The sequence below is a fragment of the Alosa sapidissima genome, chromosome 2, assembly GCF_018492685.1.
Source record: "Alosa sapidissima isolate fAloSap1 chromosome 2, fAloSap1.pri, whole genome shotgun sequence".
Taxonomy (NCBI): Eukaryota; Metazoa; Chordata; class Actinopteri; order Clupeiformes; family Clupeidae; genus Alosa; species Alosa sapidissima.
Window position 1 is genome coordinate 22,051,866 of NC_055958.1, and position 127,053 is coordinate 22,178,918.

General features: G+C 43.4%; 6 protein-coding genes and 1 long non-coding RNA gene across 9 annotated transcripts; 2 read left to right on the forward strand and 5 right to left on the reverse strand.

Moving 5' to 3' along the window:
- The first annotated feature begins 4,171 nt into the window (after positions 1–4,171).
- On the forward strand, positions 4,172–5,468 carry LOC121700387 (2-oxoglutarate receptor 1). The gene has a single exon (XM_042083329.1). It carries the CDS (start codon positions 4,174–4,176, stop codon positions 5,197–5,199), a length of 1,026 nt encoding a protein of 341 aa, XP_041939263.1. The 5' UTR covers positions 4,172–4,173; the 3' UTR covers positions 5,200–5,468.
- Positions 5,469–17,948: 12,480 nt separating this feature from the next.
- Positions 17,949–63,061, reverse strand: hs6st3b (heparan sulfate 6-O-sulfotransferase 3b). Its single transcript, XM_042081035.1, has 2 exons — positions 61,890–63,061; positions 17,949–19,408 (listed from the first exon to the last, which is right to left on the reverse strand). The coding sequence occupies exons 1-2, from the start codon at positions 62,444–62,446 to the stop codon at positions 18,697–18,699; spliced, it is 1,269 nt and encodes a 422-aa protein (XP_041936969.1). The 5' UTR covers positions 62,447–63,061; the 3' UTR covers positions 17,949–18,696.
- A 711-nt stretch (positions 63,062–63,772) lies between these two features.
- On the forward strand, positions 63,773–97,429 carry uggt2 (UDP-glucose glycoprotein glucosyltransferase 2). Of its 3 annotated transcripts, none has more exons than XM_042065611.1 (41): positions 63,773–63,996; positions 64,671–64,804; positions 65,127–65,209; positions 65,433–65,563; positions 65,751–65,863; positions 66,091–66,268; positions 69,413–69,509; positions 69,610–69,682; positions 69,815–69,915; positions 70,384–70,483; positions 70,820–70,880; positions 71,664–71,755; positions 71,961–72,111; positions 73,328–73,447; positions 73,647–73,732; positions 73,823–73,958; positions 74,255–74,386; positions 74,721–74,885; positions 75,271–75,394; positions 75,580–75,678; positions 76,013–76,107; positions 78,713–78,919; positions 80,525–80,656; positions 81,920–82,050; positions 82,344–82,439; positions 82,576–82,678; positions 83,681–83,760; positions 85,155–85,344; positions 85,526–85,684; positions 86,037–86,122; positions 87,837–87,921; positions 88,013–88,095; positions 88,679–88,702; positions 90,477–90,578; positions 90,791–90,875; positions 93,372–93,554; positions 93,693–93,853; positions 94,305–94,419; positions 94,548–94,664; positions 95,868–96,030; positions 96,314–97,429. In XM_042065611.1, the coding sequence occupies exons 1-41, from the start codon at positions 63,973–63,975 to the stop codon at positions 96,334–96,336; spliced, it is 4,620 nt and encodes a 1,539-aa protein (XP_041921545.1). In that variant the 5' UTR covers positions 63,773–63,972; the 3' UTR covers positions 96,337–97,429. The 3 variants fall into 3 exon arrangements, with proteins under 3 accessions (XP_041921545.1, XP_041921548.1, XP_041921556.1); XM_042065622.1 differs by lacking the exon at positions 63,773–63,996 and adding an exon at positions 64,003–64,136; XM_042065614.1 differs by lacking the exon at positions 88,679–88,702.
- Positions 97,430–98,298: 869 nt separating this feature from the next.
- dnajc3a (DnaJ (Hsp40) homolog, subfamily C, member 3a) lies at positions 98,299–106,604 on the reverse strand. Its single transcript, XM_042065633.1, has 12 exons — positions 106,386–106,604; positions 105,654–105,764; positions 105,195–105,319; positions 104,419–104,493; positions 104,024–104,176; positions 103,515–103,696; positions 103,249–103,368; positions 101,484–101,589; positions 101,199–101,319; positions 99,740–99,872; positions 99,303–99,451; positions 98,299–99,036 (listed from the first exon to the last, which is right to left on the reverse strand). The coding sequence occupies exons 1-12, from the start codon at positions 106,465–106,467 to the stop codon at positions 98,879–98,881; spliced, it is 1,515 nt and encodes a 504-aa protein (XP_041921567.1). The 5' UTR covers positions 106,468–106,604; the 3' UTR covers positions 98,299–98,878.
- Positions 106,605–107,390: 786 nt separating this feature from the next.
- Positions 107,391–109,301, reverse strand: LOC121685239 (claudin-10-like). Its single transcript, XM_042065659.1, has 5 exons — positions 108,934–109,301; positions 108,660–108,821; positions 108,000–108,081; positions 107,779–107,886; positions 107,391–107,684 (listed from the first exon to the last, which is right to left on the reverse strand). Exons 1-5 carry the CDS (start codon positions 109,163–109,165, stop codon positions 107,504–107,506), a joined length of 765 nt encoding a protein of 254 aa, XP_041921593.1. The 5' UTR covers positions 109,166–109,301; the 3' UTR covers positions 107,391–107,503.
- Positions 109,302–109,782: 481 nt separating this feature from the next.
- On the reverse strand, positions 109,783–111,513 carry LOC121685233 (claudin-10). Its single transcript, XM_042065646.1, has 5 exons — positions 111,119–111,513; positions 110,777–110,938; positions 110,595–110,682; positions 110,320–110,427; positions 109,783–110,223 (listed from the first exon to the last, which is right to left on the reverse strand). Exons 1-5 carry the CDS (start codon positions 111,348–111,350, stop codon positions 110,007–110,009), a joined length of 807 nt encoding a protein of 268 aa, XP_041921580.1. The 5' UTR covers positions 111,351–111,513; the 3' UTR covers positions 109,783–110,006.
- Positions 111,514–121,190: 9,677 nt separating this feature from the next.
- Positions 121,191–124,560, reverse strand: LOC121685260. Its single transcript, XR_006023306.1, has 4 exons — positions 122,919–124,560; positions 122,440–122,617; positions 121,647–121,961; positions 121,191–121,450 (listed from the first exon to the last, which is right to left on the reverse strand). It is a non-coding gene; the product is annotated as an uncharacterized LOC121685260 (long non-coding RNA).
- Positions 124,561–127,053: the final 2,493 nt, after the last annotated feature.

Below are 127,053 nucleotides of genomic sequence, written 5' to 3' on the forward strand. Positions count from 1 at the left end.
TAAAATTGTACTGTGAAATTCAACTAGAAATGGGCATCTTAAATTTGAAATGTTCAATATAGGATGAGGTAGATACAGTTAGGCTCATACGTTTTTGAACCCATGCTAAAGTTGACTAAAAAGAGGAATATAAAATCATCTTTTGGAAATTGAGCTTAATGCCTAAAAGTGAAAAAATGAAGAAATATCCAACCTTTAAGGACAACAATTTTAGGGGCAGTCTTGGCCTATAGGCCTACTGTACTGGTTAGGGCTTCAGGCTTGTAACCGTCGGGTTGCCAGTTCGATCCCCGACCTGGAACAGCTGAAGTGCCCTTGAGCAAGGTCCTAACCCCTCACTGCTCCCAGAGCACCTCTGTAGCATGGCAGCTCACTGCTCCGGGTTAGTGTGTGCTTCACCTCATTGTGTGTTCACTAATTGACGGATGGGATTAATCCAGAGACCAAATTCCTTGTATACACAAGTATACTTGGCTGAGAAACCTGATTTACGTTTACATTTTCTTTGTGAATGAATAATGTATCCAGGATACTATGCATCCTGATAAAGTACTGTACCCTTGGCCTTTGGAATTAAAATAGCCCCACATCATCACATACCCTTCACCATATCTCAAGATTGGCATGGGGTACTTTCCATAAGATCATCTCATTGCAAATCAAACAAGCTGTTAGGCTAACTGAAATAAAACCATGCCAATCTCTAGGTATGGTGAAGGGTATGTGATGATGTGGGGCTATTTTAATTCCATAGTATCCTGGATCCATGAAATAACTGGCCTTTAAAAATAAAAATATGCCTGCCTCTATGGGAATTTAGGGGTGGGAATACTTATAACCCCTGTATTTTAAGGAAGGACATTTATTTATTTACAATACATTATTAATTTACAAAGAAAATTTGTGTCCTTTAAGGTTGGATATTTCCTCATTTTTTTAACTTAAGGCATTAAGATCAATTTCCAAAAGATTTTATTCCTCTTTTTAGTCAACTTTAGCATGGGTTCAAAAACGTATGAGCCTAACTGTATGTGTGTGTGTGTGTGTGTGTGCACGTGCACATGTGTGTGCGTGCAGTTCATGGTTATTTATTTGTGAATGTCCATCTAAATGTCTATGGTAGTATGAAAAGTTGTGTGCATTTCAGTTGTTTGATTGAAATGTCATAACATGTCCTGTAGATGTCATTGTCTCCCTTTTATACTAAAATGATGTTGTACTCCATCCATGCACTTTTTTCCTTATGACTTTATAATAATCATACCTTTTTTAAAAAACATGTGTACACAGTTTTGGTGCTTATGGTAATGTCATAGTCAAAGTCACATTTATTTATCTTAGCACTTAGCACTTTACATATTATAAAATAATAAAAGAAGACATAAAAGCAATACAAATAACAAATAACTAAACACATGAGTATAAAACAATCAATTTGTAAGTGTCAGCCGATTGGAAAACTGATTTATCAAAGGCAATGTAAAATAGTGCAGTTTTAAGTTTATTTTTACAACATGCTACTGTTGGAGCAGATTTAATCTCCATGGAGAGGAGGTCATCAGGAGGTCAAAATGCCTAAATGTCATGTCATCTTGTTTGGTTTTGGCTCTGGGGACTACTAGCTGAGCATTCTAGGATAGCAGGTGGGTATAGCATTTCTGCAATATATTTAGAGGCAATATATTTAGAGGCTTATTGAGAATTGGAGTAAAATGGACTCTTTTCTTGGTTTTGCCTAAGTCTGGCAGCAGAGTTCTGAATGAGCTGTACCTGTCTGATGGATTTCTTATAGGGGGGCCAGTGAGAAGAACAATGCAATGACACTGATAGAATGTGGTGTGGTCAGCCTAAAATATAATTTGTGATGGAATTCTCAAAACACAGTGGTGTGAAAAAGTGTTTGGCCCCTTTCTTATTTTTTTCACACCTAAATGTTTCAGATCATCGAACAAATGTAAATATAAGACAAAGATAACACACTAAACATAAAATGCCATTATTAAATTAAGGTTTTAATATTAAGGGGGTTTGATAAACTGTGGTTTATCACACCTGAGTTCAATGTACAGTATCTAGCCACACCCAGGCCTAATTACTGCCACACCTTTTCTCAATTAAGAAATCACTTAAATCACTTAAATAGGACCTGCCTGACAAAGTGAAGTAGACCAAAATTTCTTTAAATAAAAGCTAGATATCATGCCAAGATCCAAAGAAATTCAGGAACAAATGAGAAATAAAGTAATTGACATCTATGTCTGGAAAAGGTTATAAAGCCCTTTCTAAAGCTTTGGGACTCAAGCAAACCACAGTAAGAACCATTATCCACAAATGGCGAAAACATGGAACAGTGGTGAACTTCCCAGGAGGCCAGCCAAAATTACCCCAAGAGCGCAACAACGACTCATCCAAGAGATCACAAAAGACCCCACAACAACATCAAAGAACTGCAGGCCTCACTTGCCTCAGTTAAGATCAGTATTCATGACTCCACCATAAGAAAGGCCTGCACGGCAGAGTTCCAAGACAAAAACCACTGCTGAGCAAAAAACATTAAGACTCGTCTCATTTTTGCCAGAAAAAAATCTTGATCCCCAAGACTTTTGGGAAAATACTCTGTGGACTGACGAGACAAAAGTTCAACTTTTTGGAAGGTGTGTGCCCCGTTACATCTGACGTAAAAGTAACACTGCATTTAAGTATATATACTTTTTTGATCCCGTGAGGGAAATTTGGTCTCTGCATTTAACCCAATCGGTGAATTAGTGAAACAGAAACAGCACACAGCGAGGTGAAGCACACACTAATCCCGGCGCAGTGAGCTGCCTGCTTCAACAGCGGCGCTCGGGGAGCAGTAAGGGGTTAGGTGCCTTGCTCAAGGGCACTTCAGCCGCGGCCCACTGGTCGGGGCTCGAACCGGCAACCCTCCGGTTACAAGTCCAGAGTGCTAACCAGTGGGCCACGGCTGCCCCTGTCCAGAAAAAGAACATCATACCAACAGTAAAATATGGTGGTGGAAGTGCGATGGGCTGGGGCTGCTTCAGGACCTGTAAGACTTGCTGTGATAAATGGAACCATGAATTCTGCAGTCTACCAAACAATCCTTAAGGTCCGGCCATCTGTTTGTGACCTCAAGCTGAAACGAACTTGGGTTCTGCAGCAGGACAATGATCCAAAAACACACCAGTATGTCCACCTCTGAATGGCTGAAGAAAAACAAAATGAAGACTTTGGAGTGGCCTAGTCAAAGTCATGACCTGAATCCTATTGAGATGCTGTGGCATGACTTTAAAAGGCAGTTCATGCTTGAAAACCCTCCAATGTGGCTGAATTACAACAATTATGCAAAGATGAGTGGGCCAAAATTCTTCCACAGCACTGTAAAAGACTCATTGCAAGTTATCGCAAACACTTGATTGCAGTTGTTGCTGCTAGGGTGGCCCAACGAGTTAGAGGGCAATAACTTTTTCACACAGTGCCTTGTAGGTTTGGATTTTGTTTTCCCTTAATAATAACCTTTATTTAAAAATTGCATTTTGTGTTTACTTGTGTTATCTTTAATAATATTTACATTTGTTTGATCTGAAACATTTTAAGTGTAACAAACATGCAAAAAAACATGCAAACATGCAGAAAACAAATCCTGAACATATTCACAAAGAAGCATTGTGGGGAAGGTTTCCATATAAACTTCCTTCCCCGAAGACCTGATAGGAAATAAGTAACTGGACTGCACACATAGAATCAGTGACCTTGAAGTTGTGTTATGAGTCAGACAGTATGCTTCATTAATTAAACAAAAACACGTCAGTCAAGTTTTTTTTTGTTCTACACAAGGAAATGTGATTAAACCCTGTTGAAGCTTGCACCTGTTTTGGCCATCAGGTTAATTCATTCTCTCTTTCTCATGCGACTGGATGTAAAATCGGAGCTCCAAATATGATGCAGTAAGTTATTATGAAGCAATAGACTTAATGTCATGTACAGTACAAGTACTTAGATTCCTTATTGGACATTTTGTAAAGTCAGCTTTACTTGATATGAATATTCCTATGTGCAAGGCTCTGTGTGGCAGTTATTAACAAGTATTTAAAATGAAGATGTCCGACATATAACAGATACCTAAAGAGTATTTAATTAAATTGTGTTTCTAGGTCCTTGAGCACAACAATGATGGCAGCAAAGAACAATGAATGTGAAGAATATCATCTTGGGGATTTCATTAAGCGGTATTACCTCCCCACCATGTATGGGATTATATTCATTGTGGGTCTCGTTGGCAACATCGCTGCAATTGCAATTTACCTGCTGAAGATCCGTCCCTTCCACAGTAGCGGGATCATCATGCTGAACCTGGCCGTGGCTGACCTCCTCTATGTGCTGAGCCTGCCCTTTCTGGTCCATTACTACAACACACGGAACTGGATGTTTGGTGACTTCATGTGCAGCTTAGTGCGTTTTTGCTTCCATTTCAACCTGTATGGGAGCATCTTCCTGCTCACCTGCTTCAGTGTCTTCCGCTATGTGGTGGTGGTGCATCCGCTGAAGGCAGTCCAGGTTAAGAGGCAGAGCTGGGGCATCATCTCCTGCTTGGCCACGTGGTTTTTATGCCTCATTTTATTCAATCACATGTTCGGACTGATCAAAACAAAAACAATACAACGATACAACGAAGATACAACGACGGTCAATTATTCAATCAATCAAACGGTCTGTATAGACTTTGCCAGCAACGATTCTCCTGAGGTGTGGCTGTACAACTGGATTCTCACCATATTTGGCTTCTTGGTTCCCCTGTTTGTGGTGTGTCTTAACTACATTTGCATGGCCGTGGCCCTGTCCAGGGGGCCACTCCCACACAGGCCAGCACATGTGCGTGCCCGTCGGACGACCGTGCTCATCCTCCTGGTGTTTGTGCTTTGCTTCACTCCCTACCACCTCCTCCGGCTGGCACGTGTGGACACCAAGAAACGGTCCGTGTCCTGCCCAACGCTGGAGGGAGTCAACGTAGTTTACATCATCTCACGGCCTCTGGCAGGCCTCAACACCTTCTTCAACCTGGCTCTGTACACCTTGGCAGGGGACAGGTTTAGACAGGCCTTCTGGAGCCTCTTCAGCTGGAAGGCCAGCCTTCCCCAGAGCATGGTGGCCACTATCCACAGACCCAGAGGACTGTCATGCAATCATCTTTACAAATGAAGCTTGTGGGTTGTTGCACCTATTTGGGGCTTGCTTTTCTGTGTAATGTAATGTCATCCTCTGTACAGTACCAATAGAAATGCACAAGATGGTGCTCTATTTCACTCCTTGCAGTAGAGGTAGGGAAGTTGGAACCTTAAATTCTGATTGGACAGAGACTCCCGCTGAGCCATTATTTTCTTACATTGCATGGGTAAATTATAGTTCATCATACTGTCTGATGTCATCCTGTTTGTGCATGGTTGTTTTTCAGTTGTGCAGACAAACACACAAGGTCCACAAGAAATATAATTCAGTCCTAAAGACTTGGCATCTTAAGAATGACCAATTGCTTACACAAAAGCATGTGTTGCTTTCATTTGTGGAAAATATTGTTTGACCACCATAGCACCTAATTGGTTTACCACACTTTTTTTTATTTTAGGTCTGTCACTAAACAAGACGCCTTTCACAACATGGAGTGTTGTGTTCATTGCTTTTCAGCCTCTCTTGTGATTAAATGAAATTGTTTAGCATTAATTTAAGTTAGTTTGGATTAAAACAAAAATCAAACACTTAAGAGCTGCTCAGTACAGTAAACACTTACTGCCATGTAATCCTCAGCTACTAAATGTAATGTTCATTCCAAACAGCTGCTTGCACAGCACACTTCCTGCTTGCTATCTCCTTTAAACACCTCTATGGCTCTCCGTTACTCTACATGTGGATGTAATTAGTGTTTCTATTTTGGGAATTATTCTTGCCTGGGGGAAATGTTTTTACAAATCAATGTTTTTTCTGTGTTTATGCTTAGCTGTGTGTGAAGTAGTGCTGAGGGTGGTAAGAGTGCAGGACGTTCTGCAAATATAGAAGTATGCCTCACCGCTGATGACATGGAATGCCTCTGTGCTGGCTTTTCAGCATGACTCACCCAAGGAACTGCAATGCACTCGGGAGGTGCAGGATCCAGTCAGGGGCGATGTTCAAGACTAAATTGTGGGTGGGCACGGAGGGTTGGGTCTGAGGGGGATAAATACTAGCCACGCAATTATCTTACATTTTCACATTTTCAAAGACTTCAAAGCCTAATATTGTTTGTTGTACACAATATAGCCCAAAATAACCAACTGTAGAATTTCCATGGCTAACTTATTTTACCACAGAAGATGGCTACCTGCATCAATTCCTGACACTCCCTACAAATGTTTTTTTTTTTCTCAGAGATTGATCTTCTGCATCATAAAAATGTGTTTTTCTAATTATAACCTGTGATCAGTGTTGGGAGTAATGCATTAAAAAAGTAATGTAATTACAGTAATGCATTGCTTTTTGCTGTAATGCAGTAATGTAAGGCATTACCAATACAATTTCAGTAATATTTTACTCGGTACAATTCTCAGTAACTGAAGTTACTTTGCTTTTTAATCCAAAATTGAGAAATGCTCAGTTGGCACCAGAGAAGATTTTCCAATAATTAAAAAAACGTCATCTATGCTGGTCCTGGAATTTGATTGCCTTGTTTAGATGACTGTAGAAAGGGAATTTGAGTTATCTCTGACATTCATGCAACAGATCTAACATGGTTAGGCTATACTTCTCACTTCAAGCAGTGAGAATAACTAAAATGTTGCTTTTACAGACAAAGATCGTAGCCATTATTCTCAAACTATTTGCATTAAGTCTACACCACTGTAAGTGGAAGGAAAGGCAACCAGCAATGATGAGAACCATTTAAAGTCAACATACAATTTCACTATGGCTATATTTTACTATATTAAGTTGTGAGTGACCTTTGGCCTTTGGGGCCTACATTGCCCCATAAGCCATAACTGCAACCATTATATTGTTCTTTTGTTAGCCTTAAGCCTACAGGTAGCTCAGTCATTATGCCATACCACATCACCTCCTGCCGTGTAATGAGCTGCATTGAACACATGAAGATCTATTGAGAACACCAAATCCATATTTCCTGTTATTTTGGTAAAAGTAATGTAAACGTAGTGTAATGCCTTACAATTCAAAGACAGTAATATTGTAATGTAACAAATTACTTTGAAATGACAGTAACAAGTAGTAAATAATGCATTACGCTTTTGAAGTAACTTGTCCAACACTGCCTGTGATCGTCGTAGAAAAAACAATTTGCTCACTGCCAGAACACTCACACAGTTCTCATATATCTTAAAGGTGCTCTAAGCGATGCTGGGTAACGTCACTTCTGTTGATTTTCAAACAAAACAGAGAGCTAGCTCGCTACTTCCTCCCCCTCCCTCCCGTGCTGCTCCCGTGCAATTGAAACTCTCCTATAAGCGCATCTCGTCTGTGATTTGCTGGAACAGTTTATGTTTTTATGGGCTAGGTTTGCCCAGGTTGTTTTTGTTGCCGTTTTTGGAGCTTGGGTTGTCCACAGAGATCACATTTTTTTACAGTGTATTGAGAACACAGACAGCTAGCGGTTGGGTAGGTGATGTTTGCAGTAAATGACATCAAATGTTTTAGCCTAAAAAACGTGTGACATCGCTTAGAGCACCTTATATGCTAGCACGACTAGCTACAGCTAGAAGGCTAAATGATCTGATTGAGAGATGGCTAATAACTAGCTTGGTTCTCACCAAGTATTTTGCAAAGCAATCAATGCCTGTATTTCTAAAAAGCCAAGTGTGTTTTGCCTCTCATTTTCACACGTTTGAAAAAGGGATTGGTGTTCTACTAACAGCAACACACTGGGATTTTCCTTCTTTTAACCCATTCTCGCCGTATGCTGCACGACGCAATATTCTATCTCCCGCCGGTTGCTGCATAGCGCAACACTGAATCTACTGCTGGTTTCTGCATAGCGCAGCATGCTTTTTATTTCATGTTTCCAGGTGCTACAGAGGCTTAGATATTACATTTTGGTAGACGTTGATAATTTTTTGTATTTTTTCAGAAAACCCTCAGGAAATAAGGTTATTTAGTCTAGAATGCCATAGGATTCTGTAGGCGTTTTTAGCAGGCACCACAGGTTACTCTATACAACCACAGGTGGCAGTGTGGTGACTCTATATAAAACATATTGATGTCAATGGGGCATTTTGCCCATGTTCAGGGTGGAAAATAAAAAAGAAGGATTTGCATAAGACAAGTCAAATTGGTGTTTTCAAAAAGAAAAGATCATGGAGAATAAAGAAAAACCTATTTAAAAAATCTTTGTATATTCCCACAAGGTGTTTGGGTGCTCTGAAAATGATAACCAAAATGATTTTTCAGACTTGTGAGGTCTGCTGTTCAGACCCTGAAGGGATTTATTTTCTGTTCATTGTTTTTTGTGAGAGTGTTTCTACTTATCTCAGTAAGAAAAATAAATCAAGAGCCTATGTTGAGTAAAAATATGTTTTCTGAAGGCTTAAACAGAGCCCAGCCAAAAACTCCAATACAATTTGTATCAACTTTGAGGGACAGCTATGACCATGCAGGATTATACAGACCAAAAGTGACGATTTTGTTACATACTATTCCTATTTATGTACCAGCATGCACAATTTGAGCCTCCTACATGGTTTAGTTCTTGCGCTGTGGGCTTGTGAACTTTGACAAAAAAAAGAGGCCGAGCAAAATCGACACCCCCTCCCCCTATAAAACTGGCTGTATCTTGGAAAGTATTGATCTTACATAAGAGTAATTTTACAGTGTGTCTCCTGGGTAACATAGGTACACCTGGTAATTTTTTCAGAATTTTTTGAGACCTAAGTGCGTGGGCCCTGGTTGAACTGACGTGGAATGACCCTATTCCAATGTCTGGTTGAGACATATGGCTATAGGTGTGTGACTAAGGTATGGTAAATGCAAATCCCTCTACTTATTTCTTTAGCAAAGTGGGAGCAAAAGCAAGCACAAGCACCAGTATCTAAGCAATCAGGTCAGCTAAGATATGTAAGATAAGTTTCCTCTTATGAGAATACTTGAGATGTTTAAAATGTTCAGGGATGTTTGCCCAGGCCAGTGTCTATATACTGTAAGGGCACAACACAAGATAGTATTCCCCTCAATCACGAAGATCCTTCAAACCAGCGCTCAAATGAATCATCTGCCAGCAACAGCTGGAATTAGTTTCCAGTGTGCTGGGTCTCATGACTTACCATCTTACCATCACGGCTCTACAGCCTTTTACCATCTTTTTCAAGACCACTAAAAAGTGATATTCCAATGGCAATGGATTACTGTTGGTGGCCAGCCACGTGTTCCAGGGCCATCCTAGACTTGGACAGGCACGGCCAGTGTGTGTATCCTGCCTCAAGCCAAACATGGCCAGGTGGCTCTCTGCTCAACAGACTTCTGTCCACACTGCACCAAGAAACCCTGAGTGCTGCATTTCTGCACAATGGCATGCAAATCCACCTTGGAGAATTCCATGCTCCCCAGTTCAGTGGTCTCAGCCAGGGCACTCTCGCTCTCCGGCTCAAGCGAGCGCTCATAGCAGGGCTTTCTCCCCCTCAATACCCGCACATTGGCTTGCAGCCTCAGGTGTTGAGAGCAGTGAGCTGTTCATGGACAAGTTTGGGCTTTGGGATGATGCAATGTCCCTCTTTTCCTTGGACAATGAGGTAGAAGACCCAGAGATGACAGTAACCCCCACTTGGGGAGAGAAAGCTGCGACTGGCACCAGTGCTGGCAACAGCCTCCGGACTGAGTAGCACTTCCTCCGAGAGCTCCACAGTGTGCTGGACATCCATGGGGCACAATTTCTGCTGATGACGGAGAGCATGATGGAAAGCTGTTTCTTTGGGGCTTGCTTGGAAACTAGCCTGGAAATCCAAATCCAAAAGATTAAGGGTCTGGCTACGAGTAATGAAAATGGCCCAACTCGAAGCATGCATTTGAAAATATCACTGCACACAATTGGATAACACTACGACCAATGTTTACTGACCGATTCCGGATGTCGACGCAATTGGATAACACTACGGCCAATGTTTCCGGACTTCGACGTCGCAGCCAAAGATAATTAATGCGTAGCAAGATGGGTCGTCCTAGTTCATGTCTAGAGGGCAAAGAGGAGTTCAGACAGAGACGGGCTCTGGTTCAGTCCCCGCCTGCACAGGGGCGTGTCACTGACGTATAACTGACGTTTGAACACCTCGGTTCCACGCCAGACAGAAGCCGGAATACAAAGCAAACTTGGTGTACACCTTCATTAAATTTTCTCCGGACTGGAGGGTCATACTGTCACAACATTCTCCTGAAATGGGGAGGAGGGTTTGGAGATCATGATACCGTGTCCAAAATTTGCATCCATTGCTCAAAAAAATAAGACTTTGACAAATTCTGGGAAATTCTTGGATTCTGCCATAGACCTCAATGTTAAAAAGGGAGCCCGATCACTGCATAAATGGGGGATAGTGCCCCCCCCCTCGTGCGGGGTGTATACTTCGGCTACCCTATTTGCATATATTGCCGGGGACAGGAAATGGCCTCTCAGGAAGTATCTTCGTAATCAACCATCTTTGTCGCAGCGCTGTCGTCAAGCTCGTCTCTGGCCCGCCTATATCAGATACACCAATGTGATCGGTGCAACTCGGCTCCATGGGCATAGATAATGAGCATCATTACTCATCGCCAGAGTCACTCGCTGAGCGAACTCTGGATTTCCAGGGTACCATGAAACATGAGTGACCACTGAGTTTGGAGCATGCCATTCAGCTGGTCCCTGTGTAGAGGACAGGCAGAAGGGGTTTACAGCAAATACTTTATCATGCTGAAGAGCAGTAGATTCAGACCCATCTTAGACCTGAGACAACTGAATGCTTATTTAAAACATAATACTATTCAGAATTATTACTTAGCGTGACATTCTCAACAGTGTTCGATTGCCTTCCCACCATAGACCTGAAGGAAGCATTCTTTCACTTTGGCATATTGGCCATGCACAGGAAGTATCAGCAGTTTTCATTGAAGAACAAAATGTAGGAATTCTATGTGAATCCCCCTAACTATTCTCTAAGGGGCGAATTCTCCCATGTGCGTAAGGGTGCATAAGTCAAAAAAAGTGTGTAACTAAGCGCTTTTCAGCCTGGACAAATTCTCCCCTTAACTTAAATCTGTCATTTACGCACGATGGAGTTACGCGTTTTGGGAGGAGCAACCCCAAAATGTTTCTTATGTATACAACTCTTGTGCGCATTCTGCCACTGACGGCACCATTCCAGCTACGCGCTCCTAAGGGCTGTAGTAAGGTCGAGCGCCATTACAAGGTGAAACAGCATATTGCTTGATGTCGGCAGTAGGCCTGGTTCTAAATACAGGTTACACAGAATGTTACAAATTAACATTACAGTATCAAATTTGGTGCTTAATATACTGATACGGCTCTATGTTTTCCCCATTATAGTGTGACAAGGTGCCATATTTTCCGACATTACCTTATCCATGGGGCTACATTGTTAAATAGGGAAAACCCCGTTATAATCACCCCCTTTGGATATTGGAGCTTACCGACTGTGCATCTTCAGTTTTAACTTGACGTGAAGTCATAATCCCATCTCTTACCAACTTGACCGAAGTCCTCCATAGATTTGCACAGACACCTGCACTATTGTCGAGCAGCATCGTTTATATTCTCCTGTCTCTGATTCGTTTGTAATGGAGGCTGGTATTGTTAAGCCAGTCTCTCTACTGTATTTGAACCTGCAACTGCAGGTCTGTCTACAGCTTCATTAGCATAGATATTATTAGAAGCAGCTGCCATTAAAACTTTCTTTCTCAACAGAGTTTTTAAATTATGAATCTACACTCCTCAATCATGTCTTGACTCTTTATAAGCAAACCTCAGAGCAAAAGGGAAATTTTCATTCAGGGTCATAACATAGCCTAACAAAGAGTTAGGCTATGTTATGACACATTTTACTGTAGGCCGTTTGCTATTCAGTTCACCATGCTTACATTTTCAAAATCAAAGACTGGTTTGTGTTCTTTCTGGATTTTAATGGCATTCAGAAGGTCAATGGGAAAGTCCACGTTCCAGGTTTTCATATAAACCTAAATTAACGAGGTGGTGGATCAGTCCGGTTCAATTTTAAATAAATCACGTCTCTTTCATAGAGCCGCCTTGATTTCAAACGTGCGCGCTGTGGGTGTGACAGAAGCAGAAATGGGAGAATGCGCGTAACTGAAAAGTGCCTAACGGCTTCTACACACAGTTGCGTTCCGTCAACGCATGCCAGTGGGTGTTCCCGACAGTAGCCATGCAAATGACTTGAAGTATAACCGTAATTTGATTGGTTGGTGCCGTCCGTCGATTGGCTTGATTGGCCGGTGCCGTCTGTCGGTGCAGCAACAGCTGAACTTCTCAACGCAAGCGACGGGAGAAACGCGACGCAACGGACCCACAATTCAGTTCGGCAACGGATGACGTGAGCCCATGTAAAGTGAATGAGATGCGTCTCTAGCACTGCAACGCACGCAGCTGTGTGTAAGAGCCGTTACTGAAGCGCGTAAAAAAAAGGGTTTACGCGCAATTTATGCGCAAATGGGAGAATTCCTCCCTAAGTGCAAATGTGGCTCTCGCTCCTCTCGTATGTTACATTTTTTGGACAACTCTGCTGATGGCCAGCTTTCCAACAATCCTAGAGTGTCGCCTTGCGGGTTTACAGGTGAAAAGTGCTTCTTCATGCCCACTCAGAGGCTGGGTGCAGCACGCATCTGTTCACTGTGTCATTACATGCAGAACATTGGTGCAGACCTGCATGCTATCCAGAGCTATGGTGACGCTTTGGAACAGCACAGGATGACCTGTTTGTGTCGAGGGAGACCACCCATTCACTGATTCAACAAATCACCGCTGGCCGCAAACACTCTAATATGCCTTTCCACCATTCACGCTCATCCCAGCACTACTGAACAGAATACAGGTCTGTTAAGCGTTGTTCACTGTTAAGTCAGCACACTGCCACTCACGTGCTGTGTTATCAGCATCCTCCTGACTGTTATGGTGCGTGCAATGCACTGACAGAGTGAACGGTTGTGCATTGTTGCCAACGAGGCACTGTGGTATATGTGTTACCTTTGGTTAACATAACGTTCTCCTGAAAGAGAACATAAGGTTATGAATATAACCTCAGGTCTCTGAAGGAGAGCACGAGACTCTTTCATTAGAGGGGATGCATCCCCTCTATTGAAATCCAGGGACTTCAACATCATCGCAACATCATCGCCATTATTTCTTCTCAATCTTTTGATGCGTGTAGCTCATTTTTTGGATATTTTTCCTCAATTCTTACACATGACACCTTTAAAGTGTTTCCTGTGTGTCAAAATAAAAGTCCCAGCCATATCTCATGCATTCAGCATTATATCTCCAGAACGGCTTGACGTACATGCTTCAAATTTGGTACGAGTGTTTTTATGGACTCAAAGATGAAGTGAGTTGATGTTGGAGGTTGAAGGTCAAATGTCAAAGTCAAAAACACCTTGAGTGTGATATCTCAAGAATGCCATGTCACACAAGATTCAAATTTGGTTACTCCAAAAGCACCTTTGCAGGTATCACAATTACCCTACCAACCAGCTAGCATCAAGCTTAACAGCCCCACCAACACCCTAACCAGCAGATTGCATCCCCTTGTGTAATTCCTCGGAATTGCATTTCTAGTTCCTCATTGCGCTCTGGACATGGTCCAAAGGTTAGCTTCAGAATGATTAGTGAGGACTATACTTTCTTGTGGTGTGCCATTATATAAAAGAGTGGTTGGAGATTGGTTCAAATCAATAATGTCTTCCCATTGACTAATGTCTCGTGTTCTTCTTCAGAGAACTGAGGTTATATTCATAACCCCTACGTTCTCTGTGCAAATTCACCAGGACACTACCCCCACTGAAGAATGTTTGTGGTTTTGGCTTTTTATGGTTTTGATTGTTCTATTAGCAGAATGCAAGGATATCTCACATACATGTAGGTATATGGTTAGCTGTGCATAGGTTGGTCTGGAGGGGTGTACATCATTGCCTGACCTTCATAAACAGTATGAACTTGTAAGTTCTTGAGACTTGAGAGATTGTCATATCATCAATGAGAGGTAGTAATAGTCTTTGTCAAATTAAAAGTAAGGGTTTGGGGTGGGTGCATGGGGCAAAGTAAAATCTTTCCTACAGGGCACCAGCACTGTAACAATGTAGATTTGTCTACTGTAATCAATGCATCATAAACAATTTGTTTAAGAGTATATAAAATTCATGGCAAAACATCTACAACTTCTATCATCAAAATGCTTTTGATATGACAAAATATGATTTGATAAATGCAAATAAGTCTGATCATTGTTTTCTGGCAAATCTGTATTTGAACAGATACTTTCTGGGCTACATACCATTGCCTACAGTTAACAGTTAAAAATCCAGTCAATGTTTGGTCCAAACTAAAACCTTTCCATAGCCTTGACTTCAGAGCTAAACTATTATATTAAGTATCTTGATGGAAGACACTTCTATTTCCACTTTAAGTGACTGTTAATCAGGCTCATATTGGGAGGACAGCTCAGACATAAGAGCGTTCAGAGAAATTCCTGTCAGAAAATGAGTGAAGCTTTGGGTGTCTGATGAACACAAACCCATTCATTATGCTCAGTTACTGGAGTGTGTCACCGCTTGTAGCAATTTCCTGCACAGGAAATGCACTCGCCTTTGGCAGGTAAGTCAAATCAGTGTCTGTTAAGAGTACTTCTATTTTTGTGCTCCACCACCGCAGCACAGAAACAAATGACATTCAGGTCAGCAGCACAGACTGTTGCAAATTCAGAGAATTGTGATTTCTAAACCAGAGCATTCTGGATTATTATCGCTCAGCATCAATCTCACCAAACCAGGGGAAAACAAATGCATTGGAAAAAAAAAAATAGTTTAATTATTTGCCCATTATTACCTGTTTTTCCTGGGAACTATTATGGAAGTTGTGCCATAACTACCATACAATTATGGGGTATGACTGATTAGGTTTCTTATTATATATAATAGGTTTCTTATTATAGTTCATGATGTCTATGAGGGTCACTCATCCCTACAGCTCAGTAGTTCATGATGCTCATCCCTCTGCTCTCTTTCTGTCTTCACATTCTTGCTTAATGCCAATCAAAATGATCACGCCCAGTTTTCTTATTTACTTTAATGTGTCCATTTGAGGTCTTCCAGGACATAGCTAATTGTAGCTTAAAACATATTTCATCAAGACACTTATTTTATACATCACAATGTTTTAAATGAATACTGACTCCAGTGATTATGTGTCCATGCACATTAGCACATAACGATAATAGAAAAAAAATCAAAATCTGTTAAACTGTTGACTAATCAATGTTTTATTGCAGCTTGTTTCCTGCCAATAGAGAACTTCGTCCTTTTTATATTTGTGATATCTCCATTTCACACTGAATTTTCTCCTTTGAACAATTATTTTCACCTTTGAGCAATTTCATATACCATTTCTGAAAACAGAGCGAAAGGGACTAAGCATTTATCTGGTATCTCCATTCGGACCAGTTGAGGCTCTATTACAAGCTGTTAAGAAGAAGAAGCACTCTTATGAAGACTTGAAGGGACACAAGCAACCCATATCCCAGTAAAAACAAATGTACAGTATAGCCTAATTGAAGTAGGAAGGGAATCTTTTACTGTATGTGGATTTCCTGGTGGAATAGTGACTTGTATGGTGATGGCATATTCCAGTTGTTTTGAGGACTCCACGAAAAAATTAACCAAGCATATAAAGCAGATTTTTGGAAGTACCTACAGCTGAAGAGCTGTGTAACAAGTTTTGAGATTACACTTGATGATGCAAGTAAGCTGCTTAGCTATTTTAAGATGCCTGAGCCTATACAAAGCCTTCGCTCTTTATAAAATCATCACATGCAGCGAAGGAAGAAAGCAGTCACCCTACCCGGCCTCAAACCCAGGTCTCCGGGGTACCAAACCTGCAGCTTGACCACAACACCCAGGAGCCAGGCTCACTGGTACAGCAGTCATCATGCCACACGTAGCATATATGGTCATTATGATCATATAAGGCAAGTTTGGTAGAGGGACCTGAACCTGAAGCATTGAGGAGGTATAGAATATGGTGCTTTGAGAAGGAAGGAGGAATGGAATATGATGCTTTGAGAAGGAGGTATGGAATATGGTACTTTCCAGTCCTGCCTGGCTAGTGAGGGATGCAGTTAGTAAATGTACACATTCTAAAGTTATTCACAGATATTCTTGTTTATTGCATACCAGTTAAGCTTCAGAACATGGGATTAATGACTGGCAAAGTTGGAAATGTACTGTAAGAATGCCACCTCTGTGGGATTGCCCACTTATCTCAAATTATTAAAACTATTACAAAGTTCTTATCTACACCATTAGCACAATCCCCCCAACTCTATCTCCTAGGAGACAGGTCCCATCTATCACCACATATATTGGTTTGGTCATGGTGATGATCTAATCTTCCATTGTGGAATATCACTTTTTAAAGCAAGCCATAAAACATGCATTGTTTCCGTCAGTATTTCATACAGGCATACATGTGCATGTGCATGCAATCTTGCACACACAAGCACACACACAGACTCAAACGCACACCCTAATTATTTTTCTTTTGTTTCATACAATGCTGGACGGTGCGATTTGACAGGATTACTGGATAATTAATTGGGAAGAGATCAGGCTGTTAAAGAAGTAAAGAAGGACTGGTATACCACTCCTGTTCCACTGTACCATGTGTATTTGTGGCCAGACTGTTTATCGGACTTATGTAAAAGGAATTCAAGAGGGTATTTTTGAGATAACACATTAATAGATTGTTTCTGTTACCCCACCATTTACATGCATTTTTATATAAAGTTATATGCAAAATGCAACGATAATATATATATTTTTTTTAAATTATGGAATGTAGGTGTTCTTCCCTGGGTTAGATCATACCTGTTCCCTGTAACTGCTCTCTGAAACTGGGGGCCCACTAGTTGTTTGCAATTGTGACATTAATTCACTGTTAAGAGAGTTAGTCCCTAAATGTCTCTCTGATGCGTTCCATTTTGTGGAATTGCTCAGTAACCAGGTACATAACTTTACCTTCAGTCCAAGAGACCAAACACAAAGAGGGCCCATTGTACAGTTTGAGGCTCGTGCAATTGCAATGCAGGGCTCTCTAACGGCTATTCTGCTGGCATTAGAAATCCACTCACAGCTCATAATGCCTTCAGCATGGGCTCCAGAATCGTGTAAAGGCAGCAAGTGTGACTGAGAGGAGAACGAGGCCTGAATACTGATGGTCTCATTCGGAGTCGGCCAGTAGACAGCGCCTCACTGACCTGTTTCCTGGAGGACCACATCAATCACACCTGATCCGTACCTCCATCTGAAGGACCTCCGTTTACCACAAAATACAAGTTAGGACGGATGCTGTGTGAAACATCTTTGCTTGATTGATTACTAAAAACCTTTCCGAATGTGAGTTTACTGCCACTTCCTCTACACACTGCATCATTTGGGTGTGGTCTGATTTCTTATTAACTATGACCGCCTCAGTGGATTATCTTCTAATTTGAGATATGTTTGAATGTAGCTTCCAGGGCATTTAGTCAAGATAATTTGTGTCCATAGCATGATAATTGTTTCATTGTATACATTGTAACAGTGTTTTGTGTGCAACAGCATGTTAAACTTAAACATGAACCATGATGATCCTGAAAATATTCTTAACTTGTAATAATTTATTTTTGGCAAATTACATTTGACACAAATTTAATTAATTTCAACACTCACAGCACGCATTCCATAAATGTCAGATATATTATAATGAATCAATATGGCTTTGTAACGGCAAACTTAAAAAACTTCAAGTGTCAACTGACAAGATCACACCTTTGAGCTGTACAGACATCAGCATGAGCAGTTTAATCATACATTTCCTTTTGTGGCTTTTGATTTTTCTTTTATGTCTTTAAAATTTGCAATTTGCACAACTACTAAATACCCATGACAAAACAGCAAGAGCAGTTGAGCACGGAAAGAACAAAAAAAGAAAATATTTTTTAATACATAAGACACCAAAGGGTACTCAAAGGCAGAGCTGTAGAGACACATAGACTTTGCAAATTTAATGGCAACAAAATGTAATTTTAGTGCTTTAAAGGTGGGGTCAGCAATGCTAAATCCAAAGATTTTTGTAACATTTGGTGAAATACTCACAGCTATCGATACAGTTTATATTCTGAGTAAAAGAACAGGTCAAGAGCAGTGGTGAGTTGAGCTTTAACCAGTGGGAATAACCACACTGCCCAAAACAGGTCAATGATCTACCAGTCACCCATGTGACTCTGCCCAGAACACTGAGGGGAGGGGTGGACATAATTTGACTGTTGAGTTTCAAAATAACTCTCCTCTGCAAGTATCACTGACTCCACCTTTAAGTGCAATAGCAGGAGACATGGAGAAAGCGGGAGAGAGAGGAGACGCGTCTGTGCGGCCATCTTTGTCCTCCTCTGACGGCTCCCCCTCTTTCTGGGGGCCTCACCAGCGCGCCACCTGGCTGGTGTAGTCCTCGGTGGTGGCCGGCTCGGGGGGCTCGGCGTCCCCCCGAGCCGGCCACTTGGCCCGCTGCTCCCTCAGCCAGCGCCGCTCCTCGCGCCGCTTCAGCCGCTCCTCCTGGTGCTCGCGCTGCCGCGTGAACTGGAAGCGCTGCAGGAACAGGTCCTTGGCGAACTCGTAGAGCTGCACGTCCAGGTAGTTGAGCGCCTCGATGCGGCGGCGCACGGCCTCGCTGATGTCCACGTTGGAGGCGCGCGTGCTGTTGATCTGCGTGAAGGCCGAGATGAAGCGCAGGTGGAACGTCCGCTCAAACAGGTACTGCGTCTTGCGCTGGAACTCCGTCAGGCCGTAGAAGGCCATGTTCTTGAGGTTGGCCATGGCGCTGGCCAAGAGGATGTGGTTGCGCTCGCTCTCGTTCATGGACGAAAGGTTGTAGCAGCCCACCAGGCTCAGGTCGGCCAGCATGCGCACCTGCCGGTTGTTAGCCAGGTTCGAGGGGCAGTCCATGAAGTCGGACAGGGGAACACCTGACCAGTCGTCGCCATTGTAGCAGTTGGGCAGCTCGTCCTGCGTCGGGGAGCGGCCATCGCACATGTGCAGAGAGGTCTTCCAGGTGGCACCTCGCTGTACGTGCTTCCACTCACTCAGGTAGCGGGACACTGGGTCTCTGAGCATGGTAATGTAGTAGTAGTTCCTGCAGAAGACACATGGCCACATGAGTCAAGAGAACTTTACCAACCCGCCCATTAAAGGAATGTGTGATTAGCTGATGGAGATGATACATGATGATTACATTTCAGAGCTTTCAAAATAATGCATTTGCCAATAATCAACATTAAGTATCTCATAACGTCAAAACTAGAAATCCATAACAACACAAACCATGACTAGTTTTTAAATAGTGTTCAACCTGCACCTTTTGAGTGATTTGAATGATTTGTTTCTCTCCTATGCACTCACAACAAAGTGCTTCAGCCATCAATCAGCCCTTAAACTCTGTTGTCCTACTTCAGAAGAAAAATGTATTCCGCTGGCATTTTAGTGGAGAGAGGCGTTTAAATGAAACATATTCTTTTTACACACATCACTGCCTCTCCTCCAGAGAGAGAGCCTATCTCCTCAATCCTTGTAAGCCCTGGGACAACCAGTGAACATGGAAGAAAAACGAGGAAGCTTTTTTCAATTCATCAGTTCCGCGCAGTGCCAAGGAGGACATTTGTAGGACAGCAGCATGGCGCTGGAACTCCAGGCAACGGCGAGTAAACAGCAAACAGCAATCAGCCAGCTTCCCCATATAAGTTATGCATGTTCCACAGCCATCGACTGCTGCATGGAGTCACAAACTGTGAGGAATTGTTTACAGACACTAAACCTGTTTTTAAAAGTCTCTTATCTCACGCCTGCCAGCAGCTTGAAGCTAGTGTGAGCAATGATGACAGTAGATGCCAATCTCCGCCACAGGTCTAGTATTATGGCATGGCTGCGGATTTAATGAGGTGCAATCGGTTGGACACGACGACAGCCCCTCTGTGTGTGTAGCAAAGCCCACGGCAGCAGAGAGGCAGGTGTTGGCTGGACAGGCCTCTGCCCAAAGGTGACATCCTTAGGCTCCCTGTGAATACTGAGTGAGGGAGTGGACAGCAGTGAAGAGCGATCGGAATAAATTGGAACCTACTGCTGGGACTTTACATCCTAAGCACTCTCTCTCTTCTCACCCATCCACTCTTTCTCAGCACCTTTTTGAACTCCCCTTGGAAAAGTGCTAAAGGGGACAGATAACTGTCAGCCAACTGATGTCTATGCGGTAGCACCTCCAACGGGAATGATGTGTGTGTTTTCTAGTAAGATGGCCCAAGACACAACCAGGCCTTTATATTGGCTTCCCTGAGACTCCTGGTCAACCAAAGGTCAAGTTTTGATATTTATCTTAAAGTTCATCTGAGAAATTTAAGGAGAAATGAGTTGTTATCCATCCATCTTAGTGAAAGGAAAGTTGTGTTCTGGTCTGACTTTTGATAGGTTAGATAACACCTTGGAGCATACCCTCCCACTTGTTATTATATATACAGCATATATTTTGAGATATTCACCAGTCAGATTCTCTCTCTCTCTCCCTCACACACACACACTCGAGTTTGAGACAGCCACGTCAAGCTGAGAGCTGTGATTAGTACCCTGCTAGCGGCAGCTGTACGCTGGCTCTTCCTCTCGGGAGTGGGTGGACGTCAGCAGGCACACTCTCATTAGCCTGTCTTTGGGACATAAACACATGCCGGCAAGTGTTGCTAGCACGATGACCACTGCAAAAAAAAGGTCAGTGGCGAGCACCATCAGTGTCGCACAGCATTAGCCTCAAACCAGCTGATGAGTTTGGCCTCCCTGATAACCTCTCTGAGCAGCCAGCCATTCAGGAGACACATCTCACTCCGTTCACAGCATGATATCCGGCTCGAGATATATCTCACATGATGTAAGTAAGTGCTCCCCAAAAACAACAACAACAAAAAAGTCCTCCTCTCGTCTTAATGACTAATGGAGAAAACAAAGAAAATGACGTGCCTTGTAATGACTCCATGCGCCCTAACTGCATGTTAAACTAGCGAGTCCCACTGAGGAGTGGTTAATCATGCATTAATAATGAATGGGGAGCGTATTGCATCTCGGTGGGCTTCAGCCACACTCTATCCAGATGCTGCTGCATAGCTTCACTAGAGTGGAACGCCAGTAGAGAACGGGCCACTGACTGAGGTAAGAGGCTGCAACACCGAGATCACAGCCACTGTTTACACACATTCTCCTCCGAGACTAGAGGGATTAAAGCTTAGAGAACAAAAGAGATACAGTTACACTCTGCTTTAAGGTGTGCACTCTCTGATCTCTCTCTGCTTTCTCACTGGATTTAGTGGGTGACATATGGATCAGATATTTCAAAAGACTCAAAGAGGTCTTAGAAAAATGTTTCAGGTCAACTCCAGAAATAAAACCAGAGAGAGATGTGAGAAAAGGTCACATAAAAAATATGTTCACATTTTAGTTATCCACTAATAAAGGTCAGAGGTAGTCTTTGCAACTTGTAAATGTTATGGTATGTTTACTAACAATGTTTTGATAGCAAATAAAAATATCAGCATCTCTCAAGAGATTGTTGGTCAGTGGCACAGTGAAAACAAATATAAACATGTGACATAAGTATTTATTCACTGAAAAATGCAATAGAGAGTGCTGGATAATCTGAAATCTGATGACATCTGAGTCTTTGAGATTTCCGGGCAGGGTGATCGAGTCCAGTCATGTGCTGCTAGTCAAACGGGCCACAGCTCCTCAGCCCAAGCAGAGTGCGTGGCAGGACCTCTGTATTTTTTATTTTTTATTTATTAAACTATTTTTTTGGTTGCTTTTCTATGCCTTTAATGCGACAGGACAGTGGAGAGTGACAGGAAGAGAGTGGGAGAGAGAGCCGGGGTGGGATCACGGAAAAGACCACGGGGCGGGAATCGAACCCGGGTCGCCGGCGTACGGTGCAGGCGCCCCAGCCAGCTGCGCCACGGCTGGGGCCAGGATCTCTGTATTCTAATAGCCTGTAATTAGCCCGGGTGGCTTGCCTTCAGACTTCTGCTGCCCCCTGCCTGATTGCAGGCTGCCGAAACACAAACACTGCATTTCACTTTGGCACCTTCCCCGAGTCTTTGTGTCCAAGCTAAAAATGTGAGGTGCTTCACTTAATATTTCGTGCCAAACAAAAGGACCAAAATTCACAGATGCAGGGTCTGTATAAGCTGCAGTTTCTCAGGGGACTGTTGCAGTGCTCAAACAAATGAACAAAACAAACTTAGCTCCAACAAAGCTGGTGTTCAGAGATCCCATAAGAACCATTTTGCATTAATATGCCTCCATCCCCTCAGGCATGAGGAGTGAGACATCACAGTGTCACACTTGGATAAAAAACAATAGCTTTGATCTCTTTGTTTGCTATAATACTGTAGTCTGTTGGCATCAGAGAGGAAATGGTTAGTGCACACGGAAATTTCACTTTGTGTAGCGTCGCAGATTAAACTCACTCAACACCTGCCCCCCCCCCCCCCCCCCCCTTTCTTGCTTTCATCATTAGATGGCATGAATAAGCAGCGGGCTCTTCTGCCCAGTGTGTGTGTTGCCATTTCACATGTTCTCTCTCCTTTTCATCTGTAAGCTTGGCGGGCGCTCAAAGTGCGAGCTTGAGATGGAGCTGCAACACCGGCCAGGTGCACAGGTACACAGGCATGTGCTCACATCCACATTCCCCACAGCAGACGGGGAGACAGGAGGATCTCCTGCCCATCGATTAAGACCATGGCTGGAGGTGCTTCAGTTGATCGAGACATAACTCCAGCACTTCAAAGGGAATGGGAAGCAGGCGCACTATGCTCAATCATGCGCTCTCTTATGTCGGTAGTGGTGTGGCTACTGTCAAAACTAAAACTCCATTTACATTGTTTCTATCAGACATCAATCTTAAATGTTTAACATGCAGGCAATATCCCAAACAGGATTCTATAAAAAAATACTAATAATGTCATTATTTTCAATATACTAACTGTTAAGTCTGAATTTGCTAAGACAGCGTTCAGATATAATGCTCCTTCATCCTGGGATGCACTTCAAAAACAGTTGAAACGTAACATATTCATTCCAATCTGAGGTAAAATTCTGTATAGAAAATGTTGTAAATTATCACTGTGAACGCTTTTAGACTCCCTTGTGATATATTTCCATTTTTATTTATAATGTTAACATACTATTTGTGCTGTGTATTTGCAGTTTGATGTTGTATGCCCCCTCTCCTTCAATTAGATGCTGCCTTTCTTGGCCAGGGTTCACTTGGAAAATATACTGTACCTACTGTCTCAATGTGACTACCCTGGATAAACAAAGGATAGATAAATAAATAAAAATAAATAAAATAAAATAATGTAGTCTAGTTTAAATGCAGATGTTGTTCCGCCTGAAATCAGTGGGAAAGTGAATATGCTATGAATATGCTAAGAGCTAAGTGGAGAGAGAAAATATACTATGCTCAAAGAAATTGTAATCGAGTGTGTGTTCTATTTTAGCAGACCAAACCACTAAGGTATATTTTAAATGATGTATATTCTAACATTAGAAATATTAAAAACGTATAGTTAACCCTACAAGTGCACATTTACACTGCAGTAACAAAGGTTGTGATTGAAGTGTGCCTAACCCACCCCCAGGCTTGCTTTGCACTGTATGTTGAGTTTTTCCTCCAGCCTCCCATTGACTGAGGCTGGCTATTGATTGACCCAACGGCACTGTCACCTGACTTGAGCCAGGCTCAAGGACCGCTGCCCCAGATGAACCTTTAGGGCATAGTGATTGACAAGCTGGCTACATACCTTGAAGGTCATGTAGTGAACAGCAAACAAACCAAAACTTCCATGAAAGGTCAGTGCACCTGACTGCATAGGCTAGGACAACAGTGTGCTTCCAAGTGACAGAGAACTATGCAGAAAGCACTATCAATTACCAAGAGACTTGCTGTAGTCACCATGACTTTTCCCGTGGGTGTGGGGGAGTGGGAGTGTGTGTGTGTGTGTGTGTGTGTGTGGAGAGGGTGCAGTGCAGAGCTGGCATCCATTTAAAGCTCACCTCATTTCTGTAGGGTTTTCCCTACACCCCATTATTCTCCCCCAGACTGGAGCAGGTGATAAATACAGAGCAGTGACAGTGGCCGAGCACCAGGCATGAGGAGAATTTGGAGCCACTAATGTTCCCCCTGGCCAACCGGCAGTACAATTCCCATTGAACATCAGAATTTCTCAAGCCCTCAGGCTAAATATAACAAACTGGGGTCCACACATAGTAGTCTGCACTCACGCACATTCCAAACTAGGCTTGGCTACTGGCAGGTAACAGTGTCTGTGACCATGGCAGACTGAAAGAAACCAAGGACGATTGCATGATGGACAGATATTCTGCTCTAAAGCTCAATTCCTTCTAGTTCTGACATCACTATTGTATTTTATTTCACATGCCCAAGCCTGTCCCTGTATGTGCAATTTCATGGTGTACAGCATTTTGTTTGTTTAGAATCCCTGACAAGTCTTGTCCCCTCGATTTCCCCCAACATTCATGTGAAAATAGACTCCCAACATTCATGTGAAAATAGACTTTGGGAAACAACAACAAAGAATGCCAAAAACCCTAGTCTGATGGGTGAATATCAGTACTGCACACTAAATATTATGTATATTACTAAATATTATCAGGTAACATGACAATATTCAAGTAAGTTGAAACCTCTTGAAAAGTACATTGCAAATCATATCAAGATTTACATCTGAGATGACTAACAATAGAGACCTTTGAGATTACAGTGCATACGTTTTTTTTTTTAAATCTGTATTGAATCTGCACTGGGAGTCCCATATCACTCTTAGAACTCGGTGGGGAATTTCCATCCATGTAAGAAGTATCTTTTAACGTTTTAAGAAGCCTGTCAACAGGAAGAAGTAAAATAAGAATATACTGTATGTATACCCTATGACATCGTTTCCCAACCTTGGGTCGCCTGAGATATCGGGTATCTTACATCTTACACTTTCGACCAGTACATTACATTAAAAAAAATATGAACCCCCATAACATCCAAGTTAAGAAACTAATCAGATCCTTCTATACAATCTAGCTATGTAAAAATAAACTTAGACATTCCGCATGAAATTATCATGGGTAGTAATGCGTGATCAATGTTCCAAACAAAGTAGTAAAACGTAACGTGTAAATGTAAATGTTTACAGGGAACAGTAATAAAAAGAGTAACTTTTGAGTTATTTCCATAGATACAACACAGAGTTGGCCATCAGGGTTAGGGTTGCTGCCATTGAGGGTGAAAACAAACCCTCTACTGCATGGATGTCCATTTATCATATCAAATATCACATGGTCGGTTACTTCATCACACAGAATGAAACACTACCAGTATGAAATTGGTTCACAAAGCCTTACCATCACTCCAGGTCCATTAACACCTCAATGGCACGAGAAGCTTTCATTTGCTCAGAATAATATGCCTAACAAAGGCAATTCAGCCTCTGCAATAAAAACACATAAATGCTTCCCAGCATAATAGCATGTTAAACTAAAAGACAGTCCTCCAGGTTTTACCATTAAATCTGTTACATCTTGAGGGAGCTGTAGCCGCAAGGGTAATTTCTACCTCAGCATAATCTCCCCATGACAGATTCCCATCAGAATGAAAGGAGCTAATAGAAGGCTAATTACTCAACTGATGGCCTCACCATAAAATAGATAATAATAAAACTGTTCAGTGTTCATTTGCAGAATGCCTAATGATACGCTCCTATTGCAACTCATTTTTGAGGTTTGCTTTTCGCTCTTAGAGGTTTGTTGAATGGGTGGCTTACTCCAAAGCTCAGCATGGAATCACGCACCAGAAGAAAATGTAATGAGATGAATACGTTGATGAACATCATCAAGGGATCTGATCATCCATGGTTCATTATGTTATCTTTCAATAGTGCTGCACATCCTGGTGTTTTATATCTGCATCCATCTCCATGTACTCATTTAGCTGACGCTCTTGTCTAGAGCCACTTACAACAACTAGAGAACAATCCAAGTACAGTGTGAATAGGAGACAGTAGTGTAATAATAAGTACTACCTTGCATAAGAAATAGAAGGACAGATCAGAGCCAAGTGAAGTCAAGAGATGTGGATAAGAGGGATGGAGAGGGTAGAGATGAGTATCATGGGAAGTGCAAGTTAAGTGTGTTGGGTTATTAGTAGTGTTACATGGGAAGTGCAAGTTAAGTGTGTTGGGTTATTAGTAGTGTTACATGGGAAGTGCAAGTTAAGTGTGTTGGGTTATTAGTAGTGTTACATGGGAAGTATAAGTATATATACTTTTTTGATCCCATGAGGGAAATTTGGTCTCTGCATTTAACCCAATCGGTGAATTAGTGAAACACAAACAGCACACACAGTGAACACACAATGAGGTGAAGCACACACTAATCCCGGCGCAGTGAGCTGCCTGCTATAACGGCGGCGCTCGGGGAGCAGTGAGGGGTTAGGTGACTTGCTCAAGGGCACTTCAGCCGCGGCTCACTGGTTGGGGCTCAAACCGGCAACCCTCCAGTTACAAGTCCAGAGTGCTAACCAGTGGGCCACGGCTGCCCCAAGTGCAAGTTAAGTGTAAGTTAAGTGTGTTGGGTTATTAGTAGTGTTACATGGGAAGTGCAAATTAAGTGTGTTGGGTTATTAGTAGTGTTACATGGGAAGTGCAAGTTAAGTGTGTTGGGTTATTAGCAGTGTTACATGGGAAGTGCAAGTTAAGTGTGTTGGGTTATTAGTTGTGTTACATGGGAAGTGCAACTTAAGTGTGTTCGGTTATTAGTAGTGTTACATGGGAAGTGCAACTTAAGTGTGTTGGGTTATTAGTAGTGTTAAAACAGTTACTCTAGGTTTTTAAGAGGTTTTTGAAGATAGGTAGATAGGGACGCCTCTGAGCGACACCAATTGTAGGTCTTAGGGACAGGAAGCTTTCTGAACTAAGGGTGTGTAAGTGGATGTCCATGTCACCAAGGACTATGGGTTTTAATGAAAAACCCTCTAATACAATAACTGGTGAGCCTGGTATATGACAAAAGATCCTAGAGGTCATGGTCCTGTTTTCCGAGTGACCAGTGCACATGGCTGCCTTTGGGCTGCTCTGGGGGGTTAAACTGGCAGGCAGGAAGAGAGGGCCAAACTGGCCAATGCCAGTTTACTTGAACCCACAATCTGTCTGAAATGATATCTCCCATCTCCCATCAAAACCATCCCATTAACATCATTAAGACTGCCAAGGTCTCTGCATCCACCCACTGCTGCACTGGAACAGTTGGCACGGCTCAGTGGAGACGGAGCATTAAGGGTGGGCTCTAATTCGTCTGAGCTCTTTTTTATCACACCTCAACAGTGACAGTGTTTTAAAGGCTCATGCAGAGCTCCTCAGCTACCACATGCACACAGAAGCATATATAAGACCTATAGAAACCTGTAGAAGCCAGAGATACCTGTTGTCAATGTCACTGTCTAAAAAAATACTAAAATTAGAACCCATGTGTGTATGAATATCGGTGTTCCTGACTAGAGTCCAATTTTAAAAGTGTAACACCCCATTTATAATTACCATGGCAACTTGCTTGATATACTGTATATTCCTACACAGCAGCATAGCCAGTGTATGAATAGATAGTTTATAAATGAAGAATGATCATGCATGGGTGACTTGATGATGAGATGAATGCAATGAGCTGTGTGCTGGTTGCATTGGCCCCTGAGGAAGGGTGAGAGTGTTTTTACATGGCAGCAGCTGCGTCTGACCTCCTCCCATGTGCTTGGCCTGCTGAGGATGCCCTTGCTCTGTGAGACGCTGAAGGAGACTGCAGGCTGCATGGACTCTTTGGTGAATCTCTCTCTCTCCTCCAGCAGGGCCCCTCCTCTCCTCCCCTCTGTTTTTTCCCTCCCTCCCTCCTTCTTTGTGTTCCACTCTTTCTTCTCTCTCTCTCTCTCTCTCTCTCTCTCTCTCCCTGACTACTTTTACCCCCCACTCCGCCTTCCTGTTCTCATGGTGAGCACATGGCTAGAAGCATGCATTATTTGTAACAGATATCGTTCCCTAATGGTGTCTCCGTCCCTGTGGCAGCCTGTAATGGACCGTTTTTGAGACTCTCTGCATCTTGTTCCCTCCTTTGATAGTGACGGAATGGGGACAGTGTGTCACCTGGGAAGAGACATGCAGAACAAGGAGCGCCTTCATTTACTTGTCAGAAGGCTGGCATAAGAGGCACTTGACATGGTGTGCATTCTGGAAAACGCTTGTACTGGCAGATACGACGAAGGACAAAAAAGGAGGGAGAAAACGGTCTTCATTTAACAGGGAAAAAAGACATATTCTGTCAAATCATGTAATCACATTCTGGCACTTTGAAGGTACCTCTGTCCTCACACCATCCAATTATGATTGAAGGATACATCTGAAAGCTGGTAGAATCATGCAGGCTTGTAGGGTCGTAGGGCACCTGCACCATTGGTGGGCTTGTACTTGAGGAGCTGATCTTTTTTTTTTTTTTTTAAAGGAGTCAGGTCCGGCAATGTCCAGACAGACAGCGGTAATCTGCCAGACTCCAGAGTGAACATGCTGGTTGCACTTCAGAGCTTGTCTTTCTGTAGTACATGGGAAAGCACTTCAAATGCAGCTACATAACTCTGAATTTACTTACTGTGTGCAATGCAGTCTGAAAAGCTAGACATTTTATGAATTTGATGTACATTTCATGTAATCTGTACATCTACTAGACCTACAGGACAGTTTACATACAGTATATTTACAAATATATTTACAAATAAAGTCATATCACCAAAATACCTGCCTCTAGGTTTTTGAAGAGAATGGTCACTATAATGTAAAAATATACCATAATAAGTCTGATTAAATATTAAAATAAACCATAATAATAATTCTGATTCTTGATTGATATTATTGGTCCTAATGAAATCAAAAAAGGGAGAGGGGGGATGTAGATTAATTTCCAACTGTACACATTTTTCAGCCTTTCCAAGCTATTTCGCCACATCTATTTATAATGGAGTCTATGTGAACGTTCCATTGATCATACGGTAACACTGATGTACTGCATGTTCTGAAGAGAGAAAACCCAACAACTGCTGCACACGTACACAGCAGGAAAGTGATTACTATGCACGTTTGTCTGAGTTGCCTATATATTTCATCGTTTCGTCCCCATTAAAAGCTTTCTTTATGGCGTGCCACATATTTGTCTTTCCCTTCTGTGATAGCTGCTGAAATTAATGGTGTTCATGTTGATAAAAAAGGGGCAAGCACTGAGCAGGCGGTTCACTTCATAGAAATGACCAATCTGTTTTGCTGGCGCAGTATACCTCTGATAGCTGCTGTGCATTCCTGTGTCTGATACAGGACAATTATCCCAACAAATAGAAATAATAAAATAATGAAAAGTCCTGCTCAATTTAAAACAATAAAAATGATGTTTACTGATCAAATCTTATCAGATTCACCTAAGAAAAGAAAAACTAATGAATATTATTATTATTTGTCTGAAGGAACAAACAGCACACTTATCACTTGGGTTGAGAATGAATTTCTACTGAGTGATAATATTTAGTCTGTCTGTGGATGGATGATGGATTCCATCTGGCACATTAGTAAAGGGAAGACAAGACTCGCGGAGCACATGGACATTCTGTATTTACCTCTAAACACCCTACCAACACATCAATAAAGCTTCAGCTGCAACATAACATGGGTTTGTGAGAGACAATGCATTAAAGGCAATTAAATTAGATGTAACTGTTAAATATTGGAAAGACATGTATTGTCACAGCTAGATAGATAGATACAGTAGATAGATACTTTATTGATCCCCAGGGGAAATTCAAGAAAAATGAATGAAGAATGCTATGAAGAATGAATCTATAAAATAATAGAACAATGAATGACACACATATTCTAGTTTGTAATACGCAGACACATTTCTCCTGGACACAACAAATGAGTGGAAAGGAGTGCAGGTTTGGAGATTCATGCAGGTCCTCTAAGAAAAGAATGAGTCTTAAAGAGTGAATGGAGTACAGAAATGTGCCCAGCCGACACTACCTAAAGCCCATTATTTCCCTCAGCACCTAATTCTGGTAATTACTGGCCTGGCCATCGTGCTCTGTCATGGCTGGAGTTCAGGCAGCGGAAATGAAAGCAGCAGCACATTTCCCTGCAGCCGCCAGCACGGGCTCTGATTGGACTCACTTCCGCCCCACACCCCCTCTTCTGCCCAAATGCAATCTCTGTCTGCACTTACTGTGCCATTTACACTGTCACAATAACAACAGACCAGCAGGGACCTGAATGGAGATTTGGCCTCTGCACTCATTTACTGTGAAATCAAGCGCTTTGTCAAGGACACTCCAAATTCAGATGGCTGGCTGAAGAGAGGCAACCAGGCTGAGATAGATAGAGAGTGTGTGTGAGAGTGTGGGAGAGTGTGTGAGAGCGAGGAGTCCTGGCCGGGAGAGGCTCTAATCTCACGTCTGACTGGCCGAGTCTCTGGCTTAGACTCAGGACTGGTCTCCCCACTGGCCTGGGCTTCTGGAACTCTCTGCCAAAGGCTAATCCTCCCTCTGTGATGGTTAAGGGGAGGGAGGATAGAGGGTGAGAGTGTGTGTGTGTGTGTGTGTGTGTGTGTGTGTGTGTGTGTAGAGGTACTGTTTATTTGTATGTGTATTTTTGTGTATGGAGGGGGAGAAAGCGTGTGACTGTATATGTATTATAAATGAAGTTTAAATAAGAATATGATCATACTGTACATACTGTACTGTGTGTGTGTGTGTGTGTGAGAGAGAGAGAGAGTGTGTGTGTCTGTGTGTGTGTGTGAGAGAGAGTGTGTCTGTGTGTGTGTGAGAGAGAGTGTGTCTGTGTGTGTGTGTGTGTGTGCAAACTTTATGTTTAAACTGTGTGGGTGAGTTGAATGTGTGTGTGCTTGTTTGCCGTCTGTGTCAGCTCAAAGAGCAGAGCCCAATCAGCCGTTGGACTCTGCAGACATCCAGCCTCTCTAAAGACTCCCCCCTCCACCCAGCACCTCTCTTGCACCGCTCAGTGAGCACGGAGGAGGGCTGCTTCTGTGTGAGAGGTCTGCTGGGGGTGGAGGTGTGGGAGGTGGGGGGCACCACTGTAAGACAGACATGTCAGTCAGACGGCCAGTTCTGCCATGGATCCAGAGATAATGATCCACAAACAGCACAGAACGAACGCACCATATATGCTCAGAGGATGAGAAAGCTCTGAAGACTGAAATCTGGACCCTTTCATCCAATAAAGAACATATTTAATCATTTCAGAGCTGTGAGAGAAGTGCATACCTGTCCTGAAAAGCATTTAATGACCTGTAAAATATTCATGCTAGTCTGCTCTGGGAAGATCCACTCGAGTATGTTACAGTCAGTAGGAATTCACTGAGGCATTAACATAATGACTTGATTGGTGGACCTAAAATAATAGCAACACTGATTAACTTTGCTCACTGTGTTTATTTTTTGTGTACAGTGCTGGCACAGGCTTTATACAATTAAAAGTCTTTGATGTGTTTTGATGTAAAGCTCCACCAGATTTGGTTCAGTAGCACTATTGCCTATTGAGAGGCTGAACCCTACATCAAAAAACAAGATCTCCGTTTGCAGATGGCAAAGTTTTGGGCCGTCGCACTGATAAAAAATGTAGAGCAGGGAAATGTAGAAGGCTCTGGGTAAATGATATCATCCTTTGAGATTCCCCAAAGCCATGGGATCAATTTTTTGACCAAATATCTTTTTCCATTTTAATACGCTTTACTCACTGAATTGAGACTCGGATGCTTGTGGGTACAAGATGCTTTTACCACTCATTGATAACCGTGTATTAATAATTCATCGGCTCTTTCTGTGGTGTCCATGAAAATATATGAAAGACTCTCGCCCATCTCAACTTGCTCCTGTGAAAAGCTCCATTGGTCACTTAAACGGCAGAGCCACAACAAGGTCAAGTAAGCTTCAAGAACAGTTTGTTGATACAAGTCACTGCATAAGTAAACGCGAACATATGGGTATAAGCCTTTGGTATCAATGACAATGACATACAGTATGTGAAAAGACAACAAATCAGTGCATATCTTTGGGCTCTTCTTAAAAGCAACTTCCAAATATTTCTTTGTGTCATTCAAATAGTCCCCATCAGCATCCTGCTGGACCTTGCCCTTGCTGGCCGTGTCCTGCGTCATGGGGCAGCAGCGGTAAGAGGGAGCGTGGGGGGAGAGTGGCAGGGGCCTGGCCCACCCTCCAGTGGCCCAGAGGACCCGCGACAGCCTGTGATCAGAGGGCTAATCAAACAGCAGACAGAGAGCAGGGCCCTCGGACGGAGGGCCATGAATAATGCACGCGGCTGACAAGAGCAGACAGACTCCCCGACATGGAGGGGACACTGCCACCAAGCACAGCCCAGGAGAAGCAGGATGGACTCTTTTACCTGTGCCACAGGGGACCATGCCCAGCACACGACAAGGTCAATAGAAAGAGGAAGATGGAGAGAGAGAGACAGAGAGAGAGAGAGAGAGAGAAGGAAAGAGAAAGAGTGCAGAAGTACTGTAATTCACAGTAGCTGATGGACTTTCCCATGACGACAATCCCTGATTTTGAAAAGCTAACCACCACCTCAGGCTGATATTCAGTCTGCTTCCTGCATTGACTGCATCTGCTGTTCAAGAGCGAGGATGCCAGCGCAGGGCCCTGGAACACCCTCTGGGGAGGCCATGTGATTAGGTGCTGGAGCCACGCGACAGAGCCAGGCAATATCAGCACCTTGGAGAGCGGCACATCAGGCAGAGTGTTTCCAAATGGCTTTGGGGGGGGAAATTCACAGATGGCATCAGGCCACTTCATTTCAGCGCGTGCTCACTGGCTGACTGGTCTCCACAGGTTACGTGGGTGCATTTAATGAAATATTCAGCAGGTTTATTTCTCTGGCTGTGCACAGTGGGACTGGGGCGAAATGAGGGGGCCTCGGCAAGTCTGGCCTCCCCGTGGCCTCGCGCCGTCCAGCGCGCCTCTTTGCGCAAACACTATTAATTGCTGCGGCAAACAGAGAGCATGCCCAAGAGGACGAGAAAACAAAACACGGCGGAACAGGGAGTGTGGAAATCGGGCCAACGCAACAGAGACGCCGACTGGGACACTTGAAATGAAGAGGACTGGGAGAGATGGCCCACTGGTGTACGGCTCTGACACACGCAATTATGCAAGCTGCCTCAGAGAAGGAAAGAGAATTAGAGCAAAAGACTATGTAGTGAGGGAGAGAGACAACCTCATGTCCCCTTCCATATATTTATCCAAGTTGTCACCCCAATCAGGAATCGAATAGATATATAGATATATAGATAGATAGATAGATAGATCGACAGACAGATAGATAGATAGACAGACAGACATATCTGAGAGGTGTGTTGGGTGGTGCTGGTCCTGCTGGCGGCCCTGCTGCTCCACTGGCCTGGCTGTCACTGGGGGTTGGGCTCAGCCTGCCTGACTCCCCTCTCCTCAGGGCTGCCACAGCACTCTGCTCCGCGTCTCACCTCACCTCACCTGTCTGGGGCCTGTCGATAGGTGTAATTACTCTGGGTCTCTCCCCTCCACACACACACCTACTTCAAACACACTCGCTTCATTCCAGGTTTCGCTCCAGGCAATCAGCTGTTCTGAGCGGACACACACACACACACACACGCACAAGGAATGAAACTGCCGATGTCTGCTCCTGGACGAGCACATCCATCTGTGTTCAGTGGCCATGTGGTATCACACCTAGTGCTCCTCTCCAGGAGGCCAGCCAGTGGCCGCTGCTGAGAGGCTAAAAACAGCAGGTTGTTTGGCCGTGACCACCCCAGTCAGAAGCCACACAGCATCTGCTTTTATTTCCATGCCGACCACTCACTCCTGCTCTAGAGGACGTGTGAACGCAGCTCAAGGACGACCACTATGAAAAATTTAGTCCTGCAGGCCTGATCATGTCCACAGATTTACGTTGGCTCGTTTCAATAATTAAGACAGAAAGTTATTATCAAGTCTCTCATGAATCTGTAAGAGCTCGATGGTGGAGCCTTTGGATACTTTTAGAATGCACCAAGCACTGTGGGGAGTTCTCCGACTTACTTAGCAACAAATGCACAACCACTTTATCTGCATGGCTGAGACTCAGGTTTATGGCTGACAAACAGTGCTTTAAAAGCCATGTAATTAAATTACCATGGCATGACACTTCCAGCTTCCATTAGGCATCACTGTTCCATTCTGCTTCCTCAGTGCTGAGAGCCAGCCTGATGCTTTTTTCCCTTTAAGCAGATTTAGTCCTACAGCAATAAAAGTGAACAGATAGGATCACATGGTGAATCAAATGGATCCTGGCCACTCGTTAATTTGCATCCCGATAGTGCTTGTAAATACAAGAAGGAACAGTACACTTATATTCACACTCAATATCACATTTCCAATGCAGAGGTATGTAGCACTTTAGAGATGCATTCAGAAGATGTGATGTATGCTGGGACTGCGCCTTTATAAAGACTGAAGGATGTCAACAAAAGGCAGAGCTATTTGATGAGGGTTATTCAAAGAGCCCTGCTTGTTTGTGCGGAGGTCTTTCCTTTGTAAGTCACAATAGCTCCTCATCTGAAGACTTCCATCTGATCTCCTCCTGCAAAGCACTCTTCTAACGGAACATAAAACACTCCTGTAAAAACGTGAAGCACAGTTGTTGCTCTCCTGTGCAGCATTCTGTGACTAACGCACCCTGACAGACAGACAGCCTTTTTCTAAAAAAGATTTTAGCGATTAAAGGAATACAATTTCCATTTTAATAGATGCCTGTTGCATTCACTGTCTTGTCAGTCCAATTAAAGTGTTTTCAAATAATAAACAAATTGCTTCAATATTTGTCAAGATATTTGGGACATTTGCAGAGACGTCTTTATTTAGATCAAGGGCCTGAATACCATAACACATCTATTACTCAAGACATGCCTAAAATGCCACATAATATTTCTGCTATTTAGTGTTCTCGAAATGAACGTCTTTATAATGAACGTCTTTCAATACAGCATACAACGAGAGGCAGATGACATACTGTTGAGCTGCATACTAATTACATAGCTAACGATCATCTCACTGCGTCTGTAGAACAGTAAAAGAGAAAACAGAGAAGTAACACTGACTGCCCAGGGAATATGCATACAGGCAGAGTTGAAATCCTCCATTGCATTCTTACAGTTAATCTGAAGGATAACACAATAACATATTTGAGAACAAATCTATTCTCTTAACATGAAAGACCTGTATGACAAGCTTGCTAAAATAGTTCTTACTTTACACAATATGAAATACAAAGAAACCCCAGTCTCAAAGTCACCTGGGATGTCCCTTTCATGCAAAACTGCCATTTTTACCCTCAGGTTTTACATTAAATAGACAGAGAACAAAAACCCCATGGAACTGTCTCTGAATACCTTTTATGCTTTTCATTTCAGTGTGTAACTCTCTGCTGGCATGCCATTGAGGGAGAACGGCAGATGATTAGAGCCCCCTGAATTCCGAACAGTGGACTCATTTAAGCCAGTTAATGATCAGTAGCCACAGGCTTGGCTTTTCAGAGAGAATGAGAATGAATCAAAGGAGATTATCCTTTTAGGGCCCAGCCCCGGCTGTTTGACTTACATAAGGTCCATGGAACAACAGACAAAGTTGTGGGGGGACATCTAAGTGGCTAAAGTTGCAGCAACATCAATGGACACAGTGCACCACTATCACAACACGACCTGCCACCCAGGTTGGGGTTGCTATTGATTCAAGTCTTTGAATCGCAGCATCGGGCCTCGGGAAAGAAAAATAATAGGAAAATACAATAGCCCTAACAGCAGGTTCAGAATAAAAAGACTAAACTAATGCAATTTACTTAATGGTAAAATGTGTTAGCTCTGATAGGAGCTACTGTTCAAAGATGCTATTCCAGACCCCTCATTCCTGGGGATGTCCGACCCCCTTTGTCAACAAGCCTCGGAGTAGTCCCAGCCATAGACCTGGTACATAAAAGGTTACTTCTTAAATTACTGCTGCCACAAAGCTTTTCCAAGCTGGCTCTAGACACAAATGGATGAATTGAATAGCCCTAAATGAGCATTTTTCCTAATGAGATTGACTAGGACTTGTGCTAACATGCTCACAGGGATTGGAGACCTTTAAAAAGAGCGCGTTGCAGTGGAAGATCACGGTGTCACTGATAACGAGCCCGAGGTCTGGTAAGCAGTCATGTTTAATGGCGATGTTATTGATATTGCGGTGTGCTGTTGGTTACAGAGATAAGTGATTTATCCCTCTCTGTGTGCTTGTCTCCCGAGCAGCGCCGAATTGAAGAGCCACGTAAGGCAGAAGCCAAGAATCTGATTGAGACAAATAGATCTTGTTTCAAGGTGATTGGTGACACTCCCTTTGAAATATCCTGCGGTCCCGCCAGAGACTCAGAGCCTCTATCTACAGTACACACTCAGTTATTAAGGCTCATCACGCCTAATGGCAATGGCCTCTCCTCCCACACATGCATGGCAATGAACATTCTAATAGGCAGCAGTGAATGACACACATTCATAAATAACGACCTCTTCAATAAAGATTTTTAGCTACTGCTTAACTCACACATCTCCTCTCATACTATAAGATTGCTCTCGCTGCTATTTCCTACTTGTCAAGCCCTTTTGTGGCAATGCAGTTGAACAGCATCATAACCACATAAACAGAGAGCACCTCAGGCAACCACGCTGGAGAATGGATCATGGAGCCCATTGAAAGGGCTTCCTGGGACAGCTGCTGCACACAGCCTGCTGTCCACTCAGATAGTGAAGCTGAACATCTTGGTTGCCTCCGCTGCTTTGACAGCGATAGCAGTACCCTCTCCACTTAAATTATTGAGACTACAAGAGCCAAGTTGTATCAAGAGAGAAGCCAATTCCGCATCCGCTTTAGAAAAAAGGGAGTGTAGTTAATCTGTGTGATTACAACATTCGGCCCTATTCCCAGCTAACTGACACATCCAATGAACACACTTCAGAGCCAGACAGAGAGAAATATACTGCGACCACAATAGCTCTTTCTCTTTTCTCTGACTTCTTCTATGATCCCTTGCTCTTACAGCCATCACACAGCAGAGTGAATGGCGAGTGAACAGAGCCGTGCCACAGACTGGAATGGCTTGTTTGTACAGTAAGGCAGTGTCTGCAGAGACGCTGGGGCACCGCAGCAGAATGGATGGGGGAGCACTAATAACTCTGACCTATTACTACAACCATTACTCTTCTGTCCACGCCGAACCAACGGCTATCCTCCATCTGCGGGGCCGCCCTCATTCTCGTCCCCCCACCCTCCGGTCTGCAGCGGGGCGCGGCGTTCTCGGGGGAGTAGGCGAGGTCCCCGCCGGGCCTCGTCCAGTCCCACCGCTGGATGACAAGACCCTGTCGTGTATCCCCAGCTGGCTGTGGTAATTGATGTCAGTGCGTGGTTCCCATCTGCGTGGCTGTCTGCAGGGGCCACACCGAGCCCAAGGCCCCGAATGATTGCTCGCTCTGATTAAAGTTGGCTCCGACGCAGGCTAGCGGGATGCATGCTAAATTAGGGACAGCATTGGTTTTTCTCAGTCTGAGATAGAAAATTGTGTGTGTGTGTGTGTGTGTGTGTCCTTGTCTTTTTCCCCCTCATTGTCCTTCTATACTCCTCAGTTTTGCCTTGTTTTTTTATCTCTTCATCTGGCGTGATTTCACAGTGGCCTGTGATACTGTGGCTGTGTGCTGCTATTCAGTAAAGAATGCCACACCAGTGGGCTCACACACAATGCAGAGCATTAGGAGAGGAGCTGAGGTAAACAGACATCCCACTACATCCTGGCGGCCAGTCTCGGCTCCTGTGGCACAGTCACACTAGGGCCCCACTGAGTAATGCTCAGAGCTTCGGCTCGGCCAGCTGGGGAGGGGAGGACAGCTTCGAGCCTTGAGCCTGACAGGGTCTCATGCCTCTGGGCTCTGAGAACTGGTCACTGAGATGCCATCTATCTGCAGCCAGGAGCAAACGAAAATGATCAAGCTCACTTAGTCAATGTCGATTTGTAAAATATATTTCAGATCAATAGTTTGACATATGGTATTAATATTTGAGAGTATACTGGGCTAGTTTCAATAGTCGTGCAATAAAATATATTGCACAATTAATTATCTGCTCGTTGGGAGGAAATGGAAATGATCCTCAAGGCTGAAACAAGGCTGGCAGTTAAAAAATATGGGTTTCATTTCATTTGGTTTTCATTGGTGTATACACACTGAGGACTATTACATTTGCTTACATTATAGAAATGGAAGGCTGGAATTGTTAAATTGTCACAGTCTAAATTGTTATTGTTACATTTGCCTGTATTCTAGATTGCTAATGTTGAATTACATAACATAAACCTTTACCCTCCTCATGCACTAGATACAAATGGTTAGTCTACAATCAATACAATCACAATGGTAAGTTGCAAACAGCAATGTAAATACAGCTCCTCTGGCAGGATAAGTGTGCTTATACTGTAGTACAATTCTCCCCAAAGGGATTTCATTCGAGCACACAGAATATTCTTATGCACCCTATGTCTTGGCTCAAGATTAATTCAGTAAAGCAGCATATCACTTAGCCCTGACCTAAATCCTGACAAGAATTAATACCCTATACACTGTTTCCTCAGATTGCTTGAAATAAAGGAACCACCTGTTCCAGTGTTGCGCCAGAGTGGGCTGTGTGTGACCCATTTTATTCAAAAGAATGAAGCTATCAAATCAGACTAAGGACTACCTTGGCTTAGCCCACCAAGCCATCTCAGAGACACACACACACACATACTGTCTCTCTCCCCCTCTCCCCTTGCTCTCATGCATACACACTTACAGACACACACACACACAGAGGGAGAGAAAGAGAGAGAGAGAGAGAGAGAGAGAGAGAGAGAGAGAGAGAGAGAGAGAGAGATGCATCCTTACTCACACCCCTCCACAAACACCCCGATCCACCCTCACTCACACTCCACACACACACACACACATTCTATCAGAGGCAGCTGTAAACCACAGCCCACGTTAGTGAGAGACACAGCAGGCCTAATATTTCAGACACAGACAATCTCTCCAATTTCTACCCCGGCTGAAAACACCAGGCTTCCCCAAGCTGCACTTTGCCACGTATTAAGCATTAAAGCAGCTCATCTATCCATTGATTTGTTAGCCACGAATTAGCAGTTGAGCTTTGATGTCATTATAATGCCACTGTATAGAAGATTCCAGATAAAATGATGGAGGCTTTAGCGGAATAAGCTTGTTATTTCAGGGGATTATGGGGCTGCAGCTGAATGATCATTTTCCATTCTTTTTCACACAAACTGGATTACTTCTTCCACAATTTCAACTGCAAAATCAAGCATTCATCTTAGATTCCCTATTATGGCCATAAACTCTCTGCAGTTGTGGATGTCAGCACTGTCAGGCGGTAAGGAATCCTTCCATCCAATCTCTCTGATGGCACCATCTGATACTACCACTCGGTTGAGCCTGATTGATCATGTGCTGTGTTTTGCATTACAGAAATAGAAAGAAATTTAACAGAAATATAATTCAATAATTGTATTATATCTTCACTAGTTTTTGGCCTTAGATTTTTAATTGATTACATACAGAATTTTCATTTAGTGTCTTCAGGACAACAGACATATGGTGTATGCTTCTTTAGAATGTTCCAAAGGAGGACGTTAGTTATGAAGATGATATGCTACTGTGACAAGATCCACCAAGCAGGCTGAGTACAGTTACACCTCTATGCCTTACAGTAAGGGCCCATTGCTTTGATACTTGTTATTCCTGCAGTAAAATACTGCCATTTGATGCAAAAAATTGAGGGTATTGAGGCACATTTAGTGCTTGCTGTTTTGGCAATTGTGTTGAGTTTGAATTGAGTTTTGAAAAAAGGAGACACAGTTCTAGAAAATCTGTGTAAGCAGTTATACTGTTATTTACTGATGAGTAGGCAGATTATGTTAAGAGAAACCATGTGTAATTGTCATGTTTAATTGTTGTCTGCTCAATTTAACATATGAAGTGAATCACAACTGAAAGTTCTCCTTTTTTGAAATGCTATTTGGGTCTTCTTATCTACACATACAAAAGCAAACCCAGGACACATACACAATGACACTGGATTTGTGGTGCAGAAAGTCATTATCCCTGTTGACTGCACTGAATAAGGATTGACATGGAATTTTAGGGATTCAGGTTTACCAACACAAAACAATGTTTTCCAACACACACACACACACACACACACACACACACACACATCCCCAAAGCCTTTTCAGTGAGACAACCCCAGGTGACACCCTGCAGCCTGTGAGAGAGAAAGAGTGGTCTGCGTATGAGTGCGGTGGAGGAGGCTCGGCCATGGCAGTGTATGGTCAGGAATCTCAGTGATGTAACCTGAGTGCCACTGTGAGAAGGGCAGAGTGCCCCAGGGCACCGAGGAGCTGTGTGAGTCCTGCCCGCTTCACACAGGGAGGGTGTGTGTGTGTGTGAGAGACAGAGAGAGAGTGTGTGCGTGTGTGTGAGAGAGGAGATAATCCTGCAGCATTCTGGAGAGCTGGCTGCCACACACACACACACACACACACACACACACACACACACACACACACAAAAAGTCCAGCCAAGCCAGAAACAGAGCGAGACTAGAGCCCAGAGGAATCTGCACATCCGGTCCCCTCCCTAAAACTCAGCACAATCACACTCACTCTACAAGCTCAGATGTGCTTCAACACTTGTACTGATGTAAAGTAGGTAGAAACACACACACACACACACACACACACACACACACACACACACACACACACACACACACAGCACAGACACATCCTGCAGATGATAAATCACTTCTTAGGATAGAATTCTGGTCACCCTGTGGAATATCAGAAGACAATCAAGAGAGGGAAACTAAATGTGACGCATTACACAGCTGTTCTCTTCCTTCATCTGCCATCTGGGTAAGGTAGTCTGGGATGAAGCAAAACAAGGTGCAAAGCATCTTAGTGAGTGCGTGTGTGTGTGTTATGTTTGCCTGCTCTTCATCAGTATGCATTCATAACACATTAGCATCATGAGCATGTAAATACTGAGCTGTGTGCTATGTGTGACTATGTGTGCACATGTATTAGGGTGTGTTGTTTGTGTGTGTGTGTGTGTGTGTGTGCACATGTATTAGGGTGTGTAGATATGTGTGTGTTGTGTGTGTGCACATATATTAGAGTGTGTAGATATGTATGCGTCGTGTATTGTGTGTGTGTGTGCACATGTATTAGGGTGTGTAGATATGTATGCATTGTGTATTGTGTGTGTGTGTGTGTGCACATGTATTAGGGTGTGTAGATATGTATGCGTCGTGTATTGTGTGTGTGTGTGTGTGCACATGTATTAGGGTGTGTAGATATGTATGAGTTGTGTATTGTGTGTGTGTGTGTGTGTGCACATGTATTAGGGTGTGTAGATATGTATGCGTTGTGTATTGTGTGTGTGTGTGTGTGTGCACATGTATTAGGGTGTGTAGATATGTATGCACCGTGTATTGTGTGTGTGTGTGTGTGTGTGTGTGTGCACATGTATTAGGGTGCGTAGATATGTATGAATTGTGTGTTGTGCACATACAGGGATGGAGGCTTTTGTCGTCAGGGAGCCTGCTGTGACATCCTGGCTGTTAGCTCATTACACACACACACGGCGGTCCTCGTGGGCCATCCTCGGCTGATGACAAGACAGTCATGGCAGCATCAGCTCCCATTTTCATCGTCCTCTTCTCAGCCCACGTCCCCTCATTCCTCCCTTCACGCTCCTCCTCGCTGTCACTGCAGAGCCCCCGTCGTTACCGCGTCCACACTGAAACATGAGGATCTCAGCTCCTCAACATCCTCTGTATTCCACATTTATTTAGGCTACTCCTGACTGTGGCTCCTGTTTATTATGAATGTGGGTCTTAGAGAGGGAAAAAACATACAATAAATTACAGGAACTGAGGATGCAATGCAATACTGAATTGATCCTTGCAAGGTCTCACTGATAACATCCCTTTTATTACTGTATTTCATTATCTACCCTCAGAAGCTTGTTGATCAATACAAGAAGGAAAAATAATCCACATGCTTCAGTGATATCAGGAATATGACTACAGCTCAATCAATAGTCCTCAAACAGCGCAGGTCAGAACACAGACACCGTCACTGACCTTCCTATTGAGCTGACTGGAGTATACATACAGTATTCAGATGACTTAGTCAATGAAAAACATATGAACACAGATGTCCTAACAATTATAGTTTGCAAAAAAAATAGATATAACTGACAAAAAATGTCAATATCAGAGTTGGATATTGCTGAAAATGTTTCTCAACCTGAATATGTGACTCAGGGACTGTGACGCAAACTAGGCCTGATGGTAACCAAGGCAGTGGCAGACTCAATCAAAATCACAGCCTGTCAGGAGGCATGACTTCAACTGACAGCTTTAAACCCCATTGACATTTGTCAGGAGTGCACAGGAAACTTCTGGGGGCCTTTCCATGCTCTTGCACACGGTGTGGCTTTGCACTTCACGGCTGTCCTGCATCTCCGTCCCCCAGACCCCCAGACGACTGGTCTTGGTATCTTCTGCATCCCCGTCCCCCATGTTCTGAGATGGCTGGTCTCGGTATCCCCTGCTTATCCCACCAGATGGACTCCCAGATGGATGCAGCCCTGTTGTTTTATTCCATAGCCTCATGCTGTGGCCAACACGTCATGCTGAGGTCCATCATTACACATGGCCATGGATCCATCGCCCAGAATTACACCCTTGATTTGTTTGAAAATAGCAGATTTGACACAATTAAGCAGCTGAGTAGCCAGCAAAACTGGAAAAGCTATTAAGCCTCTTTGCTCATTGTCAGATATGTCTGCCACTTTTATTTCCGAATGGACTTTTCTTTTTTTTTGGCTTTTCTTTTTTAAATGACTTCTTCTCAGCATGTCCGCGAGACTAACACAAGTGAGTCTACCTCTCTCACAGTTTTTACACGTGTTTCTCAAAAGCCACCCAGGAGAACCTGCCTGTCTCACACCTCGCCGAGTGTAATGTGTGTGTGTGTGTGTATGGGTGCAGTGGAGTGTGGTGGAGATATGGCATAACCTATCCAAGCAGAGTCAAAGTGTGACCAACATCACAAAAAGCCCTGGTCGTCTGTCTGTGCCCCTTCAGGTGCCAGATAGGCTTTCTCTCTCTCTCTCTCTCGTTCCATTTCCCTCTCTCTGCAACTCTTTATTTGGAAAAGCCATACTCCAGTGCCCCCAGGGCTTGTGTGAATATGCTGCGAGGAGAACAAGTAGAAGTGGAGGAGGAGGAGGGGGTGACATGACGATATTGGAGATTTATCTCCCCCAGGTTCTCCCTCCTGTATTACCAATCATCTGCTGTAACATGGCTGCTGTTGCTGCAGACAGCATAGCAGCCGCCAGTCCCATCCGTTCTGGAGAGGTCGTGAGCACATTTACCGAAACCTGACCCCTGACAGCAGGGGGCGTGGGAGAGAAGGGGATTAGGGATCCCTTAAGTGCAGAGCTGGCTGCAGCTTCCCAATGCTGATTTATAGTCTGATGCTATTTGAGGTAAGTGTGGCAATTACTGGCTGCATCACAAGCTAATGCCTAAATTAAGAGGCTATGACAAACGTCAGGCTGCATGACAAACACCCTTCTGCTCGTACTCGTGAGCAGAATGCGGGGGAGGACTGCGTCAAAGATCCTTGATTACTCCGCTTTAACCCTCTCTGACTGCATCTCTCAGAGCCATCATGACTCGGATGACGCTTCGGATGACTGTCCTTATCACAGCTCGCAAAATAACCTCAGGGACAAAATCAGTCAATGCATCGATTTTATGCAGCAATGCTATACTGCAATTAAAATTACAATCTCATGCACTCAGCAGCCTCGAAATTGTACTTCTATTACATGGTACTGATAGCTTAAAAGCCTTCTGTGGGGAGACTCAATTGTTCAGTTGGGGACTCACTGACTTCAATGACTAAAAAGAGAGGAAGGGGCTGAGGGGAAGGGTTTTCTTGCAGGTTTTAGAGCACTGCTTCATTGACAGTGCAGAGACAGAAATGAGACTTGTTCGCCAAACAAAGGCCTTGGTGGAGCCGCCCGGCTGATAAGGAGGCGAAGGCACTGTGCTCAGGTCTGCTGGGCTGTGGCGGCGGCTGGTGTTATATGATATTGCTGTGGAGATATAAAAACTTCATCACAATCTGGCGCAGACAGCCAACACGGACTATCCCATTTGGGAGCCAATGTGGCACCCGCTGCAAGATCACAAACAACCCCCCGCCATTCACTCGGCAGAGACACTTACTCTGCTTTGATGCGGCTGACGTCACGGTCTAGCTAAAGGAACGGTGAGGACATGACATGACGCTGCACAGCGTGTGCTGCTGTGGAGCCCAGCACACTTGATAACACTCTTCCACTGTGTGTGTGTGTCTGTGTGTGTGTGTGTGCTGTTGTGCTGTAGTGTGTTTTTCGCAGACATAAACCAAGCAGTGCAGACCCACCCAGGCAGTGAAATACGTGCCTGTTCATTTACTGTACAGCTGCACCTTTTACTGCTCTCCGGAGACACGCGGGGGGGGGGGTATGGGTGGAGTTTTTGCTGCTCAGCAGGAACTTTCGGGCAGTTTTTTTATGACTGTGTGGATTTTGTCCAGGGATGCAATACAGCAATACTGAACGTGCCGGCCGTACATCCCTGCAAGACTGAGATGCAATGTCCGGGACAAAAGTGTAATCTGCCTCAGCGGATCCCGTGCTAATAAAACATGGCGTTTGATGTTGTGTGCGGCGCAGGCTGCTGCGGCGGCCCATGAGGTGCCTCGGGGATAAAGGCAGACAAAGGAGCACTTCAAACAGTCACATCAGCAATCTGTGCAACGTGTGGCTGCACGTCGATTTGGTTGGGAATCGGTGCCCTTTTCAGCACACCTCTCTCTGCATGCAGCGAGGCAGAACCCAGCGTCTGGCAGCGCTAGGAGAGGCTTAGCGCACCCCGCGCTATCCCTCCGCAGTGACCTTTCCAAGAGCACACTCCAGACTTCATAAATGAACCCATACATTACATGCCTGGAATCCCACCTCTGAAAGAGATGTGTTTCATGTAAGCAGTCCATCATACAGGGCGTGTGTGACAGGCCAGGCCCAGCGACATGTGCTGACTGGCAGTGGCCTGGGATTGATGAGGACTGACTGGACTCCTGCTTATCCGCTCAGCTCTACATCCAGCGCAGGTCTGCCTGTGTGTGCTTACACTGCAACACGGCATACGCTCTTTCCACTCCATGCCATGAGGGTAATTGCATGGCTACTTACTAAAGTCTCAGAAAAGCATTCAAGTGCACAGCCAACTGTCAAGACGGCCTCGCTGTGCTGCTGACCAGGAGCGCTGTGCTCCGTCTACCTGCTACGACTCTCAGATGCCAAGAGTCTGCATTTTCAGCTCAGAGTACCAAGCGAGAGTGGGCTTCTCCTCAATTTGCCTGGCCTGACCGCTGCGGATTGCGATGAGCCATCATTACGGCTCTTCCCCTCTGGCCGCTCACACTGACGTCCTGTTCCAGAGCCCATTGATCGTGCCTGGACGGGGGTGGTGCAGTACAACGCTCTCAGATTACTCACCGCCTCCCCCCCACACAGGAAGCAGCACGGTCCGGCACGGTCCAGAGGGTCAGTCCCCACCACCTGGAGAGCTACACCTGCCTGTAGCAGCGTGTGTGTGTATGGGGGGGGGGGTTGATAGCAAAGAGAGAGAGTGTGTGTGTGTGTGTGTGTGGGGAGATCTTCCATCCATTTCCTGAGAGGAAGGAAGAGCTGATTTACAACGCGGAGCGGAAAGCCTTTGTCTGACTCTGCGCCAGGCGGCTGAGTGAGGACCTCGCACGCCCAACAAAAACACCGTCAGAGATAGTTCACCCAGCCGTGAAATTGATTTTGTAATAACAAACAAGGGGGATCTGTTTCTTCCATACTGTTAATCAAATCATTTCAAGGAATGAGGGGAAGATGAGAGTAAAATCATTAACTTCCAGCAGTTAATCAAATTCACTGCCAACCTGTTGTCCCATTAACCCTGAAACCTGTTCAATAGCTAATTAAGGCAATTACTCCAAACATGACACACCACTTAATCACCAATGACTAGACCATTTATAGTGGTGGCTTCATTACAGTTGGCATCCTTCTCACAACCACCTTTGTACTTCCGTTGTTCAGAAAAATGCAGCTTTAATTCAACGTTAAGGCTTTATTAAATCATTTACATCACTCACTACAGTAAATGCATGACAAACATGGGTTTAGAATCTGAGGCTCTCTCTGTCACTGACCATGGTGCTGAACACTTGGCCATCTTTCTCTCTCTCTCCCTCTCTCTCTCGGGGGGCCTGGCCGTCATGGTCTGACACCTCTCTCGTCAGCAGTTCCTTTGCGGGCTGAGGGGCAGCGTGTGTGGTGTGTGACAGACCGTGTGGAGAGTGGAGCCCCTGTCCAGCTCCGTCCTGAGTGGGCCTTATTGATTTTTCAGTTCGTCTCCCATGGCAGCCGCAACCGACGGCCACATCTGAGCTTCCTCCTCTCACCTGCACGGACACCCTCGCGGCTCCAAGGACGGGATTCTGCCTCCTGACGGGACAGGACACTCGCACTGGCAGGAGAGGCACCCCTCAACCCCCACTCTCTCTCTCTCTCTCACAGCTTCATGTCACTTTAGGCTCATCTACTCTGCATGAGTAAGAAGGCAGCGGACGGTCGGCTGGACACTCCTCCTGCTTCCATTTGCACACATGAATACAGATCCCAGCACGGGCCACTGCTTCTGTCCCAGGTGGGGAGGGTGGGGTGGGGTGGTTGGTTTTCTCCATCACCTCCATCGCCACTGAACCCACATCTCCACATGGGAAGTGACAGTAAACACACATGGGGGATATTTCCCCCTACTCCCAGACAACGCAAACAAAAGGCTCAGCAAAGGCATCTGAGGCACCTTTTGACTTTGATCCTCCTTCATTAGACAGAAGAGCGTGACAGGTTTATTGCTGTGATTGCATGTGCGGCTCGATGATTAAAAACAGCGGTGGTTACCCTCCTCTGGATGTTGTTTGCCTCCTTTGCGCAGAGAGCCAAGCCATTTATCAAAGCCATGTATAAACAAGTGTCTGTTTGCCGCAGCTTATCAAACATCAGGGCACAGGCCTTGGGGAGCTCGTCAGTGTGAACAATTAGTAAAGCAAGCACGGAGGATTAACACAGAGGGCAGGATCAGACATGCCCATACACCTCACGTCACTTTCCATTGCCTAGTGAAGTGCTTCATGTCCACAAAGACGCAGTGGACAAATGTTGATCTACTGTTCTTCAGGCCGTTCTTCTGTCTGGTTCAAGTGGAGCTGTTCTTCAGCACTTGCCAGTTTGCACATCCTCTAGAGGCAGTCCTGAGTCCCTCCTATACAGGGTGGTCAATTCCATGACGGCCATCTAACATATGTGTGTAGAGAGTAAACATTGATCACCACCCCTTTATTCACAATGGCTTCCTGGCAAAAGGTCTCCAAGATTCCGAGCAGTGGCGGTGCAGAGGCCATCTGTCTCTTTAAGGACTAATGTCCCAAGACACTTAATGACTGTCATCAAGAGTTACGTCTGTCTGGCTCTTTCTGGTTCCCCTGCCCTCAATCTACTTACGATTCTCTGTCCAATATCGCAAAATATCAAGTGTATATTGTCTGGACACTCCTTACCACCAAAAAAAGTGTAAACAAAAATAAAACGAAAAACAAATTCATCACATAATTAAAAGCCCCTGACACCTCTCACATGAGTGGCCATGGTGCAGTAAGTGCTTTTAGCTCAGCGTTCTCTGCAGGAGGGGGAGAATGCCCCACTGAGCTGCCAGGTCCTGGACTTTCCGCGCCTTTCACTCAGCCCTGCTGGAGGAGACGCAGGCATGCGGGAGGTCCGCACTGGGAAGTGCAGGGCTCAATAAAACAGTGGGCATCTGGACCCTGTGAAACACCACATCCTGCCCACGTCTGGACCCTGTGAAACACCACATCCTGCCCACATCGGCGGAAAGAGCCATGATTAAATACGGAAAGCGGGCTATCCTTCCCTCACAAAAATAGATGGCTTTTCCTAATTTGCCACAGTAATCAGCAATTGGGGAAGAGACATAAACATGCAGTAGTATGGCTTTTGACTAAATAGGACTGATATTTGGATGGACTTCCTACTTACTAGCACCACAGACTACTTCTTTCTAAATGACAAGCAGTGACTTTGCAGCCTTTGTGCACTTGAATTGATCATACGTGAAGAGAGAGACTGAGTACAGCAACTTCCTCAGACTGCAGCCTTTGGTCTTTTTTTTGATAAATAGCCCTTGTTTGGTAATGCAGCATGATTAACCAACACAGTTCACTGCCTGCAGAGTCCAACACAGGGACAAGCTCGCTCCATTCCTGCCTCAGTACAGCCCCATCAATCAGATGCACAGCAACAGCAACTACTGCTCCCACCCTCACTCAGGGTGCTCAATATTCAGGGCATGGTCCACCACACAAATATCACTTCAGCCCAGCTTTTAATAAAGTTACATTATTTCAAGAGTAACTTGAAGGAAAAGTGCAAACAAACAGAGACAGAGAGAGAGACACACAGAAAGAACACACACATACACACACACACACAGGCACGCACAGAGAGAGAACAAGAGAGGGAGTGAGAGAGAGAGAGAGAGAGAGAGAGAGAGAGAGAGAGAGAGAGAGAGAGAGAGAGAGAGAGAGAGAGAGAGAGGCACTGTAGTAGCATTTAGTCATTTTTCCGCTTCAGTCAACATTAGCATAACACAATGGTAAAGTCTGTGCATGCTGCTGTTACTTGGAAATGATTGAAGTACCACAAACGATGTCCACTGATGTGTGGGTTGTTGACCCCCATGGTTTAACAGTCTTGTGTGTGCTGCAGTCCTAGTGTAATATTAGTCAGCTGAAATGAGATTTGTGCCGAGATGCATGTGTGCCAAAGAAGACTATAAGTGCTTGTGCTTCGCTCTGTTTACGTTTGCCACCGGCACAGAGCCTCTCTTCTCCTCTCCCTAATGACTTTCTTATTAAGCGTGTCATACCCTGTCAGGAATCAAGGACTCCTTTGCAGCGTTCTACTGCGCTGGGGGGATTGTCATTACTCAATTATGAAGTGGTGATGCTGCCGGGTGCATTTGGAGGCGCAGTGCAAATGTCTAACAAGATGCAGCACATCATACTTTTGGGCTTGTTGTTCCAAGATTTGTGGTTTGTTGCAGAATGAGAGAAGGGCACATTAAATGAGTAATTGGATGTGTTCCACATGGTTAATGTGAGAAACCTGAAAAAAATGACCCCCTTGGAAACCATGTTGTTCTAAACACCACCATCTGAAACAACAGAGTTAGCCGAATAAAATTGATTAAGATGTGAATCGTACGCAAATGATAATTCAGGCAGTGGTGACTCAATTAAGAAATACACTGTTTGACCTGTGATTCTTTACACTAGATATTCTTACGATTTATGGAATTACATTTTGAGAACAACAACAGCACTTGTGAAATCAAATTATTGGGTGGCAGATTATGGCTATGGCATAAACAGTTTAATCAATGACAGGGCATTTCTCCCCAGTCAACAGTCTTCCCATTTGTCATGTCTGTGGTCTTGGCTGCAGCGCCTGTGGTCACCTTGCTCTTTGGGCCTAATGAACCTGTTCTGAAATAAACTTTTCAAAATTTGGTTTTGCACAGAAACTCTGAACATACAGTACACTCAACTTAAATGTTGCATTTTTCTCTAGAACTGCTTGCTATTTTTAGTATTTTAATCCTCATATTAACTCTACCCTGAAGAATTTTCTCGGCCGAGGGGAATTAACCGTGAACCCCCACCACCACATCCACCCCCACCAACCACCCAGTGGTGGCTAATGAACCCAGGGCCCCTCCAGTCAGCCAGCCCTGCAGATCACACCAGGCATACTTGGGTCATGGATGTCACACCAGCTGCTTAATTGGTCATAAAAAGTGTAAAAATCCACCCAACTTTCTGCCATGATATTGGCATAATTGTCAGAATAATCATATGTGTCACCTGTGGGGGCCACAGGGTGGATATTACATTCCGCGGGAGACATCCATTGTCACTTTACATTAGTTTGATTTCCCACAGTAATTGACACTCTCTCATTGCACTTTCCCCCCCAAAATCATTTCCTTCAGCCAGCAAGCCCAATATTAGCCTGGCGTCACTGTGAGCGGTAAGACCAGGCTGATCCCGGGAGAGTGTGGGGTTTTTCGCCTCCATATTGTCTCTCAAACAGAGAGCCGGCTTGCATTCGGGGACACTGAGTTCTATATTGAATTCCTATGATGGGGTTTATGTGCAGTATTAAACCCCATGCTGGGACTTAATGCTGTTTGTTCCAGCTCAACTCTCTCTGATGCAGCACTTCTCTAACCCAGACCCCACCCCATCCCCCCTGCGTGTTTGCCTCACCACCAGTGTACACGCACGGTCTTGGACACCATCGCTCAGAAGCCAATTTGTCCAGCAACACCCATTTCCTAGCACTGATTAGGCCAACTTTCCCCAGGGAATGAAGTATTAATAAAGTGCTAAGCCTCGGAACAACAGCATATGCCAAGTCATGTCTCACCATCTGCCTTCTTTAAAAAGTCTAAACATAACACATCCAGAGCAGAGTTAATTTGCACCTTTCAGAGGGCAACTAATCACACCTTAGTCACACCTAAGTGGTACATAATCGTCAACTATATAATAAATTAAAAATCAGTTTTTAAATCTGAAGTGCAATGGATCTACTCATCTGCAGGCAATGTAGAAAAAATGTCATATATCGTAAACGTGCTAATTACCAACCATTTCATTCGAAAATTCTAAAACAACGATGTTTTTTAATACTTCAAAATAACATTTGCTAAATGAACCTTACATTTTTCAGTAGCCATAGGTGTGTAGATTTGATCTAGTTTGGTTCTTACCAGGGCTTTTACTGCCTGAAATATCCTATTTTGTTTACCACGCTCGGAGTTTAGAGCTGGTCTGGTGGGTACTTATTTCCAACTTTTCTCACTGCACATCAATGGTTAGCCCGAGAATTCTCGTTGTCGCAATTCAAAATTCCATTGGAGCTCCAAGCGGATTTGTACACTCAGCCTTACAACACTGTTTGCAGCTCTTCGAGCCACGGTAAAATGTAATTTTTGGTACATAGCTAATTTAGATAAACTCATGGTGTGGGTGCTTGCGTTTCTTTAGTAATCCGCCGTCTTGGTTTGTATATAAATGAATATTAAGTGACACATACAGTACACGTAAGAGGTTGCACATACGTTACGGTTGGTAATATGCGACGTTCCTATAATTGTATGTGTAATAATTACACATACAATTATATGACATTTTTTCTACATTGTCATATTTTGAACTGCTATATGTTGATACTTATTCTTCTATAACATAAGAGAGAAGTGTTTAGGGGTTATGACTTTTTATGATTCTATAGATCTAAGAAGTGCATGCTGCAAATGAAAAATCGGAACTGATCCTGCAAATGAAAGCATGATCACACACAGACACCTATTTATAATCACAGGAGTTTAAGAGACAATCTGGGATACAATCTGTTTGTTGATATCATGCCTTCCTTCCTGACATATAGTCATCATCAAATTAAAGTTGAAGTAAGGTCTTGAGATTCCTGTATTTCAAAGTGTGCCCTTTTCCTGCATTTTTCAAAGGAAGAGAATAACTTGATAGTGACTGTTTTTTTTCAGCGTGCCAAATTGGATCTGTTGAATAACCAAAAAGTGCTGTCAAAAGATTTCACTGGAGGCTTTGTCTGCGTGTGTCTACACATATCAGTCAAATGTCTTCATGTCCCAGCAAATCCACAGCTAGGCGTGACTGTCCAAAAAAAGCAAAAAATATCACAATGAGGCTGTACAAAACAATCCCTGCTCTGGAACCGAGCGAGTGTCTCTCATACAACAATTCTGGCACAATAACAGAGAAGGGGCTGAAACAGTAAGCCGCCAGGAGGACTGAGGCGGCGGGCCTGCTGAGCAGATTAGTCCGTATGAAGGTGACTCCACCTGCTCCGTGCCAGACGGCCGTGCGTGGCGTCCCCCCCCCGGCCCCCTCCACATACTGTGTAACTAACCTGTCACGCCATCATAGCAGCCGTGTCAGCAAACGTGACCCCGTCGTCGGCAGGCCTGCGATAAATCAAACCTGCGGTAAGTTATCTCATGCAGACGCCCATGGTCAGGCCTGAGTGCTCGCAATTGAAAAAGAACTCGGCGCAGCATCTGAGCTGGCATTTTTCCCCACCACTGCTTGATCCGTCAATCCATCAGACCGATAAAGGAGTGGGGCCACATTTCATGCAGGGACGAATCCTGGACTTGTAAGTGAGAGGGGCAGAGCAGTCATCTGCACATATTCCTAATGTGGTGAGGTAAGAACATTACGGAATTCATGAGATGCATATCTCCACCATGCCTACATGCTGGAGGAGAATGTGGGCTTGCATCACGGGGGATTCAGACAAACAAGCAAATACCCCCACCTACACTCAAATTGTGCTCTAGCCGATTGGCCCGGCAAATATGCAAATATTGGGGGGGCAGGGTACGATATGCTCCCGGACATTGGAGCTTTGGCAATTGCCTTTTTACTAATACCTAGGATCATTATTAGAGTATAACATAACAATAGTATAACAAGATGAAAGGCAGTTGCAGCGCAGGAAAAAAACAGCATAGTGCTAAAGAGTATCAGTGCCACAGCGTGGACTATTCAATTCACATTTTAGCCATATACAGTAGTGGGGACTATTCAGTTAGACTTTTAGCCATACTGTTCATTTGTGGGCACAGCTATGACTTTTCTGTGGAAGGGAAGTTGTAAAGCCCATGGTTGCCAGCAGCTTTATAGGTGTTAAGTTCTGTAGTTTCTCTGTCTCGTGTTCAGTAGTGCTAAACAATGATCGTGACGCAGAAGGAACAAGTCAGTCAGGTCCAAACACGACTTCTGTTCTAAAACTTGATTTACTGAATTGTCTTTTCAATCTCCTCTCCATGTGGTGAGAGAGAATGACACCATTAGCAGTTGTTTTTACTAGGGCAGAACTAGCACAGCTCAGATGTACCATTATCTCACTAAAGAGGTGTCATATACTGAGCTCCTGCAGTTGCTCTTCATCCAAGAGTGCCGGTACAGTGCTCCTACTGTACACCATGCATATATACATATGCAATGTCCAAAAAATATATCGTAACACCCCCAATTATCACCACTTTTGTTCGGAAATTCTAAAACAACAATGTTTTTTAACACTTCAAAATAACATTTGCTAAATGAACCTTACATTTTTCAGTAGCCATAGGTGTGTAGATTTGAACTAAATCTGGTTTGGTTCTTAACGGGAGCATTTACTGCCTGAAATATCCGATTTTGTTTACCACACTCGGAGTTATAGTGCTGGCCTGATGGGTCGCCTATTTACGCTGTTTCAACGGCACATGAACGGTTAGACCGAGAATTCTCGTCAGCAATTCAAAATTCCACTGGAGCTCCAAGCGGATGTGTACACGCAGCCTTACAACACCGTTTACAGCTCTTTGAGTCACGGTAAAATGTCATTTTTGGTACATAGCTAATTTAGATACACCTATGGTGTGGGTGGTTGCGTTTCTTTAGGAATCCGCCGTCTTGGTTTGTATAGAAATGGATATTAAGTGACATATACACGCAAGACGGCGGAAATACAGGACCGACGGTAATAGGGGGAGTTCCGATACACAATTCATGATTGCATTCTGTTTACATCCAGTATAGTCCACTAAAAGTGCTTAAATATGCACCCAAGCCTGGTTATGGAGAGAATGACACCATAGTTAATGGCACCACTGTTAACAAGAGAATTGAGGAGAATGCCGCTCAAGTACCCTGAGGGCCTCTTGGGGCATCAAAGTGCAGAGTCTCTGAGTCACTTCAGAGTGTGACTCATCTACATCCACTGATAACCACGTTCATCAAACTTCATCACACTGTTCCAAAACTTTCTCCATTAGCCCACAGTTGTTGTGCAGAGAGATACGTCTTTGAGACGAGGTATTAGGAAAAAACAAAATATAGTAAAATGACTAAAAGACAAGGCTTGTGCCATAATGGCCAATATGATTGGGTCTGCGGGTTATGCATTTGTGATGAAATCCCCTAATTTTGCGAAAGGATACAAGACCAAATAACCAAATGAGGGTAGGACGACCATTAGAGAGAGATATTAGACAGATATTATGGAAATATTATGGAAAAAACATTTTCTCTCATTAATATTTAGTATTCCAATTTTCTCTCATTAATTTATTTAATACCACGAATCGCACAGAATTGCATATTTCTGCCTCAGGGGGTAAAATCGCTGGTACTGTCAACAAAGAAAACTCTAAATTCACTCAAAGAAATGTACATAAAATCCACTCATTCTTCATACAGAGCTTGGCGATTAATAATACAATACCCCATATTAAATAATGATTTCATATAGGCTGCTCAGTAAATACACACATACAGCCCATACAGCATGCATGCATAAAGCAGATGAGATGAGATGAGATGATGACTGCTAATTGGAGTTAGGCAAGGCATAGTCAGAGCACAGCTGTGTCCAGACCCCAGAGAAAGAGCTGGTGTGAGCCAAGACTAGCCAACAGTAAAGCTTAGCCAAGAAGTGAATAAGGAGCAGGTCCTTAATCAAGGAATAAGAGCTGAATCAGACTATTGGAGATACATATTTGCCGGGCCAGCAAGTACTTGACAGTGGTGTCAAAAGAGCAGAGCAAGATCTCTTCTGGCAAGCCATGTTTCATTACCCTGAGTGGCTTTCAGAGCTTTGACTGGAGTGACTAGATGCCATTTCTTAAAGTTTCAAAAACAGGCTCCATCAGCAGGCAGGAGGCCTGGGGAGGCACATGCTGGGCTTTCTGCCGTGGGGCTAGGATTGCCAAGGCCCAGCCTGTAATTTCAAATCAGCGTCGGGGTGCTTTAATCAAACCATACAAGATAATGAATAAAAAAGAAAGGCTTGCAAGCACACAATAAAAAATTAAAACGTAGACATTTTGTTTATAATTGCCTGAACTTCCGCTGGATAAGACAGCTTCACTGTAGTAAAGGAATCATCTTTAAAGGGACGAGAACTTGAGGAATCCTTGACTCTCTTACTCTGTGTTAAATTTAACTCAGACAGAGCCTTCTTCTCTTCAAAATAAAATCATCATAAAATATATAAAGCTTAAAGTTTAACTAAAATATACTAAACTAATGGCGGACGCTTTGCAAACATATATTTAATACTCATGGATGTCTCATTGTCACTCACTGACAGAAGATATGCAAATAAGTACAGTATGACTACTCAGATCTACCTTGAACACTACCACACCTCCCACCCACTCGGTCAGGTGTGTGCGGAAGGAACAAGTGTTTGAATGATGCCGCAGCATGCCTGCTCCAGGTAACACTTAATTATAACAGCAACTAGATTACAGCTTTGCCCCAGCAGAGATGATGGCCAGGATTAACGACACATGAAAAGCAATCTCCAAACCCTGGTGTAGGCTACCTGGTCCACAAGGGCAAGCTCAGCCGTGCCTATAATAAACAGCGCGTGATGGGGAGGATCTGAGGGACCTGCTGAAGCACCTCAGAGCTGTAAATCTACCCAACTTTCCTCCTGCTTGTGCTGCATGTGGGCTCACACAGGCACCTGCTCCTCTCCCACTCTACTGCCACTCTGTACAGCCCTGTCACAGTCTAATTGTGTGTGTGTGTGTGTGTGTGTGTGTGTGTGTGTAAGACAGAGAGTGTGTGTGAGACAGAGAGTGTGGCTGTGAGAGACAGACAGAGAGAGAGAAAGAGTGTGTGTGTGTCTGTTTCTCACTGTTGATGTGCACTGGCTCATCATGATGTGTTTGTCCAGTTTTCCCAATTTCCCATCAGAGTTGAGCTAAAAGACCAAGACTAGCTGAATGGTGTGACACGCAGCATTGGGGGCAGTGGCACCAATTACGCCGACCGGCAGAGGAGAATAAAATATGATGCAGTGTTTTATTCCTCCAGGAGCGTGTCATCGCTCCTCCACATGAGTAATCACAGGCCATTACTGCGACTGCAGGTCACTCGTTATTCTGATTGGCCTGGAAATGAAAAGTGAATCTATTCTCTTCCTAATTGTTCGGGGGGCAATCATGGGGGCTCGCTGGTGGCAGGGATCACTGTAGAGGGGCAGACAGTACAGTGGGAAAGTGCTGCTCTGCTCACTGATGAGGAAGGCGGACATACAGACTGAGGTAAATCAATGGTTATGGCTAAACTAGCTGCTTTACTGATCATTAGTCGATTGACTAAATTCACTATATGTTCTCTTGTGAGTCATTGTTTTGTCCTGTAGATGTTTTGTCCTGTAGTACACCGAAGGGTAAAATGTAATTAGTGTTTTGTTCAAAAAGGAATACATGTAAAATGAACACATTTTCTCAGATATTTCTAGATGCACGCTTGACTGGGCTGGTCTTCTATTAAGAGCAGTTGTTCTCTCTCACAAACAGAAATAGGGTTACTGCATCTTTTACCCAACTCTGCCAAACAACTGCCTAAAATCTTTAAGGACAACGATTAACAGCAGTTTTAATCTGGAAATCTATGTTGGCGGCAGTTTGTGGTTTGTTACTTAGTGTGACAAAGTAATCTGTCTCCGCACAGCTTTGATTTGCAGTATCACAAAGTCTGCAGGAGGGCTGTCGATAATTAAAATAATTAAACCAAGGACAACACCGGCCAGCAAATTAGCAGGAGCAGCAGCCGCAGCAGCAAAATCAACAGTCTCTTTTTATCCTTCAGACATTAAGGTGATTCCAGGCACATTTCAGTAGCAGTCTCAGCTTGCGATGTCGGAGTGTGAAAATTGCACATAACCTCCGTTCCAGGTGAAGAGAACACCATCTGAATCACATCTACCGTGTGTGAGAAGACAAAAAAACCCTGCTGTCTGTTCCATGTTCATAGAGAAAAAGCAGTATGTAATGGGGAGTACTTTAGTCTTTTAATACCACTTAGACTTTGAGCCATATGGGTAAGTACGAATGGAGCACTCTCCGTCGCCTTAATCTAATAACCTCAGCGCAGTTGCCGCTGTAATTATGACTAAGTGTTGCAGGAGGTGCATTTGTGGCTGCCCAGAAAATACATTTGGTCATGGCACCAAGCGACCTGTGTGATTTAATTAGCACTGAGAAGAGGGAGTCAAATAGTGCTCGGAAAAAAGGGTGTGCAGTCCTGGGCAAACAGCTAGATTGTGTTGAGAATGGGTCGACATGAATACTTGAATGCTTGAAAATGGATTAACAGCTTTTTTTTATGTGCAAACTGACACATAAAAACTCATGGCAGTTTTTTCTTTCCAAATGCTTCTTACTGCTTCTGAATACTCTGGAATTGCATTTTTTTAGGGTTCAAAGAAAATATTTAGTCCTAAAAATCCTGAATCCATTACTGTGGGGCATGCATTAACCAACGCCCATTGCCAATGAGGACACAGTCAAAACAATCACTCAGAGGCAAGTTGTTATTTCAACGGCATAAGAAACTGCCAATAATGGAAATATAAACACATTAGCAAGCAAATGTGTGGAGCCATCGGCCCTTAGGAGGAGATGGTGACAGTGGCTGGTGTGTTCCTTTGAGAGTGCCCTGCCACTGGTACATCTCGCATCCCCTCTGCTCTCATATTAACATCGTACTCTATGCACAGCCCACACAGATGGACAGCTCAGAGAGGGACGTCTCCCAGAGGCCTCTGCTGGAGCGACCGGGCAGGAGAGAGGAAGAGAGAGAGAGAGAGAGCCACTCGTGTCTGTCGGGCCTCTGATTGGCAGCCCACTCCAGCGCCGGGCTCCATGGGAGCGCCGCTGATCGACTCTGACGCCTCTGACCTTTCCAGGTCGGCGTGGCACTCTTTCCTGCCAGCGTCCAGCTGAAAAGGCCATGCCGTGCCGTGCCAGGCAGAGCCCCGCTGCCAGAGCAGCGCCATCCAGCCAATCTCACAGACCGGACGGGACAGACAACGGGGCAGAGGATCACACCCTGCAATCTGCACACTCACAGACTGAGCCATGACTGCATACGAGCAGAGACAGGACATAAAAGCATGCCCTTTTGTCACGCAAATCTCCATAATGACATACGAGAAGATGCCCTGTTTTCCATGAGTAGGCGGAGAGGAGGAAGATATTCCACATACAATGAAATTTTCATAATGTCACCACTTAACATGTGTGGGTCAGGGCGTGAGAGCAAGTGTTCTGTCATGAGCGATCTATCTGTGTCTGCTCGCAGGCAGCAGTAATGTGCTTTCTGAATCTCTGTAGGGTGCACAATTGATAAAACGGCTGTGGAGGAAGCTTCCACGCCTCAGAAAAAAGGTGGCATTGCACCCCCACAAGCCCCACAGCCAACACACACACACACACACACACACACGCACGCACACACACACACTTGCGATTGTACTGGTATTTCAGCTCTTCAGATGCAGGGTGGGGGTGGAGTGGTATTGGCTGTAGCATTATATGGTGAACAGCTGCAACTTATGCAACTGAAACAAAAACACTTCACGTTGGGCCTATCTGAGCACTGTAGTACTGTGTACAGCTCAGGTTGTCACCGAATAAGTACAAAATAAACAAATCAGGCCAACATTCAGGCACGACAGTCTTTTATCTGACTGATATATTCCAAATCAGTTTGGCATACAGAACCATTTTGGCTTTGCCATGCAAGCGTTTCAGTTGAGCTCACATGAGACTACCACTCTTTCACTCTCTCGTTTTAAATGTATGACTGGCCAATTACAGAGAAATAATTGCTAGCTTCAACTTCACAGTCCCACTGTGGTCTATACCTAGGCCACTTCTATGGGGCAAATTGAAGCACAGATTGATGACAAAGCTGTTTTATGCACTCTTTTGGAAACAACGTACCCGGGCAATAACAGAGCAGATGTTTTTTATTTACTTGCACTTATAAATGTGAAAATCTGCAGATTTTGGACACATTAAAATCTCGTTACACCCAGTAAATTACTAAAATAACTTCCAAAGCAGTTTGCACATCCAGTCTGGCACTGTCAGTGTTATAGATGGAAACACTTGACTTCTTTTCCCTGCTGCTCAGTCTGGCTTTATGACACCTCATTTAAAGTTCATTACCAAACAAGAAGCAGCTTTTAGGATCTAGAAGCTGCACATCATGCTGTTTCCGCAGTAACACAAGGCAATGAGCTATTCTTAAACAAAAAAAAAAAAAAACAACTAAAAATGTCAAATAGAACATAACCAGTCTAATTCAACTCTATTGAATAAGATTATTAACACTTAAGTCATGTTGTCATGACAGTAAAGATCATCAGTAGCTCAACTGTGTGATGGGTACTTGTAAGACTGGCGTTACTCAGGGGGCACAACTGAACACTAAAAATATGAATAAAATGAAATGATCAGAATAATGTTTATGTGTAATCTGGTCTTTAACACATTATTCTTTTACATTTTACACACTGCCCCAAAGGGAGTCTGTGTAAGCTCCATGTAAACCAGCAGGAGTAAAAGGGCCAATGAGAGGTTTATGTGCTACTTGCCACCTCTTGAACCTGATAACTGAATGAGAGACCTTTCATGTAAGACAATGACATCATGCAGTGTTCAGCTTCATTGATTTTAATATCCTCATTGACAATTGCAATCTACTGGTACTGGGGTTACTTGGGAATCCTGATGAGTCCACTTTGTTTACATGCACTGAAGAAAAATACAAATGTTTGAGATTGCAACTCTATGCCTGATGACCACTCAGGCTTCATAATTGTTTGATTCAGTTTTCGAAATATCACTGCAAAGACTGCAATAGTATCTTCAAGCATATGCAAAAGGATCTAGATCTTTATTGGCCGTATGATTATTCTCTGTTTTATGGTCACAATGTCTTGTTTCCAAGCAAAGGCAAAAGATCTGAGGGATCAAAGTGCTTCTCCAAAAGATGTTAAAACCACAAACCAGAAATTTTAATTTTACCAAAGAAACTCTCTGCTGCCGACCCACTGAGACTGTGACTAACCCCTTATTCCTTTTACTTGGTTGTGCCTAAAGGGGCATAGCAATTCAATTGAAGATACTCCTATCCATATTTTCTGAGAGAAAGAGGAGAGAGACTGTGTGTGTGTGTGTGTGTGTGTGTGTGTGTGTGTGTGTGTGTGTGTGTGTGTGTGTGTGTGTGTTTGCATCTGTTTGCTGCCCACTGGACAGCTCTTTGAACCTTTCAGTAGACAGAGATGGATGCTCTCATACATAGGGATGAACGACGGAGGGAAAAGAGAAGATCAGTCATTTGAGCCCAGGCTTTCCCCACCTCTTTACAGAGCTCTGTCTTGAGTTGATTACACTCCGAGCCATATAGCCCACCATAGCATTAACCTTTCTACCGTTAAAGGAATGTTCTCAGTACATGGGTCCTTGACTTAATCTCTTGTCTTGATCAGCTGGGTCAAATACTGCCATTTGCTCTGACTTCAGGTTATCAGGAACTATCCAGTGCAAGAACAGAAAATCACAGTAATTGTGAAAAACCATACAACGAAAATGTGATAGAGACTCTGCTCTGTAGTCTAGTCTAAACTACAGTGTAGCGTACTAGTGTAGTTTGGACAAAATGTACGTTTACAAAAAGTCAGGCCAAGTAAATCTGAAAAAAGATATAAAAGAGGATGGGACATAACTGGGCTGACATAAAAAAAATTGAATTAAAATGTAGCCTTAAAATAACTTGATCCTACAGAATATTCCACCTGACACATGCAAGATATTTAAACCACACTGCAACTTTTAGTGTCGCCCCACTGCAACTTTTGGACATTTCAGTCCATATTCCATGAAAACCATACTGGGCACAACATACTGTGTGCTTCTTGAACAACCTGCTATTTAATTGGCCCATGGGGTCTACCTCACTGGCCTTTCTGGTGAGTCCTACACAACTCTGCATTTCAAGTCTATCCTTACAATTCTTTTGATTTCACTGCACTGAAAAGCCAAGATGTTATAACCTGGACACATTTTAGACACATTCAGAAATAAGGCTGCTGAATGCTCTTTGTCATAGGCTATTTTTTGTAAAAAAAAAAAAAAAATAAGCTACACATAGTCGAGAGAGAGAGGGAGGGAGAGAGAGAGAGACAGAGACAGAGAGTGAGAGAGAGATTACCTTCGGTTCTTCTGAGCAGCCTTTTTGTCCATTATAACAGGAACGCAGTTGGTAAGTTCCGTCCAGTCTGCATGTAAACCACAACTCCAGCCAGTGGAGAACCTCGAGAAGAGCCACGATTCCTCTTTCCCTGGCCGGTGACAAGTGCATTTCTTCTGGCCGGGTTTACAGTCACAGGGCTGCTCTAACCGTATATTCCTTACTAGATGACGACCAAAAGTGGTACCCCCAGTCTTTTGTATGTGCAAAAACACTATCACATCATCTCCTCGTATGTTAAATTCCACGTCCCGCATAAGCTCTCGCTCAGTAAAGTTAAATTTGGAAAAAAATTTCGGCGGGCTATCATCTTCGAGTTCTTGATCTCGGTACAGGTCATCAGGCGTGGGATACTGGGTGGATGGCGGACGCATCCCTCTCAGTTTCTCACCAGTCCCAAAGTGACAAGAGTTGCTGCCTGCTGGACATACATACTGATACCCTATAGTTACAAAAAGAACAGCCAAAACTGGAACTAAAATTAACTTATTTGATTTATCATTCATCATAATAAGCATGTGTAGCCTATGCCATTAATATGAAATAATCACCGTGCGCCAGGCACATTATTCTGCTGGACCTACAACCCGTTGACACATGTTGAGTTGACAAAGAAACACTCGGTGTCAACAGAAAAAGTAGCCCTGACTACATGAATTCTTGCACATTTTAGGTAGTAGGCTTGGTCCTCAGATCATAGCAGTCGAAATACAACGGCAAAGTTATGGAAATGCTAACGGAATGCAAATGAAAAATAATCGCAAGGTACTTGATTTCGTTACTTTCCAGGACTGCTATCCAAGTTGTAAATCAGTGACTGGTTAGCAAACTCTCGGCTTTGGCATGTACCGACAAATCCATGTTGGGCTACTGTCATCCAGCAGGAACGCGGCATAGCTCAAATCATTGCATGTCCAACACCGGTGGTTTTCTTATCCTGCGCGCAATCCCATGCATGCACTAGCACAGCAGTCGTAATGTCCCAGTTTGATGACCATGTCCAGTACCACACGACTGCAGTTCTGTATGGTGGGATGGGCTCTGTGGCATCGCGGTCAGTCAGCGGAACTAGGCAGGCTTTCACTGAAACGATTCGGGGAGAAAAACGTTGAATTGTAGCACTTTCACGTCCGTTACGTTAGAGGAGCAGTTCAGTTTAATCTCTGCTGTGTGTTTGTGAGGGTATCTGAATTGTGTGTTGCTCCTTGCGCAACCACGCGTCCCCACTCCCCACGCTATCTCTCTATCTCTCTCATCCGCTGTAATTTCAGACGGATCAACCTAAAGATAATGTGGATAATAGCGGTAGCAAAAGCAATGTGTGTCTGCAGGAACTTTTTCTAATGGGTTGCCTTATCAAATAATGTAGAATGTGTAAAACAAATAGCTCTAATGTGGAGCTCATCTAAACTAGGCTGGTCTGAATTAACCTTGACGAAAGGGATGTTCATACCTTTAGCAATAATTTTCGATCTAGGCCTGGGATCATGGCAAATGAGCATGAATGGCAAATAGCATGGACGGCTATTTTTTTTTTTAAATGGTTAAGTTATAAATAAAGCAATATCTATAAATTCGGCACGGCTATAGGCTGCCTCAACATGTTTTCAATATCTTATAGGCCTAGACATAAAAAAAATCAAGGGTCGTTTTTGCCCCCTAATGAATGGATGTCCTTAACTTCAAACTTTATTTACGCGTAAACTTGTCCAAATATGATCAGACACTGTAGCCTATTGCCATAGTCAGGGTTCCACTCTCATCTGTAGGCTAGCATGCCTGTAACATCTCTGAATGAACTGCCCCTCCTGGCGGAATTTGAGATTTTATCCAGGCTGTCCAGAATGTGCCTGATGAGCTAACCTGAGCTGAGACGTAGACTAAAATGTACATTTAGCTAATGACGACTCATAAAATCTCGGAAAGAGATGACATTTGGAATGAATTAATATGTTCTGTTATCGAGGCTGTCTGTTTTTTCCAAGTTCATGGAGATGCATCATTGCTGTAGCCAGTAGCCTAGCTAAATAAATAGGACCCAGCAATGGCGGCGGCCAGTCGAACCGGGGTAAGATAACGGCACTGTAACAGTAACCACTGGAGGTTCTTTGTGTGAACAAAATATCCTGTTGTATCGGTTTGTTATACAAAACTACCGACAGTTGTGGTCAACACAGTCTTGATGAAAAGTGAAATGTGTTTCATAAGGTTAGGCTACCTGACATGATTGTGATGATGCGTCTCTCATCTCCAAATCAGTCCATGCTTATCAGATAGGCTAATGTTAGTTCTAAACATTACTATTATTATTAGGCTATAGGCTACTGTTCTGCCTGTTATGGAGTGCAATACTAGCTTATATGTTTTACTCTTTGAAAGCTAATTTAGTAGTCGTACATTGAAACTCCGTCGCGGACTATTACATGGGTTTGTGTGATGTTGCTTTGCTCTAGCTGCGGTTATACGTGGCATCGCCATAACGCAATGCAAGCAGAGAGAGAGAGAGCACAGAATCTGATGTTGTTGCGTCTTGCTCGAGCCATAGCCATAGGTCCAAAATATGTTTTAGAATGTTCAGGTAGTAGATGAAGCTGTTGAGCTCCTAACAATAAACAACAGCCGACCTACTCCATCGGTAAAAGTCTCCGACAATGAAAGAGAGGAAGGCTTTTCCATGACATGACCCTCTTAAATAAAATAAAATAAGATAACATCAACGCCTGGGTTTATTTGCACTACCAGGACCAGACAATGACGACCTTCACCCAGTTGTTGCTGCTGCTGTTGACTCTGCAACATGTTCATGCTGCATCTAAAGGTGTTACGGCCAGTCTCAAAGCCAAGTGGCCCATGACGCCTCTTCTACTCGAGACAAGGTAGCCTTCTTGTATGCAGACTCAAGATCTCGAACTATCTTGAAATGACCATGATGACAAACTGTATGGATGTTGTAACGGATTGTTTCTGTAATTAATGGTCATAGATTCTTTACAAAAACGTCAGTAATGTTTTTAAATCAGACTATATTGATATGAAATGCCCTGTAGGCTAATGTGTATATAAAATGTGATTGGTCACAAGAAAATTAGTTTTTAAAATTCACTCACAAGTGGGTGATGGTTATTTTGCTGATTTGTATCTGCAGTTATTGAACACAAGTAGTAAAAGCATTTAATGAGGCAATGTACATTTCTGCAGTGAATTCATTGGGGAGGATGGGGAAGAGAAGTTTTGGCAGTTTGTTGACACTGTGAAGGAGCTTACTGTATATAAGAATGGGGGTAAGTATTTCATAAACAAAATGTATTTATTTAGCCTAGTAGTAGCAGTTAGATATATAGGTACAGTGACAGTATGTTTATCTAAGACGCTATGTAAATTTTAGTCACTTTGGATAAAAGTGTCTGCTAAATGAAAACATGTACTATTCCTTTGTATTCCATTATTTGTCTTCCTTTGCATTCCACTATTTGCATATTTAACTTTGTTTTCATTCACTTACAGAGTCTGTGAGATCATATTATAACCTCATTATAAAGAAAGCTGGTCAATTTTTGACCGATCTTCAGGTCAGTCTTCTGAGGCTTGCTCTCTCATTGAGAGCTTTTTCACCAGCTGTTAATGCATTCCAACAGGTAGGTCTTTATCATACTACCATGTATGATGTTTTTGTTGATGAAAATGCTCAAATTAGTTTTTAACACACTACTCAGTAGAAAGAATATTTCATCTGAAGTTTTAATAAGATGCAAAATCAGCAGGAGCATCTGGCAAAAGCGTAAGTTGTAATTGTCCTGCTCTGTGGTTGTGTTTGACCTTGAGATTGCCAGTGATGAGCCGCCCCCTGAGGCGTGCGCGGCCTTCGTCTCCGTCCACGGCCAGCATGCCTGCAGCACCAAGGACCTGAAGAAGCTCCTGAAGGGAGCCGCAGGCAGGTAACACACCAGCTCCCACCGCCTTCCTCCAGCATTGCTTTACCATTATATTGTCTAACAACATCTACAGTATCATGATTTACTCACTGCACATTTTTTCCCCCATGGACATTGTTGTTGTGTCGATTTGCTATTGCAGATGTATTGTTAGTACAATAAATATCACTTTAATAGCCTAGGATATTGTGTTTGTAAGCTAGTAAATACTTTACTTTATCCACTCACAGACCAAAGCCGTACTTGTTCAAGAATGATCATAAGTTCCCAGGAGTCAACAGCACGGATCTCCCAGTGACGATCCTCTATGCTGAAATTGGGACCAAGAAGTTCAATATTTTCCACAAGCTCTTGGCAGAACGGGCAAGCGAGGGCAAACTCATCTATGTGCTCCGTCACTTTATAGCGGTGAGCTTTCTTTCTTTTCTTTCTTTCTTTCTTTCCTTCATTCACTCCTTGGTGAGAAAATGTTCCAACTTTAGCTGATGGTTTGTCAATTGTTGTCCTGCTGATATAGTTGACATACAATGCAATGTACACTGCGTTCCAAATTATTATGCAAATTACATTTTTCTCAGATTTTCCTAAATAGTTGATGCAAATGACAGTCAGTATAATTTTCAAGTCATCAACCGTTAGAGTAGAATTCAAATTTTATTGAACAAACCACTCAATGAGTATTTAAAAAAATAAAATAAAACTCAAAATGCACTGTTTATAGAGACATTTTATAGGTTGTAAAGAACTAAAAATGACCATTTGTTAAATTTGCAGCATTAGGAAGTCATAGAAAATTAAATCAAAAGTTATTTCAATCAAAAACATCTTAACAGGCCAAGTTACATGTTAACATAGGACCCCTTTATTGACATCACCTTCACAATTCTTTTGAGTTTTTGGAGAGTTTCTGCCTTAAGTAGTTTTCCTTTGATTGGGCTCACCAGGCAAACTAATTATCACATGTGCCTGAGATTGATTTCAATGATCCAAAGAGCCCTGAGACACAATACCATCCATACATTTAATTGAAAAACAAACAAAAAAAATGTTTATGACCCTTAAATCCAATTTGCATAATCATTTGGAACATGGTGTAGTGTATCAGATCAGCAGTATCTGCGACATCAGTCTCCAGTAGTTTGACTGATACCTGATCAGAATTACCGGTAAGTGCACATACAGAATGAAGTGCAAAATATTATGACTGGCATTTATTTGTTTAGCAGACACTTTTTATCCAAAGCGACTTACATATGTCAGTCGTATTACAAGGGCCATTCTCCCCAGAGCACTTGTTCAAGGGCTACGCTAGCCCAGCTCCTTAGCAACTACACTGCCACTGCCCCAGTAATACATTTAAGCTTTGATTCGGTTTGGTCTCACATAATACTTAATTCTCTTGGACCACATTTATAATCAAAGTAAATGAGGTGGCAGTAAACAGTAGTGACATAGTAGAATTAGGCTCATCACCAACATTTAATCAGATCAATACTGGAAATCAATCAATAGTCAACACATTATTCACATGTTCAGTCATCTTGCTCTCACAAAAATGATAAGGGACTGCAAAATCTTTGTTTAAAATGTGTAGTCTGCAAATTTTGGTTGTGTTGGCTGTTTAAGTCGTGTTGGCCGCGATGATTTTCTGTTTCCTCACTTCCTGAGTTTCACATAAGGTTCCACAAAAGGTTGGCCACTATAGCATCATGCTAAATTGTCAGTCGCCTTTTTAATTGAGAATTATCCCTTTATGTTGCGGTTACGTCTGTAGTAGGATGGTTCAGACATCTTTGGTGTTTTCATTGTCATTTAGTCTGAGGTTGACTCAAGGTTGGCTATGTTTAATGTGGTGTCAGCTGTCTTGCTTGCCGGTGCACAGCAGAGTCTTTCTGGTTGTAATTTCCACATCCTTTATTCTATCCAGCTTCCATTGATTTCCAATATGTTCTGGCCATAACTATTCATGTGATAGCACTGAAACAGTGCTGGTCATAATTTTATTGTTTATTGTTATAGTAAGTAATTGTATGAATAAAGCTACAATGACTGAAATGACACTAGTTTCTTCTATTGTTTCTGTAACTGGGATTTTTTTATCACAGTGTGGCTAAAACTCTTTGCCCAACATCGTACAACTCAGAAGTTCAGTGAGCTGTTATTAGTCTGATCTATACCTTTCTGTCATGAGCGGTACTTGCTCTGGTTTAGCTGTCTGGATCGATTACATTCTTACAATCTCAAGGTAACAGTTCGCTTCAGTTAGCTCGCAGCTTTCATATAGCCTACACTTCAACATCATAGATTTCAACAGCTACTGCATTTTGTGCCCTTAAAGTGACCCACATGAATCATATCTGAGTGTGAGAGCATTAGATTTCCCATTCATTGACTGATGTAATCTCTCAATACCTATTCCCCTCAACTATTTTGGGCCATTGTCCTCTCAGGGCTGTGTACTGAACAGCTTTCACATTGACCCAAGATTACAAAGTAAGTGTGAGTAATGGCTTGGTACATTGACAAGAGGCTGTAATGGTTTCCTTTCAAACAAATTTGGACAAAGTTATAGAAAGCCACTGTAACTTGTAAAGGTTCTCGAATGGAATTCTTATGATAATCATGACGCACTGTACAATAGATTAAGTGTTTTTTTACCGTTAGGTATTTAACTCTACCTAAAAAAAAAACAGTACAAAAATAAATCAAATCAGTATTTGGTTCAACTTTCCTTTCACTTGGCCTAGTACACTTAGTAAAGACTGTCTTGATTCTTCCTGTGTCTTCATGTCATTCCAAGTTTCACTGGTTTCTACCAATTCTGAACCGATGACAATTAAGTTTTTCAGGCTACAGTGTAGTCTGTCATATGTTTCTGACATACTGTCTCTAGCAGCAACATATATCTTTGCGATACTTGTATACATGATTAATGTAATACATGATTTTCAAAAAGAGTGTTTGAAAATAGAAGGTCTGATTCTGCCCATTGACACACTAATGCTAATAAGGGTAGAAGGTAACATACATGTTTATTGACACAGCTAAACTGCCCAAAGCTTTTGCACACTACTGTGTATGTGTGTAAGCCAACAAAACAGCTCTCTGTGTCCTTACGGTTAGTTAGAGCAGTGGTTCTTAAACTTTTTGTCTGGTGATCCACTAAAAAACATGGGCCAATCTCGCGACCCCCTTCTGTCTAACTGGCGGGATTTGGTTTTGAAATGTTGCGAGATGGGCATTGGAAGCAGAGGCAGAAAATGTCTTCTCTCATAGGTAGGCTATGTCAACACCAAATGTATTTGGTGTAGGCATTATGTCAATGGCAGCCTTTGACTAAAAACCTTTAGAAAAAAAAATGTCTTTAATCCAAACAAATCATTTTGCGACCCCTCCAATATTTTTGCCGACCCCTAGTTTAAGAACCACTGAGTTAGAGGAGTACAGAAGTACAGACTACATAATAGTTTTAGTATTTTAGGATTTGAAAATCAACCCCACACCACCCCTTTTCTGTTCTCTAATGTTTTGTTTTTTCTTTTTCCATGACAGGAACCAAAGCCAAGGAAGATGCTTCTGTCTGGATATGGTGTTGAACTGGCTATTAAAAGCACGGAATACAAGGCTGTTGATGATACACAAGTCGAAGGTACATTAGCTAAGACATCATTTAAGACCCTGTGAATAGTACATGAACAAGGGACGGTTACCTTCTTTTCAACTCATTGTTCTGTTTGATTCTCTTTTAGATACAAAATCAGCAGCAAACATTGAGGATGATGACAATGATGATCTTCAAGGTTTCCTTTTTGGAACACTGAAGTGAGCAGCATCTTCCTTATTTTCATGTTGATATTATATGAACATTCTGTCAGATGGCTTTGGGTTGAAATTGAATTTGATTATAATATAGCATGACTAAAAAAACTGACAATAGCATTATTTCACCCTTAGGAAATCGCACCCAGACTTGAACAAGCAGTTAGGTGAATTCAAGAAGCACCTTCTTGAAAGCAATAATGACATGGCCCCACTGAAAGTGTGGGAGTTACAAGGTAAGTGTGTTGAACATTTACAGTACATGTAATCCTCATGCATTGTGTCCCATTGTGGTTACCTGATGATTACTGCAATCAACAGTAGGTATTTAGGTATGTGCATTGTCCACATTTACTCCCGGCATTCTTACGTCATCATTAGAGGACTTCTAAATACCACAGTCTAATGGTTATATTAGAATTAGCTAGAACTGTTGCTGTCAACTTTGTTGATGTGATGACTCTCAAAGGGCACCTTGGTGTCTCTGGAGTTCCTCTAAACAAGAAAGGCTTTTATCTCCTATCTGTTCATTATGATCTTATCAAGCATGTTTTTATCTCTATGTGGCACACGCTTTTGTCTAGTCTGAGGGCACAGAGAGATCTCGAGGAAGGATTCATTTTGTCATTTTGGCAATCTTTGTGCGGGTGGTTATGTAAATCAGTGTTCTTGACTGAAAGCTGCTCGCTCTCCTTGCTTATTAGATCTCAGCTTTCAAGCAGCAAGCAGGATCATGTCTGCACCAAAGTTTGACTCCCTGAAGTTAATGCAAGACTTGAGTCAAAACTTTCCCAGCAAAGCTAGGTGAGTAAAGTACAGTTTCTATTTCCTTCCCTGTCTGTCTGTCTCTCTCTTTCTGAAAAGTTAGTCTATTTTTGCCTCTGAGACTGGCTTGAGTATTTGCTCATGTTTTGTTGCCCTGTAACTCATTGGCCAACTCTGGGTTTGAGGCACTTTATGACTTTATGAGAAATTAGCCCAGACTGCTGAGTCAGTGCTGTGCCGGGTTTACCGTGAGTCAGCTGCAGATATACCATCAGAGGACCAGAGAGGTTTTGGAGATTAAAACTGGATTTGACTACTCTTCTGGGATGCGGAAAAATGCTGATAGTGACTGTACGTATTTTACTGTTCCCACAGATCACTGACAAGGGTGGCCGTAAACCAAGAAATGAGAAAAGAAATTGAGGACAACCAAAAGGTGCAATCCCATAAGCTTCCTTACTGTCGTGAAATAGCATCAAGGCTGTAGCAAGAAGCTGCCGTGTCCATCTTGTTCGTTTCCCATCAAAAATGAAATTTAGAGCATAGTTTTTACTGTTTAATTAATTAATTAATTAATTAATTGGCTATTATACAGTCAGTTGTTAGTGTTCCATCTTTCAGGTCTGCAGAAATGCACAGTAAATAGACTATCCCATCTAGGATAGGCTAAGATAATCATTAAAGTGGTAGAATTTTATTATCCATTGCCAGACAAGACATAGTAATTGCTATTGGAGAAAGCATTAATATTTATTCCCAACCCACCAAACTACAATCTCTTTGGTCTGGCTGTGAATATGCTTAGTCCTTGTCCAAGGCTACAGTCATGGTCTTGGAATGACTCATGGCAAGTGCAAAGAAAGTCACATTGTGTTATTTTGTATTTCATTCAAAGGAAAGGATTGGGTTTTGAATTCTGCCAGTATTTTTGTTTGCAGTACAACCAATACCAAGTTGTCATGAGAAGGCACTGGCAGGAGTAGTGCTTGCTCTCCTTATGTATTCTGTATGTAGTGCATCAAATACAATAATGTCCATAGATTTTTTCCACTCATGAGACAGCATGAGGTTTAGATTACATATTGAACACGATGTCTGTTGCATGTGATATATATTCAACACAGTCAGTCTAAATTCAATTTGATAGATTTTTGTCACTGTTGAAACCATGTTAGTGCTCTGTAATCCCCCGACTCAAGTGAGTCCCTCTGTTCTCCAGCGTCTGAGTGACACCATGGGGATCCACCCTGGACAGGCCGGGCTCTTCATTAACGGCCTGCACATTGATCTGGACGTCCACAACCCCTTTAGGTAGGAGCGCAGCGGGAGAGCGCTCAGCTCTGAGCCTGCTGCCTTTAAAGCCACTCTCGCTGGGGCTGAGCACAGCCACGGCTGGCGCAGCTACACCCATGTACGGCTTTACTTGATGTGTGTACACCAGGCATGCTGCTGGAGCCATGCGGCAGCAGTGTAATGAGTGTGTGAGGGTAACATCACTCCTCTCCCCCTGCTGTAGCATCTTGGACATAATCAGAGGGGAAGCCAGGATCCTGGAGGGTCTGCATAACTTGGGCATCAAAGGGGAGCAGGTGGGGAAATTTCTGCGGTTGCCAATGAACGCCGCGGAGGACAGCTATGCTTTGGACATTCGGCATCCTGCTATTGTGGTGAGAGTTAAAGAAATGAACAGACATACTCCAACTAATTATACTGCAGTTTTGGGTTATTTTTATCCTGAATAAACATGAATCAAATCAAATTAAAACATGAAAAAGAACAGAACAAACAATCCCTTTGAAAGTAGGTGGTAGGTAACCTGACTCTCGCCAGATGAATTTCGTTCCGCTAGCTCCACTCATCCATCTGGGATCAATCCATTGAAGTGTTGCTTCAGAAGGCTGGGCCTAATCAAAAAATGCTTGCATATGATTGGATAAGCCACTTGTCAGTCATCTATTGACGTGCTACTTCAACCACTCACATCTAAGCCAACCCGTGACGCTGATAACAGTCTCACAGTCGCTTCTACGCTATGTCACATCTATGAAACTCCCGCCCTGCGTCCTAATTGGCTCTACCATAAAATCTAGTGCAGAAATCACTCTCAACGGAAGAGGTCCCAGATGGATGTGAGTGAAGCTAGGCGGAGCTAAGCGGAACAAAATTAATCTGGCGAGAGGCAGGTTAGGTGGTAGGCTGGCTGCCTGCCTTTGTCATTTGTAGAGCTCTCTCCTTAAGTATGTGCAAATGGGAAGATTGTTAGTTTGTCAAATGGGAGCTTGTTAGAAACTCCTGAGATTCTCAAGATTCCGCTGCTTTTCTGTCTAGTCTGTTTTGTAGTGGATGATTTGGCTGCTCACTCTTTTGTCACTCAACCAGCAGTGTTTTGCTGCAGTTGTGACTCGTAACATTAACATGAGATGTGAGGTATTTGTGACAACGCCAGATGTGAGGCTGGCGTTGCCAAGTTGCATTGGTTGTTTTTGAATGAATTGTATACCCATGCATCCGATCCTAGAAGTTTGTGTAGAATGCATAGCCTCCTGATTACTCCTGATAACTTTCACATCAGCAGCACATCAAGGGAACAAGACTCTGTTAGTGCTAGGCAAGTGGAAGGGAACAAGACTCTGTTAGTGCTAGGCAGGTGGAAAGGAAACAAGACTCTGTTAGTGCTAGGCAGGTGGAAGGGAACAAGACTCTGTTAGTGCTAGGCAGGTGGAAGGGAACAAGACTCTGTTAGTGCTAGGCAGGTGGAAGGGAACAAGACTCTTTTAGTGCTAGGCAGGTGGAAGGGAACAAGACTCTTTTAGTGCTAGGCAGGTGGAAGGGTCATCCCATGTCCCAGCTGTCTCACTGCTTCCTGTCCTCTGTGTCTTGCAGTGGGTTAATGACATTGAGAGCGACTCTATGTATCGCTCGTGGCCCTCAGGCATCCAGGAGCTTCTGCGGGCCACTTTCCCCGGTGTCATCCGCCAGATACGACGCAACTTCTTCAGTCTGGTGAGATGAAGGCCTCAACAGGCAAATCAGCATCTACTTTTAATGTAGAGGTTTAATGGAGGCGTATTGTGTTTCTTGTTCTGCAACGTGTGCAAAATGATTGAAATTTGGATTCAGGACATAAGGCATAATAGGCCAACATTGGATGTAATATTTCAGAGTCTAGTTTTTAATTAAGGCTTTTTTTCTTTCAAAATAGGTTTTGTTCCTTGACCCATCTCAAGAAGACAGTACTGAGCTGGTGAAACTTGCTGAGCTTTTCTACAAACATAAAATTCCACTCAGGTAGATGTCTTTCTTGTTTCCTTGCCAGACATTTCAATATACTCCCTCAATTGCCTTTTAAAGTGGTTCTCATGGCTTTATTCTTTTTAGGATTGGATTTGTCTTTGTTGTCAGTACAGATGACAAAGTTGATGGTTTCTCAGATGCTGGAGTAGCATTTTGCCGAGTTTGGAACTACATCGAAGAGGAGTATGATATCTCACAGGCTTTTTTGTCCATGATATCGGTGAGTGCTTAATTCCTTAGCTTATCTGACACGTGTGTATGATCTTATTATAGTAGTAAACTTATTCTAGAATTATTTAAGCACATTTTGTAGACTTGCTCAGAATTCACCCCTCCAGATAGTTCTAATTGCACTCTTCGAGCGCTGCCTGTCTTTAGATTTTATTTGAGTAGACTTACAAAGATTTTGCCTGCGGCGTCTTCCTCTCTTTGGGCTTTACTTGAGGTTATCGGCTGTGTTCTTGATCTAATGGAGACTGATGGCTAAGCTGCAGTGACCCTCTTTTGCGCTTGCAGATGTATAACAAAGTAGATGTGGGAGAGACGTTGTCTGTTGAGATGGTGTCTGCATATTTGAAGAGGAAATTTCCTAAAGCCAACGCTGCCAAGATCCTTGGTGTGGATTCAGCCTATGATGAGAAGCGGAAGGTATCGTAGCAACTTAAAATGGCTTTTTGTCTTCCTCTGCAGTAGCTTTCCCTTTCATCTTAGGAATCCTGCAAAGAGTTGAAAGGTTCCCTGAAACCCAGTGGAATAGCATTAAGTTCAAAGTCTGCCTGGCATCCGTCTAGTTAGTGGAACTATTGGAAATATGTGGATACATTTCCCAGTGAAGAGAAGTGTTTTAAAGGGAGTAGTGGTTTCCTGAGGTGTTTTAAAGGGAATAGTGCTGATGACAGTGCACTTGAATATGCACTTGATTATGGCTGTTCCCTGGCTGTTCTCTGGATGCCTGTGACCCCTGTGTGTTGTGGGCTGGCAGGCAGGAGCGGCGCTCTATAGGAAGAGTGGGTTGGGCCCGGTGCCCGTGGGCCTCTTCAATGGTGCCCCACTGAGCAGCGAGGAGATGGACCCAGAGGAACTGGAGACGGTGCTATTGCAGCGCATCATGGACACCACCAACTTCTTCCAGCGGGCAGTGTTCATGGTAAGTCATGGTCACACAGGGTGGGGTAGCGCTGTACGCCTGCAGAGCCACTTGGACCCAAAAAATACATATCAAGTTGGTTTTCCGGACACGTGCACAATATGTATTCCCGGGCAATCATGCATTTATACTTGCAGTTCTGCAGGTAGAGCACAATACAAACCAAGCTTCAAGGCAAGAGGGATTCTGGTCAACTGTGATGTGTTAAACAAAACTGAACATTAAGAATCCACTTTTTTTAGATTTAGTCCAAGATTATTAGACTAAGATTTAGTCCAAGATTATTCTTCATTCCTATTGGGGCTGACGAGCCCATGTAGCCGAGACACTAACAGGCTGTTGTGTGGCCTGTCCCCCCCCCCCCCCCCCCCCCCCCCCCCCCCAGGGCCAGATTAGTGAGGGAGTGGACGTGGTGGACTTCCTGATGGAGCAGCCCAACGTTGTGCCTCGTATCAACCCCCTCATTCTGAGCACCGACAGGAAGTACCTGGACTTCACAGCCTCTCCCGGTACTGTGACGTATACTCAGCTGAACCCATCCCTCCAGCCTCACGTTTGTTTTGCCACCAATAACCACTTTAACTGTGTTTAATCGGCATCCTTAATGGCTCTATAATTTGCCATGGTAATAAATGCCAGGAAAGATGGTCCTGAAATCTCTTTTGATTTATTTTATTGCTGGTTTTATCCAAAGTGTCAGATGACTGGGGAGATGCAACCATGTTCTCATATATGGATTCTAAGGATAAAAGCGGTGTTGTCATGAAGAGAATGAAATATTTTGCAAAGAGTGGTAAGTGGTCTTGGTCAATTCTAATCATTATTTCAGAGAATGTTGAAACTAATTAAACGTGTCCTGTGCTGTGTGTAGCTGTTTTGGGCTGTGTACCTTGAAAATGTTGTTGATGCACAGACTTCTTGGTGTGCTGTCAGAGGACATCACCACAGCTTTAGCTACCAGTCTGGTATTTAGCTCATGGCATACTTTATAGCAGACAGTAACACAAGTTGGCTTATTTCATTAATTAGTGGCAGACGTAATTAGCGTCAAGGTTACAGTATACATTCTTTGACTTCAACTTCAATTGAACCTCTGCATGATATGAGACAATTTATCCCCTCCTCAGATGAGGAATTGGTCCACGGAGTGACCGTTTGGATAATTGCGGATGTTGGAAAAGCTTCTGGGAGGCGGCTGCTGTTGAGCGCTCTAAAGCATATGGTGAGATGCTGCTGTTTTGATTTCCAATTAGTTTTATCCACAGGAAACACATTATCTTCAGAAAGCAAGAACTACACAATTTTAGAAATTAATTTCTGGGCCATTTATCATTGGAATCTCATTTAGTCTTTGTTGCAAATAAGCAAGCAAATGTGTAAGGATATCCTTACCCTGATTACCTGAGAGTGTGTTCAATGTAGTTATTTTTGACTGAAGCTTTTTCTGAATTTAAAAAAATATGTATTATGGTTTGGAAGGATTTGAGTCTTTTTGAGTGCTTTCATACTTTTCTGGGAAGCCATGTTTTGGCATTAATACCCGAAAAAGGTTTCATTCCTTGCCTCATCAAACTTGGTAGGATGGAGAACAAACATATCCTCAGTATGACTGATGCATAACACGTTTGTGCTACATGCCCATTGATTTTCTATAAGGCCTGATACCGGAAGGAAAAGTGATTAACTCTAGTGTGATATTGAGGGCATTATGAAACCATTTCTTTGCACCCATATGGTATAAATCATATACAGTATATGTATTTTTTCCAATGTCTATCAGTAATGGACATTAAGATATTAAGGATGAAACATTTTTAATCATTTTAATAGTACTACAATAGTATGTGGAGTAGCTGATAGGAACATTCAATGTTTGTGGAAATAGCTAAATAGTGCTAGCAGAAAGGTGAGTGGAGTTCTGTAGTCCTTGAGTAGTCTTGAATGCAGCCACACAGCACTCTTCAACTGACTTGCATTGTATTAAATACAGCACCACAGGTGGTACAAAGGGATATTACAAGAGAGCAAGGCTGATGCTAGCTGAACACAGAGCATAGCCATTTTTCAAAGCGGATTTTATTTTATTTTATTTTATTTTATTTTATCTGCAATGAATCTTTCATGTATGACCATTTTGTCCCAGACTCTACAATATTGATGGGGTAAAGTAAAACATGGCTCATTTTACTATTGGTCATTAATGGAAGCTGTTTTCTTCGCCTCATTATAGAAAGAGTCATTAACTCTCATATATGCTATATTTAATGGAGTGGTTAAATGTGATATCCCCTTTGTACAAAAACTGTTTATGTATCCTGTATGCATACCCAAATTTGGCATCATACCTTGCGCAATACATTTTGGAGGTGTAGCGAAGGGAGAGAGCAGTCACTCACCCGTCCTTTAACCTGGGTGTACTGGGCCCTCGATCACAACTTGGGAAAATGAAGCACATCTGCTGATTCTTTAGTACATGTAATGGCTTATGTGGAAATGTGGAAACACATTTATGCTCCCACTGAAGCTTGGGAGAGCCAATTAGCATTCCTTTTTATCAAAATATATTCTTCTGCTACAAATTGTATTTCACTTCTTTTCAATGCACAGGACTTTACCAGTGACACAATTTACATCTAATATTACATCTAGATTCCATTGAACATACTGAAGACATGTTTATCCTTTATTTTTTCAATTTCATTTTTGTGTCATAGGTAAAATATCTGGCAAATCTGTCTCTATTTTTTTGTATGAAGGAAAAGCATTTCCCCATGAAAATTAGCAAAATATTTTGTGATGTCTGGCTTTATTCATAATATCTTCATGTCCATTGATAGTCGAGACCTCTTATATTGACACAAAATTAACAAAATATTGTATTTGCTAAAAAATAATGACTTGTTCCAAATGTAGGGCCTTACCAAAGACCCTTGATCACTAAGTTCTGCTTCAACCCTCTCTGACCGTACCCTACAAAAGGAAAATGGCACCTAGAACAGGTTTGGATGGTTTGGGCATCCATATGTGTGTCTACATAGTTTTGGGAGGCTCTGAAGAATATTTGTCAAGACATTTCTGACCAAACTTCACCGCTAAGGTGTTTTTGAGCCTACAAAAATTGAATAGTCAATAGGGGCAGCTGTGGCCTACTGGTTAGTGCTTCGGACTTGTAACCGGAGGGTTGCCGGTTTGAACCCCGACCAGTAGGCACGGCTGAAGTGCCCATGAGCAAGGCACCTAACCCCTCACTGCTCCCCGAATGCCGCTGTTGTTGCAGGCAGCTCACTGCGCCGGGATTAGTGTGTGCTTCACCTCACTGTGTGCTCACTGTGTTTCACATTGGGATAAATGCAGAGACCAAATTTCCCTCACGGGATCAAAAGAGTATATATATACTTATTCAAGGGATGTCAAAATGTAGGAAAGAAATATTTTACAGTCCTGTTGTTGGGACCCATTCATTATGAAGACAATGTTTGAACAAAATCTGAGATGGACTTTATCTGATTTGACACAAAATGTCCCTCTTTTATATTTAAATTTAAATGTGTTTTTCCTTTATTGAACATAGATGATTTAATCTCAAATGAACACTGAAATTGTGTTGATATGGGCACATGAAGACTATGTACACGAGTTTGACACTAATTTGCCTCTTTGTTTGAGGTACGTGAGAGTGTAGTAGTTTGTGCAGGAGTATCAGTGTATCAGGTGTATCAGACTAGACCTATTAGGTTAATTGATCAGAGGTTTTCTGCATGTCTGTATTATTGTATCCCTGTGTGTGTGTGTGTACCAGTGCTCCTAACTGTAGTGTGTTCCTGCAGAAGTCCAGCTCCAGCACCCGTGTCGGGGTGATTAATAACCCCAGTGAGAAACTGACGGAGGAGAGCACGCTCCTCTACCGAGCCCTCTGGGCCTCCCTGCTCACCCACAGAAGCAAGGAGACCCTCAGCTTTGGCCAGAAACTCCTCAAGGAGGAAAACATCCAGCTTCTGCAGCAAGGAACCAAGATAAAAGAACTGCTCTTATCGGTTAGTTGAGCATGGATCCCTGGATTGGGCTTTGTATATTGTTGTGATGAATTGTTCATGTATTTACACCTAAAGGAATTACTGCATTCTACTGCATTCAGTTGGGATGATTGAAAAACAAACGCTGGTTTTCTTTTGCCCTCTTGACCCATGTGTGATGGTTATTTGTATTTTGAAGAATATGATGTGACAGTTGTATGTTAGTGGTCTTGGATAGTTGGATGGTTGAGCACGTCCAGAGAGCTCCTGGGCTTTTTTCATTCAGAGCATGCCTGAGAGGCCCAGGTGGCAAAACCAGCCCCCATTTCCATCTGATAATGTAAGGAGGCGCATCCGCAGAGCACGGCAAGGTGAATCTTTAATTTGGAATAATCTGGAGACTCTGGCGCTGGGGGCACTGCTGTGCGCTCCTGCCTTGGTGGCTCCGATGCATCTGATCAGCCATGCGCACTTTTCTCCTTCTCCCCCTTTACCTTCCCTTCCTCCTCTCTCCCCCTTCCCCTCCAGATGCTCTGACTGCAGGTTGTGGGCCTCACTGCCTGGGAGCTTGTTCATGTGCACTGGTTTAGCTTGTTCCAAATGCTCCTGAGGATGGATCATGTAGACAGGTGCTAGGCTCGCACTTCTCTCTTTCTGTCTGTCTCCTCATATTTCATCCTTTTCCCTCCAGTTTTCATCCTCTCTCTTCTCCAGCTATCCTTGATGGCTTCCCTTGCTTCCTCACTCCCTTGCTTCCTCACTCCCTTGTTTCCTCACTCCCTTGTTTCCTCACTCCCTTGCTTCCTCACTCCCTTGCTTCCTCACTCCCTTGTTTCCTCACTCCCTTGCTTCCTCACTCCCTTGCTTCCTCACTCCCTTGCTTCCTCACTCCCTTGCTTCCTCACTCCCTTGCTTCCTCACTCCCTTGTTTCCTCACTCCCTTGCTTCCTCTTGACATTAATCTCCTTTTCACTCCCTGTGTCTTTACAGATCCCTCATTATATTTGCAGATAGTGCTATTTAGATTTAATTGAAAGGGTTTAACATTTGGAGGTTACCATTGCGTTTACAGAGGTCTCGTTATCTGAGTGCTTACTTTATCTGCTTGTGATAAAGATCAGGGGAAAAAATCATCTGGAGGCTTTGTTATTGGGTGTAGTCCAGGGTTTAGTTGTGCTGGTATTGATATTTCACCTGGCTCTTCTGGGAGAGGGGAGATGTTGGATACTGTAATAATCTTACGCTGCAAACTTGAGGGCTCTTGTGATTTGCTATCGACTGAAAAGCCAATGTTTAATTACAAATATGATGAATGGAAAAGTGTGATTGATTAATAACGGCACAGTAGCCATGCCTGTGCATTTTTGATGACTTTCCTCCTCTAAATGTCTGCGTCTGAATGCCACAATAATTGCTCTTATGCAGCCCTTTCCAGATTTGTCAATAATTAAACCACATTAATATTTCTCTTTTTCTGCTTAGTTCGCTCGCCGGTGTTGGCGGGCTTATTTTTAGCCTGTGTGAGTCATCTCTCAGAAATCCTATTTTCAGACGATCTCTTGAGCTGAGACGTGTGTGTGTGTGTGTGTGTGTGTGTGTGTGTGTGTGTGTGTTCTCTGGCTGCAGGGCATGGACGAGGACTCCTTTGAGAAGAGACTGAACACCATGGAGCTGGACTTCCTCCGCAGCCAGCAGCGCTTCTGCCAGGAGGTGCTGAAGCTGAGGGACGGCCAGAGGGCTGTGCTTAGCAACGGCAGGGTGAGTGGAGACGGGAGACGCCACACACACACACACACACACACACACACACACACACACACACACACACAAGCACACACAGAGCCAGAGCTGACCAACCAGCATGTCTCCCTCATCAAGCCTCAGCCCGGTTTTAGCTTTGATGTCTTTTTGTAATCAATGAGTGTCTAGACTCCCTCATCACAATACACAGACACAAGAAGGGGAAGATTGCAGCACAAAAGATAAAAACGTGATTACCACACTATTTTATTTCAACAAAGCATTGCGTTCATGATCTACCCATATTATTGGTACACTATAAAAACTAGTCTCCAAACCTCAAAGACTTCTTTTGCATTGCTCTTGCCCTGGTAATCAGAGCAGAGCAGTAAACCTTTTAGCATATCTTTTATAATAACGTCAACACACACAACTATTTTATTTAGTGGCAAAGAGTTTGAGAAAATAAAAACACCATTATCCCATAAAATACTGGAAGGAAATGAATATCTGAACAAATGATCAGATACTGCGATCATCCTCAATCTGGTGACACTGCAGCGATGCTGGACATCTGCTGCGTCTGCAACTGTGGCGTGCGCCCACCCAAGCGGCCAGTCATCCCACCCGATGACCCATCAGCGCGCTGCTTGTTTGTGTGAGGTCACAGGTGACTGGCAGGACCGCTGCGTTCTCTCATGGCGGCAGCCTGTGACTGATGCCTCCGCGGCGTCGCGTCTGACAGCGAAGGATGAAGAGGCCAAAGCCTGTGATGGCCCCTGCAATTAATATCACTCAGCCACAGGCAGGTGGACAGGCAGGCAAGCAGGCAGTCCACTCCTCCACACGGAGCAATGGGAAGAGCGAGAAGTGCGGAAGCTATTGCGGTGATATACAGTGACCATCTGGCTGGGACAGATGAGGCATCTAGTGGCCCCCCTTGTGATTAGCAGGGAAGCATGGAAAGTGGTCTGCACAGATCACATCTCTCCCATCTGGAGCGAAAGCTGGGCTTGAGGCGGCGTGTTTGGAAGAGACACTCCTGAATTTGTGGTCGGTATCACTCGTGTACATCTGTGCTCCCCGAAGCCAAGAGCGCCTTTCATACTTCCAGCCTCATGCATAAACATAAGCGCTGTAGCTTTCGTCTTTTACAAGTGAAGATCACCAAGAAATATGAGTGTTCTTTTTGCAGACAGGAGAGTTTGTTTACGGTTTATATTGCCCCTATTTCAAGCGTTTCTCAGGTGACGTATGGTTCACACTCTCATCTCTCTGTAGATCTTGGGGCCATTTGAGGAGGAGGAAGAACTTAGTGCAGACGACTTCCATTTGCTGGAGAAGATAACACTCAGCACATCGGCCGAGAAAATCAAAGCCAAAGTCAAGCAGATGGGCTTAAAGGGGGAAAAGTATGTTCTTTTTATGTGTACTTAATATCTGATGATGAACAAAAAAACTTTAAACTATGGTATGAGATTTAAAAGATTATAAGGAAAGGCAGTTGTGTTCCTCCTTAGATCGAGTCAGTAGTCTGTGGTACCTTGATTTGTTTCTGTAACTGGATATGGTCTTTTTAGCCAATCTCTCTGTTTTGGGTACATGTGGATCAGGTGTAATCTGTTCTAAAGTGTCTGTTAAGAGGTGAGGGCATCAGGTATCTCTGTGACTGGTGGAGTAAGGTTGGCTGTGGGTCTGCTTTCAGAGCCAGTGAGCTGGTCATGAGGGTGGACGCTCTCCTGGCTTCTGCCCCCAAGACTGAGGCCAGGAAAGAGGTGAAATTCCCAAGGGACAAGCACAGGTAAAGGAGTCGGGTGGCACAGGTGGTCACATTATTGTCTTGGAAGAGTAAATCATTATGTGCTATGGTGGTAGTTTTTAAAACACATAACTGCATTATGTTCAGACAGTTCTGACAATGTTCTGTTTTCCATCAGTGTTCTGCAGCTACCCGCTCGTGAAGATGAAGTGTTTTACGACGTGGTCGCCATTGTGGACCCCCTGACCAGAGAGGCACAGAAGTTGTCACCTTTATTGATTGTAAGATTCTCATGTTTTCACTCTGGAACATACAGTGCAATATAAAGCACTTGTGAGCAATGCCAATAATGTCTCAGGCTGGTGTCAGGCAGGGTAATGTACACTTCTAATATACAACCCAGCCTCGTCAGCTAAGCCCTTAGAATCCAACCTGCAGCATGGCGTGGAAGCAGTCTCAGTAACTGTGCTGCAAGACTATTCTGAATGTTGGTGACAGTGACTCATTAGCGCCATTTCATTCCCTTCATCAGTCAGAGTTTTGGCTGAACCTGTCTGGTAGGTTTCATCAGCTCATCATGGCTGTGTGTGTTTGTGTGTTTGTGTGTTTGTGTTTGTGTGTGTTTGTGTGTGTGTGCGTGTGTGTGTGCGTGTGTGCGTGTGTGTGTGTGTGTGTGTGCATGTGTGTGTGCGCGTGTGTGTGTGTGCGCGCGCGTGTGTGTGTGTGTGTAAATGTGTTTGAGAGAGTGAGACTCCTGGTTTTGCTGCTCGCCTCTCTTCCTGCTGCATCCATGATGTTCACACCTCACTACTGACTCAGCCACTCCCACGGCCTCTGCCGCCGCCACACTCCCACTCCCATCACGTTGGCGCTGGCGGGCACCGTGCCGCCTCATCCAGCTGTGGCAGAGCGCTTTGCATGGCACCACAGGCTTTCACCGACTAGGCAGGAGACGTGTGACTAATGCACCGCTATTAATAAGAGAGCCTTTTTAATGATCCTATCATGCCTGATTTAAGTCATTGTTGGCTGTAATTGCTCTCTCACTTCTGCTGCTTGTTGGACGCAGTGCACTCCGCAAAAGAGTATAAAGTGCCATAGCCTAGCTAGAGTTTATCTGAGGTAAAGGCTGAAATAGTTTTGAGCCCTGCTTTTTTAATTTAAAGTTGTGTGTGTGTGTGTGTGTGTGTGTGTGTGAGAGATGTGTGTCTGTGTGTGTGTGTGTGTGTATCAGTCCTGTGAGTGTGCAGTAACTGGGTCACATCCTCTGTGCTCTCCTCCAGGTGCTTGGGCAAGTGGTCAATATCAAACTGCAGGTGTTCCTGAACTGCCGTGCCAAGCTGTCCGAGATGCCCCTGAAGAGGTAGGCAACTGCACCCAATTAAACTTCCTGCCTGTCTGTGAGCGCCATGGCAACGGGCCCTGCTGCAGGAGCCGCACACAGCTACAGCTAGAGCAGCGGCAGCCGCGGCAGCAGATGCAGGCCGCCCCGGTCTGATTTCACTCGTGCCATCTGTTCAGTAACGCCTCGGGCCCTCACCGCTTTCTCAAGCAAATAGTTCCCTAGCACATACAGGTGAGAAGGCAAGCTAGGTGTTGATCCAGATGCAGAGGCCCAGGTGAGTTCAGTTCACTTAGAGGTGCTGCTCTGGAAAGGCATATCTGCATATGGCTGGAAATAGAATAAGTTGAGTATGTCAAAGACTGCGTACTAGTTTGACTTTGTTTTTTTGATGCACACAACTACCATTTACATCTAAGTTTTTTGTTATCCATTACTGTGCTTAATTTAGATTGTTGAGTTTTTCACTTTTTTCCCAGTTTACTGATTGACGTTGGAGTGTTACTAGGGTGTTAAAGATGTGTGGTCGGTTCAGCCTTTAATTGGGCTGCTTGAGCTGCCTGCCAGTACTGTAAGGAGGGGTTCCGTTCCAGACCAGGCACTCTGCCAAGCACACCTCTACTTAAAAATGCCTTTTTTCCCCAGAGAAACAGGATGGAAAGAATGTCTGAAGTTGACATTGGAGGTTGTTATCCATTGTGTCTGTCTGCTAGATTTGTTTACAGTGTCTACAGGCTAGATTCTGACTAAATTGCTATACCTTCTGCCAGTTCATCTCAGTTTTCTTCATTTAAAGGCCGAGTAAAGTAACGTCTATTGAGAGTGAACTGGCATGATTATGGGATGCGTCACTTTGCTAGCGTTGCCGATGTCATTTGCTCGGCTATAGATGCGTATTCCCAGCTCCAGAGCTGCTGTGACTTGTTCCTGCCATGCGTGCTGCAGTTAATTTAACGTCTGGAATGTCTTCCTGTGGAGTGAGTGCTGGGGTCTGCCTCTGGGATAGAAAGGCAGCGTAAATACAATGAGGGTTCTTATTAATATTGATCACTTGGCTTGTTATCTCAGTCTTCTCTGTGGGCCTCCAGTGTCTGAAGGCATGATTGAAAAAGCAATTAACAAAGAAACTGTGAGAAGAAATGCCCTCGTGGCAGATAGTGAGTAATCTGCGAAAATGAGTAGGTGTGCACATTTCCACATTCACAGCCATTTCCCACCCGGCTGTCGATATAGGAGGTGCATGTGATGTTAGATGTTAGATGTGAACAGTTATAGTACAGAACAGGATAGTATAAGGTACGTTATTCTCTGTATGGTCTGTGTGTCTTCAAGTGGAAAGTTATTGTGAAATGTACGTCTCCAGACAAGTGAACTGATGCCACATTGATGCCCATTCGTTTGTTTCCGTCCTGCAGCTTCTACCGCTTTGTCCTGCAGCCGGACGTCTCATTCCTGGGGAACGACACCCTGTCCGCCGGGCCAGTGGCTCGTTTCGTTGACATGCCGGAGTCTCCCCTTCTCACGCTGAACATGATCACCCCCGAGAGCTGGATGGTGGAGGCAGTGCGGAGCCCCCACGACCTGGACAACATCCACCTCCAGGAGGTGGGCACATGATGAGACGCACTCTCACACCCACTAATCCTCAAACTGCAAATAGGACCGGAGGGAGAAAACGTTCCGATTGTTTTTGAAATGCACCTGAGATAATGGAGGTTGATGAGTTGTGAAAGGAGTGTGTGGTCAGGTGGTGTTTGAGTGTTCTCCGTCGCGTGTGTTTGTCCAGGTGAATGGGCCGGTCTCTGCCGAGTACGAGCTAGAGCATCTGCTGCTGGAGGGCCACTGCTTTGACCTGTCCACTGGCCAGCCTCCGCGCGGCCTGCAGTTCACCCTGGGCATGGGCCAGGACCCCCTCATGCAGGACACCATCGTCATGGCCAACCTGGTGAGCTTTCCCACCTCCCAACAAGCTCTCAGGCTCCTGACTGTTTCTGGCGATGATTCACCAGAGCCAGCTGGGGAACTGACAGCACTGGCAATAAAAACACGATGAAAACAGCAGTTCACATTTCAATTTTGAGCTCTGCAAGTCATTTAATTCAGTTCAGTAAGTGTGCGCCTGTGTGATTTGTTTCAAAATGCCTAACAGACTGTTTTTGTTAATCAGCACTGTGATTGTATTCAGATGGGCAGCACTGCACTTGAGATGCCTTCAGGTGTCCTGATTAATGAGACTGCTATTATACCTAATAGATAATAGGAGATAATGATGATGAGCTGTAACATCCCATTCTCAGGGTTACTTCCAGTTGAAGGCCAATCCAGGTGCTTGGATCCTCAGGTTGCGTAAAGGTCGGTCAGAGGATATCTACCAAATACTTGCGTAAGTGCAACAACCAATTATAACCTTTACTAATGTTTTTTAGTCAAACAGATTAGATTGAAATCGTTATGTCAATATTGCAGTAATTAATATAACCGTGTATTTAATTGTCACATTTTGGACCTGCCAATAATGAGCATTAGACATTTGTGCTTTTAGAAAGATGGCAACCTCAGGAACCCAGGTCTGCTGTATCATACAGATGATCATTTAGTCTGTTTGTTTGCCCCCAAAAAGTTCAAGATGAGCAAAGTCATGTTGTTAACTTCCTAAACGGCATGGCGACACTGGCAGTGACTTATTCCTGTGCTACTTTCCTTTCTAAGTTGGGGTTGCTCTCAGGCGTGATGGATCCAGTCCCGGTTTGTAAGTCCTGGAAGGCATCTGTGGTGCTGGCATTATCCCCTCTGCTATCTCTAAACGGCAGTTGAGAAAACACAGTGCTGGATTTCTCCGAAATCATATCAGACACAAAGATTTATCCCCCTATCCTCTAGGTGAAGCTAAAAGGTGATGTCATTTTTCACCTTGGCAGTGCCATTATTCATCCGGTTAGTACTGCCTCTACCCTAGCGAGAGCTACACTTGCTGCACAACTGAACCAGCACCTGAGTGTGGTTCGGGTGTGCACGGTGTGTGTCTTGTGTGTGTTTACTCGCGAAACGCTCCAGCTCTCGTACACTGCCACTTCCCTGTAGCGCTGTCTTCTCCGCCTGACAGAAATGAATGAGATGGGGGGGATCTCCCTGCGGTGGGATGCAAATTGATGCCCTGTGCTCTCCGAGCCGCCGCCTAATGGCTCCGGCGGAGGGAGGCGGCCGGGGCGGAGGCCCAGCAAGCGCTGCTCAAAGGGGGGAAAATGCACTCGGGTCTCCGTACGGGTCTACATTTATCACGGTGATAAGGTTAACTCCGTGCCGTTAGTAAGTGCTGAAGTCATGACGACTTGCCGTGCCTTGACAGCCTATTGCTCATTCCTGGCTGGGGAAGTTTGCTCGGGAGCTCAGCGCCTTGGCCCTCCCCATGTGGATACAGGAACGCCGCTGTTGCAGCGATTCCTTCAGAGGAGCGAAGAAGGAAGGATTTATGGGCCGCTCACATAAATATAATTACTTCAACACAAAAAGATCTATACCCAACACTCATAAGTCATAAAAAAGAGTGCGGCACGTTATTGTCTTTGGTGGAAAACCAGTTCACCTGTTTAGTACACACGCAGAGGGGCTGCAGTGGAGGGGGCGTTAACCTTTAAAGAAGACCGTGTGCTGCCCAGAAATCCATTCAATAATGCTCACAAATGGCCTAATTCAGCGCTGGAATGCTGGAATGGGACCTCATTTACAGACACTTCAGACACATCTACCGGCTTGTCTTGAAGCAATTACCAGAGGCTGTCTCATGTAAAAGTAATTTTCCCCAATGTAATATCGCTCAGATGACCAGAACATTAATGTAATTTGTGCAAGGCCCTGGTTGCCTTCCCAGAATGCTTATTCTGTATCTATTGGTGTATTTTTGGTGTGTGTGTGTGCGTGCGTGCGTGCGTGCGTGTGCATGCCTGTATTGCTGTTCATCTGCTGCAATGTACAGTGTGTCCCCTGCATTTTCTTTGTTTGGACAGTCATTACCTCTTTGATTGATTCTCTTGTGCTAGTGAGAATGTAAACTTCATCATCAACCTTGACCAATGGCTGCTCCTCTCTTTCTCCCACAGACACGATGGCACAGACTCCCCGGCCGACGCTGGTGATGTCATAGTTGTCCTGAATAGCTTCCACAGCAAGATCATCAAAGTCAGGGTAAGTGCAGGACATTGGTACTGCTCAATCTATTGGACATCTACTGAAGTACAATAAAGTAACTGTGTGGACACATTTACTGTTTTTTCAGGTCCAGAAACGTCCTGACAAACTTCATGAAGACCTTCTGAGCGAAGCCACTGAGAGCAAAGGAATCTGGGACTCACTGACCAGGTAAACGCACTGGGACTAATACGACCCTTGATACTGACCAGGTAAACGCACTGGGACTAATACGACCCTTGATACTGACCAGGTAAATGCACTGGGACTAATACGACCCTTGATACTGACGAGGTAAACGCACTGGGACTAATACGACCCTTGATACTGACCAGGTAAATGCACTGGGACTAATACGACCCTTGATACTGACCAGGTAAACGCACTAGGACTAATATGACCCTTGATACTGACCAGGTAAACGCAGTGGGACTAATACGACCCTTGATACCTTCTCTCAAAACCCTCAGCTCATTTTTAGTTCTGAGTTGGCAGCAGCCCTCTTTTTTGACCTACATGGCAAGTAATAGTGTACTCATTCTCTTGAGCTCCTAATCATTTGAACCCTTTAACTATTTTCTATGAGGTAATTAAGGGGTTGAGAATGAATTATTTGAATTGATCTAATGAAGTTGAACTCCTGTGGGGTCTGCTTGTGTGATTTTGTCTGTTGTGTGTTGGTGTGTTTTTGTGGTGTTAACGCACCCTTAACTCTTTGTCCTCTGTCTCCTCACTCTCTGCTGTCTGTGTGAAGTGTGTGGAGTTCTTTGGAGAAAAGGTAGGGAGCTTTCTGAATCCATTTGCTCTGCTCATGTTCTGTTCCTTGCACTCTGGAGAGTTTTCCTCTGGTCATGTCACCATCATGTCACTGGTTTAGAGGTGTCACGTTTTCTTGAAATTGAATTTTCAAATCGCCAGAAGCTAACTACAATGTTGAATTTACTGCTAGATTGTGATCTGGCTATAATTTAGCCCATCATAAGTATGGAGGGTATTCTCTCAGTCAGCCAGCACTCGGACTCGGTTCACCTCTGTGTGTGTGAGAGAGGGGCACAGAGGAAGAAAGAAAGGAAGAGTGTGATATTGCTGAGCTGCTTCTCTGGAGGTGTTGTGTACAGATGCTCCTATCTCCATCTCACAGTGGAGCCTTTCTCTGCCGCTGGCAGGCCCTCTGACAGGCCGGTGGGTGACGGCCCTCCACTGCCTGCTTCCGCCGTGGACACGAGGAGCTGCCAGACAGCTCGTAAGGAAGGCCTGGAGTGGACATCTCAGTAGTGTGTCTGTGATGGCCAGTGCAGTCTGGCAGTCCTGTCTGCAGCACACTGTGGTTTCTCTCCTTTCAAGTCACTGGCTTATTCCTTTCCTCTCTTTCCTCCTATCCTTCCCTTCATCTGTCTCTCTTGCTCCTTTCCTCTCTTTCCTCCTATCCTTCCATTCATCTGTCTCTCTTGCTCCTTTCCTCTCTTTCCTCCTATCCTTCCCTTCATCTGTCTCTCTTGCTCCTTTCCTCTCTTTCCTCCTATCCTTCCATTCATCTGTCTGTCTCTTGTTCCTTTCCGTCTCTTCATGCATGTGACGTGGAATCCCAGGGCCCTGTCCCTGTGCTTGGTGCTGAAAGCTGCACAGTAAATGATGCCTAGCTTTTACAATGTCAGAAATGAATCTGAAAATTAATCTGAATCTGAATGCCAAACTGCTTTTATGTCAAAAACTATTAATAGCAGTCCACTCATGAAGTCCCATAGGTTCTGTGTTATGCTGGGTGTGATCTGTTGTGGTGTTGACCAGGTTCACAATGGGCTCTCCCTCAGTGTACCACCATTGGTTCCACACAGCTGAATTAGATATTTGTGCTGGGCTAAATTGGTTGCTAATTGTTCTGGCCCATGCAGGCTGTAGTCAGGTGTCACGTGTCCTGTTTTGTGGCTGTTAAAGGGGGCCCTGTGTAATCTACTCGGCCGTTCTTTTCTTTTTTTGCACGTCACAGTTCCAGTGTGCAGAACCAGCTTTGTCCACCAGATCAGAGGAAGCAGAAATAACTAAAGCGAGAGCCGACTCCTCGACAGTTTCATCATTCCAAATGAAATAAAAAATAGCAAACTCAATATGTGTGGGGAAAGAAAGGGAGGCAATATGGGAATGGAGGCTGTAATATTGGTGTGCGCGGGGAGGACTTGATTAGTGGTCAGGAGTGGAGGCAGCGGGGATCTGTCTCTGATGAGCCGCATCCCTCTGGTGGAGTGGAACAGCGCTTGGACTCGGCCGCCGCCGGAGCTGCGTTAGACGCTCGCTGATTATGTCCAGCAAGGCTCTGAACTGATGGCATCCTGTGTCTGGCAATGTCATGTGGTTGTCAACGCAACCTAGATTACTGTAGCAACCTCACGTTGTGAGCAAGGCCTGTGTGATTGCATGAATGTGATTGAGTTGTGTGTGCGTGTGTGTGTGTGTGTGTGTGTGCGTGTGTGTGTGTGTGTGTGTGTGTATAAAGGTGAAGGGGAGGCAGGTCTGTAGGGAGCAAATTGCATAATGTGCTGTGTTGGCCCCTGCAGCATCACCGGCGCCAGCTCAGAGGATGGGGAGAAGAAGAAGAAGGAGGATGTGCTCAACATCTTCTCTGTGGCCTCCGGACATCTGTACGAGCGCTTCCTGAGGTGAGACGCCCACACACACACACACACACACACACACACACACACACACACACACACACAGCTAGTCTGAAGCCCCCATGTGTCTTCACTCCTTTTATTATCCTTTTTTCCTTGGAGACTCACTGATCTTTGCTCTTTTTCATTTTCTCTCGCTTTTTGCTCTCTTTCTCCCACCTATTCTCTCTCTCTATCTTTCTCTCTCTTTCCTGTAGAATAATGATGCTGTCGGTCCTCCAGCACACCCAGACCCCTATCAAGTTCTGGTTCCTCAAGAACTACCTCTCCCCTTCCTTCAAGGTAAAAAACGCTGCGCTGCACGGCGCCGTGAAAACTTTCTGTCCTTTGGCCTGCTCTCATCAGGAGCACTCTTCCAGCGCTGGTCCTCACCCCTGCCTGCGAGGAATGGATTTGTTTGTGCTGGGCCGATGAAAGGCACTGTGGGATGTGCTCTTCTCCTTTGTGACTCGCCCCCTTTTATCTCCTCCTTGCCTCCTCCTATAGGGCTGAGTCTATATACATGAACGCCTACTATGGCAAATCACATCCGGTAAAAATAGAAGGACACCAGCAGGGTAGAGAGATGTCTTGGCAAAATGTAACGATTTGAGAAGGAACAGACAGTTACTTTTCTGCTACCTGTTAATAATAAAAATGGATAGGTACTTGACTGACTTAACGCTTCTTTCCATCTTGAACTATTAATTATTAATTAGTTATTAATGTTATTAATTAGTTATATATAGTAGTGCTGTCAGTTAAACCCGTTATTAACGGCGTTAACAGAAACCTATTTTAACGGCGTCAATTTTTTTTATCGCGAGATTAACGTTCATTTTGGTGTAACAAACTTTGTAGTTTTTTCACATGCTGTTGCAACAACTAGTAACGTTAGAACAACTACAACACCACACCGATCTAGCCAGACCGGAAACTAAACAATACGCACTGAATAGAACGTTGTATGTGCTGCATACACGCCCCCTTTTAGGGGGAAGATGACTGATATAATGGAAATCTATGCTGCATCAAAGTGGAGAGCGAAACGTGCTTATAGTAAACGTACTAAATCTTGAAACAAACATGAATAAAAGGCACAAAATAAGGTTGGCGTAAGAGTTATCTGTGTGTTTATGGGATTAATGTGACCATGTTCCTATGTTTTGCTCTCTCCAGTTTACTAACAGGAGTGTCACGAATGTATTGATAGGCACCATAGACTATATATATATACAGTCTATGATAGGCACAGTCAAACTGCCCGTGGCTGACTAATTAAGTTCAGCAAGCTTAACTTTACATGTCATAACATCAACTAAACTTAATTCACACATTCATTCTATCACTTGTAATATGAACGTAGCCTATTTCCTACAACTAGGTGAGATAATTGGCTATGTTACTGAAGTTCCACAGTTAGCTAGCTAGCAAGCTAACCGTTTTGCATGGGATATTATGGTAAGTGTACATGCTAAATTACATAGGGTATTGCAAACGAATAAGGTTGGTAATTTACATCGTTTCGACATGAGTAAGTTACATAAACACAATTCTTCATAACTGCCGTGTTAGTAAAATGATTTAATGTCCTGTGAATTAATAACTAGATGTAACGTCAACGTGTGATTACTAGCTGTCTTTCAATGATATTTAACATGTTTTTCGCTAAAATGGGGCGTGATGCAGATCAAATGTATCTTTATGATGATGCGCCATTAGTAAAGGCATGCTGCACACACTTGGTTGGGCTAACGAGCCTGCCAAAGAGTAGTAGCCTAGGCTGACGCATTAGTTGTGTGCCGCCAAAGATTTTTTCACCGTCACTTGTTCTGTTATCAACATTCCTCTTTGGCTGCTACTATTTGCGATGCACTCTGCTTTCGACATTCATTTACATTAGATTCCATTCTTTTCAATACAACTCTGCACACCAGCATCGTACTTTGCAGCCGTGTAATCACGATTCAGTTATATTTGGTCGCTGCTCCATAAAATCCCATTGTTCATCCAGTGTTTGCCTGTTAAAAACTTCGGCGTTGATATGTGTGGCAAGTGACAGTGCACCATAGACTGTAGGCCTATAAAATGGCAATGCACTCATGTTGAAAAGTTCCTTATTTTCAATTGAACTCAAAGATAATGAATATAGTATGAATATAATATTTTCTGTTTGTTATGCCCTTTATAATGTGTGTAGGCCTACATTTTGTGCATGCACTTCTGCAGTAGCATTTTTTTTTTTTCAGTTTATATCAGCTATATTTCTGAAGAATATATTGTGTTGTCAGGTCTGCTGCACATCTTTTGAAATTTGATTTGAAATAATCAAATAGACCTATGTCTTAAAGTTCAGTTTGCTTTGCTTTCATTTGAATCCCAATCAAGATAAACAATAATTGCTTTATTGTTAATGGACTCCTGGAAAGTTCAGAAATGCAAAATAATAGAATTTTAATCATATGATAAAATATGTGATTAATCGTGATTAACTATAGGAATTCAGCGATTAATCGTGATTAAACATTTTAATCGTTTGACAGCACTAATATATAGTTATAGTTATTAATTAGTTATTAATTATTAGTAGTTATTAATGTAGCACTTCAGAGATGTCTCAGATATTTCAGTTTATGGGACATTTATCTTGCCTCTATCATTAGCATTCTTGGATGATTTAATTTATTCCAACACGTTTTTGCAAAATAGATGTTGCTAGGAGATGCAGAACTGCTGTGTTATAATGGCTCCTCTGTGTGTGTGTGTGTGTGTGTGTGTGTCACTCTCGTCACCCTGCAGGAAACCATCCCTCACATGGCGGAGGCCTACGGCTTCCAATATGAGCTGGTTCAATACAAGTGGCCTCGCTGGCTTCACCAGCAGACAGAGAAGCAGCGCATCATCTGGGGCTACAAGATCCTCTTCCTGGACGTGCTCTTTCCCCTGGCCGTGGACAAAATCATCTTTGTGGACGCCGATCAGGTAAGCGGGTTTGTGTGTGGTGCTTCAGCCTGCTTGTGTTGGAACGGAATCAGTTCCGGTGAGTTCTCCTGTAGGTGGAACTGCACTGACTCAGAGTTTTTTTTTCTGAGCTGAGTGCGATCTCACCCTCCTCCGCAGATTGTGCGGACAGACTTAAAAGAGTTAAGGGACTTGGATCTGGAGGGAGCCCCCTACGGCTACACGCCGTTCTGCGACAGCCGCAAGGAGATGGACGGATACCGCTTTTGGAAGATGGGTTACTGGGCCTCCCACCTGGGCCACAGGAAATACCATATCAGGTACATCCTCCAGTGCCGTTACTAATGATAATATTAATACACACAAGGCAGGAATGCCAGGGTAGTAATATAAATTCAGCCAGAGAATGCAGTATATTTGTAGAGGATTTTAGAGGACAAAAACTGAATGATATGGTGAAATGGCGTCTTCCAAAGGGGTGTGATTTAGCAACTGATACTGCCTAAAAGTGTTGTAATGTAGTCTCTGGGATGGGGCAGTGCTACATGGGACAGATCGGGTTACAGATTCTGAAACAATATAAAGCAGCTTCCTGTGTCCAAATGGACTATGGTGAGAAATAGGCACATTTTCTATATTCTGTAAAAAGCTAACAAAGACATATAAAAAGCCATTGCACATAAATGGACTGCATATCTTCCCAATACTCTGTGTTAGATGCGCTGTTTTTGGCTTTTGAATATCTGTCAACTTATCTGAGTATTTTTCCAGTGCATTGTATGTGGTGGATCTGAAGAAGTTCAGGAAGATTGCGGCAGGTGATCGCCTTCGCGGTCAGTACCAAGCTCTGAGCCAAGACCCAAACAGCCTCTCCAACTTGGACCAGGTTAGTGCTGTTATGCTGCACTGTTATGCTTTGGGAAATTAATGAGTGAGATATCTTTCAATTTTGTGTGCTGTATGAGAGGTGAAAACTGAATAATTCAACAACCTACTTCCCCTTGCTTTCCATAGGACCTCCCCAACAACATGATCCACCAGGTGGCGATCAAGTCTCTGCCCCAGGAATGGCTGTGGTGCGAGACTTGGTGTGATGATGTGTCCAAGAAGACAGCAAAGACCATAGATCTTGTGAGTGGCAGCAAACACAACTATGATGTGAAAATGCCATAGGACCCTGTGTTTTATGTTTGGTGGTAGTTATTTATCCATATAATGGCCCTTAGCTTCTTACCACAGCAGTCGGATGACGCTGTTAGAGCAGCATAAAATATGTCAGCCTCCTAACTCTTTGTAGAATTTGCCAATGGCACATAATTAGAGTCACTTTAGTGCTCTTTACCACCTTACACAGATGCAAAGAAAAATCAATAATTCCTCCGTGCCCTGAAGTCTGTGCTCTGAGAACATCTCTGAATGCAAATACAGACCCACTCCATTTCACTGGCCATCACAAAGGCAGTGTGTTCTGTGGCCCTGTGGCTCGGGTTCTTCCTCTGCTGGATTTCCCCAAAGACTCGGTGGATATTCACGTTGGCTCTCAGCGGCACCCTGACCTGCCCCAGTCTCCTCGTCTCCCCCTCCTGCTAAAATGTGCGGGCGCACACGGGGCTAGGAATAGCAGTCTCATTTACACTCTCATCGCTGCTCTGCAAGGACACTGCTGCTGGGAGGCTTTCATTAGTTGAGGCGCAGTCAAATGAATGGCAGTGATCTGGAGAGGCCCTTCTCCATTACAGGGCAGCCCATTTCTACAGGGCCTGCCATCCATCACGCAATAACCAATGCAGCGGCTCCCCTTCAGGCTCAATGCGTCTGAAACGCATCCCAATGGAAGAGTCGTCCTGAGGTTGGCTTGAATGAATGAAAGCAAGGGGAACGCGTTGGGCCATTGTCAGGGCCATAGCAGTGTTTCTCAAATGTTTTGTTGTATTTGAGTAACTAATGTATCATACTCCAAATTTTGTAATGGTATATTTTTTAATTAAGAGTCAAATATGTCTTGTATTTTGCTTTTTGCAAGAATCATATGGATTTGAAAGCCTAGGGCTCATTAATTATTTACAAGCAACTCAAAATGTAGTCCTGTTTTTAGAGAGTGGATTGACACATTGGTGTTTCTCAAACGTTATAATTTATGACTTAAAATCTGAAACAGGATCAAAAATGAAATTAAATGTAAAAGAGATCAATCCCAGTTGTCCTTGTACAGTGTGGCTAATGCCTTTCTAATGGTGGCAGGAATCCAATGTGCTCTGAGTGGCTGGGTTAAGTAGGGCAGTGCAGGATGGTGCTGATGATCTGGCCCTGGGGCCACTCTTCTGTTCTCCGCAGTGCAACAATCCAAAGACAAAGGAGCCCAAGCTGGCCGCTGCGGCCAGGATTGTGCCCGAGTGGACCAAGTATGACACGGAGATTAAGCACTTCCTCCGGCGCATCGATGAGAAGGAAGACCAGCAGCCCCGCGGTCAGTCTCCGTCTGCACCAGAGAACAGAGGTGAGTCCAGGCAGGCAGCAGCAAGAAGGGGCCAGTGAGAAGTGTCTGTCATGGACATTATGCCTGTCCTTACTCCAGACCACAGACTATGCTTCCACTGCATGCTTTTCTTACTGCCTATCACAGAGCTTATTTATGACTGATTTATGATGTGGTCAAATCAAATATGTGATCACTCTTGTCAAGCAAAAAATGTTTTGCCGTCTAGTCACAGGTGTGTACAGCAGACATTTCAGAACAACATTTCAGAGACTGAGTTGCATGTCACCTTCTCCCTCTTCAGGAAATCAGCGCGATGAACTTTAGCACCTGTCGGTGCGCCCCGTGCTGAAGAGGAAAGTGAGATTTGCACCTAAGGCTCCTGTGAAGCTTGAAGACTGCAGCTGTGCAAAGATGTACATTTCTCATGAACATTGCCAGCAAGTGTTACCGCTGAAGCGTCACCACACCAGTGGGGCTACTCAGCAATTATTTTCTAAAAGAACTATTTCGTATACTCGTACTTTTGTATTTATGGATGAAGTCAAGCTTTCTGTCAGATTTGAGCACCAACTGCTGTAAATGACCACATACTTTTCCTGTGAAACTGAAATGAAGAACAGTGAAGAATGAGGGTCTGGAGCAGCTCTTTGTATTTGTGGTATGACTCTGTTCAACATAAATTCACCATTGCACCGGTTTGTAGGAATAATTCTTCTCATTTGTCCATATCTCACCTGAGGCCCATTCCCACAGTATGTGGGTATTATGCATTGGTCCTGTATATCTGTCAGTCCTCTTTCATAACTGCTGTATACAATCCTTTATCCAAAGTTATGAAAAATGGAGACCTGCCATTCTGAAAACATGAAATTATTGTCCATTTTTTATTACTGGAATTGTCCCTTATTTGTACATTCCCTTAGTCGTACATTCCCTTTGGCTTTTAAAATATCTGGCTCATTTGATCATGTGTATAGTCATTTATTGCACTACTGTCCGTAATGAAAGTATACACTTGACAAAATATTTTCATACATAGCATTCATAAGAAGTTATGTTGTGGGAGTCTTGCTCCCTGGACCAGAGGTTAGTGTATATTAATACATTCTAAGTTACTGTGTAATAATTTACAGGCTGTGTTGGAGTACCTGGCAGGGCTGTATGGATCTAAGACCTGGATACTCACTGGCTGAATCCAGTGGAAAGTGTTCATTCTTCCTATAGCTCTAGATTTATTGCCTCTTCGACTGGTAATGTGTTGTAAAAATGCAAGTTTGTTTTTTCCCTGTGTTAATATGCGTATACAGGGATATAGGAATATCATCACAGATACATTAATATGTTTTGGCCTTAGTCTGTCTTTTGTATTCATATTTCATACCAATGCTCTCAGGAATAAAGGGAAGATGGAACATTCTTTGATGAGTGGTATTTTTATTCATCATCAGGGGTCCTTGATGGCTTTAGATCATTCCTGAGCAGTTATGGACTCAACTGGAATACAACTATACCCAGATTAACTTTTCACCAAATCAATCTTTGTTTCTTTACATGTGCTCTTGCAGGGGTGTGATTGGCAAAGGTAAAAAAAAAAAAAAAAAAAAAATGTACGAAGCACGGAGTTGCTGGTGGGCAGATTGGCCTACACACTTCTGCCATCTAGTTTCCACTGGATTTTTTACAGTACTTAAACGGCACCGAAAATAAAAAAAATCCAGTGGAAACTAGATGGCAGAAGTGTGTAGGCCAATCTGCCCAGCAGCTTTTTCTACTTTGTCACCTACAGAGTTTGACAGGTACGATCTTTCAAAACGCCATGTTATTTCCCATAGACATTTGACGACCGAAGGTTGGATGGATACGGAAGTTAGGAGGCGGGACTTATTCTGGAGAGGTCTATGGCCTGACTTATACAGAAATATAGTCTACCTCTCACCCAAAGACACCCCCCCCCCTAAAAAAAAACTAATCGGATCTATACGAATTGTAGTCGAAAAATTTATTTTTTTAGGGGAAATACATTTTGAGCTCATGTGGAAATCTGATAAGCCCACTGTGTCTTGTCCTCATCTTAAGTGTGATGTGCTCATGGTTCAGGTTTTGAAGCCTTGGATAAAGGTGTCATCAATCTATCTGAACCCTGCTGTCAGTTAGGGATTCACTAAGATTACAATTTGCCACTGGATAGAACCAGCACTTTGGTGCCATCAGGTATCTAGCAGGGTGCACAATTGGGTGTGATCCATCTTCATTTACTGTCAACTTGTGCAAGGGATGATACAGAACTCAAGAGTGGAACAACTTTATTGTCATCACGAGGATTCTCTTCTGCAGTTGTTCACATTACATTTGTTAATTGTGACTCCTTCAGAGCCAACTAATTAAATAGGCATAAATAGTCTTCTTTTTAGATATGTACAAATCAAAATGATTTAGTCCATATAAAAATAGTTTTTTTTTCTATGTACACAAGAATCCCAAGAATAATTGACAATTGTATTTTTTGACACATCACACTACAAAAAGATGCAGTGGTTGTTTTTGGAATTGGTCAAAATGTCTCAAGACTGAGATCCCTGAAGAAAGGAGATGCTTCAAGTATTCATGCACGCATTAAGTAGGTTGTATTCCCGAGCTGAGGTCACTCACAGTACAGATGTACTGTACTCAGTCTCCTTGTTATCATTCAGACATAAGTGCAGGAACACACAAACACACACAGCGCTGGTGATCTCAGATGATCCTGTAGAGTGGAAAGGCATGGAGGTTTGATCCTAGTTAGTTTGGCCACATTGGGAGTTGACCCCATATTTGGATGATGACCTGAAGCAGGTCACTGGTTGGTCAGGCATCATTCCGGTGCTTCTCAGTTATGGCTGAACTTAAAGTTGAATTGTCCAGAACCGAAAGGATTGAAGCCCTGGAAGGGGTTGAAGCCCCCGTGGAAGTGCTGGCCATGGTGACCGCCCTGCTGGCTCTCTGGGTCCATGGGATCCTCCCCCTGGTCAAACTTACTTCTCATCTCTGCAGAAGCATATAAAAATAAAATAAATAACTGCACAAATGTGTGTGCTTCACTTCACTGCGTGTTCACTGTGTGCTAAGTGTGTTTCGCTAATTGACAGATTGGGATAAATGCAGAGACCAAATTTCCCTCATGGGATCAAAAGAGTACTTACTTATACTTTAAATGAAAAGCACTGGGCCACTGTTCCATTTCCATGAGGACACAATGCCAATATGATCCTCATTTCTCATATGTCAGTCTGGCTCAAAAAAGCATCACCTACCTGGATCAGTGAGCACCTCTTTGGCCTGTGCAATGTCAATGAACTTCTTCTCAGCCTTCTTCTTGTCCTCGGGGTCCTGGAAGTTATCTGGGTGCCACTGCTGAGCCAACTTCCTGTAGGCCTTTATAATTTCCCTCTTCTGAGCCGTCCTGCCATAGCAACATGGGACAAGGCCAGTTATAGAGAGGACACAGGGAACATTTTGGACTGTGCCTGAATAGGGAATATGCTGGACTGTGCCGGAATAGGGAACCACAGTTATAGAGAGGACACAGGGAACATGCAGGACTGTGGCTGAATGGGGAAACACAGTTATAGAGAGGACACAGGGAACATGCAGGACTGTGGCTGAATGGGGAAACACAGTTATAGAGAGGACACAGGGAACATGCAGGACTGTGGCTGAATGGGGAAGCACATTGGTTTGTGCACCTCACCTCTTAACTCCTAGAATCTTGTAATAGTCCCTCTTCTGGGACTGCTTCAGCAGTCGCTGGGCTCGCTCCAGTCCTTCCTTTATCTGGCGATCATTCTCGCTGTGCTCCTTGGCGCTCTCAAAGTCTTTAATGGCTGCCAAGAGTGCAAAAAAAAAAAAAAAAAAAGAGAACATTACCTGACCTGGGCTTTAGTGCCATTCTCATTCACTGAATTGACCCCCCCCATCCCACACAGCTACTTTCTAAATGCCAACCAAATGCCTCCTGAGTCGTCAAACCATGAGTCTATTCATCTTGCCCAAGTGAGTTCACCAAGCTGAACCCAAAAGAAATGCTGATGGACTTATTACTATAGGGTGCTGACTGAAATGTTCAGGCAGGTAGAAATATCCTCTAAACAGTTAAATGGCCTCGCTCCCTCGGCCCCAGAAGCCATCTGCTTGGAGCAGTAGGAGGGATATGGCTGTGAGTTCCCATGTACTGAAGTGTGCGGCGCGCTCTCTCACCGCAAGCTGTTTACCCTGAAAATGCTCGCTCTAGTGGGACACTGACAGTTTAAAAGCAGGCCCAGTGCCCGACGCCACCACCGACTGCTGTGCTTCACGCCCAAGCAGCTAAAGTGCTTTAATGACAATTTACTGTTTGTGCACACGGCTCCCCACCCCTCATCTCTCTCACACTCACACACACACACACACACACACACACACACACCTCCTGCCGCCACCCAACCCCAAGACACGTACACATGGTTGCTATGGCAGTGGCTGGGAAAACGGTGGGGGTATTTGTATCTGACAGCTCAGAGGGCCAGTAAACATTTCAGAAAAACAAACACACAGGAGGCTATTTGAATACCAGAAAACGTGCAGAGACTGTGAGTGGTAAATGATTGGATTGGACATCTGCACACAGAACACCAAACCCTTTCTCTCACAGTCAATCTGGGTGTGCTGTGGAACACCCCCTTCAAGGGTAAAAAAAAAAAAAGAAAAAACGAACTAATTCAAGAAGTGGATCCACAAAGGCAAAAAGGTCTTTGGAGTCCTGGGGTGGACTTGTGTTTCTGTCGAGGCACAGCAGCAGTGCAGGAGTGCTTCGGCTGTTGGGGAAACACTCCTTTTGGCTCGGTTCCCTGCGGGTGTTCTCTTCTGCGCTCCTCTCCCGGCCTTGGCAGTTGGCACAGATGGCGGGAGGAGCAGCAGCAGCAAGCAGAGGTGTGTTGGCACAACCCATGCACTGGCCCCACCGGGCTGATTAATGACCAGCTCCCTGCTCGGCTCCTATCTAGGGGAGCTGAATAGTCGGGGTGCACTCACTGTACCCCATTCTTCATCCTTACGGCTGCAGTTGTGTTGACAAGATTTTGCTGCTAGATGTCTATAAAACATTCACATGAGAGGAATTGCTGTACAGAAATAGCAGGTATCTTGCTATTCGATCTTGAAGTTTCTTTTACCTTCTTCATACTGCTCCTCCAGCAGGAAGGCCTCTGCTCGGTCCTTCAGGACATTCACATTGTTGGACTCTGACTCTAAGGCTTCACTGCACACCTGGATGGCTCGGGCACCTTGCTGGTCCTTTAAAGTACAACATTAATTAGTGAGTCAGAGCAACAGACATTAACCCCTTCAATTCATATGTCATGGAAAAATATAATTTTCTGCTTAAATTCAGATATGTGGATTCCAGTGCAGATTTGTTTGTGCAGAGTGCCACCTGCTGGCCAGAGACTGCAGCTCACCTTGGACAAGCTGTGGCAGATGCGCTCCTTGGCTTGCTGAATGTACTGAGGCACGTTTGGTTCAGTCTTCATTACAGTCTCATACTTACTGACAGCATCCCCATATCTGCATAATGTGGAAATGAACGAGGCTGCTTTTAATATGCATCTCTAGGTATGCATAACAGACATATGATGACGACGATGATGATGATCATATACAGAAATTGTATTGTTTGAATATTTGAGCTTACAGCAGTACTGACCAAATACTGCCAGGAGTGTTCAAAAACTATTAACAAAGCCTCTCAGACCTACTCTTAGCAAGGAAAAGTGACAACTCCTAAAGTATGAGTGAGTCTCCATTGCTATGGATGACGTCAATTCTCATGCATGAGCTTCCTGGCAATGATCACGGTGATTGGCTGATGATGAGTGACAGGTCTTTGTTTATGAGAAAGCGTGCTACACGTGTAGGCTACCTCAAAGGAGGAGTGGTAAAAATAAATAAAGACGACAGGCTGTAAACTAAAGCAAATAGCCTAGTAATGGAATGCACTACAGATTGATGCAGTATCTTTGCAACATTTTTTCAAACAAATGTGTATAGTCGTGTTTGAATAGATGAGAGGTAATTTAATTTGTTTTACAATGAAACTTTACATTTAGTTTAAATCTTGACAATGAATGTTTTGGTTGTTGTTGGTGGAGTTATTGCATCCCTCACAATGCACAATTACACGTGACTGAGATCTCCTGATTCTGCATGTGCATTTAAAAACATTGCAACGTGAAATGCTACAAACAGCTGCTTATGATGGTTTGTGAATAGGTCTTAGTAAGGAAGGAATAGGTCTGAGTAAGGAATCCTCTCGACTTTTTCTAAGTCGTCCCAGACTTAGGTGTAGGGATGTAACGATTACCGGTATAATGGTAAACCGCGATAAAAATGTTGACGATAACAATTACCATTTTCTTTTCAAATATCATAATTATCACGGTTGATTACCACGGTGTAGAAACAAACGTGTGTTTAATCCTTCCCAGCTTCATCCGAGCCTGCTTTTGACATACAGTAGGCCTGGTACAATGAAACAAAATTGGTACCCTACTGATTCTGTTGTCTAATTGATGGCTTTAACTACGATTCGGATTAGGCTACACCGGATTTTAAAAGGCAGAACATTTTCACCGCAAAATGTGCACTGTACCCTGTGTCTTTTTATGTTTGCGCCCACATTAAATCCATTCCACTAACGTTATCAGGAGAATACAGTAGCCTAAAATTTTATTATGGTCTCACTCATTGGATCCAAATAACAGAAATAGCAAACTCCAAGTTATGGTAGGGTAAGTTCAGCTATAAGCACATAGTCAATTAAACACGACCAAGAAAAAAGTGAAAGGGACACTTTTTGAAACTATTTCAGCTTCTGTAGGCCTATCAGTGCTTTCTGAACATATTGAACACACCGTGATGATACCGAAAACCGTGATAATTTTGGTCACTATAACCGTGAGGTTAAATGTTCATACCGTTACATCCCTACTTAGGTGCTGCTAATTTTAGGGCTAATGCTTCGTGAATTACTCTTAGTAAAAAAAGAAATAGGAGTCCTAAAATTACGAGTGACACAGCCATCATTTTATTGGGGAGTTTCTCCTAAATTCGCCAGTTAGGAGCTACTTTTAGTCTTAAGCTTCTTTGTGAATACAGCCCCAGGTATTTACGCATTGCATTTCAAATGGCCTCATGAGCCGAGGGTGTGTAAATATGAAAACGTACCTCTCTTCCTGGATGAGCTCTTCTGCAGCCTGAATCTGTTTGCTTAACTTCTTCACCTGCTTGTAATGACTGAAGCACTGTTTGTGGTCTGGATCCAGCTTCAGACACTCGCGTATCGTACTAACGGAAGAGATTTTCATTGAAATCAACAACACCAACAACACCTGAGCAGCAATCTCTTTAACACACACACACACACACACACGTAAAGGTCACAGCAGCTGTGACAGTGTGGCCTGTTGCCGTCTCTCAAACAAAGCTCTTACTCGAGAGAAGTCTCGTGGTCTCCCAGGTGGTAGTAGATTTTACTGAGCTTGTAGAAGGCCTGTGTGTTGTCACTCCTCAGCTTGGAGGTGGCCTTTAGGTCAGTGATGGCCTTTGCCATCTCGCCCGTCTGGATGAAGCATTCAGCTCGCATGTCTCGTGCATCCACATCCCAGGTGCATGTCTGATAGGGCAACAAACACCCACACTCAACTCATCTGCACTGAGCTGTGCCTAAACAAAGGCAAGACACCACAAAGCCCCCAACACAGTGGTGCCATAAGCATGCCATATTCTGTCATTTACATGCAGAAAGGCTGCTGTACACCATATTCAACCCCTTCTAAAAGAGTTGGTTCAGTTTATCTAAAACTAGTTGAATAGAAGACCATCAACTGTACCTGCCATGTATTAAAACACAATGTCTACCGGTAGGTGTTCAATCCTATCGCTATGAAATCAGAACTGCTATGATATAACAGAGTATGACTGAGTGTTTGGAATTTCTCACCTCAATTATTGTATCCAAATAGAGCACTGCAGTGTTATAATCTCGGTCATCAAAGTGAGCACGAGCCTGGACCACTAGCCTCTGGATCTCGTCTGATTTGGTCAGCTGGCTTTGGGCTTCTTTCTCATCTTTGTCACTGGGATTTGATTTGAGCTGGGTAGCAGGATAAACATAACAGGTCATATTTCAAAGTTTATTAGAAATAACACCATGCAGCAGAATAAATATAGGCTATAAAGCAACGGCAATATTTAAAAATATGAAAGGGCACAATCTGCCAGATACAATAGAGAATAGAAAGCCATTAGTCTTAGTCACATCATAACAGCCTTGCTACAGACACCAGATCCCATCCCAATTCACAAAATAATGTGATTAAAGCTGGACTACCTTACCACTTTTTTAAAGTCTGTCTCTGCTTCATCAAGCTTCCCCTGCTTCAACAGGAGGTTTCCTCTCTGAAGTACTGCCTGTTAAAACAAAACAGAGGATTAATTTTTCTCTTAAATGTCAACAGAGTGCAAAAGACCAGGGGGCTATTCTAAAGGAGGTTTAACAAATTCTCTGTCTGATCTCTGGGTTGATCAGCCCTGAGATGGGAAACTCTGAGATTTCCATTTACAATACAGCAGATATGGATTAGTTTAATCTGCACAGAGTTTGCTCACTCAGAGTTCACTGTGTGCCCGATGACTAGGAAAAGCCATCATCATTTTGTTATATTTTCAACCTTGGCCTACTATGTTGCTGCACCTGTCAACGAGTTTAATACAGTAGCCTAGATTCATGGTGACATAGACTATTTGGAAACTAAATAGAATTAGTTCTGTTAATTTCAAAGTGATAACATTTGACTGAGTTAATATATCCGTTGGTTAATATATTCATGATCTCTCCTCCCTGGGTGTAGCCTAGGCTATGCAAATGAATTCGCCCTTGCGTCGGACTGATAACCCGACAATGACAACCCATGTGTCTAATAACAGCTCAGGGGGACAGATATGGAGAAACACTGGGTTTGTTAACAGGGAGCAGGGTTACTGTGGCAACTGACCCAAAGTTTTTTACTGGAACGGGAAACCGGAACAGTTTCCCTCTTCTCAGATTTTTTTTTTAAAACAATCTAGAGGCCCCTGATGCATCTCAAGACATGGAAAAGAAAAATACTCACTGCTGTGAAATCAGGCTTGAGTTCAATAACTTTGCTTAAATCCGGCAATGCTGATTTGGATTTTCCCATCGCAAAGTATACGGTAGCTCTTCTATAGTACGCCATGTAATTCTTTGGATCTCCATCTAAAAGTGAACACAAAGTATAAAAACAATGTCTTGCTACTCAAGCTTCTGAAACTATACATTTGAAAATATTGTTTGGAACAGATTTTGAGTAATTAAATAAAAGGGGTTTTCACGATTACAAATAAAGCCATTACTGCCCAAGTTCAGTTATAGTATTTCCTGTTATCTCCCCCCCCCCCCCCCCCCCCCCCCCCCCAATGTTGTCAAATATGTTCCAAAATACCATTGTACCTTTTTATTAATGTACTCACGTTTTACATCCATTCACATTCATTAATTTTTTAAATGTTGTTATTTGATTTGAATGATATCATGATGCACACTCACTCACCTATGGCTGCATGGAAGTGCGACAGTGCATCAGCCAGCTGTCCCGCAGCTAGGAGTTTCTTCCCCATCTCCAGGTGATTTTCAACATCCACAGTTTTCCCACATCTGACGCCTGCAACCAAGGTAAATTGTGAGATTAATTACTGACCTAGCAAATAAATGTTACATAGGGTGAGTGTTGCTGCTCACTTGGTCATTGGTCATATCGTTCAGCTAATAACAGCTAGGCTAAGTTAGCTTTCTGTCATTGCATCACGATAGCTCCCTCTTCCCCACGAGGAAACTCTTTTGGGTAACGTTAACGTTAATTCTGTCCCACGAGTGCGACTCAATTTAACAAACCACGGGTAAAAGTGACTTCAGTACAACAGTCTGATTGATAAATGCAAGTGCCATTGTCCGCCATGAAGTCGCTGATGTTAGTCTAGTCCTTGAAAATATTGGTTACAGTGCAGCTGCTAATTAACCTTAGCTACAAATGGGAGCTGTACAATTGGCTTAACGTTAACGTACATTACATGGCTAACGTTCACCTCGCTAACGTTAAATCAGCGGTCCCCTGTAATCCACTCTAGGCTGCATCTTGGCATATCAACACAACAAACTCTGCAACCAGATTAGGTTAGAGGTTAGAAAAGACTAGAACTAATTTAATAAACCTTTTACGGTTATTAAAAATGCTACTGATTATATAGAGTAGCTTTTATCGATACTTAAGTTAAAGTTAACTTACCTTCGTATCGCAGGTCAATCAAAACAAGGACAAATGGAACGTAATTTAGGATTTTGTGCACGATTGGGTTTACTGAGACCATGATCAGATACTCATCGATAGCTTCCTGCAAACAAACTTGAAATATTTTCCCTGGCTGACTAGTACATAACAGTTGAATGTTTGGTAGGCACTTTCTAAGAGATTTCAAAGTGACATGTCAGTACCCCAGTAAAGCAGAACCGAAGTCCACTGGTCGTGGGACACTATGATTGGTCCATGAGTTTCTAAACTCCGCCCCGATTGTTTGGATCAACGAAGTCCGGCCACGGCAGCACTAACGAGGAGAGTGTCCTATACCAGGATACCACATTAGTTTTGATCTCACAATCAGTATTGAGAAACTTTTACAAAGCTTAGGTAAATATCTCTGCTATAAAATGCCGACATGCAGGACGTCAATCGTCTGGTGTAAATGGGCAATATTGAAATGGTCTCTGGTGGAAATGGTGTGTAAAGCCTAAATGGGCAAAATGGAAATGGTCTCTGGTAAATTGTGTGTATAGCCTAATTGAACCAATGATGACCTAATGCAGTAGCAGAGACAGGCCAAGCGTAGGCTATGGTAATAATTTTGCGTGGATCACAATCACATGAAGTAGGCCTACAATAATCTATAGAACATCTCTATAAAATACAGTGGAAACTTGATTAGCCAAAAAATCATGGTCATGGTGACCATTCAATAAACAGCCTGAAACTAAATGTTGTAGTCCATGTTATGAATGTCCTAGGAGTGAAGATGCCCTCTAAAATAAGCCAAGCCTGCATTAGCATCAGATACTGGAGCCAAACAAAAATTCAAGTCTGCTGAATACATTGGGAAAAACTGTATTGAATATGTAGCTCAGCTGCCATTAAACACTTATTATTCTGTTCTTATTCCATCACAACTTTTATTAAAAAGTTAATTTGCAGGATAAACTTGGTATTTTTTTTGCAAAAGTGACAATATTTAGCATCATATCTTAACAATACAGTTTTATTCGGAAAGATGGTAGTTGCAAATACACTTCATTGTCATCTTTTGAACTATTGCATTTGGCATCTTTTCTTGTGTTTTGAGAGCCTTCTCAACTCTACACATAAGCGTCTGTACTGGTGGGTCTGACAGAGCTCCTGCTGGGGTTTCTGGACTTCCGGCTCTCTCTGTCAGGGATTGAGGATGGTGGCAAGGTGTTAGCCGGCTTAGGTGAGTAATAACCATATGATAGGGGAGCACGGTAAGTGGTGTACACTGGCACATCTGTATTCTCCGGGCTGAAATGAGAGAATGCAAAAATCTGAGAAGTTCTCAATCTGTATTTGTAGGCTAACACATTTCTGAGATATGTTTCATATAAATATGTATTACCTTGATCTACAGCCCTCTATTCCTGCAAAGATGCTGTAGACAAGGCCCCCACATATCAACAGAAAGGATCCACCCCAGCCTATGAACAGACCTGCACCTAACTCAAACCTGTTGATATGTTCCATCAGTTAGTGTTCACTGAACAACTCTGTTACCTTTGTCACTATACCATGAAATTGTACTTGTTTCGGTGTTATGGAGAGCAGCAAAAATCTACCTACTTTTGTCCCTTGAAGTTAGGGTTTTTAAATTCAGACACAACCCTGTCGCCAAACCAGGAGAAAGCAAACATAGCACATATTCCTGATTGGGAGGATCAACCATTTATTATTATTATTATAATCATCATTATCCGATAATCAATTACAGTTTATTCTTTGCATAATGAATCTATAGTAAATAATAATAATAATAATACATAATAATAATAATCAGGGGTTAAAGTGGGGGGGGGGGACGGGGAGGAACGCAGTTCTGCCACCTCGGATAAATTAATAATAAATATATTCTTTCATACCAACGATATAGACCAATGATATTGTTCAAATAAATAGTGAGTTAATTTTTCGCGTGTTCAGAGGTGACCAAGAAGCTAGCAATTATTGTCCAAAAAGTATTGCTACACCACAATACTCAATATGTTGTTTAACGGTGAGTCATTTCCCCCCGTTGCACCAACACTGGATTTTAGGGTTCCCCCACGTTGGAATTAAATAAAAGATAGAGTGTGCAGCGACCAAGTTTTTCTTAGGGTTCCCCCACCTGCCAAATCCCACTTTAACCACTGATAATAATAATAATAATAATAATAATAATAATAATAGTAGTAGTAGTAGTAGTAGTAGTAGTAGTAGTAGTAGTAGTAAATGAAAAAAAATCACCTGAAATCAGATAGTTCATTCCAGCTGCAAATGTCACTCTGGCATTAATAATTTCAGTCCCTCCAATCTTGGTACACTTCATTCCCACTAAAGCAAGAATGGCTCCAAAGAATCCCAAGATTATTGCGATGATGATCAGAGAACGGCTCAAATGTAAATACACTGTTCAAAGGATAAAGAGACATCAATGTATATGCACTGTTCAAATGATAAAGAGACATTGTAAGTCATTGTGAAAATCTTCCAATGATCTTTTCAAAGACATTACACTTACGTTGAAGGGCAAGCATCGATGGATATCCCTTGCAGTCAGAAACTCCTGTTGAATCTGAGACACAGCTTTTCCATAAATTGTAGAAGTAGTTAGAAGTAGTAAGAACTATGCTTTCTACCTCTGACCAGGTCCAGGTCTCAATTGGCATTGTAGAAATAACAAGGATCCATCCACACACGCAAATAACAAAACATCCTATCTCCATATACATGACCACTGTCCTGTACTTCATGGCTGTTGATAACAGTTAAAAGGGTCTTAGGTATCTGAATGTAGTTGGTGCTTATTTGTCTGGACTACTGCTACCCTTCAACACATATGATCAGTCCACAAGACTGAAAACCTAAGGACAGGGAGTTTTTTGTCTCCTCCTTTAAGGGTGGTGTTCTTCTGGACACCCCTTCAGGTGTTGTCGAGGGAGTGTTCAGATCTTTGTCTTGTCTGGTGAAGGTCACGTTGCACAGAAACAGTGCAATGTTTATTATTGATATGAAAACGAGGGACTGCCACCATGGCTTCAACAACATGCCTAACAGATATTCCACACAGCATTTAGTATCATTTATATCCATCATTGTGTTCAAGCAATAATTAATTAATAATGTAAGTATTTACAACATATGATACATTAGAATAGGCCTATTTATACTTTTTTCTGATAAAAAAAATATTTGTCACTGAGATTAGATTTGACTTGAAGTGATCAGACTTCATCAATAATTACTAATACTAATTAATACTTTGGCTCGATTAGGGATGACAATCCATTTTCATTTGTTCATAATATGAACAATATTATATGATCTTGATATAGCATATTATGATCTTGAAACAATGTAACACCTTATGCCAATGGTATCATATTTATTTATTTATTAGGAAGCTTATGAATAGATAGGTACATTACAAGGCATACAGCATACATAGTTTCAAATGGCATTTATCAGTTTATTTACAAAAGCATTTGTTGGGGACATGTATTTCCATTGCGGAATCCATAACCATTTTAGTTTAGTCAAATTGGTAAATGTCAGACTAGTCACAATGTATCATCATATAGGTGTGTGTGCATCTCACACAAATGCGTCTCTTGCTGATCTCTCTTCAGTTATTTGGCTAATCCTTGATACCCTGGAGCTGTTAGTGTATCCTGAAGATCTTGATTGCCTTGATTGCCTTGATTGCCTTGGTAGACCATAGTATGAAGGCCTGTTGTACGGTGTTCTGTTCCTGGAACCCTTGTATGTCTGAGGAGCCATGTATGTACGCGGAGCTAAAGCATACACAACCCTGGAAAACAAATCAGTTATGTCTGCATTTGTTTGTGTTCTGTTGATTAAGGACACAGATACGTTTATTTTTCAGATATTACCATTTAAGCTATACCTTTTGGGGACGAGGACGAGGTACACAGTGACTGCATACAGAAGGGCGCCTAGGATGATGAAAAAGCTGGCCACCAAGCCAAGAAATATTGGAGGTCCAATGCCATACCTGAAAACAATAAATATTATTCTATGGCATCATGTCTAACAGTATTACCAATCCCTATATCAATAATAAAAAAAAATACCAACAGCATTTGCAAATGTGTATTGTAGTAGAATCTGGCCTTCAGTAATTTCAAAGCTAAAGTTACAATGTAAAATCTACTTTCTCACCTTAGTACACCTCTCTCCACAGAGTTAGCAAAAGTCATTCTGGCAATTCTGTTGATGTATAAGCAATAAGCAGCCATGTCTGAAATACCTGAGTGGGGAAAAAAATCACACTATGATGACCGATACAGAAGTAGGGGAAAAAAGACAGTTTTCCAAAAAGAGTATAGCACCACTCTGCTTACCACCAACAAAATGGAAAATGGCTCCAATGAAAACAAGTTTGTCTTTAGCTTTCTCACTTCCCCCAATGTAGGTGCAGTCCATGCCAATAAAGCATAATATGGCAGCGACACATCCAAAGGCCATGCCCACCATCAGCAGTCCTCTGACACCCTGGATATATGCTACATAAGAAAGAAGCCACTTTCAAATTATATTTATGTTTAGGCTACTGTGAACAAGATTTAATAAGAGCATATTTTTACAATCTTGACTTCATTGCTTTGCTGTATGATTTCATTGTCACCCCAATGTGAGAAAGAAGTTCTATTCAGCCCCTCCCTGTCATCTGTGGAAATACATACGCGTGACACCCCACAAGACATCATAATCTCTGCAGTTGGATGTGCCTGTGGAGTCGGTGTAGCAGTCCCTCCACAAGTTGGACCAGTACGATGCTGTCTTGATGATCCAGGAGCCACCTTGGCCACCAATATATGTAATCCTCCAGTAGTCCATTGCTATTGTGCAGCACACAAAAACCCAACCTAGGGTTGAGATCAAGAAGCCAAAGATCTGAATCAGTCTTTTCCTCATGTCTATAATACAGATCGATAACCTGTGTCACTCGTCTGAGTTTCTCAGAGTAAAAACATATCAGATGTTTACTAGATGTTGAAGTAGCTGTTTCTCCAGCAGGAAGTAATCGCTCACTTGAGATGGCAAGGGTGAGTTTCGGTGTCTGGTTCCTTGTTTCTTGGTGCCCTGGAGAATATGGGCTGTGTTGTTATCTTCATCATAGAGGCTGTTTACTGTAAACTAATGACTGCATGCAGCCAGTACAAGCACCCCCCAAAAAGCTTTTTAAAGGACATGTTTCTTATCAACAAGATTAATAATGACAGATGAAGTCAGTCACTAGTTGGCTCAAAAAGCGTTGGGCTGTCCAACATCAAAAGTAACATTATCTGCTGTACAGTAGCCTGACGAGCCAGACCCACATTAAAATGTAGGGTCTGGACACTCACCGTTCGCAGTGCTCAGTCCGAGGGGCGGGATAATCAGTTGTCTTTCAAATTCCCTCTGCACGCAATAGGACAGCGGCAGCGCCATGAGTCCCATGCGTTTCCCACCAGCGGAGCTAGTTAGCTAGTTCAAACGTTTGCCTACTTAATAAAAGCTTAACTCGTGTCACACTGTTTGCCAGCAGCAACATCCATCTTATTTGTTTTCAAGTAGCAGGGAATTCAAGCCAAACCATTGCAACTCTGCCATCAATCATTATGTTAAGCCCACCTAACGACTCCATACACGATTTCATTGGCCTGATTAAGTTTCGATTTCTGGAGCTCACAAGCCAACGGAGAGTTGCTAGACTAGCCCTGGCAGCAAATGTAATTAGCGTCTAGATTTCTAGGCTAGCTGTACAGTGCTTTTAATCCACAAAATATCAGTATGGCACAAAGTCCTTTTCACATTTACATATGTGTAAATATACGTTGTAAATTGCTCCAGATCAAATGCTGGCAGCACTAAGAAAAGGCCACTTTGTGGTGTAGCTAGTACTTGGGACCCGCTCACATTGTATGTAAAAAGATAGTTTGACACAATAGTTGAATTACAAGACCTTTATTGCATTTTATATGTACAAAATACATGGAAAAAATATATAAAATAAATTCTCACTTTCACATCTACTTATACTGTTGAACTGTTTTAGTGGATGAAGTGTCATGCAAACTGAGAACAATTAGAGGTGAATATTAGAGTGTGACACGGGAATCAATTTTCACTCCCGTCCCATCCCGAGCCCGCACAAATACTCCCGTCATATCCCGATCACGTGACAGCCCCCCCCCCCCCCAAAAAAATTCTGTCCCGCAAAATCCCGAGAGAAAGACTCCCGAATCCCGTCCCGCTCCCTATGTTGATGTCTAAAGTTATCCGATTGTTACGGCTCGTGTACATTATCGCGGCAAAGCCCATCGCGCCGCACATAGCCCATTCATTTCCTATGGAGAGCGGCAAAGCGGGGTTTACGCTTCCGCAATGCACCTTGGGAAGGCGGCGCGGCCATTCGAACAGAAGCGGCGCGTCAAGAAGTTGGGCTCGGCTGAACTTTATGCAAATGAGAGCGGCTAACGCGAGGCGGTTAGCCAATGAAATGATAGCCAGTGAAGTTTGTCCAAAGACTGTTACTTCGTTGTAGTTCATGTCTATGGGCACGGAATGGGGATCGAATCCTGTCTGCATAAAGAGGCGTGTCGATGACGTATTGATGAGCGTACGTTGCAACTGACCAACAGCAGCGGCATAAATAACCGGCGCACGCCTGATATAAGGTCGATTTTCTCCAGACTGGAATGTTCAAAATGCTAAAAATGTACCTGAAATGTTCAGAAGAGTTTGAGGATCATGAAAACGTGCACGAAATTCACATTCCTAACTCTATAGAACCAAGACCTTAGCATATGTGGTGAAATTCTGAGCTATGCCCATAGACTTCAATAGAGCAGCTGCCTCTGCTCTGCATAAAGGGGGATTTTGAACCCCCTGGTTCATCTCTTTTGAAAGGGGGATTTTGAACCCCCCCCCCCCCTTGTGCGATCCGGGTTCGCGGAAGTGGCTCCTGATGAAATATCTTGCTCCGCCTTAACAATCTTTGGTTCATCTCTTGCGGGTCCTACCAGAACGATAGGACAGTTTAAACAAAGTCCTTTTAGGCAAGTCCCTCCACTCAGCGGCCATATGACAACGCTTTATGGGCACTCGTCGGGCATCCTATTCAGCAGAAATGCGCGTGCGCAAGGCTTCACGACACCAATCTTGCTCCAGCAGCGAGATCATACCACATGATTGGCTCAATGTATTCACGTCAATTTTTTTGCCGAGGAAGGGGTGGGATATGTGTAGACAACGGCCATATTGGCGTGACAAACTAGCCCCATGCATTTCTATGGAGTATTTTTTGAGTGCTGTGTCTCCACATTAGAAAGTCTCTGGTTTAAACCATAGACATAATATAGCCTACATAGACGCTGCATTGGCTGCTGGAAACGAGAAATGCGGCCGCCATCTTGGACCGGTCATACTCCTCGTTGCGTTGCAGCCATAGACAGTAAAAGAAATGGACGAACAGACTCCGTCGTTTTCAATGGGGCACAGAGTCAAATAGAACGATTTTTCAGTTGGTCCCCCCAGTACTGCGCAGACTCACACTTACCCCCACTGCCCCCTCTTCGTGACGTTAGCCATCGAACTGAATCTTGTAACTCATATGATAGATAGCCTACACAGAAATTCTTCTCATAGTACAGCGGTTAAGCCCTCATCAAGGGGAATTGTGCACTTTTTGAAAGAAACATGAAACTTCTACCATAGGTTATACCATAAGGTTTATTTTCAGATTGGGAGGGAAGTCAAATTTGACCTCTGAGGCCCGGGAGAGGTCAAATCCAAGATGGCCGCCAATAATATTCAAAAGTGCCTCACGTTGGAACCAAACACAGTAGAAAAACACTTAAGGTGTCATTTCCCACTAACTTTTGGGTGCCCATTCTGTATCTGATAACTTTGAAACCACCAGAGTTCAAGAAAATGCATTTATGTAAAGGTCAAGGTAAACAAAACATCAAAATATTCATTTTTTATGTACCCTATGTACCCCAATTCATTTCTTTGTTGTCCCTGTATTATTCCGTTATTAATTGTTATTTCATGAGATGTGTGGCTAATTTAATTTCTTCACAGCACAGAATTATCCACAGGTGACCCCCCTAGACCATTTTCACAGACCACCTGCCATACCACCGCTGGAAAAAAAAAACCCTGCTTTAGAGAGTTGTTACTACAGGCCACAGTACGCACAATGTAGAGAGCACTTCAATCGACATATTCTAACAGGTAAACATATTGACTATGAACAAACAATATTATTACATAATTACATAATATTATTCATGTTGCAAATTAATTTAACCATAGCCAGGAAGGAGTTTTCCTTGGTAGTTAGCTTTTGAGGTAAACATCATGGACATTGATCAAAATAATTATCCTAGCTAAACTAGAAGACAGTCTGGAACATTTATGTGAGCTGAAGCTAGTTTAATGATTGAACAGAGTATATTGTAGATATGTCAGTTTAGTAATGTGACATTTGTTATGGCTGAAATAGGTAATGTTAACAGAGTAGCCTAGTTAAAAAGCTGGTCAACCGGGCTTGAACACATTTGTAGCTAGCATGTTAATATAAGGCTGTGTCTTTAATTACTGCTGTGTCTTTAATTACTACTAATTAATTACTTCTTACTGTTAAAGACTATCAATTGGGAGATTGTTAGGGCAGGTTTTGTGGTGGACTGATGCTCAATGTTTGTACCATCAAGTACCATGTTGATGAAGGCCAAGAGAGATGATGGCACAGCCCTCTGCTGGCAGTTTTCTTTGAATGACCCGTCAAAAGAGAAAGATGAATTAAGGATCTCTTTGCGCACTACTTGTGCTGCTTGCATTAAGTGCATGGCATCACTGTCAGTTTGACAGGCTATCATGAGAGCTGGTCCAATGTCCTTCTCAAAACTCAGGAGTGTGTCTCTTTTGCGTAAATGTGCCCTCAGATGTGGAAGCTCAGAAAGCAGTCGTTCTTTCAGTCTAGTGGTGTGAAAGCGGTTGACCGGCTATTTAAAGGGACACCAGGCAAGCCTGCTGCTTTTTCTCTACGAAACCCCCTCGCTCGGTTCTTCGCCATACACACGTTTGCAACAATCTCTAGCGTTTCATTAGCCTGCCTGCTTCGGTCGGCGGGTAGGATACACTGAACTTGCAAGCGGGATATTCTTCCTACAGGCAATGGGGGCGGTCTCGCCCTGTAACGAGTCATTTAACCATATGCCGATTTACGAAGATGAGTAGTTAACACGAAAACGTTGCCTGATGTCCCTTTAACTAGGCTACTCTGTTAAGATTACCTATATAGCCTTGGAGCTAATCTTCTTTCCACTTTTCCGACCTACGGTCAATCCATCGAAAACCTCTGAAATGATTATCGTTAGTACCGTTTTTCATTAGGTTTACTTGCCTCTATGCAATGCTTTACATTAACATACAATGCTATAGGCTACATAGCTTTGTTCATGAGTTTCCGTGCTGGCTGGACTGAGGTTCTTACCCAAACAATACGGTTATCCCCCTGTGCGTTAGCTTCACTACAACCGGACATGTTAAACATTCTTCTTACGGGAACCTAACGTTACGTACGAGGTAGTCGAGTCTTGTTTTGCCTTTTATTGTTTATGTAGATTACACAGAAGCTACAATATCGGCACAGGATATATGTTATATGAAGTTATGGTATTTCAAAAAAATCCTAAATGAATGGGCGTTTTATGGGGTTAGCAGAGAGTTGATGACCACCGCTACATCGATGCTTCTACTTCCGGGAATTCGCCTGCCCCCTTGGTCAAGAGCGTGCAGATTAGCTTCGGCATGTTAGCATACGCCATTTTCAAATATGGCGCTGCATGGAGCATTTGGAACCAGCTCCATGCACGAGAATCCGTGTTGGGCACGAGCTCTCATGCGCGTACATGTTGGTGGGCGGGTACCTATCCGGCGGCTACAGCCAAACATTATTCAGTGTGTATTAGGGGTGAACGATTTTGGAAAAAAATCTAATTGCGATTTTTTTCACCAATATTGCGATTGCGATGCGTTATGCGATTATTTTTAAGCTCTTTATCTTCTGTCTTATTCAACAAAGACAAGCAATATATTATTCTATAGTATGACCAACACAAAATTAGATAAGTTAAACATAAACTGTTCTTTCCTGGAGCCCAGGCCTATGTTATGATGGCATTAGGTCATTGAATAAGATTGATGAATGAAATATTTTTTATGTAACTATTTTAATTACATTAGTAGACCTAATAATAATAATAATAATAAAGCTTTATTTGTATAGCACCTTTCATACACAGAATGCAGCTCAAAGTGCTTTACATTTGAAGCATGTAACACAATAGTAGTCAGTCAGTCATTATCAATCACTTTTCTTTGCTGTTTATGATATGCTCAGCAACATATCAAAAATATAGAAAATGACGTCATAAGACTGGCAGCCTTAACCCTCTTACCCCCCACAAGCACGCCATATGGCAACTGTGGCAAGGAAAAACTCCCATATTCCAGGAAGAAACCTTGAGCAGAACCTGACTTAATAGGGGGAGCCCATCTGCTTCTGGCTGGCTGCGCCCTCCAATAGTAGCAGATGTAGAATAATCTGAAAATGTAGTCTACAGGATAAGATGAGTTAACTAAAAGCTTTCCTGTACAGGTATGTTTTCAGATCTTTTTTAAAAATATTTACTGAACTCGCCTGCTTGATGTACAGAGGCAGGGTGTTCCATAGTTTGGGGGCATAATGGATAAACGCAGCTTCTCCACTTTGTTTGTGGAGCACTTTGGGTACGATTAAAAGATTAGAATTGGATGATCTAAGTTTCCTTTGTGGTTGATAAGATATTAAAAGCTCAGAGATATATGAAGGTGCTATGCCATTCAGAGCTTTGTAAGTAATTAACATAACCTTAAAATCAATTCTATAGGAAATAGGGAGCCAGTGCAGTTCAGCCAACACAGGGGTGATGTGTTCTCTCTTCTTAGTCTTAGTTAAAAGTCTAGCCGCAGACCTATATTTGTTGAACTTCCAGCCTTGTAAACATTTAATGATTCTGATTCGTTTCTATTTTGTTTCTATTTCATGTAGATATTACCTTCTTTCGTTAGTTAACAAATATGCAGTGGCACTGACACGGCTTCTCATTGTCCTGTGCTCTCCATACACGCGCGCGCGCACGCCCACATAGACCCGCTCCTCGCCTCTGTAGGCTACTTGCACGTGAATCGGAACAAACTACTGTAGATTGTTGTAGCGCAAATAAATGCGGCCGAATGACCGTTCAGCTCGGTGTTAACTAAAGGTTAGCATCATCAACACCGCAGCGCAATACGCATGCATACAAATTAACTAGTTTGTTCATATCACAACAAAGCCAATCGCGGAGACAAAACTCTTTAAACAGGCCAAGTTATCAGCAGTTAGCAGCATGTATGTAGCCTAGAGCCTTAGCTGGTAAGCTAATGTTAGAACAGCTGGGTTTTTGGTGGTTAGCTGTGTCAACTACTTGCGGATAACATTATCTATCAATTCATTACCTGTGAGATTAAATGTTTGTGCCGCCAACCCCCTTGGATATCGCAAATGCCCCCACTGTCACTGTACTCCCATAAACAAAGTCCCCAGTGCACAGGTGAATGGCTGTAGTGCAGCCTAAACAGTCGTGGAGTTTTAATCGTCAGCTGGACAAGTGAACGAAGTTACCAGCCAGAGTAGCAGCACAGGGGAATTATGAACTAGAACCAGGGACATGGCAGGTTCGGGCAAAAGGTAATGAAGAGGTTTATTTTTAACCAAGTAGCTCTACTGATCAGACCTTTCTTGACACTGTTAGCTGGTCCTCTTGTTTACGTTTTTTGCTTCTTCAGTGGTCGGTGAGAAGAGTCGGTGGCGCGTCGGCAAGCGCAAGTATAAATGCGTTTTGGTGACGTCACATATTACAAATCGCAGCCTTTGCGGTTTGAAAATCGTGTTTCATCATATCGCGATATTATGGCAAATGCAATAAATCGTTCAGCCCTAATGAAAGGTGAGGATATCTCAAACGTCATTATGGGCCCGTCCACACGGAGACGCTTTTTAGGTTAAACGCAGAGGTTTTGCTTCGTCTTGGCCGAGCGTCCAGACGAATCCTGTAAACACACTGCCCAAAACCGCACTTTTCTGAAACCTGGTCCCAGAGTGGAGAAATCTGAAACCGTAGCCCGTTTGAATTCGTTTAGACAGCGAAACCGCACATCCTGCTTGCGTATCGATGATGTCATCGCCACACCTCAGCTGCCCTGGACTTGCACTTATAGTATTGCCTAACAATACTAGTTTTCATACATGACATTACCTACGATTACACTCCGTAAGATAAATATCACAACTGGTGCTGCGCAGCGCCGATAGCTTATGACTTGGTGGACTGAACACTGTTTTTCCCCGGTGTTTTTTTAATGCATTCTAGCTACTGTCAGTGACGCGAGAGAACTTAAGTTATTAGGAAAGTGCGGTGTAAGTTTAGGCTACATTAATTTATGCGTAGTGCCAGTGTCATTCATTTATTTTACATGTCTTACAACATATATACATGCATTCACAGTCGAGTGAAATCAGATATAAGCATACAAAGACGCTTAGAACTCACGTTAAGCTGGTAGCACACTGAATGCAAATGCGCGATTTGATTTGATGCAGGCAAACGTATTGACTGTTACTAACGAAGGTTTTATAGCAATATTATAAATGTGGCGACAGAATACCCTAGAACTTGGGTAAGCCTTGCGTTTAGTAGCCTAATTGCGGTGATAGCCTAAACTAATGTGAATCACGGACTATCCTACAACCAAAGAAAGTAAAGGTGATTAGTAGGCCTACCTGCGTTAGCCAAATAAAGGACGGGACTGCACCCTTCACAAACCGTAAAATAAAGTTTATTAGTTTTACAGTTGACAGTTCACCATCAGTCCACACAAACAATTCTGGTTTCCTTGCACTAGCCATTTTGTCATAGCCTATTCTGTCTGTTTGTAAAGCACACAAACTTTGGTCAATTTCTGTAAAGAAACAGTGCCACCTATAGGCCTGGGGTATGAAGTAACGTGTTGAGTCGTGTTGAGATGGATCCGTTTGGACGCAAATATTCTTGATGCGGTTTCAGGGAAGACGGAGGAAAAAAAGATCGGTTTCGTACGTGTGGACTAGCCCTATGACTAGTGCAAATTATTGTGCAAGACGTCTTTAGATCCGTAGCAGAGCCTATGAGCAGAGCCCGTGTACTTATTAGACATTCTCCATAGGCTAATTTCCCCTCCCCAACATAATCGAAGAAGTGGGCTTATTTCCTTATTTCTATGAATGGAAGAAGAAGCAGTCATGGCTGTAATGTCTTGTTGACAAACTTAACTGATGGGTTAGCCTACTGCAGGGGCCTGTACTGAAGCGGGGTTACTGGCTTATCTGGGTAACTTCGAGAGTACAGTAACTTGATCACGTGTGGCGTAACTTCCCGATTAACCCGTACTACGAAAGGTGGATACCTATGGCAAGCGATTTTAACATTTACCCGCTAGACTGGATATGTATTGCAGATATCTGTAATTCAGTTAAGTTTGCACCAAAGATTCTAGAGCGTAGCGCTCTAGAATCTTTGGTTTGCACCGTTCTCATCAGGTTAAACCAGCGAAGCATAGCAACGTTGTTGCTATGGGTAAACGAAACTATTTTTTGTGTTTCGCCAGGGTTATGCGATAAATATATTGAGGAATGCGATCGTGGAGGTGCCATGCCCCAACATTGCATGACACATTAAACTCAACAAGAATCGCCAACATCACCCAAAAGTTGATGTCAATAGACCAAAAATAGTTGGAAAGCCTACAGAAACTATACATAATTAATGTGACTTGGAGCAATGATTTAGGCTACTGAGGAAAAAGCAATAATAAAACAATAATGTCCATTCAATCAATAAAATAAAATATTTATAAAATGTATTTATTCATACAAATTGAATAGTAGAGACAGACAGTTCAAGTGCAACAGTGCAATTAACACACACACACACAGGGGTGAGGACAACAAAAGAAGCTTAACTATAGTGAGTGTATTGAACCTATCCCACCTGGAGCTATAAATGCTATGGCAAAATGACAGAACCTTTGATTTTTTTTTTTACCATGACCTGCGGAAAAATTGTCAACATCTAAGAGAGAGAGAGAAAGTCTCAGGGTAGGCTACATTGGAGTGGAGGAAGAGTAAATTATCAACACACTCTGGATCAAGGGCAGTGCTCTCTCCTCAATTAGTCTCCCTGCCACACTAAAGCTCCTCTCAGACGGGGTACTTGTTGCTGGGATGGCTAGAAGTTTTTTGGCCACAGGAAAAAGGGCATCTCCAGCACTTGTCCCATCTTTCCAGAAAGTGAGGAGGTCAGCGGGTGTCTATAATGGTTCGCTGAGGTACTTTATGACCTCTTGCCGAGTCGTGTCCTCCAAATCATCTGATGGCTCGTCTTCCACCTGAACACAGCTGGCAAAAAAGTTGTGGACTTCTGTGGTGCCTGTGGCAGGATCTTTAGACAAAAAAGGGTACAGGACAGGACATTGTTTCAGAACAGGCTTATAATAAACACCAAAGTGCCCTCAATATAGATAATAAAATCTATAGCTATTTAGCTTTTATTACTTTCATTTAACAAATTATATCTTTGTGATTAAAGGCCACCTATGTTATACCATGTTTTTTTTCTCTCAACAGAGCCTATTTTCAATTTTCATGAATCTTCCATAAGGCCCATAGGGTTAAACATCTGGGGCTGGGGTAGTATAACTCAGACACAGAACAAAACTAATAAGCTTTTTTGCTGCTCCACCAACCATGGTCACCATTTCCTGAACAACTTCCTCAAACTGCTGTGGATTCACTGTTTTTTTTTTAGGAATAACCTCAGGCTTGGGCTTAGAGCTGTGGCAACCAAATGATAGCGGTGGATCAGGAATTTCAGCTCCACTGCCTCAGCTAACATGCTTTTCAACTGAGGGAAAGAAAAAGTGTAATTGCAATTTCTGTAGATAATGCATCACAGGTATGCATCTGTATGTAGCATCAGTAAGTATGCAGTTTAAATACATAGCCTATTAACTATTGCTGTATACTACAAACAAATATGAATTATTGCATATACAACATTTACTTGTTCTACTATGACTACCAACAGAACAGTACTTTACCTCTTTCACAATGTCCCCATCATCATTTTGAGGTGCTAAGCCTCTGAGCAGTGTCACTTTGGTTGGCAGGACAAGGTGCAGGGTGGGGGCCCTCTCGCTTGATAGGTGCCTTGTGGCCTCATCAAAAGGTTGAAGGAGTCTGAAGAGGTCCGAGTCAATGCAGTTGACAACAAATCTCAATTCGTTCCTTTGCAGCAGCACCTCGTGTAGCTTTCCAGACTGCATGGCATCTCTAATTGACTCCAGCATTAGCAGTTTGGTGTTCCCCCGTATGTTACAGCTTGTTTCAGGGAACGATCCAACTTCTTCTGTAGCCTGAAATGATCAATTGCTTACAGCTTGTTTCTCAGTTGGTTCAGAATTAAAATTCTCAAAACTAACAAGTTCAAACTCCTTAGCTTGTAGCCACATGTGCACAATAGATATACTTGTAATTACTATTATAATTATTATTATTATTATAATTTTGAAATTTTTCAGTGCAGATTTTCAGTAATCACAACTGCATTCAGTTTGGTTTTCACCCTTATATTTTTCGAACTTCCGGGTAGGCTTCATTGTTCAGATTAGAATGTTGCCGCTTGGTTTGCACCAAAGATTCTAGACCGTAGCGCTCTAGAATCTTTGGTTTGCACCGTTCTCATCAGGTTAAACCAGCGAAGTGCAGATTTTCAGTAATCATAACTGCATTCAGTTTGGTTTTCACCCTTATATTTTTCGAACTTCCCTTATATGACAACATTATGCAGAACATATGAATCATAATTGTGAACCCGAAGACATGACATCTTACCCTGCTCTTTTGAAATGTGTGACCAAATTCTTGGCATCGCTCAACAGGTTGATGATTTCAGGACGAGGTTGATTTTGTGCCCTGCACAAGACAGACGCACGGGGTCTTTGAATGCTGCCTTTACATTCGAGCCGTTGTCTGTTACAAACACGACTTCCCTGCCTTGGATGGAAAATTCCTGCGGGGGCCGGAGGAAATAGACATTTATCTGTCTCAAAAACTTTCAATATAGACTATTAATCTATTGCACTCTAGAATTGCATATTACTATTTCATCAAAAATATTTTAATTGTATAACAAACCTAAAACAAAAAATGAAAGTTGAACCACTGCATAAAAGCAGTACAGTTATAGCATAGCATGATCATCAAGTCTATAACTACTTGGACAGACAGGCCTGTTGTCTGTGGTTGGGCGCTAGTACAGTAGTTAATGGTTAGTGAGTGTGGTCAGGTGTGGTGGTACTTTGGTTGGTTACCTGGAGAATTGAGTCCACAGTGTATCGGATGTTGTGTTGATCCTTTATGGCATACATCTCACGCGTAGCCAGGACACGATTCACCATGGCCCAATCATGAATAAAGTGCACGGTGACTGTGATGTATGCTGTATTAGTTTTCTCCTCTGTCCACAGATCAGTTGTGATGGACTGACAAGTCGGGGAACACTAAGGAAAAAAAACAAGAGAATCTCATTGTTTTAAGTAGAGACATATTTTTAGAAGCACAATTCATTTCCTGAAACAGCAACCAAATGTTTCTCTAATCTCAACCACTGGAACAGGGCCCATTAACTAGAATTTTAGTTTAAAACACAATAGAAAATGCAGGCTACAGTATAACAGACTAAAGATGTCAAATAGCTCGCTATAGTAGGCTACTAATTTCATAGCCAGGACAGGAGCCATAAGTGAACACGCATGGCTATAAAAACTGTGCTTTCATACAACTAAACACAACCAAACTTCCAATAACCCTTGATCCAACAAAATGCCAATATGTTTGTGTTAGCTTACCTGTTTCAACGTGTCCACAACCGAAGTCTTCACAGCCTCGTACTCCTCTTTTACGTACCTGCTCACGGTCCGAGCAGAGGGCAGGACGTCCTCCACCCCTACATTGCCATATTTGGCTCCTATTTTGATGAGTGTCTGTGCCACTTCATTAAAGCCACGGCCTTCAACAAGTGAGAACGGCCTTAGGTCGGTGGCCGACATCCGGGCCACCTTACCCGCTACGCGTGACTTTTCAACCTCTGGCACCTTTTTTTCCCTCAAACAATTCGAGATTAAAGGCTGCATGCCACTCGTTGTCGGCGCATGCTGCTTGCAGGCGAGGCTATGACGCTGTAGCCCGCTAGTGCCACTCTCGGGTTGATATTTTAAGATAGTTTGGCACTCTTTACAAGCAACGTATTCAGTTACTTTTTCATTTACAGCCACCCTACGATATTTCCGGATTTCCCGGACAGCTCGTGCAATTGAACAGAGCTGTCCTTTGCTGACACTTTCGCCTGTAACTGTTTTTTTGCATTTGCATCCATTTTGCCTTAGGGCCTAGTCGCTGAAGCTGATTGATTGTGAACAGGGCAGCTGCTTTGTCTTGCTCTGATAGGCTACCAATCAACAACAAACATATTGTAGCGACCAGAGGAGGGAGACATCATTCTAGTTGAGCTAGTTAGCACAAAGGCTCATGGGACTGTTTATGGTTAAGATAAAAGTCATGTTTTAGTGTTGTTATGTGCATGTTCACTTGCCTTCTGTGGTTTCCAGTGTGTGTGTGACTGATAATAGTGTCAAGTTCATGTTAACTTTTACTAATACTTTAACCACCGCGACTGAGTATCTTAGTGTGTTTGGCTATGTCTGGCCAGTATTCTGATATTGAGTGTTCATGTCTGATTCTAAATAAATACTGTACACCTTGTGGTCGTGCGGATTAAGGGACGCAAGGGTTGTAAATTAATATAATCTGACTCACTTGCATCTTTCCGCGAGCGCTCGCCACATTGGTGCCCAGAAGTGGGATTTTAAATTAAAGAAAAAGGAAAGATGGAGAAACAGATTAAAGAGCTGGAGTAAGCCATTGAGCCCCCTAGTGGCGAGGAGGACCACCGCTGATGACGTGGGACATCAACAGTCTTTCGCTGCCGCCAATGAACCACCACCACTGGTAACCACACCCAGACCACAACACCCTGCAGCCATGCCTAGGACACCAGCCAAGCTTCCTAAGTACAATAGGCAGACGCAGCTAGAGCCATATCTCTCTCAAGTGCAGCTAGCAGCATGGCACGGCGGCTGGAGCAACGAAGAAGCTGCCACTCACCTGGCCCTTGCATTGGAAGGAAAAGCGTTGCAGGTGCTCCTCGACATTGCCCCAGCAGAGCAACGAGACCTACAGGCTTTGACCATGGCGCTACAGAGGCGGTTCGGGCAGAGACTCCTCACCGACCAGAGCAGGGAGCAGCTAGCTAGCCGTCACCGCCAAGACGGAGAGAGCCTAGGTACCTTCGCCGCAGATGTGCAGCTGCATGCCCAACGTGGCTACCCACAGTTCCATGCTGCTGCCCAAGAGGAGCTGGCCCTCCATGCCTTCCTGCGGGGGCTCGCACCAGAGAGGTTGTGCCAGCATGTTCGCCTCGCCATACCCCAGTCTCTCAATGAGGCCCTTCGTGAAGCTGAATGGGCTGAAGTGGTGCTCTTGACACGGTCTACTCCTCAAAAGGGTTCCACACCACAACCAGACATCAGGATGGCAGACATCAAGATGGCTGACTATGATGAGGAAGAGGCGGAGGTTGAAGAGGTTTATCAAGTCCAGCCTTCTCCTCAACGGTCTCAGCGGTGGCCTCCACCCTCCAGGCGTCGTCCACCTCGCCAACCAGACCGCTGTTACCGATGCGAGGAGCCTGGCCATGTTGCTCGAAATTGCCCAGCCCCTGCACCAAAGACCAGGGCCACCCACCATGCGGGAAACGACAGTGGAGTGGCTCAGTGAGGAGACCACCACTCCAGTCGCCAATCCCTCTCCAAGGCCAGTATGCACTGGTCGGCTGCTTCGGTCACACCAGGGGACTGTACCTGATTTGCCAAATCGATGGCCAACGCTGCCGGGCCCTGGTAGACACGGGGTCTACCATTTCCTTGGTGCAGCCTGGAATCCTTCCAAGCACTATCGGCCCCCTCCCAAAGGCGTGGTCCCCAACTAACATTCAGCTGATGACAGTGACAGGAGAGAGAGCAGACATGAGAGGGAAGAAGGGACTGAGAATCCAGGCTGGAAGCCTGGTGCTGGTGCACGAGTTAGACATTCCTAACCGGGCCGTAGCCTACGACATGAGTTTTTTTTTTTTTTTTAAATGCATGCAAACTAAACTCAATTTAATTCGCAATAATGTCACGTTTTTACATGGCATAGGCCTATATGCAGTTGTTTGATTGCACGCATGTTTGCATTTTGCAAGGTCTATTTTCTTACGTCTGTCTGTCCCGCCTTCAACACTTTACATATTGCCTTCAGCGCTGCGCAGCCTCGGGTCGGCTCACTGATCAGTTCTTGGCGAACGGTAGTGTCACACAAAGTGAAAACAAGCATCTTTAGCAGGTCACTGGCCAGAGTGTTTGAGAAAGTGGGGAGAATGACGACTGTCTTTAAACTGGCAGATAAACTCGCTGCATTTAAAGCCAGGCTTGATTTGTGTCGACGAGTGGATCAGGGTGTATTTGATATGTTCCAAACAGTAGTGGGGGTTTTGGGAGAGGCTGAGGCAGGGCCCTTTCTCTCGCAGCTGGTGCGCGATCACCTTGTTGCACTTTCAAATGAGTTTGAGCGTTACTTCCCATTCTCCAAAGATCCACGGCAAACCAATGAGTGGGTCCGCAACCCATTTGTCAATATCCCGAATAGTCCTAACTTGTCAGCGCAGGAGGAAGAGCAATTGATCGAAATTGCAAATGATGGTCTTAAGAGTGCGTATGAGGAAACCTCTCTGGCGGGTTTTTGGATCAAAACCAAAGCAGAATATCCCGAGATAGCCGTAAAAGCGCTGAAAACGTGCTACCATTTCCCACCACGTATCTATGCGAGGCCGGGTTTTCGCCAATGACTGCAACTAAGACCAAATTGCGCAATCGACTGGACATTTCAAACACACTGAGGGTGTCACTATCTTCCATCACCCCCAGAAGGTACCTTCTTGTTGCAGGGAAACAAGCACAGGGCTCCCACTGATTATATTCGTAATGCACTTTAGTTCCCATGTTTTGTTCCCATATTTTCTTAAGCATGTTCACACTTGATAGATGTAGCTTCAAGTTGTTCAATATTCATAGTTAATATTGTTCAATTTTCACTTCTTCAAGTTCACGTTTTTTTTTAAAGCAAACATGTCAAGGCCCGGCCCGCGAATGAATTATGTACGGCCCCCGGGATGATATTTGATTAGTATTAGAACCTGCCCGCAGGCCAAAGCCGCCGGCTGCGGTTTTGCGCATCAATACTCCATTCCCCACAATGCAACGGTAGCCCTCGAACTCACTGCGGCGCCGCAAGTGGGCCTCGGCTTCATTATTCATCAGTATTCAGTCAGGGCAGATGTCAACTTTCAGC

Excerpts from the sequence above, each read along its gene's own strand:
- LOC121700387 (XM_042083329.1), top strand. The coding sequence starts at position 4,174 with ATGGCAGCAAAGAACAATGAATGTGAAGAATATCATCTTGGGGATTTC.
- hs6st3b (XM_042081035.1), bottom strand. The coding sequence starts at position 62,446 with ATGCTTATTATGATGAATGATAAATCAAATAAGTTAATTTTAGTTCCA. Across the intron at positions 19,409-61,889 it reads GCTGCTCAGAAGAACCGAAG|GAACTACTACTACATTACCA; the intron begins GTAATCTCTCTC and ends TGTCTTCTGCAG.
- uggt2 (XM_042065611.1), top strand. The coding sequence starts at position 63,973 with ATGGCGGCGGCCAGTCGAACCGGG. Across the intron at positions 65,864-66,090 it reads CTGAAGGGAGCCGCAGGCAG|ACCAAAGCCGTACTTGTTCA; the intron begins GTAACACACCAG and ends ATCCACTCACAG. Across the intron at positions 69,683-69,814 it reads TTCCTTTTTGGAACACTGAA|GAAATCGCACCCAGACTTGA; the intron begins GTGAGCAGCATC and ends TTTCACCCTTAG.
- dnajc3a (XM_042065633.1), bottom strand. The coding sequence starts at position 106,467 with ATGGTCTCAGTAAACCCAATCGTGCACAAAATCCTAAATTACGTTCCA. Across the intron at positions 105,320-105,653 it reads GCACTTCCATGCAGCCATAG|ATGGAGATCCAAAGAATTAC; the intron begins GTGAGTGAGTGT and ends GTTCACTTTTAG. Across the intron at positions 99,873-101,198 it reads GGAGGAGCAGTATGAAGAAG|CCATTAAAGACTTTGAGAGC; the intron begins GTAAAAGAAACT and ends CACTCTTGGCAG.
- LOC121685239 (XM_042065659.1), bottom strand. The coding sequence starts at position 109,165 with ATGAAGTACAGGACAGTGGTCATGTATATGGAGATAGGATGTTTTGTT. Across the intron at positions 107,887-107,999 it reads CCTAACTTCAAGGGACAAAA|GTTTGAGTTAGGTGCAGGTC; the intron begins GTAGGTAGATTT and ends ACATATCAACAG. Across the intron at positions 107,685-107,778 it reads ATAGAGGGCTGTAGATCAAG|CCCGGAGAATACAGATGTGC; the intron begins GTAATACATATT and ends CTCTCATTTCAG.
- LOC121685233 (XM_042065646.1), bottom strand. The coding sequence starts at position 111,350 with ATGAGGAAAAGACTGATTCAGATCTTTGGCTTCTTGATCTCAACCCTA. Across the intron at positions 110,939-111,118 it reads TGTCTTGTGGGGTGTCACGC|CATATATCCAGGGTGTCAGA; the intron begins GTATGTATTTCC and ends TTTCTTATGTAG. Across the intron at positions 110,428-110,594 it reads GTGGAGAGAGGTGTACTAAG|GTATGGCATTGGACCTCCAA; the intron begins GTGAGAAAGTAG and ends TATTGTTTTCAG.